The sequence below is a fragment of the Notothenia rossii genome, assembly GCF_949606895.1.
Source record: "Notothenia rossii genome assembly, chromosome: 1".
NCBI classification, from domain to species: Eukaryota; Metazoa; Chordata; class Actinopteri; order Perciformes; family Nototheniidae; genus Notothenia; species Notothenia rossii.
The window spans coordinates 63,975,119-64,086,071 of record NC_136912.1 but is presented as its reverse complement, the minus strand read 5'-3'; the positions used below and the strand labels follow the sequence as shown (position 1 = coordinate 64,086,071).

General features: G+C 42.2%; 7 protein-coding genes across 10 annotated transcripts; all 7 read right to left on the bottom strand.

Moving 5' to 3' along the window:
* Positions 1 to 13,632: 13,632 nt before the first annotated feature.
* Positions 13,633 to 17,504, bottom strand: ndufa11 (NADH:ubiquinone oxidoreductase subunit A11). Its single transcript, XM_079669682.1, has 4 exons — positions 17,346 to 17,504; positions 16,145 to 16,237; positions 15,257 to 15,379; positions 13,633 to 13,810 (listed from the first exon to the last, which is right to left on the bottom strand). Exons 1-4 carry the CDS (start codon positions 17,422 to 17,424, stop codon positions 13,698 to 13,700), a joined length of 408 nt encoding a protein of 135 aa, XP_079525808.1. The 5' UTR covers positions 17,425 to 17,504; the 3' UTR covers positions 13,633 to 13,697.
* Positions 17,505 to 18,126: 622 nt separating this feature from the next.
* mrpl55 (mitochondrial ribosomal protein L55) lies at positions 18,127 to 22,189 on the bottom strand. Its single transcript, XM_079682073.1, has 3 exons — positions 22,029 to 22,189; positions 20,985 to 21,180; positions 18,127 to 18,516 (listed from the first exon to the last, which is right to left on the bottom strand). Exons 1-3 carry the CDS (start codon positions 22,082 to 22,084, stop codon positions 18,364 to 18,366), a joined length of 405 nt encoding a protein of 134 aa, XP_079538199.1. The 5' UTR covers positions 22,085 to 22,189; the 3' UTR covers positions 18,127 to 18,363.
* A 988-nt stretch (positions 22,190 to 23,177) lies between these two features.
* ctns (cystinosin, lysosomal cystine transporter) lies at positions 23,178 to 45,759 on the bottom strand. The gene is made up of 11 exons (XM_079682064.1): positions 45,635 to 45,759; positions 43,639 to 43,729; positions 42,922 to 43,000; positions 42,026 to 42,116; positions 41,789 to 41,892; positions 41,541 to 41,675; positions 32,035 to 32,134; positions 28,003 to 28,122; positions 27,729 to 27,899; positions 24,436 to 24,553; positions 23,178 to 23,608 (listed from the first exon to the last, which is right to left on the bottom strand). The coding sequence occupies exons 2-11, from the start codon at positions 43,715 to 43,717 to the stop codon at positions 23,463 to 23,465; spliced, it is 1,143 nt and encodes a 380-aa protein (XP_079538190.1). The 5' UTR covers positions 43,718 to 43,729; positions 45,635 to 45,759; the 3' UTR covers positions 23,178 to 23,462.
* LOC307039716 (uncharacterized protein) lies at positions 36,444 to 41,530 on the bottom strand. Its single transcript, XM_079682054.1, has 3 exons — positions 40,828 to 41,530; positions 40,668 to 40,723; positions 36,444 to 38,355 (listed from the first exon to the last, which is right to left on the bottom strand). Exon 3 carries the CDS (start codon positions 38,170 to 38,172, stop codon positions 36,799 to 36,801), a length of 1,374 nt encoding a protein of 457 aa, XP_079538180.1. The 5' UTR covers positions 38,173 to 38,355; positions 40,668 to 40,723; positions 40,828 to 41,530; the 3' UTR covers positions 36,444 to 36,798.
* A 963-nt stretch (positions 45,760 to 46,722) lies between the features above and the next one.
* Positions 46,723 to 75,938, bottom strand: trappc8 (trafficking protein particle complex subunit 8). 4 transcript variants are annotated; one of them, XM_079642222.1, is made up of 30 exons: positions 75,596 to 75,938; positions 73,550 to 73,756; positions 71,027 to 71,110; positions 69,025 to 69,114; positions 67,996 to 68,170; positions 67,498 to 67,651; positions 67,338 to 67,425; positions 65,487 to 65,737; positions 65,032 to 65,147; positions 64,803 to 64,953; positions 64,591 to 64,691; positions 61,492 to 61,597; positions 61,090 to 61,221; positions 60,039 to 60,263; positions 59,358 to 59,463; positions 58,869 to 59,063; positions 58,044 to 58,201; positions 57,891 to 57,968; positions 57,570 to 57,675; positions 57,167 to 57,324; positions 56,092 to 56,525; positions 55,024 to 55,180; positions 54,838 to 54,934; positions 54,299 to 54,364; positions 54,140 to 54,198; positions 50,514 to 50,708; positions 48,501 to 48,602; positions 48,261 to 48,403; positions 47,995 to 48,084; positions 46,723 to 47,738 (listed from the first exon to the last, which is right to left on the bottom strand). In XM_079642222.1, the coding sequence occupies exons 1-30, from the start codon at positions 75,750 to 75,752 to the stop codon at positions 47,504 to 47,506; spliced, it is 4,416 nt and encodes a 1,471-aa protein (XP_079498348.1). In that variant the 5' UTR covers positions 75,753 to 75,938; the 3' UTR covers positions 46,723 to 47,503. The 4 variants fall into 4 exon arrangements, with proteins under 4 accessions (XP_079498348.1, XP_079498349.1, XP_079498350.1 ...); XM_079642223.1 differs by having other exon boundaries at positions 57,891 to 57,965; XM_079642224.1 differs by having other exon boundaries at positions 48,261 to 48,400; positions 57,891 to 57,965.
* Positions 75,939 to 76,368: 430 nt separating this feature from the next.
* On the bottom strand, positions 76,369 to 87,264 carry commd2 (COMM domain containing 2). The gene is made up of 6 exons (XM_079648013.1): positions 87,058 to 87,264; positions 78,597 to 78,674; positions 78,305 to 78,387; positions 78,068 to 78,142; positions 77,885 to 77,983; positions 76,369 to 77,186 (listed from the first exon to the last, which is right to left on the bottom strand). The coding sequence occupies exons 1-6, from the start codon at positions 87,122 to 87,124 to the stop codon at positions 76,977 to 76,979; spliced, it is 612 nt and encodes a 203-aa protein (XP_079504139.1). The 5' UTR covers positions 87,125 to 87,264; the 3' UTR covers positions 76,369 to 76,976.
* Positions 87,265 to 88,571: 1,307 nt separating this feature from the next.
* lmnb2 (lamin B2) lies at positions 88,572 to 103,403 on the bottom strand. Its single transcript, XM_079685932.1, has 13 exons — positions 102,969 to 103,403; positions 98,869 to 99,005; positions 98,613 to 98,769; positions 97,976 to 98,101; positions 97,526 to 97,624; positions 96,877 to 96,948; positions 96,663 to 96,788; positions 96,358 to 96,578; positions 96,037 to 96,268; positions 95,815 to 95,922; positions 90,664 to 90,783; positions 90,481 to 90,570; positions 88,572 to 90,371 (listed from the first exon to the last, which is right to left on the bottom strand). The coding sequence occupies exons 1-13, from the start codon at positions 103,179 to 103,181 to the stop codon at positions 90,336 to 90,338; spliced, it is 1,737 nt and encodes a 578-aa protein (XP_079542058.1). The 5' UTR covers positions 103,182 to 103,403; the 3' UTR covers positions 88,572 to 90,335.
* Between the last annotated feature and the right edge of the window lie 7,550 nt (positions 103,404 to 110,953).

Below are 110,953 nucleotides of genomic sequence, written 5' to 3'. Positions count from 1 at the left end.
AAGTCGCAACACTACTCATGGTAGTCAAAATCAGCCCACAGAAAGTAAATATACGGCCACTTTCTGGTTGAAGCAGAAATGTTGTTAAATGCCAGAAATCGGTTCAGCATCCTCAATAAACCCCAGAAACATTCCAGAATTCTCCCTATCAGACAAGTCTTTTTTTTTTGTATTGTGTTTACATTGGCTATAATGGCATCCATTTTAATGAACGCAACGTATGCTTATTGTGCGAATTGCGCATCCTGTAGTTGTGCTGGGGACCCATGCGCAGCGCATACTATACACTTATAACATAAAACGTTGGGGTACTCAACCTTTCCGGGTTCTGGCTACTAGACTATTCAGTAAAGCTTCTGAGGATGATTCTTCCAATGCTGAATAAAGTATACCTTGATATTTATTTCATTGTTCATGGTTAAATTACTTCAACAATTACTTTATTTAAACTATGCAAGCTTTTCTGGTACCAGTTTACAATAAGACTACCCTTATAAAGGATTCATAAAGGGTTTATAATTAGGTTATTAATTAGGTTGTAAACACTTTATTAATCATTAAGAACCATTTATAAACCAGTTCAAACATAGTTTGCATACATCAACATAGAATCACTATTTGGCAAGATGACTAAGCCTTATATTATTTGGCACTAGCTTACTTCTTGTCTTCTTCATCAGCCAGCATCCATCTGTTGTTCACTGAGTTGATTCTCCCCCCCCCCCCCCCCTCCATCTTGATGTTTCTTGGCATCCCTTTATGACCATTAATTTATGAGTTACTGACATTTATAACTGCCAAAAGGGAGCCTTATGAATTGTTAAACAAATCACCATTTATTAATGAGTTAATTTATAATTTGTTTAAGTTATATTAAGCCTTAAAGTTATGCATACATTAGGGCGTGGTCACATTGAGTTACAGGTCTGTCCAGTGGCTGCTGCTGTTAGCTTTCTGCTCTGCTAGCAGCTCGGTGATGCTACACGGACTCTTCCTGCTCAGCTCATCCAGGGAACATAACTTGAAATCGGCCATGTTTGTTGTGCTGGTGCCTTGTGGACTATTCTTCATGCTTATATCGGAATATTGTGACTCGCTCTGCAGTTAAAACAGACGGTGCATGAATGTGGTTTTGCGGTAAGTGAAATGCGATTACTTTATTTATGTGTTGCTTATGTTTTTAGTCAGCTAACGTTAATTAATGTTAAGGCTTGGGATAGCAAGTAAGCAAGTGGTAGCTACATTTGTGCTAACGATGCTAATCGTAGCCTCAACTAGAGAAGTGTTAAGCATTAAGTGGGATAATATTGTAGAATAAACGGCTTCCGTTTGAGGTTGGTAAAATAAGGCAATCCTTGTAAGTTAGAGAGATATTTTATTAGGTAGGTAACTGTATGCATCAATAAGGTTAATTTAAATTCGCTATGATCAATTCATACCTGCCAACCCTACCGATTTGGGCGGTAGTCTAAAGGCCCAGATACACCGGCCCGAAATCGGCAGTAAATGGGAGTCGGACCGAACATGAGCGTGGGCACGCCCTATTCGGAGTGGTGTGCGCCGCACCGTCTGGTCTTTTCTGCCGACCTGACGCCTTTTCTTGCCGATTCAACACGTTGAATCGGCGTCGGGAACACCACCGGAAGTCGGACAAAGGGATAACACTGATTGGCTTTTCAGCTAGCGAATCAGTGCATGAGAAGCGTTAACAGAAGTGAGGGAGGTAAACAAATGATTTAAAATGGAAGATGGAACACACACGGACGGCTCTTTCACCTCATCGGTTTATAGAGCTCCTGTTCGTTCATGTTTTCAATGGACGAGAGTGAAAATGGAAAGAAAGATGCTATTTGTTGTTTGTTTATATAACGGAGTCTGTTCTTCTTCTCTGTCTTCCGGTTGTTCCGGTTGTTGCCTCTTTTGAATGATGAATACACACTACAGCCGCCTGCTGGTAAGGAGAGTTATTGCCACTCATGCATGCGCAGTTCATACGTGCTCGGCTCGGATTTCGGTGTGTTCCAGTGCGCGAAGTCGGCAAATACGCAGGAGAGTTCGGCGACGCAACAGTCGGTGTCGGCGTTGGCGACTTCTCAGGTGACTGGCCGGTGTATCTGGGCCTTAACACTTTTGACATGTTTCTACCGCCTACCGACTTAGCTTGCTTTCCCTACCAATTTTCAATCTTCCCAAACTATAACAAATAAAAATGACACTCCATAGACACTGGACTCGACTTTTGGCGGACACCCGTTGCAGCGTGTCTGTGATCGCATCGTACAAACAGTCCTCTGTGTTTTCTGAAAGAGAAACAACGTGCAGAGGAAGGGCAGCGTTACCCCCGACGAGGCATTTGAGTCCTGCAGGATTTCCCCGTTAATATCAGTGTCACGAAAACACATGTTGGTGACTGAAAGACATCCAGTGTTTGGTCTTTTCCGGAAGCATCCTATAGTGTCTCAACTGAAAGAGGACCACAAACACACACAAAATATAATAAAATGTTGAGATTTGGGGATATTTATCTCCCATTCTTTCACTTTTTCTGACATTTTCAACACCAAACATGTCGGTAATGTCTCTGTTTAGTGAACTACAGCAAACTGAAAGCCTGTACATTATTTATATCACACTTTATCAGTAGAAAAATGCAGGAAATGACTTTTTTTATGCAGTATTTTCTGATTTATGGCGCAACACAAAGATATTTCGCTCTGTGCAAACCTTTGACTCTAATATGTCAACAACATGAAACAAGAATATGAACCTGGCTTTATCCAATGTTCACATAAGAGTGCTACATCCTGACACATCCTTCATCTACACTGTCTCAACTGAAAGAGGACCAGAAACAAATTCAAAATATAATAAAATGTGGAGACTTTGGGATATTTATCTCCCATTCTTTTACTTTTCGGGCATTTTACAGACCAGACATGTCAATGATGTCACTGTTTACCAAACTACCACTTTTTCTGAAAAATGCATAAAATGATGCAATATATGTTAAATACATGGTTTATACATGTAATTACTGGGGTTCCATTTCTTCTGATTACCTCATTTGGGCGTGCACATTTGCCGTGCGCAAATCTACCTCTTTTGGATTTGGAAAGGTTGGCATGTATGTCAATTATGTAGACAAGCTAACGTCAAAGTAGTGTTGAAGAGCGGCATAGTGTATGTGAAATTAACCTCACAATAAGATGTGTGTATATTACAAATAATAATGTCATATTTCAAGATGATTACTTAGATATTACAATATGGTTGGTTGAGCTGGAGTTCATAATTGAGCTTACACGTTAACGTCACAGTCATATCTGAAGAACGAACCCAAACCGTGTTCTTTTTATTAATTGTGTTACCAATTTGGTGTCAAATAAATAGTAAGCATTGGTAATACCAATGCTGATAAAGTAAACTATTTTATTTCAGTATTTGTGTCTGGGAGAACGTACTGTACCCATTCCTATGTTCGGCAGTTATAGACTGGGCTTTTTTGTACAAGAGAATACAAAATATTAATATGGACCATTACTGTATAATTATCACCTGTCAAACCGACCCTGGTTTTTTTTCACGACACTGTGTCTCAGGGCATCTTAATATTTAAAAACCTATTAATGTGTTATACCAGATTAACGAGAAGAATCTCAGCTAACTGACGATACAAACCATTTTTACCAAAACAAAACACAAGTCTCATAAGAATTATCTAAATGACCCCTTAGCAAAAAATGCAAACAGACTTTGGCACAGAACTAAGAAGATACAAGTACCCTTATTACTTATCGTAGCTGCACATACAAGATATCCGATTAAAGCTGAGGTTCCACAGATTATTTAGGTATATAGTATCATCACTGAGTCATCCGAACTCGCGACAGGGGAACCAAACACAGACATCACAACACGTACCTTTACGGAGCTTCTAGGGAAATCGTCTCACCGTAGCTGTCAATCTGATCAAAAGACGTGTTCAATGGCATTAAAACGAGAAAAAATGCGGATGAATCGGTTAATCCATAGGTAGATAATGTATCTGTGTAATAATTTGTTTAATTTCTAATCCATAATTCAATTTTTATGTAAAAATCCGAGAGGAAAAGTTAGCTGCTATTGGTAGCCACCAGAGTGGCTGCTCCTTCCGGTCTTGGCTATGCGGTAGTCTAACACACACACGACCAAATAAGGACTATGTGGGAGTTCCCCTCGATTCCATTGGCTCTGACGGTTAGAAAGAGATGTCAAATCCAGCAAGGGGGGCCAGAGATATGGAAAATCCATCCAAATGGCCCCAGAAGAGGTTTTTTTTTGCTAAATCTGTCTAAAAAGGTCAAATATCACTTGTTTTGCATCAATCTTGATACAGGGTACTTATTATATGTTGTACTTTGGATTCCTAAAGCTTTTAGTCTAGTAACCCATCATCCAAGGTTAGTTTTCACTATAAATACAACATATATTTTGGACGGACACTATAATTTACAGTTTTTTACCATGTTCAATCTGAATTTTCTTTTAAATAAAAAACATCTATATTGATTCTGACTTTTCTACATCCAACTCACTTTGAGAAAGAAGATTATTAATTTAACCCTTTTAGAAGGGAAGATATGGTCATTTGTTCTGGGAATGTCATTTTCGAGCCTGAAACCTGAAAAACAGGCTCGGGTTTAACAGGTTAAATTATGTTATACAATGCACCTAATAAACAAGTATGGCATTTTGAAACATGGTGTGCAATAATTCTTACTGTAATTTGTGTGCATTTTGTTGTTAACTAAGATGATGTTATGATTTATTTGTTTTTAGTATGCACCTGGACGCTTTGGACATACCTGGAGAAGGAAGAAATTGGTCTTCGGAATGATGGGAGTTACAGACAAAAGGCGGAGACTAATGTTGAAACTAATGGAGAAACGATCCAGTCGGACGACGAAGCGTGCCCTGTCGCCCAAACTCAAATTTGGTGTATCCCGCATATGGCTGTCGGCCGTGATGCGCCTTATTTGGCCTTTCATGGCCGACGCACGGCCGATTCAACATGTTGAGTCGGCCGACACAGGCAGTCGGACAAATAAATCACTCTGATTGGCTGTTCAGCTAGCGAATCAGTGCATGAGAAGCGAAACGGTTGCTTGAGAATGTCTTCCACAAGCAACACTCCAATCGCTGAGAGCTCCAGTACTGCACGAAACATGTTTTCGATGGACGAGAGTGAAAAAGGAACGCACACGCTATTTGTTGTTTGTTTAGATCACGCAGTCTGTTCTTCTTCTCTGTCTTCCGGTTGTTGCCTCTTTTGAATGACGAATACACACTACCGCCACCTGCTGCTAAGGAGAGTTATTGCCACTCACACATGCGCCGTTCGTACGTGCTCAGCTGAAGACGCAGGAGAACAGCGACGCAACAGTCGGAGAGTTCTCTGGTGACTGCTTGGTGAGTCCGGGCCTTTAAGCCCCGGACACACCAAGCCGATTTTGGCCGTCGATGGATGTCAGGCCGACGATGAGCATCCTGTCGCCCTACTCAGATTGGTGTGTCCCGCACCCTTGTGTCTTTTCGGCCGTGACATGTCGAATTAGTAGGCAATCGGCCAAAGGCTGTCGGTCAAATAAATCACTCTGATTAGCTGTTCAGCTAGCGAATCAGTGCATGAGAAGCGAAACGGAAGTGAGGGACCCAAACAAATTATTAAGAAGGCAAATCTGAGATTTAATTTAACTCCAGCTCTTGACACAGGTTCGGGAAAGCCCCATGAGCTTCTTGCTGTAGAGTGAAAATGGAACGCACACGGTCTTTGTTGTTTGTTTATATCACGCAGTCTGTCTTCCGGTTGCCTCTTTTGAATGATGAATACACACTACCGCCGCTTGCTGGTAAGGAGGGTTATTGCCACTCACGCATGCGCAGTGCGTACATGCTACTTGGCCGTCGGCTGAAGTCTTTGCGGTGTGTTCCAGTGTGACTCTTTGGCCAAGACGCAAGAGACGTGAGGCGACACAACAATCGGGTCCGTCGGGACGTGTTCTTTGGTGTCAGTTTGGTGTGTCAGGGCCTTTAGGCCAAGAAGTCTACAGCTTATCATACCAGCTAAGCACAACAGCAGCTACATTAAACATTATTCCTGTATTTTCTGGTTCAGTTCATGGTAATGAAGATGAGATGATGGAGCGTTTTATCAGAATAAAAAACTGCAATAACTGAATTCATAAATAGCCCCTGCATGCATTAATGTCAAGGTAAAGTCACCAATGGATACTGAAGAACAGTTGCATTTGGCTGAGAACAGTTGAAATGCAGGCCATCAAAAAGAGCTTTGCAGTGCCCAGATGGATTTTAGAATACAAGATGGTGATAGTGATGGCCAGGCCGATGCACCACAGATGTGATACACTGAATAGGTAACAAAAAACAAGTCATACTGAAATTATTTTACACAGGATTACACAGTGATATCTTGTCAAATGCTTTCCTCTAGATGAAACAAGGCATCCAGCTGATTCAGCTTTTATAAGCCTACATCACCCCTATTCTGAAAAAACCCGGACTAAACCCTGACAACCCTAATAACTTCAGACCAATCTCGAACCTACCCTTTCTTTCAAAAGTTCTGGAACGCGCTGTAGCCTTCACAACTTAAGCATCATCTCTCTGCTAATAACCTCTTTGAAACTTTTAAATCCGGATTCCGCTGAAACCACAGTACCGAAACCGCACTCCTCAAAATTACAAATGACCTTCTCCTCTCCTCCGATTCAGGTAACCTCAACATCCTTATCCTACTTGACCTCAGCGCTGCCTTCGACACCATCAATCACTCCATCCTCCTCACCCGTCTTGAAACCACCTTCAACATCACCGGCACTGTCCTCTCTTGGTTCACTTCATACCTCTCTGACAGAAACCAGTTCATCTACATCAATAACTGCAAATCCCCCACCGCTCCTCTCCCCCAAGGTGTCCCTCAAGGCTCAGTTCTCGGCCCCCTCCTCTTCATCCTCTACCTGCTTCCCCTTGGTCACATAATCCGCCGTCATGGACTTCAATTCCACTGCTTTGCCGACGACATCCAGCTTCTCATCTCCACCAAGTCCATCTCCACTGCTACCCACTCCATCCTGACAAACTGCATCACTGAAATAAAATCCTGGCTCCAACTTCACTTCCTGAAACTCAACTGCAATAAATCTGAAATAATAATCATTGGACAAAAAAAGCTCACCACACCTATCCATAACTTCACCCTCAACATAGACGGCTTCCCAGTTAAAACCTCCCCTCACATCTGGAACCTAGGCACCATATTTGACCAAACCCTCTCCTACAACAGATACATCAAACAGATCACAAAGACAGCCTTCTTCCACCTCAAAAACATCGCCCGTCTACGTCCATCCCTCTCTCCCACTGCTGCCGAAACCCTCATCCACGCCTTCATCACCTCCCGTCTGGACTATTGCAACAGCCTCCTCTATGGTTCACCTGCAAAAATCCTCAACAAACTTCAATATATCCAGAACTCCGCTGCCCGTCTACTCACCCACACCCGAATCCGTGAACACATTACACCCGTCCTCATCAAGCTCCACTGGCTCCCCATCCCCCAGAGAATTCAGTACAAGATCCTCCTGATGACATATAAAGCCCTCCATAACCTGGCCCCATCCTACCTGACTGACCTCCTCCACAGACACACTCCCACTCGCTCCCTCCGCTCTGCCACTGCCAACCTCCTGTCCCTCCCCACCCGGACCAACCTCAAGTCTTGGGGCGACAGAGCCTTCTCCGTTGCTGCACCCACCCTCTGGAACTCACTACCCCAATCCATCAGAGATTCTTCCTCCCTCACAGCATTCAAAACATCACTCAAAACCCACCTGTTCAACACTGCATTCAACCACTGACCACCCCACTCCCCCCTATTTTCTGATTTGTTTATCTCTTTGTCTTTTTTTTGGTGTCTTTTCTTAATTCTCTGTCAAAGCGTCTTTGAGTTTCATGAAAAGCGCTATAAAAGTCCCATGTTTTATTATTATTATTATTACATCTTATCCAGAGCATCTCTGAATCATGGTTAATTCTTAAGATGATGTTATAAAATTCAGTTTCATTGTAGCCTAATATTAAAACATAACAATGTACATAAGCTGGCTCAGGCAGAGGATTCCTGGAAACAACGTTTTTAAGTGTGTGTGTACTGTATTGTCTGTTGTAAAGCAGAGTTGTGGAATAAGGGCTGATGGGCTTAATAGTTCATCTGAATGTCAGGCGAGAAAGTGGATATTCGCCTACATGGCCCATGTTTCTAACAACTGGGGGAGTATCAATACCACATTGTTGTTGCCATGATGATAAGCTTTCCTGTTCGGTTTAGCAGACTTCTGGGCCTTAGTTCAGGGCTGCATATAATCGTTAGCCTTTAGCACAGTATCCATGTGCATGCCATACATTTTTATGTAGATTAGTTCTTGCAAAGACTGGTAAAGGCTTTCAATAGTGCATGAATAGTTATTGGGCCTAGATATATTCACAGGAACACCAATGCTATGCTTACCATACAGTATAGTTCATGCTCATGTGTGTGCATTGTAATCTGACAAACAGAGGCTTGTTCTGTAGTCATTCTTTGCAGTCTGCCTTGTCATTTTCAGTTGCTTGCTGAGACTACGGGGCAACATTTGACCATTTGACATGCAGACACCGACCAACAAGGTTAAGCTAGCCTTTGATTTGACCCTTTTTAGTTATCTTGGCTCTGAATACGATTGCATATTACAAAGTAGGCTAATGAGCAAACCTGCTTGCTAATCGTTAGCTTTGTCACTTACTTTGCAGATTAGGTAAGCATATAGTGTAATCGACTCCTGCGTCATACAGCCTCACAGAGCTGTTTATTTTCTGGATCCAATGGAAAACTCACATTGCTTTTTGTCAAAGGAGCCCTTGCGATGCTTACTTTTGAGTTGGCCTACAAAATGCACCAGCACTGCACCACTTTATGTAGATGCATTAACTTAATACTAACTAACTAACTAACTAAGCTTGACCAACATGTTGGCATATTTCAGTGATGACAGTGACTGAGCCAAACAAGGACAGCCCCAGCACTTTGTGCATACTCTTTGATCTCACTCAGTTTTTTTCCTGTTCAGTCTGTTGACTTGTGCTATTATTTATTAATAACTCATAGATCTCTTTCTTTAGGGGGATGAAGTGCATTGAGTGGTTTGTGGTGACAGCTGTAGCTTCATACATGAAAAAACGTTTCAGTGCAATGGGAGGAGATGTTGCCGTTTGATGCTTTGTATGAGTACAGTACTTCATGATGAAGCACCTCCTACAGTGTGCTTACAGAAAGGTACCACACTGTGTTTCTTTGAGACCCTGTTGAAGCAGTGCTCCCATGACTCAGCATCTCTCAAAACACTGCAGCATTCAGCACCCAGCCTAAAGCGGCTAGATCAATATTTCAAGGAGGATCAGAAGCTGCTTGTTATACACAACAATAAGACGTTAATGCTTAACCACGAATCACTTTGAATCCGCTGATGTCATTTGGACAGAAAAACAACAGAAACTCAACTCACTCTTTGTGGGACATTTTTCTGGAAAGAAATGTGGCTCTTGATTGAACATATAATAACATTTTTGCTGATTCTCACTTGTTCAACTGCCCCGAATGTTCAAAAACAAAAACACAACAAAACATGAAACAAATGGACCACAAAATCGTTATTTTAAAATTTCACGGGGACAGCTCTAGATCATTATTAGATTCCATCTAAATGGGATTTTGAACATGTAGCCAGTGGGTTCCAAATATTTCTGTCACCCCCATAATAACAGGCATAACAAACTGTGTAATGATATGGAACAATTAATTATAACAATTATAAACTAACACTTACATTCACTGAAAGAACAATAATGCATAAGCTGTGGGAATAGTTGACTGTCCCTATATAGATATTATGGGATGGGTAAAGGGGCTGGGCCAGTAGACAGGAACAGCTGGGCTCATGTAGAAACACTGATTCACTCTCAGATCAGGTTACTGACCGACTGCCGCAGCATTCAGCCAGGCTCACATTCTGCTGCAGACCTCCACACCTTGAGGCCATAGACACGGTGTCAAAGTGTGTCAGGACAAACAGCATTTTTTGACTGCGGGTCACACACTTGTGTTGTAAAAGATGTTGGAAAACACAAGGGCTCAGCTGAGAAAGAAGCAGAACATAAATACTTTAAACAGAGATGAAGCCTTGTAAAACATTTTGGAGAGTATTTAGAAATACATGAAATACTCCAATTCCATTCTAACCTATAGCATACAAAGCAAAAGAATTGTGCAACATTAATTTAAGACAGTCATTTTACCTTTGACGTGTTCCCATACAAAAAATGCCTTTTGATCCTTGATTCCTTTGTTATACTGCATGGACTGCATTTATATACTGCTGCTCCTTTCCAGGATATGCCATCTCTCAAAGTGCTTTGACAGATACAAGTCAGCATTCACCCATTCACACATAATACTCTTAATGCAAAGTATCTACATTAATATTATGTTGGATTTCTGGGTGAAATGATCATCCTTAAACAATCAGATTCAGGCATGGCCACCCATCTACCAGCCTCCCTCTTACCTCACTGCTGGTGAACTGCAGGTCTACGCCTTTGGACGGAATATATGAATAAGAAATGAGAGCCTCCCATTGAGAACCGTACATTTAAATTAACATAACAAAACTGTACTGAATCTACTGTATTACATGGGTGGAGCATGAATATGCTATATTTCACAAGATACATATATATGTGGAGTTTTAGCAAAACACTGTACATTTGCTTTCTTTTAACACACAGGAAGAAATGCAGCCCAACATTGATTCTCCCCATCTTTCACCATGCGTCATGTGTCTTTAAGAGGGCTGTGTGTGGTTGGCTGCTCTCCAGAGAGTTCAGCAGGAAGTCCTTTTGATGCTGATGCAGCCAGACAGTCCCCAGCAGGCTATGTGCAGCCACAGCCCAACAGTGTACTGAGCATGTAAGAATGGGGAGGGGGAGTCCACGATGAAGACCCACCCTGCTTACACAGAATATCATGTTACAAAAATACAACAGTAGCTTAATATTAAGGCGTTACTGAAGGCTGCATCAGGGGGAGTACCACTATACTGTTCCATCCAGAGTATATATGGGACTTGATTTTGTATGTGTTGAAGGTATTAACCCAATCTGTTGTGACAAACTTACATGCGTCTCACAATATAATTATCATACAATATTTATAAGCAAAATGTTATCAGCAAAAACTGTCTGCCTCTAATGGCCTTTAGACTGCACTGCAGAGTTCCCAAGGGCGGTGGCCAACACACAAATCACTTCCATCCGATAAGATTCCAGCAGAAGGGGAGGGATCAGGAAATGCAGTTTTTCCTGAGCCTGGGTGTCTCATGAGGTTTTCTTTTGTATACAGTTCAGTAGGTGGACACCTGGTTTGGTAATGAGCATATAGTGTAAAAGGGTCAGTATTTATTTCTTATCTGTAAACTGTACTGCTCTGTAGGCTAATACTTAAAGTGAGAATCTATACACCCTGAATCTGCTTTATGGTTTCCATTTCTTATTTTTTTAATTCAGTAGGTGAATCTATATGTTAATAAAATAGTGTGCGTGAGCTGCGTGAGTATGTTATCCAATCCAATCCATTTTATTTCTATAGCACGTTTAAAAACAACAAAGTTGAACAAAGTGCTGTACATCAACAACTGTATAAAAACATGTTCAACTAAAACAGAGCATTTTCTGTCAGATCAGATTTCATTTCTGCTTTTTTAAACTGTAGCATGGTCTTAGTGTTTTATGTTGGGGTGTAGGCTACTGCCTAAATATGCTAAATGAAAGGCAGGTTTTCCTATCAATAAAATCTCTGAGCAGAGGACACATTTTCGATCTTGAATATCTTGGTTTATTCCTTTCACTCAAAACAATTAATCATGAGCAGAGCCACCCTAATAGCTGAATTATATCTTCACTTATCCTAACCTTTAGTTAGTCGTACATGTTTTATTTGTGCAGTTGATATTGTAACAGACAGACTAATATCAATACATTCACTGTCAAATCCAAAAGCTCCTTAATTGCAAACAATTGTGTGTAATTGCACCTGGTTTAAATAATTATAAGCTAACATTAGTAAGTAAGCCATTTTTTGCATTTTTGCAAAGGTCAGAGGTGGTCAACACACTCTCACTCCATAATCGTCCAGGAGCGACGTTTGGTCAGGGTCCCGTGGCGTGCAGTTGTGATGCTCCTTGGCTCCTTCAGCTTCATAAAGGGACGCAAATAGCTTTCAACTGATTGCGATGTATTCCCATCTGCGGCGGGATTTGACGCTCATGGAAGCACGGCATTCGTTTGTGTCGGCTGCCCTTAAAGGCAATGTGACCGTCCATTCCCATTGGATAACGGAGAATTGTACACTCGGAAGTAAGTATTCCCCTTACTGTCGATTGATTTTACAGTGATATCTGCACTACTCATCGACTAAAAAACACCAGATTATCCTTGTTAATTACATTGATTGGTTTAAATTGTGTGCAATGCTTTCGTATTTTTCCTCTTCGATTCGGAGAAACAAATTTCACCCTGGAGTGAGATGAGTCTTTGATACTGGACAGTTTTCTCATCTAAAAAAAAGGGATGATAGCTCATACAATAGAGATTTCAAAGGTATTTTATTTTGAAACTCTACATCAGAATGTCCTGATTTTTTCTGAGTGACTAGATGGGATGTCCTGGTATCACCCTGAAGTGAAATGAGTCTTTGATGCTGGACAGTTTTTGTTTTATTCTCATCTAAACACAGAGGGATGATTTTTTTTTACTCTACTGTAATGCATAGGATATTCGCGCACCGCAATATCACGTGCAGGCTGGCTTGACTAGGTTTTCCCGAGTGGAGGCTGGCTTGACCGCAGTTGCCTGAGGAAGGCTATGTGTATTGTTTTTGTCATTAACCTTTTTCGGACCACTTATTTATTTATTTTGGTGACAATCCGACCTCCCTGCTGCTACTCTGGTTCAAACTGCATCCACCAAACAATATGATTTATCTCGACCTCCCCAAAATAACCAAAATCTGACAGGATGTGAGATGTTTTTTTAGCTGTTCTGTCGTCGTTTCCTGCGATCTTCTCCCTGCAGTCAGTCAAAATGAATGAATGAATGAAAGGGCGTTTCTTTGACTATTTATAGGCAAACATGGGCGTTACGTGAAGCCCGCAAAAGCTGCACCGCATTTCGAGTCGGTTGTGATTTATAAAAGGGAAACAGGCTTAGGAAGTGCCATACGCACTTTCCTCGCCGGTACGCAATATTTGGTGAATCGGAAAGTGGCGGAACATTTATGGACCTATTTTTCGGATTTTTACTACGTAAGCAACCTTCCCACGTCAATCCTACGCACGGAGTTATACATGAGGCCCCAGGGCTCCATACCCCACACACTATGTGAAACTCCTACATGTGACTGCATGTCACTCTACATATACCTCTATGTTTTAATCTACGTGTAATGGAGAATATTACTATAATACGACTAACATCAATAACTGGTAAATTCACAAGTACTTTATTACATAAACTCTTTTTACAACAGGGTTAAACGTAGCATCTTCCGCTCATCGTACGGGAGCTCCTGCCAGCTTCCATCCCTCCATCTTGCCCACTTTAGTGTAGAAGGCCAACACACCGAGACCCAGACAGGCTGACGTCCCGGTCACAGCACTGTGGGCTGGAAACACACAGAGGGGGGGTTAAGGTCCACACACAGTAGAAGAGCAGAGGAGATTGGTTTGTTTTATACACTTCAATTCAGTAATGACAGTTTTAAAACTGGTTGAATTACCAGGGGGAAGAAGTACTCAGATCTTACACTTAAGTCAAATAGAAGAACCAGAGTGTAGGAATACTCTGTTACATTAAAAGTCCTGCATTCAAAATGTTACTCAAGTAAAAGTACAAAAGTAATAGCATTAACATATACTTAAAGTACCAAAAGTAAAAGTGGTCCTCGTGCAGATTGGACCATTTCAGAATAATAGATATGATATGTTTTATAATGATTGATCATGAAAGTGTTCTCAAAGCTGGTAAAGGAGCAGCTAGTTTGAATGACTTTGTATACTGCAGGGCAGCTTGTGAATTGACTCCAGGTGGAACTAAAGTCTGATTTAAGTCACATTTAAGTACAGTACTTGAGTAAATGTAAATGTTACCTGACACCACTGCAAATAGGTCATTATTTTGAGATACCTTACATCATGCCAGGTACGTGCTGGATGTACGGCGATAAACAAATGAATTAAATAAATAGAGTGCAGCCAAAACCAACATATAACTCCAATAACTGGGTTGCAGTCTAATTGTCTATTTTGCTTGTATGATTGAAATGACCCAAAAGAACCTGAATGGCTGTTATGATAAGAGCCAACAGACTTATACGTTACGGTGCTTATGAAACCCATTTCCATCTTATGCCATAACCTGCCAAAGAGCTTATATGTTTTGAACTTTCAATAGTTTATTAAACCAGAAGGCGAAATAGGAACATAACGCCAAATACAATAAAATGATCAAATAAAGTCAACCTTTCAAGGTGTTTCCTGAGTTGAGTGGTGTTTCTTAAGCTTTTTTCCTCAATCGAACATGTTTAAATGGTGATATGTTTTATACAATAACACTGATTGGTATTCATTTCAATACAAGCTGACAAAGAGGGTGAGCGCAACAACCATTGAGTTTCACTTACATTTGTATTCAAACCTTGGTAATGGAGTAATATATTCTCAGTTATCCACCTTAATAAAGCCTGCATGAAACAAGATCATAACCACGCACGGCTTAAAGTATATATATTATGTGCTTTTTGTAGCCCATCCATGGGAAATTGTAGTTTTCCATAATTATGTCACCCAGTGCATTTGTCTTAAGTCCTAATAACTATTCCTTAATGTATTGGCTATTTCAGATTTTGTTTTGGTAATGCATATTCCAAAGACAAAATGAAACGCTGCATTTAAATTCGGATTTGGACGTTGATCAGCATGGAAACAATGAAGGAATCGAAGTATTCGGGTCAGCCTGATTTTCAGGGCCATGTTAATAGTCAACTATGCTAATGCTAGGCGAGCTGCTGGATCGGCAGAACTTTTTGAATGAGCGTCAGGATTTGACTTACTTCTGGCTCCAATGAAGATTCCAGAGGCACAACCCCCGACGAAGTAGTTGAAAGGGTCATCTGGAGCGTCACGAGCCTGAGCACTGAGGCAAGTCGCCATGCCGAAGACCGCCCCCATGGTGGCTGGTCGGTCAGACACACACACACACACACACACACACACACACACACACACACACACACACACACACACACACACACACACACACACACACACACACACACACACACACACACACACACACACACACACACACACACACACACACACACACACACACACACACACACACACACACACACACACACACACACACACACACACACACACACACACACACACACACACACACACACACACTTTTTAAATGGCATTTTTTGAAAACTCGCAATGTCAGGTGCACCAAGTGTGAAAAAACAGCCAGAGCACGACTCTTAGGAACAGAAGTGATGGTGAAATGTAATCTCATGTTGGGCTGAATGCCACGCTACAATGTGATATCCTTATTGCCAAATACTGTTGTTGTCATTATGTGACTTTTTCTGATTTTTAGAATATTTTAGTAACCAAAAACAAAGTGGTATATCTTCTTCGTCTGCCGTTTAATAAAAGAAAAACATCTCGGTGCCCACCAGCTCGAGGATATTGTTAGTAACCAAACCTCTGGATTTAGGTACCTGGTCAAGAACTGACCTATAGACATCTCGAGCATCTTTCTGAGAGGTTTACTGAAGATGTGAGCAGCAGCAGAACAGGGGACAACTGCAGTTTGAACGGCTATGGGTTCATCAGTGATAATGGGTGGTCTTTTTTTAAGGTCACAAAGAAGTCTTATTCTTGTGTTTTAAATCAGACGGATTCTAAAATATGAAATCGTGAATATTTACCCATGGTCACAGTTATGTTGGTGGCCCTCTGTAGCCCTGCCATTGCAGATTCAGGCTGGACTGCCACAAGGTGGTAGGCTGAACCAACCATGCCTGAAAACACACACAAAGTAACACACACTTTAACAAATAGGTTCAAGGTTCAAGGGCTTTATTGTCAAATGGACCTTAAGTCCGAAGAATAAGTCAAATTCTAATCGAGCTTAGTGTACTCTGTCAGCTCTTCAGTCAGCGTCAGTATGACACCATGTAAACAACTGGACATTGGTTTCTCATTTTAACACCAACTCCATCTTGATTGCATTATCTAAAAAGCATGCAAATAAAATACATGCATCTTGAAAACAGGAATAATAATCCAGCATCAGTCATGAATGCATCACAATAAATGAATATTACAGTGTATATTGGGAGAAGAGGCTTCTAAAACAAAAAGGGGAAAATATCTACACAGTCCACTTATTTAATAATTCTTCTTTTTTTTGTATGTGTTTATACATATGAGGAAAACAATGTTTATGTGCTATCACTGTAATTCATTGAGGTGATTATTATAGCAAAAGGAAAACCTTTGAAGTCATATTTTGCTTCTCATCTCTATTCCAATGTCTTTAATAGTGACTTTGAACGTAGCATGGTTCTCAGTACAAGACGGACTGATCTACTGGATTTTCACGCGAAACTATCTCAGATACTTAGGCATAGGCATAGATAAAGTGCAGGTGTAAGCCCAGCTGACAGAAAGGGAGATTTATACGTGATAAGAAGCCTTTAAAAACTCAGCGTTATATTGTCGTCTTTACAAAGGAAACGTTTGATATTTGGCAAAAGTATGACCAAAAACTTGTTTCAAAGTTTTCCTTTGAAATCATTTATCAATAACCCGATATCAGTTTAGTCACATAAATTCCACTTTAGATGTCAAATGAACATGCGACTCCACATAACTCCAATGTAAATGTGTGTTGTTAGCTCACTGCCTCTACTATACATTGAATTATGGGAAACCAAAGTAGTTTATCAGAGTTTGGATGGAAGTTGACCTGAAAACATCTTGAATAGCAGATACAAGACCTGGGCTAACTTGCTAACGTTAGCGGTAGCATTAGCTCAAACATGAACGCCACTGTTCGTTATCTTTCGCGCCCCAGCGTACACAGCCACATTGACTCGCAGTTTATTTATCAATGCTGATATTTACCCAAAGCTGTGCCTAGCTTTGTACTGATCCATGTTTTCTGGACGCAGGCAGTGCCCTCTGGTATGTCCCAGTACCCCATTTCGGCTTTAGCAAGGACGCAATCTGGAGTTCTCGCGAGAAACGTCTTCTTTTTCTTCTTCTTTAATTTTAATGGCGGACTACAACCAACGTTAGATGTGTATGCTGCCACCTTCTGTACCGGAGTTTGTCACATCATTAAGACCAATGTCTTATATAAATACAAATAAAATAAACAAGTTAACTATATTCTGTATATCCCATCCTTTTTATAAGTTAAACATTTAAACAAGGCCCTTTGAACCTGAAACTGCTTCCGACAGCCCTTTTGGGCTCCATTCTCTTGCAATCTCTACAACCCTTTCCTTCAGTTTTTCGGTTTTTCCCCATCTACTCTGAACCTTCTACATCCGAATAACCCATGTTTACCATTTCCTTATAGACTCACATCCATGAAATGCAAGAAACGTAATTTTGATGGCAAGTTTTTCTTGCATCAATGCCACCTGCTGGACTGTGAAGAGATAACATGAATCTGTGCCTAACCTTTGTGCTAGAAAGGTTTATTCAATAATTTATATGTAAAGGTCTGAAATAAGTACACTTTAGTGTCAAATTAACTGATTCTTCCTCCATATAAGTAACAAAAAAATACTTTTTGTATTTAAAATAAATCAATCAATCAGGGCATGTAGAAAACATCAAGCCCATCAAAATTTTTCTAAATATTCCGTGAGTTTTAATAAATTCAACACCCGAGATACACAGCTTCAAACCAATTTATTGACTTAACATTGTTATGGATTCCAGCTTTGCCAGGTTGTTGAGGCTGTAAGGATTCAGAGTTCCTGCTACATATCTCTTTGCCATACGAAAGATTCACTGTTCCGCCATTTCTGATTTTATACCAAGTCCTTTTTGGCAATAATACAATACAATCACAACATGCTATATTGACACATTAAACCTTCTATTCTGATCTGCAATGTCTTGTTTCTTTTCATAATTTCTTCTTCCAGAATTTGCTGTATTTGTCTGCTGTGAAGTCGTCCTCATAGTCGACTGCTGTTAGTTCTTTCGTCTTCTTCACGGCTCTCTTTTTCTGTCGCGCTCGACGCTCCTCTTCAGACAGAGTGGATAGGTTGACTGGCATCTTTCAAAACACACAGAGAAAATCCAATTAACTGACAGAATCATGACATTCTGAATCAACATACTTATAGACAGGCATGCCATAGTAACAATTCATCCTATTATCTTGAGCCAGGCGCGCCGGATTCATTTTAGAAGTGTGGGGGCCAAAAAAAGTGCGTGTGTATGGCCCAATCCCAAACCACGCCCTACCAGCAGCGCCGGATTCATTTCAGAAGTGGGGGGGGGGCAAAAAGTGCATGTGTATGTGACAAACTTGCCAACCCTCCCGATTTTCGCGGGAGACTCCCGATTTCCTCCCGGGGTCATATTTATTTCTCCCAATTTCTGACTAAATCTGATTTGTTTCATTATAAAATAACGCACCAAATGTTACGGTTTCCACTCGGACTTCAATACAGCTACACCATTGTTTGCTTTCCATGGTAACGTGTCTCTTTAGTGGCGCGAGCAAGTGAAAGCCTGAGAGGGTGTTCTGGAGGAAGATAGTCAGAGAAAACAGAACAAGAATGGACAACTCGACCCTCTGCTCACTCCTTTCCTGTAAATTAAACTGGTTCAGCCCACACATATGACAGCGCAGAACTCATTCCATCTCTTCTTTTTTCCTGCTACGCTCTTGTTTGACAAGCTGAATGTTGACTGGTGTTTGACTGAAGAAAGCTCTGTGAAAAGTTCCAGTTATTAACTCGGTATTTACAAAGCTGTCATCTCCACATTTGGAGAAAGTTACAAGTCGTTTGAAAGCAGCAAATCGGCATATTTAACAGAAGGCTCGTTTAGTGGTTTTGCAAATAATTAACCACTCTCTGTTTTTTTACCATTCTGCATTGAATTACCTTTCTCTTTGCCCAAATAAGCTTTTATTTGCCCGTCTCAATGTCCCGACAACAAACCTCCATCCAGTCGGAACCAGCCTGTTTCGGTTCAACGATGCAGGCGGTGGTGGTTTTGACAGTGTCTGCGGCCGCAGAGCTACTGCTTTTGGGTTCATCTGGCTGCGCAGGTCCTATGGTTGAAGGGCCAGGCTCCGGAGTTGCGAATGTCAGGGATGTGACATTCAAGTTGTTGAATTTAAGTTTATTTTGCCAGTATTTTGTTTTCTTATGCGCCGGTTCTTCTGACATGTTTGCAAGTTTATCTATCTAGGTTAATGGCTGACACACACAGAACAAAGTAACAAATAACGTAAACAACGTGAATAAACACATCTAAGCTTTTTTATTGGTTGTAATGAATATACAAATATTACCATGAATGTGGATAAATACTGTATTTAACAATACGGTATTCTGTTTTTCACATTTGTTATTTTTTAATCTGTTCGAAATAAAGACTGAAAATGAAAAATAATGTACATGGATACATTTGAATAGTGGGACAATGTCCTATTTGATTGGATTACAATGTACATATTCTTCCTGTTATGTCTGCCTGCTTTATTTTACCTAATAAAAAGTGACCTGCTGCTCCATCGAAATCAGTCGCATTGACCCGAAGACACATTATGAGTTGTATACACTGCTGGAAAGAGGAGATTCCTAGCTTTCTAATGATATCAGGATTCTTTTTGTACTCCAAATATTAAGCAAAATATGTCCCATTATATAATGACTGTTACAGAGTCATAATTTTGAGAAAGAGGCCTTCAAAGTTTCCTCTTCTATGGAATCCATCAATTTATTGATTATTAGCGGAGCAACGATCAAAGTAGTAACGGAGGGAAGATATTTTTGTTTGGATTACTGGTCTGGGGGAAGCTTGTGTGTGTGTGCGTGCGTGTGCGTGTGTGTGTGTGTGTGTGTGTGTATTTTTGCGTTTGTGTGTATTGTGTTTGTTTCCCGGGGAAAACCGTCACGAGAAACACCGGCTGTTGTTATGCCTGCTGTGACGTCAAGTTATTCCGTTCTCTGCTTGTAATTATGCCGTTACAAGCTTCAAAGTTGTATTTATCATCTGAATTTGCAGAAACAAGTTTAATATTCTGAAAGCCAAGACTTTGTTTATTTGAAATCAGATAAAAACAAACTGTAACGGACCCTGCCGTGTTATCTATGATTACTATGCCTTACATTCATAATTTCAGTGGAGGGAGGGGGAGCGGCGCTGTGGAAGAGCGGAGTGGCGAGTGAGAGCTGTCATCTTCCCTTTAAAAGCTTAAAAAATGCCCGTAGCTAGTGAGATTGAATATAGGCTAACAATCAAAAATAACAAAATATACACAGCTAGATCAGATCGCGTTTTAGATGCGACTTTAGAGTAGAGGGGAAATATTGAAACGGGATTTGTACAGTGTTCCGCGGCATCTGCTGCTGCGAAAATGTGGGGCAGGGCTGTAAAGCGCCCTTGACGACATGACTCGTATCTCACCGCTAGATACAAATGTCCAATTATGAAACTGTGTGGTCAATCGGATTGCCATGAGCAGAAATAATGAACGTGTATAGCGCCAGAGCAGAGAGTTCTCACCATCAGGATGCGTCTGGGTTCTTTGTATCTAATGTTGATTGTTGCTCCATCAGGTCGCACTAAAATCACAGGAAACGCCCTCTCATACTTCTGCCGGCCGCAGCGCACCACCGACGTCCGGTTGGAGTTCAGCTGAGGAGGCTGAGTGTGGAGCAGAGAGGCCTGGCCGAGGCGCGGGAACACAGGGCACACACACCTGCACACACACACCAAATGAGACCTTAGTGTCATGATGCAGAATGTAATCTTATCTGCATGCTGGTCAAATAGCTCATAAATGTTAAAATATGACCAGCCCTTTGATAGATTTCCATTGTTTTTATTAGCCACTTGCATATCTTACCACCATTTAGCAGGTCAAGATAAATGGTGCCAATGTTTTTCCTCTGTTTCAATTCATCATTCATAAACAAACGGTTGAAATATATAGTACAATCATAAGACATATTGAAGATATGGGAGACCTTGAATACATATCCAAAGCTTTAGAAAAGGGGATCAGACACTAAACAGAAAGTATTTAGAATATTCATTACTAAGACTTCAGAATTGGACAGAGTTCATGTTTTATACAAAGACATTACAAGCTATAAAAACCAATAGCCTAATAAAGAATCTAATGGAAAATGGAATCTAATGGAAAACTCTAATCTTGTCACTTAATGGTCCTTCATTGATTCAGTTTAACAATGGTCAATGGTCTAAAATAGGCAACCTATAATAAACACCAACACGTGACAAGGGAAGACAATAGTACAAAGTAATTGCATTTCTGAGTAGAGACCTTAGCTAGATGTCCCCAGCCATTTTGGTGTATTATAGCTTTGACATAATTTACTTATCGACTGTTGCTTTAAGCGCTTTTTAACGAGAGACACATATAAAGGCATTTCAATAGTCACTGTTACAAGTCTGCTGTACCTAACACAGGCTGAAGGGACACGTCTGTTAGCTTCGATATTAGCATTGTTAGCGGCAGAACATCTTTACCGACATGGAGCAAAAATATAGTTTATGACCTCCATGTTCAAAACGTATTCTTACCGTGCTAGAAGCCTGGGCAGTGTACAAAACTTAATTAAAGACATGTTCGCAACCATGGATTTCAGACAGGAAGCACTTCCGGTAGAAGGTCAAACACTGAGTTACCGAAGAAATGTCCGAGTTCATCCTAAAGCGAAGGTTGGTTCCGACACATTTCACACGGCTCTGCTGGCTGTAGCCGGGGGGCAGAAGCAGAAGTATCACTTAAAATATTTAATATGATATGATGATTATATGATGTTTTTTTCACAATTTGTGCTGTGTGCATCATTTGTAGTGATGGAGAAAGCGAAGCTTACTGAGGCACCATTTGATAAGTCAACATACAGATCTGATGCACAGATCCTTGGTATTGATGTATGGATATATAAATGTTTATCAATTCGTTCAACTTGAATTCAAACTTAAACATGTTCAGGTAGAGGCCTCATTTACAACACATCCAAGTAAAAATAATAAACAAATAATCCAAGGCACCAAGAAACACCCCTAAAGGAGCCCTATTATTAACATTTTCGGGATCATATTGTGTCCCTCCAGTCTACTGTGACATGTTTCCATGCTTTAATGTTCAAAAAGCTCTTTATATGTCTCATACTGCCTGTGCTGCAGCACCTACAAAACACACTACAGGAAATCAGAAACCCCAAAAAGCATAATAACGCCCCTTTCAAAAATATTAATTATAACTAAAGCAGATCAAGTTTAAGTTGAATGAAACAACAAAAACATGAAAGCTGAAAGTGAATTAGGATGAAATTAGAACAATTTCAATTGCACTAAGGATACATCTTTGGATTGTTCATGTTGTTTAATATTGCAGGTGCAAAATGATAAAAACTGGATGTTCAGAGCTCAGTGACTGTATATGGACTGAAGACGCTTGTGTTCAATGTAGTGACACTCCGACTACCTCTGGATCACACTCCTTCCACAACACCTATATGATACATTTTCCTGTACTGTAATGTGGTCAAGCACTTTCCAATGCAGTCTGATTACCTAAAGCACATTATAATGCCAGGTGTAAAGATGGCATCTATAACCTGAAACATATCTTTGTCATTTCTTGGTTCTGATCTGTGTCTGATAATACTAGCATGGCAATTCATCAATCAGAACCTAGTTATACAAAAAAAAGAAGAATGATTTTAGTGGTAATCTTCATTTAATAAAAAAAAAGAAGGTGCATACATCATCATCGTTACATAATTGGTTCTTATACATTCTATCAATAATTGTCAAACAGAGTAAAGAAAAAAAGCCCCCTAACCCTGAGATATACATTTTAAAAAGGCAAGCTGCTGAAGAGAACATATGATGGAAATAAAATACGACAGGCACCACAACTTCTCTTCAGCAGTTTGAAACAGTATGTGCTTATTGTGCGTGCTCCTTTGTAAGGTTATTTTGACACTCCGTCTACAGGCAGCATCAGTCTGGTAGCCCAATAAAAGCTTCATACTGTGGCCGCTGTCTATAGAGACAGTAGTGCTGAGTCATGAAGAGGATGTCGAACACCACGGAGAAAACACCCAGACCGAACTTGGTGGGATCGCCAAATATAAGCCTCCACTCGTCTGAGGAGAGAAACACAGCTGTCAGTCACATGATCACTATGCTGGACATTATTGCCAGCAGACCACTTCCATTTTTCACCTTATTCTCAAATTGTATAAAAGATATGAACTGATGTTTAAGGGAGTTTCTACATCATTTCACAGCTACCTTAGGGAGTGTCTCTGAGGCCACAATGATTGAAAACCAGGCTTTATACTGACAAACAACGTGTTTGCATATTTTTTCTTGAGATGACAGATTTCCTTTACACTTAAGGAAAGGTTACACTTTTGCCTATTTAAAAAACAATTGTTAGGAATAAGCTCAACAATTATGAACAAGACAAATATAATTAAAATCAGATCCAGCGTCAATATTTTAGTTTCCAGTCGATGCTCTGAAACAATCCAATCATCCCCCTTTTTTGACATAGGTAGGCCCTGAATACATCTACACGAACATTCAGTCTTTAGGCATATTATACTAACTTCATTTGGTCCAATGGAGCTCCGCTGTTTTTTTAGTTTAGGGGTTTAAACCACAGAAACTTAAATTAACATTGTGTCAAATACACAAGTTGACTATTTACTTTAGTCAGGGCATTAATATAGTGGAAAACAAATATTAGCTACATAGAGATAACGTGGAGTAACCTGTTCCTGAGGTCAGACCTAAGTCTCCTGTGTGTGTTGCTCTGTGCTTTGTGTTATGTAGCCATGCAGGCCTTAAGTGCATGTTAGTCCTGTGTTAGGCTAGCTAATGGCTGTGGCTTTATACTGCGTTCAAACATCATGGACATATATAGCTGCCAGTAAATGTTGTTAGCAATGTTAGCTGCCATAGTTACCGTTGTTGTAAGACTGAAGGATCATCTGCAGAATACTGAGGACTCCCCCTGTGAAGTCCAGCAGCACGTTGCCAATGCTCCATCCGTCGGTGCTCTGCTTTTTGTAGTTCATGTACGCCTAGAGGAACAACAGCAACACTGTAACCACTCATCAAACAAGGCTCGACCAAAATAAAGTACATCTACTTATAATGCTAAACTGAATTTTGTGGGCTAGCATTGTAATCAATACCATCATAAAGTAATATATGTTGGTTTTGGCCAATTTGACCAACTCGTTAAGCCCCAAAGTTTTTTTCACGACACTGTGTCTCAGGGCATCTTAATATTTAAGAACCTATTAATGTGTTATACCAGATTAACGGGAAGAATCTCAGCTAACTGACGATACAAACCATTTTTACCAAAACAAAAAAACCAAGTCTCATAAGAAGCATCTAAATTACCCCTGAGCGAAAAATGCTAATGCACTTTGGCACAGAACTCAAGATAAAAGATACCCTTATTACTTATCGTAGCTGCACATACAAGATATCCGATTAAAGCTGAGGTTCCACATATTATTTAGGTATAGTATCATCACTGAGCGATCCGAACTCGCAACAGCAAACATCACAACACGTACCTTTACGGAGCACCATAGCTGTCAATCTGATCAAAAGGCTTGTTCAATGGCATTAAAACGAGAAAAAACACGGCTGAATCGGTTAATCCATAGGTTGATAATGTGTCTGTCGATTCGAAAAAAATATTTATAATCCATAATTCCATTTTTTTGTAAAAATGGGAGTAAAAGTTAGCTGAGAGTTATCGCAGCTTCCGGTTTTGGCTATGCCACACACACACACACACACACACACACACACACACACACACACACACACACACACACACACACACACACACACACACACACACACACACACACACACACACACACACACACACACACACACACACACACACACACACACACACACACACACACACACACACACACACACACACACACACACACACACACACACACACACACACACACACACACACACACACACACACACACACACACACACAGAGGATGTGGGAGTTCCCCTCGGTTCCATTGGCTCTGACTGTTAGAAAGAGATTTCAATCAGCAAAATCGAGCAAGGGGGGCCAGAGATATGGAAAACCCACCCAAATGACCCCAAGGCTGAAGTCGAATAGTCCATTTAGCTTAGGAACCTTCCTAACGGAGTGAAATGACCCGGAAGTACCCCCTTTCGAACAGCACTTATCATGGCAGCCATGCCATGATAAAGTTACGGTGCTTATTAAGCTTTTTAAAACGTAGGTGGCAACTTGCCAAAGTGCTTTGTTTTGAACGTTCGTCAGTATTATAATCAAAAAGAGAAATATGAACGTTAGTTTTTACTGAAATGATCAAATAAAGTCAACATTTCACAGTCTTTACTGAGCTGTGTGGGGGTTGTTCATCTTTTAAAAAGATGTTTCAATGGTGATATACACAGTGATAGATGTTAAGGACTTACGTTTATAATAAATACATTTGTATTGATTTTAAGATCTTTTCATAGTTCATACAATCTTTGGGATCATTTGTATTAATGTGGACCGGAGGGAGAGGGTGACGAGCATAAGTTTCACTTTCCTTTTTTATTTCAATTACAACTTTGGTCATGAAGAATATGTTTCTCTGTTGTCCACGTTCATAAAGCATAAAGCAACAGCATCAGAGCACGGTGCAGAGTCTCTAGATGAGTTTACAGTAGTTCCTCGTTCTTATTGTACATCCATGTTGTAGTCCGCTGTATTGAAAACTGTAGTTTCCATAATTTCCCCACAGCAGCAGATGCACATTTATGACGTCCGCTGGCGCATCATAAAACACGTTGGATAGTGAAAGTGTTGTCGGATTCTCTAAAGCAGTGGTTCCCAACCTGGGGGGCGACAAAGATCGCAGAAGGGGGGGCCAGGCACAACAGCGGTAATTAAAGTTTCAAAGTCTCAAAATGCTAAAACTACTGTCAAGCATTTTGTTGGGGGACGCAACTTCCAACAGGAGTCATTTGGGGGGGCTCTTAGGAAAAAAGTTGGGAACCACTGCTCTAAAGTACCGCAGTCTGTTCTCCTAAGTCCTTTTGAATTCTCCTATCCACTATCCCTTAACCCCATGACGTTTCACTCAGAGGTCAAGGAATAGACGATAGGGATCGACGTTAGGAGCTGATTTTTGGATTATTCGACCGAAACCCAGAAGTGTTGTTTTTTTGCTAAATCTCTCTAAAAAGGTCAAATTTCACTTGTTTTGCATCAATCTTGATACAGGGTGCTTATTATATGTTGCAGTTTGGATTCCTAAAGCTTTTAGTCTACCATCCCATCATTCAAGGGTGGTTTTTACTAGAAGTACAACATTTCTTTTGGACGGGCACAATAATTTAAATTTCTTTACTGTGTTCAATCTGAATTTACTTTAAAATAAAAACATCTATATTGATTCTGACGCCTCTACATCCAACTCACAGATGTAACCTTGCTTTGAGAAAAAAGATGATTAATTTAACCCTTTTAGAAGGGAAGATATGGTCATTTGTTCTGGGAATGTCATTTTCGGGCCTGAGACCTGAAAAACAGGCTCGGGGCTTAACAGGTTTAGTGCATTGCATCCTTTTTAATCAGCAGGTTCTCTATACACAGGAACATGCCCCAGCACCAAGGCCAACACATGTTGACAGTACATTGTTAAGTACATCATCAATTCATTCAGAAATCCTTTAAAGAATAACAGACATTGTAAAGGTAATTATTTGTATTTATACATATTACTTACTATGCATTTTATGAGACTACATTACTGGTTTCACCATGTTACTGTTGGAACCCAAGTTGTGTAAATGAAATGATCATAGTTAATATAATAATTGATATTCAAGTGGCAGCAACTAATTCATTTACAATTATTATTATCCATTTGATAGCCATTTTTATATATTTATATAATAATGCAACGTGTTCATGTAGTGCAGATTATCATTAATCCCATGTTATGATTTTATTAATATAAATAATTGTAATAATAATGGATCCTCTATTGATATATATATATATGTTCTAGTTTTGATGTTACTGATTATGTTATTGTTTTTACTTTGTATAATTATATTTTTTAACTAATGCATGTTAACATGCTGCTGTGACAATTTGTTCTTCAATTTGTGATGAATAAAGTGTATCTAATCTAATCTTAATTCATATTTCTTAATGACTAGACTTTGTGTATCTCTCACCTGAGGCACATATTTGACCAGAGTGACTGCCAGTTTGATGTAGGAGAAATAGTAGAGGTAATCCAGCCAGGTGATCTGTTTCGCTACGGCAACAAACAGGCTGACCAAGGCAAACGTCCAGCCAACCACCAGCAGGAAGCAGGCTGTGCGCGAGACCTTCTGCCCCCCCCCCTGTGAGGAAACACACAGAGTTACACACCGAGAGCCACTCCATGATCCACACATCAACACAAATCTCACTATAAACGAACGCTTCACTACAATGTCAACACACCTCATACACAGCGGCCTGAAGGATGTAGACCACACAGAACACGACAGCATGCAGACTGAAGAAGACATCGTTGGCGCTCACAGGGTTAATTCCATTGGGGTTGCTCTTCAGGAACTCATCCTGCAGGGGGGACACAGCAGAGGCCGTCAGTCAGACACTTCATGTCAAAATGAATACATAAAAAGGATACGCCAAGTACTGTAATTTCTTCCTAAAGCCACTGAGATGCCTTTTAAACTGACATCTCTAATGTATTACTTGCTAGTTCACTTCTCTGGCTTCTGATGATGGCTTGATGAAATGCGGCACATGGTTAACCAAAATAAATACAAAATATACATTTCCACCCACATTCAACAGGGAAATGGGCCTTGTTACAGTCAGTATTTTTGTTTTATATAATTTTTTTTTAAAAAGGCCATCTAATTGTGATCTTTAGTCAAGACGGCACAAAGGACTACAATTCCCACGCCGCTAGCCTAAAGAGCCAGAGTTGGGCAACCTGCGTGCATACCATAGCAGACTGTATATGGTGCAGACGCCATCGAGGGACCGTTTTTAACCATTTAAGTTGTACAAGCCTTTACGAATAAAGGAATAGAGAAAGTCCACGTAAGTTGTTTATTATTTGATTTGAGTTTTGCCTCTTGTTTGATTTGACTGTAAAGGCCGGTTTTCTTTGTTGAATGTGTGAAAAGTTGATCCTTTTATTTGGAGTAAACACATAGCACAATATCAACACCACCAGAGGCCAAGCAAGTCATCCAAATGTGAGTAAAACAAATGTGATGAAGGAAAACGCGTTAGAACTGTCTGTCTAAGGAGTTTAAAGAGCCTGTGACACGATTTCCCCCCATCATCCAAACCCATCAATTTGAGTAAATATTGTCCCCTTGAAAACCGTTACTGAACTGATTTTGGATATTTGTACTTTGATAACCATTAATCTGCCCTTCAATGTTGACCATTTCCTGGATCTTCTCGGGGATTCTTCAATTCCCGCCAAATTATGCGTGACGTCAATGCGGGCACAGCGCTCCAGCTGCACCGTTCAGGATCCCAGCATCTGCATGTAAACGCACGATGGCGCACACAGCAGCAAGCTCAGACAGCGATGACAGTTTAATTTTGAACGTGTCTGAGAGCTCATATGAGGCTGAAGGATCGGTTTATTTTGTATCTGTTAGAAGTTTAGGAATTAGGTGCGTCAATATGGGCGATCATACGGTCATGTAGCCACTGGTGGACTGGGACTAAAAATCAGCCCGGGACTCTCGACCGGCCCACTTCCGCACAACTAATAAATTGTCAACGGGGGAAGTGGGGGATGTGCTAGTGACTTATCCGACCGGCCCACTTCGGTACCGGCCCATCGGGATTCGTCCCGATGGCCAGTCCGCCACTGCACCCAGCCCAGCCCACGTAAACTGTCAACGGGGGGAGCCTCGCTGCGGGGAAACGGTGGACCTAGTGTTCCGATCGGAGTGGGAATAATAATAATAATAATAATAATAATAATAATAATATTAATAATAATAATAATAATAATCCGTGCATTTTATCCATTAATTTCCCCAACATTGTGGGGGGGGGGGGGGGGGGCTTGGGGACCTCTGTGTCGCCTGTCAGCGCAATTTACATGATGCCGTTTAGACAATATAATAATAAAGGGCGGTGCCGGCTGTCAGCGAACCGATCCGGCCTTTCTGCGCGACTATCTCTCAAATGCGGGTCATAGTCTCAATGTGTGGGACGCGGGACAAATAATAAAAATGCTGTTCTGCACAGTTCTGCCCCTCACACACACACGCTTCAAATCAAGTTGCATAAATGCTTGAGCTACGCTTTTATTATAATTACTGTGAAATCTGCCTATTATGTTTTCGTCATTATTACAACAAACACACAGTTGCAACTGATAACACTGGCAATGATTTTAGATGTATTAGACTATTAAAAAAAGAAATCATGCTTCAAATAAGTGGGAGTACGGCGTACCCCCGCGTCCAACGCCCACTACACCACTGACTGCAACTACAAAAAGCTAAGGTTTGTTTTCTCATCAGGAAATACAGACCGGCTCAAACAAAAGATTTTTAAATCATCATCCTCACGATCATTTAATGTATCATATGTTCGCCGAATTGACATGAAAGCACTAATAAATGTAGTTTCATCCACTTGAGTTTACAAAAATAATCGATTTGTTTTTATATCACATCCGACGGGAGGAAATTCAGCAGCTCTCACTACCGATTTTTAATCCTAATTTAATCATCATCTTCACCATGATCATTTATGTTTATGTTCGCCGAATTGACATGAAAGCACTGACAAATATGAATATACTGTATTCAACTTCATTAAAACGTTATTAACGTGCCTAAACTCAGTAATTCACAATTTCTACGCATGACAACACACTTTGTCCGTGTTTGGCTCTCTCGCCGCACAGTGAAGCGTTCCCGCATTGACGTCACTTCCGGCTTCCCCCAAAACCTCAAAATGAGTCGAAGGAATTTTCCCGCGATGTTCGAAATTATTGATATTTATTGGAACGGTATCGCTTTTTCTTTTTTAAACTGACGGTTCGAGATTACTAGTAGCCCACTATTTCATTGCACAACAGTTGTTGGGTTCGTGTCACAGGCTCTTTAAGTGGCTTGATAGAACACAAAGGAAGGAAGCCGCAACAGGCCTTTACAATAGCCATCAAATAAAAAAAAAGAAGCAATCCCAAATGATAAACAAACTTAGGTGGCCTTTCCATCTGTTATTTTATACGTAAAACAATTTGACGGTTAAAAAGTGTCACTCTACGGCATCTTCCACACAGGTTACGCATATCTTATGGCGCATTCACACTACAGCGCGGAGCTCGCTTTACGCGTGCCGAGCCGGGCGGGGCCTGTTTTTGGTTGCGCTTACACTTGGCCTAGTACCGGCCCGGGGCTACTTTTTCACCTTTTTTCTGGCCCGACTAAATCATGGTTCTATCGAGGCCAACAAACAGGGCTGAGTCGGGCTGAGTTTGCTAAACTAGAGAGAGAATCGCTGTCAAGGGGGCTACAACTACAGCAAGATGAACATATTTTACCGTGATTTAATTGTAATACACGTTTCAAAATTATGCCGAAGCAACAACATACTGATACCGGTTAGTAAAAACCATGAATTAATGCTTTGACAAGTCTGCAAACAGACGGCAGGCGAAAAACCTTTTAAAATGCGTGTTTTCTAAATGGAGCTTGGCTAAGCTAACGTTATATATGCTCCGACCGTCCACACTCACAACAACGGCCTACAGACATAAATAAACCAGCGACTGTATTCGCCATGACACAGGCAGTCTGTGGTTTGTACTTGTTTAACTTTTGTCTAGTTTCTGAACAGATATGAAGAGCTGTGAGCTCTGAGTGCTAAGAGCTAACGGCTGTGTTGTTTTTCTGGGGCGCTCATTGAAGATGACGTCACGGCTCCGCCTACACTGCGTTACGATAGATACTACCCCAGTTCCTAAACTGTAATGTGAGCGCAGCATTAAAGTGAGCCGGGCCTAATAAGGCCTAACCAAACCGAGCGAGGCCGAGCGAGGCCTGCAGTGTAAATGCGCCATTAATCTCTTAGAAGGCTGGGAAGTGTAGCCTTTTAGAATCCCTGCACTACAGAGGCTGCCACTTGGGGACCATGTTATTTGACCTTTCACAAGACAAATACAATAATAAAATTGCTTGAACAAGTCAAAACGCTGCACAGTAAACATTTTAAATGAAAATAAATAAGAAAGTTGATGTTGTTATCTCCGGTAATGATTAGACAGCATTGAAAAGGTCAAAAAGGACAGTACAGTATATATAGCTATATATATATATATATATATAGTTCACGTCAATCCCTGCAACAAATCAAACTTCATATCCTCATGTCAGTCTCGAGTGAAATCTGTGGGCACTGTTAACTGTCCCCATGTCTGTTGAACAGGGACAGCTCCGTTCTTAACATGCTTCAATGCATAAACAGTGATGGAGTTACCTTTATATAAGGCACCCAGAACAGTCCTATGTTGAAGACACAGTAGGCGATGAAGCCGGTCAGGTTGAGAGCCAGGAAGTCAAAGTTGAGACCTTCAACACTGAAGACACATATGGGGATCAGTTCAACATTGTTATGTAAACATTTACATGGGTAATAACTTACATTTTCAGTAAACAAACATTTGATATGGTGTCTTGCTCTGTGCACATTTGACTGTGTAACATGGATACCCTTTTCACATGTTCTATGTTCTTTGGTTACCTGCTGTTTTTTTTTATATCAACTTTCTTTATTGGAAGCAATTAGAACAACAAAACAACAGAGCAGTGTCACAGAGAACTTCCATTCTTCCATTTTTCCCCGTCATTTTATCCCTCCCACAATCCCACCCAAAGGAGAACACTTCTTAGTACACAAAATGTAAACAGTACAAAATACATACAACAAATACATAACTATGGAAGAAAAAAAAGGGGGGGGGGGTCGGGCTCAGTCGTCACAGTCAGGCAGGGATGTCAGAGATTCAATATGATTTAAGAAAGGTCTCCACGTTTTTTCAAAAGAGCTTAAGGAGCAGTTGAGGGAAAACCTAAGCTTTTCGAGTCTAATGGACAGTAACCTTTCTTTCACCCACCTACTAGGAGATGGAAGTTGAGCGTGTTTCTAATTGAGGAGTATAAGTCGCCTGGCTAACAATAACTAAATAACTTTAGAGGCGACAGGCTGCAGGGGGGCACCAAACAAGACCAAGAGAGGATCTGAAAGGATAGTAGTATTATATGCTGTGCTAAGAGTTTTTAAGACATCGGACCAGAATGTGGTGAGCCTAGGGCAGAGACAGAACATATTGGAATGGTTGGCTGGGGATGGATTGCACCTATTACAAGAGTCAGTTACATTGGGTTAAATCCGAGATAGCCTCAAGTTAGTGTAGTGAACTTTGTGCACAACTTTACACTGTAGGAGGCCGTGCCTTGCACAGATTGAAGAGGAATGAACCAACCGTAAAACTTGTTGCCAATAATCATCGGGCAGTGTGATTCCAAGCTCCTGCTCCCAAGAATCCTTGGGGCCGGTTACTGGGCTGTCAATAGCAGAACTGATAAGGCTGTAAACGCTAGAAATGAGGCGCTTTTGTTCGGGATCAAGCGCCACTAACAAGTCAACCAGGGTTTCTGGGGGACGACTCGGGAATTTAGGGTTCTGATTCTGGACAAAATGCCTTGTCTGAAAAAAACGAAATAGGTGGGTTCTAGGCAGGTTGAATTTCTTTGAGGGCTCAGGGAAGGACATAAAACTCCCCTGGTTGTAGAGGTCCCTACATTTGGTTAACCCTTTGTCAAACCAAGTCCGAAAGGCCATATCAGTGCAAGAGGGCAGGAATAGGTGGTTATTTACAATGGGGGAAAGATCTGAGGCCCTATGGAGGCCTAGGCTCTTCCTAAATTGAATCCAAATTCTAATGTTGTTAGTTACCACTGGGTTTGAGGTGAAGTTGGAGGTAGACAGAGGGAGTTGGGAACAAACCAGGGAGTGAAGAGAGAGTTTAGACGATGCAAGTTTCATATCCACCCACGTGGGGCGTAAGCCGCCTGCAGCATTGTTAAACCAGTATAAGAGTTTATGAATATTACAGGACCAGTAATAGTGTAGGATATTGGGCAATGCCAAGCCTCCAAGAGCCTTTGGGAGCTGTAGCACTGATCTTCTGATGCGTGGATTTTTTTGCCCCAGAGGAAAGAGCTTATTAGTTGATCGAGCAATTTGAAAAAATACTTCTTAATAAGGATGGGGATATGTGAGAAAAGATATAGAAACTTGGGTAAAACAACCATTTTAACCAAATTAACACGACCCACTCGGGATAATGGGAGTGCAGACCATCTGACAAAGTCCAGTTTACACCTCTCAATGAGAGGAGAGAAATGTTTTGAGAAAAGGCGATCAATTGAGTCTGTAATATGCACCCCCAAATATTTAAACCCGTCTGTAGAATATTTGAAAGGGAAAAAAGCTGGGGGTATACTTTTAGCTGCAGAATTGATGGGAAAAACTTCGCTCTTGTGGAGGTTAAGTTTATAGCCTGAATAGGACCCAAATTTGTCGAGGATATCTAGAACCACGGGAAGAGAGGCAGCTGGATTAGACATGTATAAAAGGAGGTCGTCGGCGTATAACGATAATTTATGAACTTTGCCAGCTCTGGTGATGCCCTCAAACCCACCCTCCTGACGCAGCCATATTGCTAAAGGCTCAATAGCTATGGCTAATAAGAGGGGGGAGAGAGGGCAGCCCTGTCTGTTACCTCGATAAAGGGGAAATGGGGCAGACTGGAGACCGTTTGTGTGGACTGAGGCGACTGAGCAGGCATAAAGCAATTTGACCCAAGATATCAATTCTGAATTGAAACCAAATTTCTGCAACACAAAAAAAAGGAAGCTCCATTCCACCCTGTCGAAGGCCTTCTCCGCATCTAGTGAAATAATCAAGGCAGGCGGCCCTCAGCAAAAGACTCATTATACATTCTCTGGAGGGCTGGTGCAATTGTGCCAGGGAGTAACTTAAAAAATTCAACAGAAAACCCGTCAGGGCATGGAGTTTTACCGTTCTGAAGTGACATAATTGCCTCCTGTACTTCCTTGATAGAGATCGGACTTCCCAGCTCCTTACACAAATCCTCATTTATTTTGGGGAAAACTGTCCTAGCTAGAGGATTATCTCCATCCCAAACATCCAGAGGACATTGGGAGAAATAGAGGTTAGTGTAGAAAGAACAAAATATCTTATTGATCTCTGTCGGGTCCGAGGTAACTTCACCTAAAGTAGATTTGATCTTGGGGATCAATCTGGATAGTGTAGCTGCACGCGCCTGATGTGCTAATAATCTTCACGCTTTGTCCCGTCTCAAAGAAACGTTGTCTAGCGAGGAATAACGGCTTCTGAGTCTTACATGTGGACATTAAATCAAATTTGGACTGAAGTTGAAGGCGTTCCTTATAAAGAGCAGGGGTAGGAGCTGAACTGATCAATTCTAAATACCTCCTTAGTGAGCGCCTCCGACTCTCGCCTTTCTGCCTTCCTTAGGTTTGAGACATAGGAGATGATTTGGCCACGCATAAACGCCTTGCATGCTTCCCATAGCGTGCGTCTAGAGATCTCTGGAGAATCATTAGTATCAAAGAACAAGGAGATCTGCGTATAGAGGAATTCTTTAAAGGAAGTGTGGGCTAGGAGGGAGGAGTTAAGTCTCCATTGTCTGGATGAGGGGACACGACTAGGAAAGCTAATATCAATAGATACGGGGGCATGGTCTGAGATAACAATGTTATGGTATTCAAATGAGTGGACCTCTGATCGAAAGAAATTATCCAAGAGAAAGAAATCTATCCGAGAGTACGAATGATGGACGTGTGAAAAAAATGAAAAGGCTTCGACTGAATGGGATTTGGCTCTCCATTGGTCGAATAAACCTAAACTAGATTTATATGTGTCAAGGACTTTAGCTGACTTGGATAATGCCAGAGGCTTAGAGGAAGACCTGTCTAGGGAGGGGTTTTGAGTTACAAGAATTTGGGAAGGTTGAAGACCAGACGAGCCGCTGCATTCTGGATGAGCTGCAGAGGTCGGATGGCACATGCAGGTAGACCAGCCAGGAGGGAGTTGCAGTAGTCTAGGCGTGAGATGACGAGAGCCTGGACCAGAACCTGCGCTGATTTCTGGGTCAGCTGGGGATGTATCCTCCTGATGTTGTAAAGCGTGTATCTGCAGCAGCGGGTAGTAGCAGCAATGTTTGCAGTGAAGGACAGTTTATATTTTCTAGGATTACACCCAGATTCCTTGCAGTCTGAGTCGGGGAAACAACAGAGGTGCCGATGTTGATTGTTAGGTCAAGAGTGGGACAATCTTTTCCCGGAAGGAAAAGCAGTTCAGTCTTGTCAAGGTTGAGCTTGAGGTGATGAGCAGACATCCACCGAGAGATGTCTGCTAGGCAAGCAGAGATGCGTGCGACGACCTGGGTCTCTGAGCGGGGAAAGGACAGAATTAGTTGGGTGTCATCAGCGTAGCAGTGGTATGAAAAACCATGCGGGCTAATGACAGACCCGAGCGAGTTTGTGTACAAGGAGAAGAGGAGGGGACCAAGAACAGAGCCCTGAGGGACCCCTGTAGTTAATTGACAAGGGTCGGACTCGGAGACTCTCCAAGTAACCCTGTAGGAGCGGTCTTTGAGGTATGAGGTGAGGAGGGAAAGTGCAGTGCCTTAAAACTCCAAGTTCTTGGAGAGTGCGAAGGAGGATCTGATGGTTCACCGTGTCGAATGCAGCAGACAGGTCCAGAAGGATGATGACAGAGGAGAGGGAGGCTGCTTTAGCAGTGTGCAGTTCCTCAGAGACAGCAAGGAGAGCAGTTTCTGTTGAGTGACCTGCCTTGAAACCAGACTGGTGCGGATCCAGAAGGTGGTTCTGATGGAGATAACAGTAGAGTTGTTTAAAGACAGCGCGTTCAAGTGTTTTAGACAGGAACGGGAGGAGAGAGACAGGCCTGTAGTTTATAACATCAGACGGGTTGAGAGTGGGTTTCTTTAGGAGAGGGTTTACTCTTGCCTCCTTGAGACTGTTTGGAAAGTGACCAGAAGTTAGAGAAGTGTTGATGAAATGGGTGAGAAACTGTAGAATATCAGGAGCGATAGTCTGAAGGAGGTTTGAGGGGATAGGGTCCAGAGGACAGGTGGTAGGACGGGCAGAGGTAATGAGGGTAAGAACCTCACTTGAAGAGAGGGGAGAAGGAGGTCAGTGTGTGGGTGAAAGGTGGGTCTGGTGACCCAGCGGTGAGTAAAGGTGAGTCAGAAAAAGAAGAGCGAATATCATCAACCTTTTTTTCAAAGTGGTTAACAAAGTCGCTTGACAGAAGGGAGGAGGGGGGAGGGGCTTTGGGGGGGTCCAAGAGGGTGGAGAAGATAGAAAATAGTTTTTTGGGATTGGAATAGGAAGATTGCATCTTATCTTGAAAGAAAGTGCTTTTTGCCTGAGAGATGGAAGCAGAGAAAGAGGAGAGGAGAGCCTGATAGGTTAGGAGGTTGTCATGGTGTTTGGATTTCCACCATTTCCGCTCTGCTGCCCGAAGGATGGTTCTATTAGCACGCAGTGCGTCATTTAGCCAGGGGGCAGGAGGGGACTGACGAGCCGGCCGAGATGTGAGAGGACAGAGAGAGTCCAGAGAGGATGAGAGAGTAGAGAGGAGAGTTTCTGCAGCAGAGTTTTTAGGCAGGAGTTGGAACGAATCAGAGGAAGGGAGGGCTGAGAGCACCGATGAGGTAGAGGGGGAGAGGGAACGAAGGTTGCGGCGGACAGGTGCAGAATTAGAAGAGATTAGGTTGTTATGTTTGGAAAGGGGTAGAGAGAATGAAATGAAGAAGTGATCGGATGTGTGAAGCGGGTTTACAGAGAGGTTAGAAGTAGTGCAGTTCCTTGAGAATATGAGATCAAGGACATTGCCAGCGTTATGAGTCGGTGGGGATGGAGACAGTGAGAAAGCAAAGGTGGTTAACAGAGATGTTAGTTCGTCTATCTTCCCTGTCTGGAGGTTGAAGTCTCCGAGAAGTACAGCGGGAGGGCCAGTTTCAGGGATGTGTGAGAGGAGATTATCTAAGTCCTCCAAGAAGTCCCCCAAGGCGCCTGGTGGACGGTAGAGAACAACAATGGTTAATTGTATAGGATGGGTTACTGTGACGGCATGGAATTCAAAGGTGGAAGGAGTGAAGTTAGGTAGCTTGAAGAGGGAAAAGCTCCAGTTGGGAGAGAGCAGGAGACCAGTGCCACCTCCTCTGCCAGAGGGTCTGGGTGTATGGGAGAAGGAATATGCTGTGGAGAGAGCTGCTGGGGTGGATGTGTTGGATGGAGCAATCCAGATCTCCGTGAGAGCAAGGAAATCCAGAGACTGCAGGGAAGCGTAGCCAGAGATGAAGTCAGCCTTAGGAACAGCTGACTGGCAGTTCCACAAGCCCCCTGAAACGAGATGTTGGATCTCAGTGGAGCATGTGGGATAGACAAGAGAAGGCCGGTTAAATCGATTAGGAGATACACAGGGCCAGTGATAATTGCGAGAGGACACATGAACAGGAATGGAGAAAATACACATGATTATAGCATGAGGGGCTAGAGAACCAAAGAGAATTGAATAAAACAAAAGAAAACACCAGCGATACTTAGCTCAATCAAAGTAGGATTTGCCTCCTCTTTGCCTCCCTCGTTACTCCAACAGGCCTCCAATGTCTTTTTCAGTCTTCGTCTGGCTGAAGCTGAAGCTCCAGGAAAGAGCCACCTAAGATGGACACCTGATTGCTGAGTTCTCATAGCTGTGGGGGAACGCCCCTCTAATTAGTTAACTCTCTTCAGCTGGTGGGCGACAGCAGAGTGTTCCTGCCTATTGCAATGCAGGGTTGAGGCGCGTGACCCACTGAGACCTGTCTTACAGGTTGAGTTGAGCAGATCTGAGATTTAAAATCTCTCAGAAATCGCCGTTTTAGCTACAATAACGAAAGAACAATTATACAGAGTAGAATAAATGAAACAGAGAAGTCTATTTAAACAAGCATATAACTTACAGTGATTGCTGAGTCAGTATAGATAGTCCTAGATAGATAGATAGTCCTCACCGGGTCTGGATGCACACTAAATTTTTTAATTGAAATCGCCGCCAATAATTAAGTAGTGGTCATCAACTTTAGGGAGTGAGGAGAAAAAATGTTTAATAAATGTATCGTCATCCCATGTTGGTGCATAAGCACAGGCCATAACCACCGGCATACTACACAGTCTCCCAGAAATAATTACAAATCGACCATTTGGGTCCTCAATGGAGTTTGATAACTCAAATGGAACATTCTTGTGTATAAGGATAGCCGCACCCCTTGCCCTAACTGGGAATTTAGAGTGAAATACATCCCTTATCCAAGGTCGCTTGAGAAGGCCAACCTCTGAGGAACGAAGGTGGGTTGCGGGAGCACAACTCACGTGCCGACCCGTTTCCATGGTCACTACGACGCTCGTTCAAGGTGACCGCATAGCAGTGAGTCCACGGGGCAGCATGCAGTAGCAGGAGCAGACGGCTTCCTCCAAACAGACGGAGGAATACAGTCTTTTGGAGAAACCCTCAGTAGTGGTTGGCCGCCAGGAACACCATACTGCCCCCTACTCTTTGCCCATCAACCGCTCGTTGTAGAATGCGTGTGCGTCCTACGGAGTCTCAAAAGTGAACGTTCCATCCTCAAACGAGACTTGCAAGCGAGGGGGGAAGAGAAGCCTGAATTTCACTCCTTTCTGGTAGAGGGCTTGCTTGATTTTGTTTTAAGCAGCTCGTTTCTTTGCAGTGATAGCGTTGACGTCTGGGTACACTCGCAGCGATGTGTCGCGGTACTTAAGCTCGTGTTGTCTGGTCCAACGAAGCACCTTCTCCCTCTCTTGAAAACGATGAAAGCATATCACAAAAGGCCTGGGTCTACCTCCCGGTCCAGGTCTGGGAGCTAGTGAGCGATGTGCTCTCTCGAGCTCCGGGGGTTTGGAAAGGACATCGGGGCCGAGGCTTCCCATCAACAGGTCGGATATGAACTCGGTCGGGTCCCGGCCTTTTTCACTGCCCTCGGGAATATTTATTATCCGGAGGTTGACTCTACGGGACCGGTTCTCCATGTCGTCGAGGCGATCTAGAAGAGACTTATTCTGGGTCAGTAGTGTTTCCACTGTTTTTTCCGTGCTTGTTATGCGCTCAAAGTTATCCCCCGCCAGGGTCTCTGCAGCAACGAGGCAGTTATTAAATTGATTCACCGTCTCGCGGAGCGCGTCCACCGAGCTCTGCAAAGGTTTGACAGACTCCTGGATTAACTCCGACATGTCTTTCCGGAGCGAGGCCCGTTGCTTCTCCAGTTCAGAAACCAGCTGGTTCATTGAAAAGGTGTCCGGTGTGTCGCTAGCGCCGGAGCTTGCAGCCGCCATTTTAGCAACTTTGCTAGCTACAGGGGTCGCACCGCCACGAGTAACTGGGCAGTTCGGCGTATTGCTCGCTTTAGATTTAGAACCACTCATTTCACGACTGAATTGAAGTTATAACTGTAATCCGTCAGTTTCCCGAATGAATTGTGGTGTTTACAGAGATATATTAAAAGTTAAAATTAAAGTTCAACCGGGAGACCGCTTCCGTGCGACTTTCTCCTACATCTTCACTACCGGAAGTCACCTGCTGGTTTTTAAGTTACACTATCTTGGCATTTGAAGGGAAATCATTTCATTTAAGGGTACTAACTGACTCCCGTCTCTGGTTATTTTTTAATTGGTGTCAAATTGGGAATTGACGGTCCACTAATTCAGTTTTTGAATCCCACGGATCATGCAGGGCTCAAAATGTAAAAGAAATTGCCCGGGTAGGTGGGTCAGAAATCGCCCGGGTAGGTGGGTCAGAAATCGAATCTTCCGAAGTCCAACGAACTATACTTATTCTACCTGATATCCCACCTTATTAATCTAACCTTTGTCTTTACCTACTACCCTCTTCTTGCCAGTGCTCAAACTGTCCAGAAAGTTGAGATAAAGCAAGACGGCTCACTATGTAGCTATGGCCATCATCAACTCATCACTTACCAAAGCAAAGGGAGGGTATATACTTCAATGGACACCATAGAATATGAAGCACAACTCTGAAAAGTTAAAAGGAGAGGTGTCATGGCCATTTCCACTGATCATAATTCCATTGTTGAGGTATACTAAAATAGAAAAATACTGTGCAATTTTCCAAACTCACATTGGTTTCGCATACAGCATCTCTGTAAAGTATGTGTATTCAGCAGTATTCACTTTCTCCACTAAACGGCTCGCTGCAGCTCCCCCCCTCCGTGATTTCCTTGTTTAGCGATACACAGCCAAAAACAGCCAAACTCAACCTGAACACACACAAAGTCGCAGCCGAAATAAAAACAATAAGTGTGGCTTAATATTGAGTAAGAAAAAGGTTTATAGGTTGATAAACGCTGTGAGAATGGGTCTGCAGAGAGAATTTCGCGCGATCCCAACTGTCTGTTATCAGCCTGCAGAAGGGAGCAGAAATCAGCAGGGCTGCCTGCACTGAGTTTGTGTGTGGATTGTTCAATTTGGACCAATCAGCGGGGGCTTAACGTAACGGCTCCGCGGACGTAACGTAACGGCTCCACGGATTGGCCCATTTAGTTCCGGGTACGTGCTTACGAAAGCACGTATCCGGAACTAAATGGACCCGTACCCGGAAGAATCAAACGACGATGACGTCATGATGACGTTTCACCAACGAGGCGTTTTGGGGAGGTATTTTCTGTTTTAGAGTTTTACTCGCTACAGGGTGTACTTTGAGGGTTTGACTCTGCACACCGTTTACATGCAGAAAAACCTTCATAACACACAAGGGGACGGGTAATAACTGGAAAAGCATGACATGTGGCCTTTAAATATATTCTCAGAGAAAGAGGCCAGACAGAACTCTACCTTTTTCTCTGGAAGTTTTCCCAGGCTTGTGGATAGAAGGACACAGACCAGGCCACAAAGTAAATCCAGCCAATCACCCGACTGATTATTGACAGGATGTTGCTATGGACAACCAGGAAATGGATCCTGACAGAACTAGAGGAGAGATAATAAGGCTTACAGTCAGTGATGGTGCAGCATGTTATTCTTTGTGTAAGGGACAGATTGTGAAGTATTCTGATTGATTCTGATGTTATGCAGACACCCACCTCTTGAGCTCTGTGTTGTTGGTAAGCAGGTATGAGGTCACCTGACCAACATCGTGGGCCGTCACATTGAAAATCACTGAGGTGTCTTTCTCTGGCAGCAACACCTAAACAGAGACAACAGCACGTCTTCTCTGTGAGTCGAGTCAAGCAAACGTCTCTTTTATTATCTTGGGTCAAATTTTAACAGTTTGGAGGATGAGGACTGTGTTTCTCCCTGTATTTGGTGTCATGTGTTACCTGCTCAGGCAGTGTGATCACTGATGTGTAGTCGGGCTTGGAGCTGAAGGAGATGTTGAAGTGAATCACAGCAGTCTGGTTCACTGGGGAACTAGAGAAAGACAAGAATGCAGTTAGGCAAAAAGCTGCTTTAAAAGTTAAAGAAGCACTAAGATATGACCTATAGTTACAGGATCTGGATTTACATTTAAATAGCAGAGCACAGTTTCTTTTTTAACTGTTTCAAGTCCACACCTTTGCCAGGAGACAAAAGCTGAACATGAGCAGCTGTGGTCTAAGAAACTTAAAGAAAAAAGCTGACTGTGTCTCAGTCACAGAGAGAGAGGTCAGAGGGCTTACTCATTCAAGAACACACAACTAGTCCACAGTCTAAAACAGATCAGAGAAGAGCAACATCAAAAATATACTAACTAAAGCAGGAAACTGTGTAGAATGGATCCCGCTATGGTGTAACTAGCTATGGGTGCAGCACACTATAAATGCAGCTAGCTAGGGTGTAGCCCGCTGTGGTTGTAGCCCGCTATAGGTGTAGACCACTATGAATGTAGTTAGCTATGGTTGTAGACAAACATGTACGTAGCACACTATTGGTGTTGCCCCCTATGGGTTCATCCCACTATGGGTCTAGCATCCAAAGAATGTAACCTGCTATGAGTGTAGCCTGCAATGTAGCCTGCTATAAATGTAGCACGTCACAGTCAATCTGTTGCAGAATATGAGGGAAGTCAAAGGTTGTTTGTATCTGAAACTCAGGCAGCCGGTGCCACTGAAAATGCTCATGCATTTACAGTTCATGCCCTTAGCAGACTGTTAAGGGAGCAAAGGAGTCCAGACTCCAGTCCCTCTGTCCTTCACTACAGTGCCTGGAGTGGAGGCTGCAGGCTGACTATCCTCACCTGGAAGTAAGGCTGATGTTGGCTCCAGAGTTCTTCTGAAGTGTGAAGACATCTGGACCCAACAGATACACGCTGGACTCTGGAGAACACACAGAATGTTTTTTAGGATAAAGCTTTGGAAAACCAATCAAAGTTTTTAACAGAAACAAACATATTGGTATGCTTCATTGGAAAGCAGAATGTGTGAAGTGTATAACATCTGAAGGCCGACCCACTGTAATGTGGTAGTGAGAATACAGTATGACAGCTGTTCAATCTTGAGTAGTTTGAAAAAGGAAAATAAAATGTGTGATATACTGAATAGATTTAAAAAAAATGATGATTAGCAAATATAAAGTGAGGTATGAACATAAAGTCTAATAAGCTTTAAATATTTGATATACCGTACATATATTTTACTGTTTTTATTTTTCATTTTATGAATTGTGACAATTGTAAATAAAAAGGTTAATAAACGAAATGTTTCCACTATGATACCTTAACTTTGGTTTGATAATAATTCAAAAGTAATGGCTTATTGTTTCTTTATTATCTCTGTGTGTATTCGACTTGAAACCGAACTAACTATAATATAATTCAAAATGTTATCATTATCATAATCTTCACGAGGTAACTACATGCTTCAACGATGGTGGAACATCCAAACGGTGTGTGTATAAACATTTAACAGCCAGTGAGTGTGTGTGAGCGCAGTGAACAGAAACAGCTGTTAGTCACCAGAGAAGTGTGTGAGCGTCCACAGCAGCAGCAGCAACTGAGCGGGGAGCCGTCTCTGTGCTGAGCTCACAGAGAACATCCTGCTGCCAGCCTGCAGGACGTGAGACACACAGGCAAAATAACAGAAAACAGTGAATTAAGACACTTTATGATGGTAACAAGGCCATTTTCTATTTACTTGGGTTCAATGTACAGCAGGTGTCATTCAGAGAATAGCTTCTGCTGCTGTCAGCCCTTTCAAATCACATAGGCTACATATTTACTATGGCTGCATGATTTAGAAAAAATTACACATCGCGATTAAATTGACTTATTTTGCAATTGCGATATGATTCGCAATATAAGAGGGAATGGCCATTTTTTAAACATTACCATTGAAAATATATTAATATAATCATGGTGGGATTTTTAAGAGGATCTGTGGCGGACATTTTGTCTTGAAGTATGTAGAAAAAAAAAAAGTACACATAAATCAAGTATAGCCTGCCTACATTTTTTGTATGCTAACGTGTATAATATATAGTTCACAGGTATGTTTTGATATCGATAGGTGAAAAGGTCGAGCCGCATAATAGATTTATAACATTTAACATTAAAAAAATTGTATAAAATCAAAGGGTGTTTTTTTTTGACAAAAGAAGCTTTGTGTTAAGTGTAGGCAGTGGCGGCTGGTGGAAAATATTTTTGGTGGGGCTATGGAGTATGGAAATGGTGACAAAACCATGTGTGTGTGTGTGTGTGTGTCAGTCATACTTGCCAACCCTCCCGATTTTCGCGGGAAACTCCCGCATTTCTCCCGATTTCTGACAAAATCAGATTTACTCACGACTGTTTCCACTCGGACTTTAATACAGCTACACCATTGTTTAGTTTCCATGGTAGCGCGTCTCTTTAGCAGCGCGCGCAACTCAAAGTCTGAGAGGGAGAAAACTGAACAAGAATCGACAACTCGACCCTCTGATCACTCCTTTCCTGTAAAATACAGGTCCAGCCCACACATATGCTCCATGGTGCCACAGGCATTGCCCTTACAACTACAATAAGCATGCAAATGTTAATCTATAGCTCCGGCGATCCACTAGCATCGGAGTCTACACCTGCAGACGCAGCCATCCCCTACTGTAGCGTCACCTTGGATACGAGTCTAAACAACTCACAGACACACAGGCCAGGGCGCTGAAAGGGCGCCCTTTGAGCATCAGATCTGACGACGCTGATTGGCTAAAATTATGTTTCGGCGGCATATTTTACAGATAGCAACAGTCAGCTTGTTGGCTGCAGCTGCTCTGGCTGAGGGCTCCTTTCTACCGCCCGGACGAGAGAGGGTAATGATACACGCTGCGGCCAGGCAGGAAACATGTGACTTATCAGTAACTTTAGACATCGTAAAACAATTTTAAACGAGATTTTATTGTAGATTATACATTTTACTGATACCAACTATATAATATTTACCTTGTTCTTTAAAAATAAAAATAAATAAAAAATATTTTTGGGAAATATTTTTTTTTATTTTTTTTTTATTTTTAATGACAATCAAACATGTGGGAAGAGGGGGGGCGGCGCCCCTAGCTCCCCTAAGGGCCGGCCGCCACTGAGTGTAGGGCAGTTAGCTGGGTTCATCAGATGTGTTTTGACATGGGTAGGTGAAAAGGTCAAGCCGCATAATAGATTTATAGCATTTTTTAACATTAAAAATAGTATAAAATCAAAAGGTGGGTTTTTGACAAAAGAAGCTTTGTGTTATATAGGCAGGCCTTGTATTAACACATCGAAGTTGGTTTGACAAAAATTCGTCCATCGAAGCCAGTGTTAAATAGATTTTTCGAATGTGTCGAATATCCAACGTCCAATATAAAACCAAATGTACCACTCCTGTGACAGACAAACTGAAACGCCTTTGTGTCTTGTGGGAACTTCAAAGTAGACATTACAGGAAAAGGAGCATACTTTTTACTTTATCTAACATAAGTTAACGTAAAAAAAAGAAACTTACCCCAGCTGAGTTGACTGCTTCCTCAAAAGCTGGTCACAAGACCCATCTGTTTGTTTTCTCATCCCTCTTCTTTTTCTTCTTTGGTTTAATGGCCGACTGCAAAGTTGAAGGTGCATTTCGCCACCTATAGTACAGGAGTTTAACTGCAGCACTCTGTGCAAAATATAAATATACAAAACATCTAAATCATGAACTCATAAAGATCTTTTCTGGAAAATATTCGGATTCATTTATTTTTGATGCTCTCCTCTCCTCCCTCCCTCCTACAGTTGTCCCTCTTTAGCAGTGGGGGGATGTAACTCAGTACATTTACTCACCGACATTATTGTTCTTTAGTTGAGTATTATAGAGCTGAGAATATTTTTGATCCTTTACGTAGGCTACATTAAGCTGCTGCAATTCATATATTATTCTGAAATTGACCATTGTGCAGAATGAGTACTTTACTTTGATGGTAATACTTTCATACTTTTACAAATTTGAATGATGGACCTTTACCTACAATAGAGTATTTTAGGACCATATGTTTCTACTTTTACTTAAGAAAAGGATCTGAGTACTTCTTCCACCTCTGCTCTTTATAGACTATCATCAGTGTCCTTTATATTTCAAGTCTCACATTTACCTGACATTGTGTTCGTTAGGGTGTTAAATATACTCAATCTAGAAAAATGTAAAAACTTATTTTCAACATTAACCTTTATAATTTCTCACTGTTATACCCCATTACCATAATGTTACATTCACTACAATGTTCAATCCATCTATCAAAAGACTAAAACAGGATAGTAGCTCTACTTACAATTCCACTCTCTCCTTTTTTCTTATATTTCAGAATCTACCTTGTGTTGTGGAAATATATGCAGCTATTACTGACTGCAAGAGTTATACAAATGTTTTGTATTTGTCCCAACGTCAACCTTTACCAGATAATGGTAGATCGGTTGATTTTATTAGCCTCCTTCAGATAACTACAGAAGGCTTTGCATTTATATATTATTATTACTTACCTTAATGATACGGCAACTAACATTTTATTTCCAAACGTAAATCTAAATGTCTGGCACAAATTCTACCGGAGAAGTACGGAAGTTCTCAGTTATTTATTTTGTTGGCCTAAAAGTATTAACAGTACATTTATATGTGCCAAAAATATTCCCATGAGCTCAGTGTGTGAGTGTTTCATTGTGTAAGGTTTCTTCTCATAGCAGACGACCATGGCGGAGCTGAGGCCCTGTTTGTGACCGAGCACAATAATTATATTTGTACATAATATCACCACAATGTACCCTGACTCTATACAGTCTGTCACAGATCATACAATATCATTAGTTACATTTTTATTTTCTATTTACAACCAATTTGTTATATAAATATAATACATCATTTTCAAAAAAAGCTGTCAAGTCAATGCATATAAGAGCTCGATCACAATATGTAGAGGTGGAACACACTGTAGAAAATCCACTGCGTGCTCATGGTAGTACAGAATGGGTGGGGGGGGTCAATAGTCAGGATGTCACACTCCTGTCACACTCCTGTCACACTATGTAACCGCCTTTACTCTACTGCTCAGTTCCTCCTGCACACTTACACATGGCTTCTCCAGAGTGCAGTAGGTTTGTTGCATTAGTCCACAGAGTGTGGAGCCAGTAGAGCACGGAGGGTGGAGCTGTGTGTGTGTGGATGAGACCCGCACACACACAGTTACATGCAAGTGAAAGAGTCCAGAGAGCTCTATAACCTGTTTGGTATGAATACACATTTTCTTGTTTTAGTAATTGGTACAAACATTAATGCTTCCTGCTGCCCAGAATCAAAGAAGAAGAGTGGTTGGTGTGTTGGAGTAGTCCGGTGGGCTTGCTGCTCTCAGGCGCTGTTGATGATGATGAGGGCAGGACTGGCTGTCTGCTGACTCGTCTCACACATGGCGCCCTGGTCCGTCAGCTTGGCGAAGACTCGCGGCGTGTTGAGGTTGTAGACCCCGGGCTGCAGGAAGCAGGCCCGCAGGGTGAGGCACAGAACCTCCTGGGGCCTCAGCTGCAGGTGGTGCTGGGTCTGACCCACCCAGGTGAACGAGCTGTGCACCTCCACTGACTCGGGGCTGGAGAATAATGGAAATAATGACAACTTAGAAAACATGTTCAATTTGAACTACACTTTGTGAGGGATAATGAAACAGTGAGCCGCCATTATTGAAAAATGACAGACCCGACATCAATTGGGTCTGCTTTACATTATTCCAGCGTCTTAGTAAAGAAATCAATAGTTTAACCAAAAAATATATATATTTAATAATATATTTAACTGTGGGACTAATAAAGAATTTCTGATTCTGATAAACACGGCCCACTCCTTACCTGGCGCTTTTGTGCCGTAGGTCGATGATGACCTCCACCCGGGCCTGGGAGCAGTTGGACAGGGTGAGAGTGACGGGGACCACACAGAGGCTGCACACAGAGAGAAGACGCTTCACTCACAACATTCTAACAGACCTTCGATACGTTAGAGACAGCTTAGGCTTTATTCCAAGTAAGTGAGTATGATTTTTTCCAGAGCTGTATATTAATTAATCTAGGATTTGATTCAGCTTCCAGGCATGCGTGTGTTTGCATGTGTGTCTCACCTGTCCTGGACAAAGGGGTGTGTGTATGTCTCGGGGTAGTGCAGGTTGGTTTTGATGAGTTGGGAAAGCTCTGCAGCGGGCAGGATGACTGGAGGAGGAGCTTCTGATTTAAACTTGAGCAGCACCATCTCCTGAGTTTCCTGCTAAAGGAACACAACATTTTGGTTTTTATGGTCGCAGCCAATCAGCTTTCAAAGAACCTTGGCAAGTGAGATATGTGTCAACGGTTTCAATTCTGACCTCTTTGGGAGTGAGAGAAGTGGCCTCTTTGCCGATGGTCTGCAGCGCCACGTGGAGCTGGCCCTCTAGGATCAGCTGTTTGTTGTCCTCGACCACATAGGCCTACACACACACACACACACACACACACACACACACACACACACACACACACACACACACACACACACACACACACACACACACACACACACACACACACACACACACACACACACACACACACACACACACACACACACACACACACACACACACACACACACACACACACACACACACACACACACACACACACACACACACACACACACACACACACACACACACACACACACACACACACACACACACACACACACACACACACACACACAATGCTGTCAAATAAATATTAAAAAGGTCCAGAAAACAAACAAGTCCACTATTTTTCACCAGTATATTATAGGTCTCAGATATATACAAAACATGTCTCTGAAGTGTTTGGATGAAATACCAAACAGATCATTGTAGCACCCCTCGGTTTCAGCCCCATTTAAAAAGGGCTGATTCTGTGTCTGTAGCTTTAAATGCTAATGAGCTGCTGCTGGCCACGCCCCTCTGAGCAGCTAGCACTGCGGCTTGTTGAAAAATCTGCTTGGTTGTTTTGCAAATAATTAGGGCCGGGACTTTAACGCGTTAATTAAGATTAATTAATTACACAAAAATGTACGCGTTAAAAAAATTAACGCATTTTAATCGCACTTATTTTTGCACCGCGGAACGTTTCTCACTGGATGAGTTTCAGGGGTACCGATTATACTGGAGCACCAACTAACGTTCATTACTTCAGACAACAACAAACCACAGTGAACAATAGTCAAACGTGAACGAAGAAGCTGATGAGACCGCTTTGGTTGGCCCCGTGAATGGGACATTTTGTTTTAAAAAACGGACGGATGGAAGCATCGATAAGAGCACGGTTGTTTGCAAATTATGCAAAAAGAAATTTGCATATCACCGCAGCACATCAAGCCTCAAGTATCACCTCAATGCAAAACATATAGCAGCTAGCGTGGAAGCTAGCGTGGACGTTAGCCCGACTCGGAGTACAAGGACCCACACCCAATTCGCGTTGATCAAACAGTGGCCTATGCAACAGAGAGATTTTATTTTTCATCAGGATATTGGAAGAATAGGAGGGATTGAGGTCAATCACTGGCACTTTTTTTATTTTATTTTAAATGGTACACTTTATGTTGAACTATTTATTATGTTGTTGGTGCAACTGGCACTTTATGTTGAACTGTTTATTGTTTTGGCCAAGGTTATTGAGAGAGTTGGACTGAAATTGATTAGATTTTTTAAACCAACTGTTGGTAAATCAACAAAGTCTGTTATGGCCTCTGAAGCAACAGAGAGATGTTTTCTAATAGTCAGGGTTTCCAATGTTCTGAATGTACTTGAAAGTATTGAGTTTTACTTAAAAAACAAAGTGTTATAGTTTACAGAAGGTCTACCTACCTATAGGCTACCTGAATCTCTGAAATGTACTATATTCCTAAATATGCTATTGCTACACTTTATGGCAAAAATTGCACTTTTCTGTTGGTCTTGGTTAGGTACCACATTGAAAAAAATAAACAATGTTTTGTTGCTTAAGCTTATGTATTCAGTCATTATTCAATGGTATACTAAAATCCATGTGAAAAAAATTGCTTCTCACTGTTCTCAGGTCAAATATTTATATGTGATTAAAAATGCGATTAATTGCGATTAATTAATTACAAAGCCTCTAATGAATTAGATTAATTTTTTTAATCGAGTCCCGGCCCTACAAATAATATCTATTTATTTAATTAGCATGATATTTTGGGCTTTTTGTATTCATCACATAGTAGAATGAAAGATAGACAGGAAAGTTATATATATATATATATATATATGTATATTCAGTTTGAAAGGTTTTTCAGCTCTACATCAGGACGGCTCCCTGTAGCTTCACTTAGCCTGACTGTGTGACACTGCATGTACCTTCCAGATGACGATGATGTTGAGATCCAGCTCATTACACTTCTTGACTATGTTGCCGATGTCCTCAGTGGGGACGCAGACCTGACTTCTGCTGCTGGCTGTTGTCCTGGATGTTGGCGCCTCCACTGGCTGAACCTCTGCACTCCGACAGCCGCGGAAGAAGAAGTCTCCGCAGGGCGTGGAGGAGCTGATGATCTGCAGGAGAGAGAGGACAGAGGTGAGGGGAAGGCACACAGCACAGAGCATGTGATCTAAAAAAAGATCGGCAGTGGCTCAGTCTGTAGGGACTTGGCCGGGGAACTCTTCTTCTTCTTCTTCTTACTGACAAATAGGCTGGTATTTATATTTTATTGATGTGAATTTGATCCTTTTGTATAATTGTTAGTGAGATGTGTGTGTTTGTTGATCAAGATGTGTTCCTGCCAGGGATTGCAGATAGAAATTAGGTCAAAGCTACATTTGGCCTAAATAATCTTTTCTCTTTTAGAGAATTATGTAACTGTATGCATGGTCCTTGTTTAATAAAGACATAATAACGACTTCTATAGCAGCTATGCTATTCTTATCATCATATTTCCCAAGTGTTTTCCCTGCAGACGGACTTCAGTGTTGCACTGACACACAACCACTACTGGTTATGACATTAAGTTGCACAACACTTCCCATAAGACAGTGCCCCAGTGGATTGCACCGTGCAGTACCCTATCCCATGATGAAGCTCTCGTCAGCTTAATAGAAGTTAATATTGGAAATTCCCGAGTTAGACAGAGTGCAAAATATTGTCAGCCTCCATTTGTCTGTAGATATACCGTGGGGCAAAAAAGTATTTAGTCAGCCACCAATTATGCAAGTTCTCCCACTTAAAAAGATGAGAGGCCTGTAATTTTCATCCTAGGTATACCTCAACTATGAGAGACAAAATGAGAAAAAGAAATCCAGAAAATCACATTGTCTGATTTTTAAAGTATTTATTTGCAAATTATGGTGGAAAATAAGTATTTGGTCACCTACAAACAAACAAGATTTCTGGCTCTCACAGACCTGTAACTTCTTCTTTAAGAGCCTCCTCTGTCCTCCACTTGTTAACTGTATTAATGGCACCTGTTTGAACTCGTTATCAGTATAAAAGACACCTGTCCACAACCTCAAACAGTCACACTCCAAACTCCACTATGGCCAAGACCAAAGAGCTGTCAAAGGACACCAGAAACAAAATTGTAGACCTGCGCCAGGCTGGGAAGACTGAATCTGCAATAGGTAAGCAGCTTGGTGTGAAGAAATCAACTGTGGGAGCAATTATTAGAAAATGGAAGACATACAAGACCACTGATAATCTCCATCGATCTGGGGCTCTACGCAAGATCTCACCCCGTGGGGTCAAAATGATCACAAGAACGGTGAGCAAAAATCCCAGAACCACACGGGGGGACCTAGTCAATGACCTGCAGAGAGCTGGGACCAAAGTAACAAAGGCTACCATCAGTAACAAACTACGCCGCCAGGGACTCAAATCCTGCAGTGCCAGACGTATTCCCCTGCTTAAGCCAGTACATGTCCAAGCCCGTCTGAAGTTTGCTAGAGAGCATTTAGATGATCCAGAAGAGGATTGGGAGAATGTCAGATGGTCAGATGAAACCAAAATAGAACTTTTTGGTAAAAACTCAACTAGACGTGTTTGGAGGAGAAAGAATGCTGAGTTGCATCCAAAGAACACCATACCTACTGTGAAACATGGGGCTGGAAACATCATGCTTTGGGGCTGTTTTTCTGCAAAGGGACCAGGACGACTGATCCGTGTAAAGGAAAGAATGAATGGGGCCATGTATCGTGAGATTTTGAGTGACAACTAGGGGTGGGCGATATTGAAAAATATAATATCACCATATTTTTCAAGCAGTATCACGATAGACGATATTTATCACGATATTTTTTCATGTCGGTTATTATGGTTATTTTTCAAGTTACTTAACATTACAACCACCTACAAGGTAACAAAAACTAAAATAAAAAGGAGTAACAGATCAAAATACCATTTCAAGCTGGTTTTAATTCTGCAATGAATCCCTGAATGAACAATTCAACAGGAATTTTGATATGGCTTCCTCAGTGTTCAAGTAGGTAGGCCTACACCCTACACAACAAACGTTAACACTGGTTTCTTCACCAAGTAAAGTGCACTCTCTTGCTAAATAAAATAAAAATATTCAAAGCACAATTTCTCAGTATAAAAATTCACTTTCTGTTTTAGGTAGCACTAGCAGTGATGTAACATTAATACACATGAAAAGGAGAGTAAAACTTCAATGAGGAAAAGTCAGTGCCAAACAATTAAAATGTAAACTTTCGACTTGAAGTGCAATCAAAGACTTTAACATAACTGAACCTCTGTTTCAAAAGGGAAAAACAATATAAATACCTTATTGATCAAATAAAATATAAGCCGACAGAATCAACCAAGACAATAAATGAAGTTGAATCCTGACTAGACAGCTTGGTTTTTACTAACCGTTATCAGTATTTAGTTACCATGGCATCATTTTGAACCGTGTATTACAATTAAATCACGGTAAAATAGGTTAATTTTGTCGTAGTTGGTTTCCACCACAGTATTTACATGGATATAAGCCCTGCCCCCTCTCCAGCGCGTCCTGTTTGAATGACAGGAGTAAACACAACTGACAGCCACGGTGAAACTCCAGCGGTTAGGGTGGGAATATTCGCATTGCGTCCGTTGTGAACGCAGCATAACGCAGTTCAGAAACCACTGTTCTGACGCTTTTAAAGTAACTTCGAGATTTTAAGAGTATCAGGGGCACGCAGGCCATGGTGACCGTAGGACGTACAATTATTTTCGGGGCTTCACGGCCAGACCGGCCGTCACGGCCGCCGTGAAAATCCTACCCTGGTGCACTATCACGATAGATATATCATCTCTGAAAAGGCATATCGTGGAGACCTAATATCGTCTCGACGATATATATCGTCATATCGCCCACCCCTAGTGACAACCTCCTTCAATCAGCAAGGGCATTGAAGATGAAACGTGGCTGGGTCTTTCAGCATGACAATGATCCCAAACACACCGCCCGGGCAACGAAGGAGTGGCTTCGTAAGAAGCATTTCAAGGTCCTGGACCGGCCTAGCCAGTCTCCAGATCTCAACCCCATAGAAAATCTTTGGAGGGAGTTGAAAGTCCGTGTTGCCCAGCGACAGCCCCAAAACATCACTGCTCTAGAGGAGATCCACATGGAGGAATGGGCCAAAATACCAGCAACAGTGTGTGAAAACCATGTGAAGACTTACAGAAAACGTTTGACCTCTGTCATTGCCAACAAATAACTAATTATTGAGATGAACTTTTTTTATTGACCAAATACTTATTTTCCACCATAATTTGCTAATAAATTCTTTAAAAATCAGACAATGTGATTTTCTGGATTTTTTTTTTCTCATTCTGTCTCTCATAGTTGAGGTATACCTAGGATGAAAATTATAAGCCTCTCATCTTTTTAAGTGGGAGAACTTGCACAATTGGTGGCTGACTAAATACTTTTTTGCCCCAATGTACATGTGGTGTAATGTGAAATGCATACGAGCCATTTATTAGGAGTCATGTTTATATTTACCCGTTCATTTCCCAGATTCAGGTCTGCAAACGTGTATTTCTGTACGGCGTTCGAGGTAGCTAGAAACAGACAAAACGCAGAGAAATCAGTGCCTGTTCAACAAGTGGAGTCCATGAGAGCAGAGCATATTGACGGTGTTTCTTCTCCTGGCTGTAGTACCTTGAGGCTTGCATGGCGTGGCTCTGAAACACAGCTTGGCTCTTTCTCTGCTGGTGAGTTTACAGTCTGGGGGGCAGAGAGGAGACAGGACATTGCTTTCTATGTGTTTACACATACAGTACAGACACACTTCCCTTTAAGACTGCCACTCAAAGTATTTACAGGGGGTGTAAGAAATAATTCACTCTTTCACACTGTTCTTTTATTTATCCTTTATTTATGTGGGGCACAGCTATAATTAACGATCACCTTTTTTTAGAATAATACAATAACATAATTGTTTTAGAAATAAATAATATTTGAAGAATTCCAGGACGTTTTAATGCCATTTCAAGAATATCTTGATGGATATCAGGATCATTTTTGATGCTGTGTTCTTTAAGTTGTGAGGGAAAGACCAAACCCTCAGACAAAGAGCAGAGTGACAGGGTGAGTCCTGTTATATTAACCCAAAGATATTGTGTGATCATTGAGAGTGCGGCTGTGTTTACCATCTATTCCCAACTAAATAAACAGAGAAGCACAGAGCGCTCGCTCACCTTTATCCTTTGCTGGGTTGATACACTTGTGGAGGCGCCAGTGTTGACTGCTGCTGGAAACCTGGATGATGTGGAACTCACGAACCCCCGCTTCACTCTGCAAGCCCACAGGAAGTCCATTTAAATGATGAGCAAGCAGTGACATGTGGTTCTTACTGGCAGTGTGTGACATGCTGGGTATCTCACAGTATTGATGTTCTCCACATCTATGAAGACCAGCGTCCCCCCGCTGCCCTGGTCCTCCAGGCTGTGGTGAGGAGGACCGCTGCTGCGGCAGGCCGACGCCTTCACACTCAGAGAGCGGCTGGCACAGATGAAGACGGAGTGACGCAGCACCCGGTGGCTGCACAGGGAGAGAGAGGAACACATGTCTCTGCTATCACTAACTGGTATCTCTTGGCAAACTGAAATATATGTCCAGCTTTCAATGATAGTGTGATTTTATTCTTTACATTATGTTGCCACTGTCATGGAAACCACAACATTGAAGTCCTTGTAATGCAATGTTAATGATCGCGCCCTCGACCTGGAAGATGCTACAGCAGCATCTGAAGCTGGCCAGTAAGATTCCACTCACAGATTAAAAAGTACTTTAATTAAATCTGGAGAGCATCTGTGGGCATTACATGTGTGTTGTTTTGAGGTATTGTTGTGACTTGTTTTCTCTTGAAAACACCACTTCTCTCAATCAGATTACCTGTAGACAGATTAACTCTTTATGATGATGTTCTGATCATCTATGTTCTCTGGTTTACTTTTTTATTTGTGTTCTGTAACTATGCTGCTGCCTATCTCGGCCAGGACTCTCTTTTTTATCTCAATGAGGCTTTCCTGGTTAAATAAAGATGAAATAGAATGAAAATAAAGGTTAAAAAGAAAACAATGTGACATAATTCAACACAGAGCATTCTGCTTAGTGTTTGTTTTGTACACTCACCAGTTCCCCTCTCTATTGTTTGCATCCTTTTTGTCTTCATCCAGTATAATGGAAGCAGACTACAGAAGTTTTATTTGAATTTAGAAGAAATGTCTGAGCCTCTGATTGATACTTGTAATATGTGAGAAACCTCCTGCAATGTAAAGGGCTGAATGAAGGATTGAAGGGAATCCAGGATATGATTGACATATTCTTAAAAATGGGCTTCACTTTGATGAAGTTGTTCCTTTGAGAAAAAGGCTTCTCATGTTCATGGTTAGTACCTAGAAATTATCTTAATAGCAATTCCCCTCCTTTCCATTTATTTCAAGTCTTACCTGATTTTGTTTCCCTTCTCTGTGCTCTCGTAGTAGAAGAGGAAGTTGATTTCGTGCACCCCCTCCTGGTCTGGTCCTCGGAGCCACAGAGGCAGCTGGGTGGACTCCCCCGGCTGCAGCGTGTTGCCCTCTATCGGGATGTCCATCACACCGGACGGCTGGCTGAAATCCCCCGCTGAGACCAGCACCTCAGTCGCCACGGAGCCAGGCTGCCGGGGCGTGGCCAGCGTTTTATAGGCGGAGCAGTTTTCAGCTGAGGTGGGGCTGACAGGCGTGAGGGGAGTCGTGGTCTGGCTGCCAAAGGTGAAGAAATCAGGGTGTGTGGACGCCACTCTAAGGCCGGATAGAGCGACACCGCTGACGTTACAGAACTCAACGTAGGCCTTCCTGATCTCACCGCACAGCAGAGCAGTGGGAAACTGCAGGAAGAAGACCTGACACACACACACACACACACACACACACACACACACACACACACACACACACACACACACACACACACACACACACACACACACACACACACACACACACACACACACACACACACACACACACACACACACACACACACACACACACACACACACACACACACACACACACACACACACACACACACACACACACACACACACACACACACACACACACACACACACACACACACACACACACACACACACACACACACACACACACATCACCTTTGACTTGTTTGTTTTTTGGAACTTTAAATAACTAAATCTTGCTTTTTAGATCAAGTGTCCTGATTTGACTAATTCTGCATTGTCCGTCATGGGAAAGACTGTTATAATCAACTTTAAAACTGACTGCAGAGACGTGATCGCTTTATATTGTTCTATAATGCAGAAGTCATCAACAGGAAAAATGTCGGGGAGTGGTATGAACATTAGTAGTCATTTAACTTGATTTTAATGAGCACATACTAAAAGAAAGTCTGTCTTCAGGGAAGTTCAAACTGGGCCAGACTGGGTTCGGACTGGGTTTTAGGATGGACTCAGAGTCTTTAGATTTACAAGACTTTGTTGCAGGTGTTAGTCAATGTTACCTCCATTAGCGGCATGGGTGGTGTTATGATGGGATCCAGACGCCGATCCAGACCGTGTCGAATCACCATCTTGTCCTCTTTGGTCTGATTCAATCGTGGGCCCTGGATCTTCAGATCCTGTCTGCCACGGACCACCATCAAGTCTAAAGTCTGCTGGCCTGTGGACAGGAAGACATCCACACTATGTGTCAGGGTGCTTTTATTTTTTTAATTTTCTAGAGAAAACATTTTTGATCCAAACCAAATGAAAGCTTGTTGAAAATACAACCTTTACTGTAAACAATGTGGAGAAGTTTGAACTTGATCCATTAGAAAGCAAAGCCACACCCAGACATATTAGCATAGAGCACAAAGGTTCAATCAAATGAATATCACCCGAAGAGTGTGTGTGGGTGTGTCCTACCTTCAGTGCTGGGAGCCGTCTCTCCAGAAGAGGCTGCAGCCAGGTTATACACCACACCCACAATGTTCAGCTGCCCAATACTGTGTGGCAGCAGCCGGAGTCGAGCCTGAGGTCAAAGGTCACAGTAACTATGAGAAGAACAACACAACTACATGTCTGGTAAGCCTTAAGCATCACAATTAGCTAGAACATTAAAAAAACGTTTTAAGTAATTTCAATTATCTTTAAGCTAGTTCGTGGCGAGTGTGGCACACACAAGCAAGTATATTGAGCCATAATATCTCCTCAGTGTGCCGCTAGTTTTCTATATACAGTACTTACCAATTTGGTCTCCTCCGGACCCAAATGAAACTCCAGGATAATCTCAGTGGTGACGATGTCATCTTTCTGTTTCATCTGCTGGTGGAAACATATTGAAATGTTAGTAGAGTATATTAAAGCATTCATCTAACAAAGAGAGGACAGCTTGCCCACCCCTTGAGTTAAGGTCTCCTCATTTGTGATGGCCTCTTCTGCATTCTCCTGGGATGGAGATGTGCCTTCAGCTGTGAAACTCCATAGTAGGGAGAGGTTGGACAGAGCCAGAGGAACCTTCAGAGGGTTCCTGAACGACACCTCCACTACGATTGGCTCTACACAGACACAAAGAGAGCAATATGAGCAGGTAGCATATATTGCTGGGATGGCTACATGCTTTTGCTAAATTAAATAGTTTTCTGAAGGGTATGCAAACGTCCGTATGTGAGAACACCTCGTACTTCAGTTGAGATCAATCTAGATACAATTGTATATAGTGTAGAGCACTGATTTGTGTAGGCCAAACCAGAAGTAAGCTTTGCAAATGTTTATGACACTCACACATTGTGTTCAGCAGGATAACCTCCACATGTTTACAAAACGTTTGTAATTGTTGAAGCATAAAGAAAATCGGCAAAAGAACAAAGATAATTTTATGCTATGAAGGAACTACATCATGGTCGCAACACCACCGCTAAGCGAAAGGCTGCTAATGATGACGTTTAGCAGTCTCATTTAGTCGCTCGTTAGCAACTGCTACGTTTTTATGAAACTTTGGTCATTCCGTGGCGTATCTTCAGACATATTTTGTGTTTTCAAATGTGCAAATCTCTTAAGCTTGTATTAACTACAGAACTTATTTCAGGCAGCTAACCACAAACACGTTGAAAAACAGTTATCTTCAACAAATTGGAGCTGGAAGTGGTAAAGTTCTGATAACTAGCTCTGACTCATTTTGTTTTGTAGGACTCCTTCCTGCACCACACTATAGTTTTGTCTTACCCTCGGCCACAGCTAGAGGGCAGCGCAGGTTGTCCGTCTGGCTGTTCAGGCAGCACTGGCTTGGCTGGAAGTTTCCTGGGACGACCCCCCTGTTGGCCGAAGCCACCAGCTGCTCCTCAAGGTGGCCCCACATGGATGCTTGATCCTGGTCATACTCCTGATCCAGGGACACATGAGTGGCTGCCTGCTTTTCCCCTGCACACATCAGGTTATACACAATATGGGTTTTAACATTACACTGGGCAAAAGTGGGGACATAAAGCTAACAATTTGTATTATGTCACATTTTCCTAGCGTATGATATTAATAATAACTTTTACGCTCACTAGAAGTGGCTGTTAACTGACATGATTGATCAGGTTCACACAATGCAGAAACAATAGTAAGGTATGGACAGTAAAAAGTCATGAGAACCAATCCCTCGTTTTTTCTTAAGATTTGATTTCAGCTGGGAGGAGATCACAAACAAGTGACCACTGGGTGTGTTACCTTCTGCGAGGCGGCGTTCATGTCCAAAGTAGACTCTGGTGGCTGAGCTGTGGATGCAGGGCAGAGGCAGCTGTGGGAGGCTGTCTTCTTTTTCTCCTATCACACTCTGAAAACACACAACAAGGTCAAACATGATATTGTTATCCTCACCTTTTATATATTACATCTACATTTTAAAGACAATTTATATTATAACCAAGATCACTTCATTATGCAACTGAATGCCTTTTTCTACTTTTGACTACACATGGACTGATGAAAATAAACTAAAATGCAACTTATTTGATACAATTTGTAACATAGTCTCCATCATGTTTTGACCCACAGAGCTTTATGGAGGTAACAACAGTTTCATATAGGGGTGTTAGAAAGCTTCCAGCTATACTAAAGATGTCATTGTAGACTGACTATCCCACTTTTAAATACAACTTGCTCTCTTATTAACGTTGGTTACATTTGTATGACCATATTACTAAAATACTTCCAAAAAAGATCCATTTTGGAGAACATACAAATGGTTTACAGATTCTGAAAGAGGTAGACCCCATGAAGACCCCATTTAAAAAAAACAGAATAACATGCTTATCATATTTAAATAGATCGTCTTCAATAACAACCTCTGGTAACACACAAAAGGGCTTCAGCTTCAGAGATTCAAGGGCTTTCCATCAGAACCGGTACCTTATAAACATAGAGATATTCCCGGAGGAAGGCGCCCTGCTGTGTGGCTGTCTGCCTGCTGTCATTGGTCAGGATCTGTCTGAAGGCCGTCACAGCGTTCTCTGGTTGGCTGAGTGTGAAGGACTGACGGCCGATAGTGAAGTTGATGTGGTCCTCCGCCAAAGACCAGCCCCTCTCCTTGTACACCTGCATGGCTTGGCAGTAACAGCGCAGTGCGTGCCTCCTCTGTGTGCAGAGACAGTAGAGTAGAACATTAACAAAGAGTGTAAAGTTTATCATGTTGCATGAGACGTTTCATAATAGATCAGACACCTCATTCCCTGTAATGTCATCTTTACATTTCTTGTAGTACTTATAATCCCAGGATTCCCCTCACATATTTTCCAACAACAGCAAGTCAATACAAAGTACTACAAGTGTATTTAAAAGTGCAACCTGAACATTCTCAGTTTCGCCCAGAATCTAATTGATATGTAATTACAACAGAAAAAACAGAAAGTCTATGTCCCATGGATCTATAAGAGGCAGGGCTCCGTTATTCCTATGCAAGTTGCTCAGAAAGCCAAAATGGCCTGACTCTTGAGAGCTCAAATATGTGGATCTTTCAGGACTCTCTTGCGTTTTTCTTAAGCCTCGCCTCCAAGTCAGAAGTCACATCTCTGCTCAGTCAAATGAGGGAAAATAACTCTGAATACGGCTATCAGCGCAAGTTAGAACTTATAGGACTGAATGAATTTACTAAGGGCTAAGAAAACTCTGATTTATAGATCTCTTGTTCCCAATGTATTTTTTCTTCACACAATGGCATATCGTGTCAGACACTGACGTTATAGTACCACATCCTGGCCACTACGAAAATGTGCTACGACGGCCACAGTCTTTCCTGTGGGCTTCACTAGTATGCTTGACTAAAGCATACATGCATGTTGATGACAAAAAACTGTTGTAATAAAATGGAAAACACAAACTACCTGGGATTGTACGTGTTAGCAATAGCACACAAAACAAGATGGGACATTGGACCAGATTGAGTAAGTCCTAAAAGGCTCACCTGTCCTGCTTTGCTGAAACGATGACCAGCAAGGATCATATGGAAGGCAAACTTGCGGACCATAGGGTTACGCATGTTGATGAAGCAGTGGGCAGCCTGTTCCAACAGCAGAGCACTGCGCAGGTCAGAGTCCTGCACAAACAAACAAAACAAAAAAAGTAGTTTTAATCCTCTGCCATTCATAGGACAATTCTCATTTGCATAACAACACAAAATGCTGCAACATGACTTACATATTGAGAAGTTAATTAGTGGTAAGAAATTGCATTCAACAGTCCATTTATCAGTTTTCCAGCCTGTGTATATGAGAACACTATACGATGGACTTTTCATTAAAGTGGAGTGACGTGTGCAGTGCACCCGAGACGTACATCAGGACTAATTATGAAGCGGCTTCCTCACCTCGCTGGTCATCTTAATGAGGAGAGTTGCAGCCTCAGAGTATTTGACCTGACTCTTGAGTATCTCGGCGCTGAGTAACGCACAGCGCTCAGCCAGCACCATGTTCCTGAAGAGAAGACATGTTACAATGCTTGATTATGGCAAGACAGAAGGATAGGAGATAAAAAGGATAAGCTACAAGGGAATACTCTCATGGTCAGTGTATGTTTTGGTCATTGGATTTTCTTTTCACAAATGGATATTCAAAAACAAAAAAACGACAGGATATTTGATTTTCGTTTTAAAATTGAAAAACCAAAATTGAAATACAAGGCGTTTTAATTTATCATGGTCAAAAAGGGATTTACTAAATTTTAAAAAACGGGATGACTTCTCAAAACAAAAAATAAAACCACTAGAAAACAGAAACAAAAAAAACTACAGTTTTTTCATATTCTGCTACCGGAAGTTACCTTACAAAATAAGAGCGCAGATGAGGACAGCGATTATGCACTGCGGTAAACTCAGCCGTCTCTAGGACGACCAGATGTCCCGCTTTGTGTGGTAGGTACTGCACAGCATTTCCACGACTTTTGGTGCGTCCCGCAAATTGAGACGATGTCCCGCATATTTCATTTTGATTGGCTAAAACGCTTTTCTAAAATCAGATTTATGACATAAATCAGATGCGGAGAAAGGCCGGCTCGGTTTGCTGACGGCCGGCATCGCCCTTTATTATTATGTTGTAAACGGCATCATGTAGGCTAAGTTGTGCTGACAGTACCCCCCCCCCGCTGACAGTTCACGAGCGTCCATAGTGTCTCTCGACCCCTCCGTTGACAATTCTTAATAAAACTGACACTGTTGGACTCGGTATTAGTTTGACTGCTACCAGAAAATGAAATGAAGTACTTTTAGTGTGTACTTTGTGAGTAATCCTCTGTCAAAGTCCCCTCCATAGTAGCCTACATAATGCATGTTTTCTGCTATCTTTGATGAGTGATAAAAAGATAATTTTACCATTAGTTCTTAATGAAATTGATACTGTTTGACTTTGTATTAGTTAGCCTACTACTTACAATACATTGAAGTACTTTTACTGTGTATTCTTTGAGGAATCCTCTGTCAAAGTCCCCTGCTGAGAACAAGATCAAGCCACTTCTGCTATGTTTGATGTGGGAATTATTTTGTGTTGCCATTAGTTATTCGTGGGATTGATCCTGTTGGAGTCAGTACTACTGAAACTACCCCCACAAGTATATGAAGTATTTACCGTGTACTTTTCCAGTAATCCTCTGTCAATGTCCCCTCCTGAGTACAAGAATGCATGTTTTTCTTTGAATAAGCATTAAAAAACATTTCTTCCTGAGACTGATATTGTTGGACAGAGTATTTTAAGAGGATGGTGGACATGATATCAGCAAAACTTCCAGTCAGTAGTCCGGCAGCAGCATTTTTACACCTTGGAAAGTCTTTAAAGTCTGGCAGGGATAGCTGGTCACAAATATCCTTCAGCAAAGTGACACACTCTGTCACATGGTTGCCCTCTTATGATGCTGCTGTCTTTTAATATATAACTATTTCTCCGCCGCCAATTCGTTCCTCGCAGATTCTTCAGTCTCATCAGCCTCATCCTTCCATCAGTCCCAGTCAACGCCTCCAGCACACTTCCAGCGTCTGACTCCATATGATATTGTCCTGAGGCTGTAACGGTGATGCCCCATGATCACAAAATGACCCCTAGAGTCTGAGTGCCAAGGACCTCATATTATGTCTGTCATTAATGTTACATCACCCATTATAACAGTTTGCTTTCCTTTTTTCTCTTCTCTTAACTGAATAGTCCTGTCTTTAAGTATAATACAATGTAAAGTTCTTTCCTGCACCATTTAAAGGCTTCAAAACAGGCAACATTCATGTGTTTGGAGAAATAACACAATCAATGGCCCAGAATTGTACTTGATAAACTATGAATCGTGTGGTGCTTGAAGAAATACAGACTGGTTAAGCCGGCCAGGTTATTTTTATATATATGCCTTTTTTGGAATTTTTATTAAAATGTCACTAGTTATTTAAACAAACCACTATCTGAGCAAACAGCAAACATAAAACGCCCTTTATCTAGAGAGCCATTGAAGCCCATGAAGAATTTATCCTTCCACAAATCTTTTCATCTGCTGTATTAATAAAGCTGCCATGTGTTTTCAAATTCAAGTTCTGCCATCTGTGCAGAACATTAAACATATTCTTAATTTGCAGTATTTTATTTTAAAAGTGTTCAGAAAGACTGCATCAAATATGCTATATCTATATAATATCAATATTGTTATTAACTTCAATCAAAGTCAATTTAAATAGCGGGCAAGACTTTCCAAGGGGTAAAAATGCTGCTGCCGGACTACTGACTGGAAGTATTGCTGATGTCTACCATCCTCTTAAAATACTCTGTCCAACAATATCAGTCTCATGAAGAAAGGTGTTTTAACGCTGATTCAAAATAGCAGAGAAACATGCATTCTTGTTCTCAGGAGGGGACAATGACAGAGGATTACTCAAAAAGTACACAGTAAGTACTTCATAGTACTTGTGGGAGTAGTTTCACTAGTAGCCTACTGAGTCCAACAGGATCAATCTCACGAAGAACTAATGGCAGAAAAAATAATAACAAACTCGAGAGACGGCTGAGTGACCGCAGTGCAGAATCGCTGTATAGTTGAAATCTCCGAACAATGTTGTCCATTTTAGACATAGGCTTATTATATTTACAGCCCTTAATAACATTCGTTTTCTGGGCTCAATATGTGTCTTAGCTGTTTTCGTTGTGAAAACAAGTGGACCGTAGATACAAGGATTGACCGTCCTCATCTGCGCTCTTATTTTGAAAGACAACTTCCGGTAGCAGAATATGAAAAAACAGGTTTTTTTTTTGTTTCTGTTTTCTAGTGATTTTATTTTTTGTTTTTCAATTTGAAAACGAAAATCAAATATCCAGTCGTTTTTTGTTTTTGATTTTCCATTTGTGAAGAGAAAATCCAATGACCAAAACATACACTGACCTCTCATGTATGAATTACAGTCAAACAGTGAGAGGGCAGACAAACATTGAGTAACAGGTCTTACTTGCAGACATCTCTGTACGTCTGTATGGCCGTGTCCATGTAGTGTGCTGGATACGGTCTGGGAGCTCCTGCCTGCAGAAAGGCTGACACTGCAGCCATTTCCTACACAAGAGGTACAGAGGAATGAGGATAAACCATGATTACGTTTTTGTAATCAATGCTGGAAACTCATGGTCATTGTGCAGAGAGTTAGACGGGTGAATGTCTTCTAACCAGAGCCCCGGCAGCATACAGCATAGCCTGATCCGATAGGAAGTCTTTCTTGGCAGTGTGGTAACAGCTGTAGGCCAGCTCATAGTGCTGGACCAGGAAACACAGGTCGGCCATCTTCCTGATCTGCAGCTCTGGGGCTTCTGGGGGATATCTGAAAAGTCAAGGCAGCGATGAATACAATGTGACTGAGTAAGGGAGCCTCAAGAGTCAGATGGAGTGTGATGCTTACAGCAGGCCACATGTGCTCTTTGGTTCACTGATGCTCTTCTCTGGAGCTTTCCCTCCTCCAAACCACTTCTTTGTGGCAGTGAACAGAGAGCGGCTCAGACCTTTCCTGGAGACCAGCTGTGGACACAAAGAGGCAGGTGAAAGAGGCACCACAACTAACGTATCAACAAAAGAAACTGAAAGATATAAAAAGGCAAAACCAGTTTCAAATGCAATGTGTAATATTTACTTAAACTATTCACACAAATGGGAACATGTAGCTTAAAATGCAGCAAATTCTCCTTCGGTATAGATATTTCGGAGGCTGAAGTCTGTGCTGCTGTTGAGTTTAATTTTTTTTACTGAAACCTGTTTTTTTTTTAGTATTTATAAACCATGGAGTTTCTCTATCTGCATGTCAGAGCAGCGTGTGATTCAGAGTGAACGGTTTAAACATGTGGAGCCTCGGAGTTGTACCTGGTCGTTGAGCTGTCTGATGTTCTTCTCGATGTGAGGCAGCAGGCCCCTGAAGGTAAACTCTTGGATGAACTGTCTGATGTGGCCGTGGTCATTAAGGGTCAGACACGTCCCGTGACTCCCTGCAGCCCCCCCCTCAGGAGCGGCTTTCTTCAGCTCAGTGTTAGCAGCACTGAGGGGGGGCAGGCTCCCCGGGCTGCTCGCTGTGTCCAGCTGCAGAGGGTGGCTCTCCAGGCCGCTGGGTGCTCCGTCTGTATTAAAAGAAGAAGACATAGTTCAATTTGAATACAGTTACAGTTGAAATACACAGATTCACAAACCCATGCATTAATGGGAAGGTATCAGAGCAAAGGTTTGGCATCATGGATCAGTTTTATGGTCTTGCTCAAGGGCACTATGGTAGTGAACTGGCACCTCTATAGTCCACTTACTTATATTTATTATTTATAAATGTTTTGGTCAATGTTGGAAATTGAACATGTGACCATCCGGTTCTCCCAAAGCAAGCCCCTACCGAATGAGCTACTGCTTGCACCAGTGTGGCAAACAGTGTGAAAACCAACCTCATTCATCCCATACAAACCGTTGGTGTTCTCACAATTATAGAATAGAATGGGAGGGAAGAAACCCTCTTTAATGGTCACACATGCAGAGCACACAGCACATGCAGAGCACACAGCACACACAGTGACATTTGGCCTCTGCATTTAACCCATCCTAGAACCAGGGGTCTAGTACTAGGAGCAGTGGGCAGCTATTGTACAGCGCCCGGGGAGCAATGGGAGTGGGGGGTAAGGGGGGTGTCCGGTGCCTTGCTCAAGGGCACCACGGCAGGGCCCAGGAGGTGAACTGGGACCTCTCCAAGTAGCAGTCCACGATCCATATTTAGGTCTGTTCGGGAACTTGACCCGGCGACCCTACGGCTCACAGTCCAAGCCACTACTGACTGAGCCACTGCCGAACATTTAAAGCTTTTAATATTCACAGCAACCAATTTACCAGATGAACTAGAAGATTTCACAATGAAACCTAACGGCCCATCTACACTACAGGCATGAAAAAATCTTGAAGCTGGGCGTGTCTGAAGCTTGGCGATTTTTTGCGAGCAACCAATCACATGAATCTCCCGCCCCCGACATACAGAGCAATAGCAATGTTAAAACGAAGTAAACTGGATATAAACTCTCCAAACAGGCGAAAAAACTATCAGTTTCACCCACTGTCTCTGCCACCTCCCTCCATGCCTGGTTCCTCCGGTTTGTATCCCGGTAAATAGTTCCGGTCGTAAAGAACCGGGTGATTTGCTACCGTAATATCTCGTTTGGAATATGAGGAAATGAACTGCGGTCTGGCTCTCCCAGCTTGCACGCGGTTGGATTGGCTGAGCTTGCACTGGCGGGATTTGCATAAACGGAATTTGATTGGCTGATGCCAAGCATCGAGCCTCAAAAGTTGAACATTGTTCAACTTTTGATGCCGATAGATGCTCGTGATGCTTGCAAAGCCATGCCATGCTCCCCACAATGCAGTTCGGCGAAGATTCAAAATCTTCTACGTCACCCCATTCAAGTGAATGGGCGAAGCGTTGAAAGCATTTTTTGATGCCTGTAGTGTAGACGTACCGTAACTCTGTTACTCAATATTGCAAAGATTTTCAATCTTTGTCTAAATCCAAGCCAGACCTAACTCCAACCCTAACCCTAGGCATTACATCAATTCTGAATATAGCATAAAAGCCTAGTTAAATCACCACTTCCTCTAAAGCATCAGCTAGTTAAGAAGATATCTATTGGTTATCTTAAGAAGAGGAAGCCAAAGGGAGTGTATGAAGAAGCTGTGCAACTGACTGACCTTTCTCTGGTGAGTCCACTTCAGCTGCATTCATGTTGTTCTCAACAGCAGCACTGTTCACAGCTGCTGCTCCATCCTCAAGAACATCCTGCAATCATGTCACAATGTTAACACAAGGCACACAACAGAGCTTCTGGACTGTGCTTGGAGAAGGGTTTACCTGGTTCTGCAGATTGTTCCTATGCAGGTATTGACTCCAGGGGTCTGGAATCTGTTCATCTTCTTCGGCTGAGATGGTACGAGAGTTCATTTTTAACAGATAGCAGCCCTGATGACCATACCTCTGTTTCATATCCTCGTACACTGAATCCGCCCTGGAGAGGAAGCAGGAACAACAATTAAACTCGGCAGCTTAGTCTTAATAAAAGCCATTCAAGAACATTGCCCTTTTTTTTAATCTTCAGTAGTTCTTTTTTTAAACTTTGGCTCTGCGGTGGTTATAGTTGTTGATCATCAACATCACTTGCTTTTCATTAATCAAGTTTTGACTGCTTTTAAATCAAGAATGAGCCCAAACTCCATGATTAGTCATTAAAACATTTCCATCAAAGAAATAACACACTATGGAATATTGAACTGTTAATTCCAAAAGTGATGCTTTGTTACGCACGACAACAGATATAAATACACATGTACATAGTGAAGCTCCTTTCAGTACCTCTGTTCGTCCCCCTCGCTCATGTCATGTAGTAGGACGTAGTACTTGAGTGTGTTGGGGATAAACCACTTGGGGTTGGTGTAGTCTCCACTGTGCTGAACCCTGTGCTGCTCCTGGGAAAGCTTGAGGAACTGCTCCACAGGGACGGCCTCAGTGGAGGACACCACCAGTAGGCCTGTAAGGATCCTCCGTCAAGGACATACAACCATGTGGAGCAATCGGAGAAGAAAAGGAGAGCCTATGGGATCCAAGGACTTCAGCTGAACTAATTGAAGTTAATACGTAAACCAAGTCTTTTGAAAAATAATTTGATTGAAATCAACCCAATAAGATAAATTATGTATTTGTGGCCAATATATACTTGAAAAGGACGCAGTTATTTTAGAAAAACAACTGTGTCGTTCAGAAGTAGTTTTATATTTAACAGCTACAGTGACTGTGTCAGGATGCTAATGAAATCTCTGATATTCAGCTGACAGATGCTGGACCAACCTTAGCTTTACAGGCCAATCTCATTTTAGCATCCCACACAAACTGCTTCACAGCACAGAATCCACCCACGTGTTCAATATGCTTAAAAGGCTCTGAAAATAGGCAGTTAGGTGGTGGATAAATGAACAGACTAATACAAATATATAAGTTTAAACATCTTTTGTTATTTTTCTGTATTTTTGTTTTTGTCTGAGCTTTCCAGTGTTTTAAAGTGAACTGGAAAAGGTGATGTCATGTATAACTTTGCGGCAATCAGGATTAGGCAACAGTTTTAATCCAATCTGGGACATTCAAGTTTGTAAGGGTACCATTATTTATTTTCCCAGAAACAAATCTAAAAATTACGTCTTCAGGGCCTTTAACATTCACCAGGAACATTCCGACTACTTTAACAACACACATGCAGCACAACTTTTCATCCTTATTTTCCTTCACCTTCCCTCTACAGTAGGTTTTTCAAACAGAGGAAAGAAAAGTACACTTTCTAAATAGCAGACAATGATATTGCATTTGTTTTGTGTGCTTGCAGAAGGATACAGGCGAGGAAATGATTGAGAAACTCATGTTCCGACGCAGGCATCGACTGCAGGAAGTTCTCCCTGTAGGCTTCAAACCATGGCGTTGTCGCTAGAAACACAAAGAAAATATAAGATAGAGGATTTCTTTCAGCAAAACATTATCAGATGTTGTCTTCTTCTGTATGTTACCCAGATCATTGTCATAATTTGATTACTAAAAAGAACAAGTGCATCTTCTTACAACATCTTTACTGACATATATATATACATATATATCAATGGCAATGTCTGTCTTTTAACCATTTATTTTAAACTGACTTAAAAGTAATACACTCTAATAATTGTAGGGATAGCATTCCAGGAGTTTTTGTTGAACAATGTTTAATGAAACCTCCCTCGATGATCTTGTTTGTCTTGTTTGACCAGGAGCTGTTTAAACAACTGTGTGAAGAAGTTGGAGCTTGCAGTATTTTGCAAACAAACAACATTCGAAAAAAAAATTGTGAAGAATCTTGCTGTTTTGATTTAGAATGAGCATATTACCATGTTATCTGCATATATTTGTATTTGGACATCAGAACAGATGACAAATTATTGATTTTAATGTTGAACAAAAGAGTTCCTAATATATACCCTTGAGGTACCCCAACAGTGGATTTTCCAACTTTTACTAAAGCCCCTTATGGCTAAGAAATGAAATAACTATTAACAGGAAAATGTTGTTTGAAAACCCAGTGTGTTTTTTTTTTCAATACTGTTTTATATACAACATTTAAAAAAGTGTGGAGGAATTGGTCTGTTTGAACCAACCATATTCCTTTCAGTCCTGTGAATAATATTCACCTGCCAGATAACCAAGTTCTCTCTGTGGTGGGTTATACTCAGAGTTAGTGTAGAACGGCACTTAAAGTTCCAGTTCTCAAGTTGTCACAGGCTGGGGCCAGGATATTAGCTTTTATAAGATTCTAATCTCTTTGCCTCGAGTCGACCATGCTAATCATCAGTGGCGCAGGATAAAGTAAGACATAGGGGATTACCGCATGTTGCTTTCATCTGTTCAATGAAGCTTGTATTCTAAAGGAGGTGTCACCAGAGCACCCGGGTGAATCTTGTTGGCTATTTAAACAGATGGATGGACAGCTGGCCAGGATTGACAGGATGCTTTAAGTTATGTCGGACACCTCAGCGCCAGAAAAAAAGGGTGCATCTCTGCCCATTTTCTCCTGGCATTCCTGATAATAGAATTACGGACCACTAGAGAAGAAGGAGCTGGAGGTCTCTCCAGTAAAGTAAGCTCTAAGACCTTTAAGTATTGAAGCTAGAGTTGTGCAAATATTTTATATAAACATATATAAAAGTATTTTTAATGTTACTGGTATGATGTCAACATACTGTCAAAATGTCTACTTTATTAGAATTGCATGTGACAAGCAGAAAAAACAAGAGTACCTTGAGTCTCTAGGAGAAACAAAGCTGGTACACCATGTGAGCAGTGCCTGATCGGCATTACTCACATGGGCTGTGTGACAAACCCTTAAACATATGCTTCAAAGAAACTAGCAGCAAGATATAAACAAACTTTTAAGTCACATATAAACAAGTAAAACCCCCCAAAAAGTGACCACAGAATTCCTACTGACTATAGTGAATGCACACACCTTATAAATTCACCTGTAGTTTGCTTTACAAAAATGTGCCCGTTCGTCTGAAGTCTGGGTGAGGTGACACATTTCTCTTTTATAAATAACACTTGTGAGGGGAAAGGTGTGTGCATGCATATTGTGCGTACATATTGATTATTTATCTGATCCTAAGTCATAAATAACAAAGTTGTCATTTTATACTAGCAATCACAAAAGCAAAGGAAAAACCCACCACAAGGTAAACAGCAGAGAGACAGTGAACTAGAAACTAGAGGAAGAGAAAACTCAGAGGACTATCTCTACACACACACCAGCCAGGAAACAGTGATACCTGAGAGGGCTATAGCTACACACACATCAGCCAGGAGATAGTGATACCTGTGTAGTGCTGGGAGGTGCTGACTTCCGACAGTGTTTCTCTCCAGGCACTGTACCAGGGGAGGCTAGCTTTAAGAGAGTGATCTGATAGGTGGAAGCAGACAGCCAGCGCTAATGTTAGCAACATCCCATTTCATTTATGGTCTCTTCATTTACAGAATTTACAGATAATCACGAGAGAAAACAGGGAGTTTCATTTAATGTCATTATAGTATTGTAGTATGATTGCATACATTTTTGAATTTTTGTAGTTCAGTTTATTGATCAATACAGGAAGAGTACAATTTGTGTGTAAGGTCGAGCTGGTCTTTATTTTGAGGTCAAACTGTAAGTGTGTGCTCATTTGATGTAGACAAATGAGGACGACTTAAATTAATTGTATTCAGTTATTTTCATTGTAATGCATCTATATGCATAGGCAAATATCAACTCAAGTGTTAACAATAAATTGGAGAAATATTATGGACAATATAAATCCCTGTGCCAACACACTGCAGAGCACCTGTTGTCCTAATTTTCCCAAATCAATTATTTTGATACTTTACACGTTCTGAAATACAATCTCTGATCTTTGATCATCTATTAATGTCATACATCTTACTGGCAACACCAAAGCATTTAGCTCAACTTAAGTGCTTTACTAAAATGCAATGAAATTGATGTGCTGTTGCTGTTGTGTACACAGAGCGGTGATGATGAAAACTAGAAGTTAGTGAAATGCCCGGGGGTTTGGAACTGCTCTCTGTAGTTGAGTGCTGTATAACCTGTTGACAAAAGTATTTAAAGTTAATTCATTAGTGAAACCATCGGTTCAATGGCATGTTACTTGACGTGTTTGATGGCATGTTCCATGGCTTGGAGAATGGCGTGTACCATTGTGCTAACCATGGCCTGTACCATGATGTGCTCCATGGCGTGTTATAAGGCGAGTTCCATGCCTTGTTCCATGGCTTGTTTCCTTGTGTACCATGGCATGTTCTGTGATAAGTTCCATTGCTTGTTACATGTGTTGCATGGCAGGTTCCATGGTGTGTCCCATGGTGTGTTTAAGCCATGTTCCATGCCTTGTTACATGACAAGAACGATTGTGTAGTGTACCACTGTTCACCATGGTGTATTGCATGCCTTGTTCCATGCATTGTTCCATGACGTGTACCATGACGTGTTCAACAACCTGTTCCATTGCAAGTCCTATGCCTTGGTCCATGAAATGTTCCATGTTACAAGGCAATGTTTCAGACGTCATCGTTTGTTTACGTTATTGTTCCAGAAAGTTCCCAACACCTCCTCCACAACGCACAACGTGAAAGACGGTATGCAATGATTGAGAAAAGAACTATGATCGCTACTGCCAAAATAATTCACAAGCTGCAACGATGCCAAAACAGGGTTAAATCCATCAATTACCTCAAGGGACAGCAGGTGGTACGCCTAAAGTTTTCATACTATTTATGCACAGGTTACTTTATCTAGAGGCTGAACATTTCTGCAGAGACAGAGATGATATAGCTTTTTAACCAGAGGAGCTGAAAAATGTTCTTATTTGTAGCTTTGTTTAACAAAAAAAAGCAACATCATTGAATGACTTGGCAGATAACAGGTTAGGAGGGACTAATATTGAGGGGCTTGTCAGTCTGTAGAACACTGTAACTTAGTACATTACTGATTTCAAAGAATAAGGATTGCCTGGCACTTTATAGATGCAAAGCCTCTCTCCAGATGTATCATAAGGCGCTTTCACACCGGAGTACTTTTCCTTCACACTAGCTGCTGGGAGTCCCAGCAGCTCCCAGCAGCTTCTACTGAAGCCAGTCCCCAACTCCGGGGACTTCCGGCCGGGGACTGCGGGTGGCCGTATGCGCCGTGAAGTTGTTTGCAGCCTGCCAGTAAACCCAAAGCAGAAGAAGTGACGTCAGAGTTCCGATGAACTAAGCACTTGGAACTAAGTACGGCAAAGTACTTGGTGTGAAAGCGCCTATAATGAGCCTGGTTTCTGACTTTTTACAATCTCTTTTTTGAGATATTAGCTCTGCAGCATTCTTCCATGGGGCGTTTTTCTTACCAGTGACAACTGTGATCTTAATGGGGGCAATGTAAAAAAAATCCATTACATTTGGATCAAAAGTTTTGTTTTTATTGATTAAGCGCTGTCGGATTATTGCCGTTTTAAAATGCTGTAATAATCTGAAGGGGCAACAACAGTCACCACAACCTTAAAAATATGTTGATCTTTGGAAATAGATAGAACTTGATTTTTACAATGTGTTGGATATGTAACATCCAGCCCAAACGTGGTTAGGATGAAAGTTATTTAGCACTACCATCTTTAGGTTTTTCAATATTACCATTGCAATCTCCCACTATTACAACACAGGAATAATCAATTAACAATCAATCAAAAATCAATTAAAAGAGTGTGCACTTCTCTTCGGAAGCCTGTAAGTGATTCTCATATTGAAAGAAAGATCTCAACTAAATCGCAAAATATTGAAAGTGTCTACTATAATACCAGCTTTGTCTTACCACTGAAGTTGAGGTCGTAGTCTCCCGCAGTGATCACGTTAGTGGCAGCGCCCTCTTGTGGCTGGCAGGATAATACCACTTCATTGAGCATACGGCGCTGGGCGGGGCTGAAGGTAGATGGGGAGTTTAGGTTTGTCACCACGTTGTTCACACAGATTCGCAGATTTTTCACAACCTGGACCTGGTTATTGGGGTCCCGGATATGACCTAGAAAAGAGGAAGACAAGACATGTATTTGTTGTTGTTGTTGGGGTTAAAAAGGCTAAAATCCCTGTGTTCCCTCCAGAGGGAGTTTGTCTCCCACACACACACCACCCCCCCTGCCAGAAACGCCTCCATTGTAGGCCTTTGTTTACTTCCGTGACATGGTGGCATCACGCTATGTAACACTCATGCTTCCATTGGATAACGCTCAAACACATTGTACGTGATTGGCTAAGGGGCGGGACATCTGTAAAAGGTTGACAAATCACAAAGGAACTGGGTTAGTTAACCATAACCAATCAGAGCAGACTGGGCTAGACTGATTAAAATAAAGCACTTTTTGAAAATTAAAGCATGAAAACATGTCACATTAGAGGCACAAAATACACAAATGAACAGGAACATGAGCATAATACGGCCCCTCTGGTTATGCAGGCTATTTACATTTTTAAAACTCTAGGCAGCATGTCTTCCTTTAATTCCATGGACCATAATTAATGTATCCTAATTATACTAAAAGTCAGTATAATTAAATATTGAATACTACATTATATACTGTAATATCCATGTTTTACTGCGTAGTCGTAAAAAGTTGGTCTTTTACTCTGAGATGACAAATAAATTAACATATTACATGAGCAGTAAAACCGGTTCTCCGAAGCAATTCTTTTCTTTATGGCAATTCTACTTTAGACATCCTGAGTAATATTACCAAAAAAAAGCCATGTTCTTATGTTGATTTATGGGGGGGTTTGCAGCCTGCAAGTAAACCAGGAGGCTGTGGCGCAGTGGATTAGAGCGTTGGTGTATGGATCAGGGGGGCACAGGTTCAAACCCCACTGCAGTCAGCATGTCGCTGTGTCCCTGGGCAAGACACTTCACCCCAAATTGCTCCTGTGGGGATTGCCCATAGTATTGAGTATGTAAGCCGCTTTTGATAAAAGCGTCTTACATGTAATGTAATTGTGTATGTAATTTAAACCTGCGCTTAATCCATCAGCAGGTTCAGTTTCTGTCTAAGTTGATCCTGACTTGCTCAGATGTCATGCAAAGGAAAGCTTCAGGATGATTCAGAGAGGGTGAATATGTATATAGTTGTAATTACTATTATATAACCAGTTTATATTACAAATGGTGCGTAAGGACTGCATACGAACATCTTAATGTATTATAAAGCAACACAAATATTTCAAAATTACACCAGAGGTAAAACCCAGACAGATTCAAGATTTTCATTATCCTCCTTCTACATTTTGATTATTGATTCATGTTTTAGAGTGTCTTTAATGTGAAGGGCCAGTCCCAGCTCATTTACATACTGACTGACATGAATGCAACCTTACTTGATAACTGTAGCCCCTCTAATTGTTAAAGTGAGATAATTAAGGTTAAAGGTTGCATAGCATTGTAATAACGTGATAAAACACGTGTTGTGTAGTAAGTATTTGTTCTGATAACATGTGAATAATGTGAGTTCATGGGAGTGTATGTTCCTGTGTCCTGTTCTGTCTTCCTGTTGACAGTGGTTTGTGTCACCACGGTTGACTTGGCTCTGTGGAAGTAGCCTGCAACTCAAGCCTATAAGCCAATAATGTGCCTGAATAGTCAAGTTATTTCTTGATAATGGAAGAAGAAGAACAGCAGACATGTTAGCTGTGTGTCTTCCAGAAGCTCCGAGCTCAGGTGTCCGTCAGTCGGCCCTCTCAGGTGTCAGTCTGGACTTCATCCCCTCCACTTGGTCAACACCGCTGCTAGCCGCCTGCTAGCGCTGAGCTAATGTCAACAGGCTAAAGACGCTAGCTTCGTGTGAGACGGACACTCTTGGTAAACATTCTCCCTTACCTTCGGACGTTAGTCTGCAGAAAGGCCGCAGCAGCTCAGCGAAACTCAGGTTGTTCTTGCGAGTCACTCTCTCCGCCTCTTCACTACACAAGACGGCCACCATGGGAACAAACGAGTCCTGGACGAACTCCTGCACAGACTGAACACATTGGGCCATGTCGGAGCAGCGTCGATAGCAGCTAACACACGGAACCGAGTCAGAAACCGGACTGTTTCATAGCCTGGACTACTCCTCCTCTATTCGCAGACAGCAGCCATGTTGAATTAGCCAACCGACTTCCTGTAGGGCTGAGGCGGTCAGCTGATGCCTGACACCGGGCTGCTTCCTCTTCCTCTGCACACCACACCATCTGTGCTATGTTTTATTGATCAGTGCGTTAATGGGCACTTCTTTTCTCTGGATGTCTCGATAGCCAAATCTGAAAGTATTCAGGGTTAGGATTTTTAATTTATTTTAAATCTGTTTGTATCCTTTTATGATCATTTAATAAACTGTGTGCACTTGCATTACTATTTTAATGTATATTATCCGATAACTACCTAACATACCGTTTGTAGGTTTTAAACGTGTTTTATATAATTTATTTATAATTATTGAATTATTATTATTATTATTATTGAACTGGGTTATTATTTGGTAATTGTTTTGGCTTTGAGCAGGAAAAAGCATGTGCCATCTAGTTCCATCATATTGGAGAGAAGACAGACAATCACTAATATTTCCAACATCAGGCAACTCACCAAAAAAATCTAGATTAATCAAACGCTACAGGTAAAAGCAAAAACATTTATTTTAGATTTTAGTGTGACCTGTTCCGAGAATGATAATACTATTGGCAGATGGGTCCCTATGAGGAATATCAACATAGGCATGGGTTACTCACACTCATACGCAACAAGATATCGATCAATATCATTGTATGCGTGGAAACAGTACAAATAGCTAATGACACCAGCGATTTATTTTTTCCTCAACCCTTTTTTAACATGTTATAAATGGTTCGTAGACATTGTTATTGAAAATACAAACATTTATTGAATACAGATCAATCAACGGCTCCGCTGTGCTGAAACATACAGTACTTCCAGTCATGTTAATACAGATGGAAGTCAAGGCCTTTCTGCCTCTTCACTGTTGGCTTTGGCCAACCAAAAGTCTTTTCATGTCATCTCAAACTGATAAAACAATATCAGCAGCACTGTAGAATCCTTGTATACAATACAGTCTATAGCATCAGGCTCATGTGACCCCAGAGCAATAAAGCCAGCAGTCTGATGGAAGTAGGCCTCTTTTACCATCCAGGAGCTGCCCGGCAAGACTCCCAGGTGGAGAGGCAGTAATGTGATGTGCACAGGCTACACACAAAACGAACCAGGGGGGTTATTTAATGTTGCGAAATATGCGCCGAGCGTGGCTGGATTTCATGGCAGCCAGAGCGGCCTCCAGTGTGGAGATGAGGTGCAGGAGGGTGCTGGGGTCCGTCTGGAGAACCTTCCCTCTGCGGGCACAGACTCCGTCACCAACCCCACTCAGGAGCAGACGCAGCGTCAGCATGGGAACCACCTGCTGACGGACTGCACGACTCGCCAACTGCCGGAAGAAGTTAGGGAAACCAGAGAAAAATATGGAAGAAGAAGAAGTTCAATCAAAACCAGTGCCCAAAATACCACTTCATATAGACATTAGCTGCTAGCCGTCTTTTAGCGCTGAGCTAATTTCATCAGGCTAAGGATACTTGCGCTATTTCTAAAGCTCGGACATTCATATATATTTAAAAACCAAACAGGTTTTAAATAAATTGGTTGTGTTATTAAGGCCGAAGTGTTTCTGATCCGCCTTTTCACTATTTCATAGTGGCAGTCACACAAGTTCTGATGGTGCTGAGGTCTCAGTAAATGATTGAAGTTAGAGTAAGTTAGATTTTGAAAGTATCCCACCGAAGAAATGCACAAGAAATGTCAAACATAACATTATATTGAATAATGTGCTGACAAAAAGTGCAGATTCTGTATCTGTAGCTCTAAATACAAATTAACTGCCACGCCCCCCTGCGAAGGGATTGGTTTAAAAAAACACAATGCTGCTCTAGGAGGAGATGCAGATGATAAGGTGGGTGTTTCCTTGGTTGGTTATTGGCTAATGGTTGCACAATCCAAAAGAACATTCTGACAACACAAAGTCGCCAAAATCTGATCAGCTCATTTTCGGACAGGTTTTCATATAAATGAATCAGGACAAAGAGAGAGATAATCTGATGATTGGGCTAATGCAAAGAAACAAATACATACCTGTACATCCAGTCTCCACTCCAGGTTGTGGTAGGCTGGCTGGTTGGAGGGCAGCTGACTCAGGATGCTGCGGATGTGAGCGTGGTGCTGAAGGTAGAGCTGCAACATACAGAAGAGCATTTTCATTCAAAGTTTAAAACTCTGCTGCTCATCACACACCTATCACACACACAGTAAAGTCACCTGTAAGAGGATCTGGTTTAGCTCCTCACTGAAACCCAAGACCAGCACAGAGTCCAGGAAATCCACTTCAGAAATCTACACACCCAAAAATAGACACACAGCAAAAAGATACCTCTATCAACTCAGAAATAATGGCCCACATAATGTTACATGTTGTAGCTTGAAAAAGCCTTGCCAACTGACATCAAGCGCATTGACATGTATTAGACAATGAGAAACAGAGTGTGTGTGAGTCACCATGTGTTTGGAGCTCTCTGTCATCAGGAACATCAGGCCTTCCACTCCATGCTGCACCATTTCCACAGAAACACCCAGCTTCCCTGCAAGCAGTGGGTCAATAAGTATTTTTACCCAGAAGCAATGAGCATTTGGGTAAAGCTCCATGTTAATGAAACTATAAAACATCATTAATAAATCCTGTTTATACAGTTTGTCTAAATGACAATGTGCACTGCTGCCTACAGAGTAGTGTCTCTGTGGACCAATGAGCTGTTTACTAAGGAAGATGTGATGAAAGCTGTGTTCTTACTTGCTGCCACCTCATAGATCTTAGGACTGGTTCCTCTCCTCAAGAACTCCAGCGTTATGCGACCAAACTCCCCAACCACTGAGGAAAGAAACACAAGGATGCATTTTGTCACTGCACTAAAGTGTCAATTCAGAATCAGAAATCACAAATACAATTTGTAATAAATAATAAAATATATAATAAATTAAAATGAAATGAGAACACATTCAAGGTAGGTACATAGAAGCATTATTAAGTAAATAAACATGAAGTTTGATTAAAAAAAATGAATGAGTAACAGCCAGTAATAACAGTTGTTGATAGTAGAAAGTACATATTTCACGTTGTTATTTTACAACAGTGTTGTTCAATTATGAAGCAGTGAAAAAAATAAGCAGCCAGTGCTCCCCTGGTGTTAGCCACATGCTTAGAGTATAACGGTACGTCTACACTACAGTCATCAAAAAATGCTTTCAACGCTTCGCCCATTCACTTGAATGGGGTGACGTAGAAGATTTTGAATCTTCGCCGAACTGCATTGTGGGGAGCATGGCATGGCTTTGCAAGCATCACGAGCATCTATCGGCATCAAAAGTTGAACAATGTTCAACTTTTGAGGCTCGATGCTTGGCATCAGCCAATGAAATCCCGTTTATGCAAATCCCGTTTATGCAAATCCCGCCAGTGCAAGCGCAGCCAATCAAACCGCGTGCAAGCTGGGGAAGCCAGACCGCAGTTCATTTCCTCATATTCCAAACGAGATATGACGGTAGCAAATCACCCGGTTCTTTACGACCGGAACTATTTACCGGGATACAAACCGGAGGAACCAGGCATGGAGGGAGGTGGCAGAAACAGTGGGTGAAACTGGTCGTTTTTTCGCCTGTTTGGAGAGTTTATATCCAGTTTACTTCGTTTTAACATTGCTATTGCTTTGTATGTCGGGGGCGGGAGATTCATGTGATTGGTTGCTCGCAAAAAATCGCCAAGCTTCAGACACGCCCAGCTTCAAGATTTTTTCATGCCTGTAGTGTAGACGGGCCGTAATACAAGTAAAAGTCCTGCATTCAAAATGTTACGGTACGTCTACACTACAGGCATCAAAAAATGCTTTCAACGCTTCGCCCATTCACTTGAATGGGGTGACGTAGAAGATTTTTAATCTTCGCCGAACTGCATTGTGGGGAGCATGGCATGGCTTTGCAAGCATCACGAGCATCTATCGGCATCAAAAGTTGAACAATGTTCAACTTTTGAGGCTCGATGCTTGGCATCAGCCAATGAAATCCCGTTTATGCAAATCCCGCCAGTGCAAGCGCAGCCAATCAAACCGCGTGCAAGCTGGGAGAGCCAGACCGCAGTTCATTTCCTCATATTCCAAACGAGATATTAGGGTAGCAAATCACCCGGTTCTTTACGACCGGAACTATTTACCGGGATACAAACCGGAGGAACCAGGCATGGAGGGAGGTGGCAGAGACAGTGGGTGAAACTGATCGTTTTTTCGCCTGTTTGGAGAGTTTATATCCAGTTTACTTCGTTTTAATATTGCTATTGCTTTGTATGTCGGGGGCGGGAGATTCATGTGATTGGTTGCTCGCAAAAAATCGCCAAGCTTCAGACACGCCCAGCTCCAAGATTTTTTCATGCCTGTAGTGTAGACGGGCCGTGGCTATCGCTATTTGGTAATCCCTCCTGCACGTGTGCAGCACTGACAGACTTAATCCACGCCCACCTACAGTATGACATGGGCCCCACCTCCGGGCTCATTTCCGTATAAATAGGAAGTAGGCCCTACCATCTACTCCCACTTTTCTTCAGCACTCTGTTGCGGAAGCATTGTCAGGCACAAAGCTCTTTTCAGAGCTGTTTACTAAAAAGCAAACATTCCTGGTTCCCCTGGGCCCATCCTCCCTCTCCTCCGGACGGGGGAAACAGGCGTGGGCCCGGCGTCAACCCGACATATGAGTTACGACCGGAGCTCACCGTGTGAGTCCTGCCGGGGATTAGAGCACGCAAACGCGGCTTTCACTCCCTAGGTGTCGTGCACTCATTATGTCCGTCTCCCTCTGGCCCACAGACAGTGGAGAACGGACGCTCTCGCTGCTGCGGCCGAGGATGCTTGTGGTCCAGGAGTCTTACTCTGTGGATCAAGCCCTTTATTTATTGGATCCGAGTGGCGGGCAGCAGTCAGGCGACTCCTTCCCCTCCATTCACGGTTCACCATGTGGTTCCCCCGCCCTGTCTCCCTCTCCTCTGGCGGGGGAGACGGGGCGGGGGTCTGGTGTCAGCCCGGTACCCGAGCCTAGGTTCGGCTGCCGGGCTGACGCCGGCTCACGGCTCAAACCGGCTGTCTTTAAAACCTGTCGGTTAATTAGACAGGCCGGGTTTGTTTCCTTTGTCACATATGTGCCTCCTACACACACCTCGGCTCATTTCTCAAGCAGGTTTGAGCGTGAACCTCAATGTCCGGTTTACGAGTCTTCTCCTAAACGGCGACATGATGAGAGCCGCTGTAAAATACAGCGTGTGGAGGTGCATAAGCCAGCTGTTTGCTACCTGTCGGTTAGCAGACAGCGGGGCTCACCGTTTGAGCCGGCTGTAACGTTTGGTTAGCGCGGCAGCAGAGCTCGCGGCACAAGCCAGCTGTAATTAACCAGTCGGTTATTAGACAGGGCTTGACGTTTAAACCTGATGCTCCTAACCTGTCGGTTATAGCAGCACGGTTTTTCCTCTGTCCCAGATGTGCCTATACTACACACGGTCGTAATGAGCCTAGGGCTGTTAATACGCACTGTGTGAATAGCACTGCACACACCTCCGCTCATTCCTCAGTAGGTTTGAGCGTGAACGTGCCTCAATGTCCAGTTTACGAGCCTTCTCCTAAACAGAGACAGGATGAAAACCGGTGTGAGAGGCATTGTGTGGAGGCCCCCTTCGCAGCCTTTTCGGTCCGGGCCCCTCTTGGGCTGCTTCACGGGCAACGGCGGCAAGGGCGCTGGCGTGGCTCGTCACCATGACAACCACAGCACATCCAAAACATTTCGTGCGCTCTCAGAGTATTACTCAGAGTGGCGACGCGTGTGTTCGATGGACAGATGGATAATAATAAGCAGCAAGGCCCACCGGGTAAGCCGGCTGCCCCTAACCTGTCGGTTATAGGCAGCATGGCTCGCTGCATAACCGTCTGTCTTTAAAACTTATTGATTTTTAGGCAGCTCTGATTTTTTCCTCTGTCCCAAACCTACCTCCTACACACGGTCGTAATGAGCCACGAGTGCCATTATCACAGTGTGGACGGCACTGCACACACCTCCGTTCATCCCTCAGGGGCGTTGAGCGTAAACGCACCTTAAATGTCCGGTTTACGAGCCTTCTCCTAAACGCGACATAAGGAGAGCCTGTGTGAAATGCAACGTCTGGAGGGCTCTGGCGTGGCTCGTCACCATGACAACCACAGCCCATCCAGAGCAGGTTCGCGCCTTGAGTGACGGCGCGTGTGTTAGATGGACAGAGGGAAGTTCATATGCAGCAAGGCTCCCCGGTTAAGCCGGCTGCCAATAGCCTATTGGTTACTTGGCAGCATGGCTCGCTGCCTAAGCCGGCTGGGTTTTTTAATTTATCGGTTAATAAAACAGCAGGGCTTGCTATTCAAATCCGTCTACCTTAAACTTTTTGGGTTTAGGCAGCATGGATTTTTCCTCTGTCTCACACACCTCCTACCCACGGTCGTAATAAGCCCACGGAGGGCCATTGTTACGCATCGTGTGGACAGCACTGCACACACCTCCGCTCATCCCTTAGTGGTGTTGAGCGTGAATGCGCGGTTTACGAGTATTCTCCAAAACGACGACATAACGAGAGCCTGTGTGAAATGCAGCGTGTGGAGGGCTCTGGCGTGGTTTGTCACCAACCACAGCACATCCAGAGAAAGTACACCCGGCGCTATCAGAGTACTGTATGGTACTCAGGGTGGTGGTGCGTGTGTCTGATGGACAGATGGATGAGCAGGCGGATGGGCAGAGGGTAGTCTCTGCAGTTCGCCTCTCCCCCCCCCCGCAGTTCTACGGGATATCCTGTCATCACAGGAATAGTGTCTCGCGCTCCGTGCAGAGCGGCAGGAACTCGGGTTAAAGAAAGCCTTTCTCCAGGGTTCCTCAAGGGGAAGAAAATCGTTTTTTTTTAACTCCCTCTATTTTCTGGTCCCGAAGGAGACGGGGCGGGGGGAATGAGACCCATCCTCGATCTGTCAGTGTCCAACAAGGGAATGGCCTTTTCCCATGCTGACGATCAAACAGGGGCTGGAGTGTGTTCACCAGGGAGGTTCACATCCATAGTCCTGAAGGATGCTTACCTCCACGTAACCATCATCCCGAAACACAGCAAATTCCTGCGTTTGTCATTCCTGGCTCCACGCACTTTTTTCAAAGTGGGTGGAGACGGTTGGAGCAGCTACTCAGAATGGGGATGCGAGTGTTATTTTACCTGGACGACCGGCTGTGGCTGGCTCGCTCCAGGGAGGAAGCGGTTTTTCAGACGATACAGCTCGTATCTCAACTGTCAAACCTGGGTTTTTCATTATCAACTGGAAGAAGAGCTGTCCACTTCCCTCCCAGACATTAACTGGGAGTGGAATTGAACTCAGCCCGCATGAGAGCGCGACTCTCACAGCAGAGAATGGAGAAAGTGACAGCTCTCCTCCGGTGCAGCTGTTAACCTGTCGGTTAGCAGGCAGCACGGTTTTTCCTCTGTACCAGATGTGCCTATACTACACACGGTCGTAATGAGCCTAGGGCTGTTATTACGCACTGTGTAAATAGCACTGCACACACCTCCGCTCATTCCTCAGCAGGTTTGAGCGTGAAACGCGCCTCAATGTCCAGTTTACGAGCCTTCTCCTAAACAGAGACAGGATGAGAGCCAGTGTGAGATGCAGTGTGTGGAGGCCCCCTCGCAGCCTTTTCGGACCGGGCCCCTCTTGGGTTGCTTCACGGGCAACGGCGGCGAGGGCTCTGACGTGGCTCGTCACCATGACAACCACAGCACATCCAGAGCATGTCGCGCACTCTCAGAGTATTACTCAGAGTGACGACGCGTGTGTTCGATGGACAGATGGATAATAATAAGCATCAAGGCTCACCGGTTAAGCCGGCTGCCCCTACACCTGTGGGTTATAGGCAGCATGGTTCGCTGCATAAACAGGCTGTCTTTAAAACCGGCTCGTCACACCCCGCGGGGCGGTGACAGCCCTCTCCGTGATGCAGCTGTTAGGCATGATATCAGCTGGTCACGTGGTGATCCCCCTGGTTCTCCTTCACAGTGAGGAGACTTCCAGAGGTGGTTTATTCGCCTGCGTATCGACCCCGTGCGTCAGAGGAGACGCATGGTGTACATTCCTCCTTCCATGGGTTTGGATTTAACCCACTGGAAAAATCTCCACGTCAGTGGGGCTGCCCCTGAGCAGAGTGACGTCACACAGTTCGCAGACATCTCTCGCAGGCTGAGGAACGTGCATGTCGCAGGCAGTGGGGGGACAGTGGCCGGGTCACATGTCTCTCCATATAAACGTGCGGGAATTACTCTCCGTATGGAAAGTAAGCCAGCACTTCGCCCCGTTGCTGTACAATCAACATGTGTTGATTCGAACAGACAACAAAGTAGCGATCAGCGCAGCTGCTGAACACACATCCTCCACAGCCAAATGGACAATGTTCCGTTTGGTGTGTAGGGAAAAGCCTGGACCCCGTTACGGGCCCCCTGCCTCGTGCTGTCGTTCCTCCAGCTGGACAGGAATTGGCTCATAGCACGGTCAAAACACATGCTGCTGCCATTTCATCTTGCCACGTAGGTTTTGGGATCAGCGAGTGATAACTTTGGATGGCTTCTTTCCTCCTCCTCACACATCAGAGGAAGAAGCCACATCTCATTTCCTCTGTCCCGTGCGCACGCTGTCATGCTATATTGCACGCACGGCTGCTTTACGCAGCTCGTCTGTTTGTGCATTACAGAGAGCGCTCAATAGGGCAGCCTCTGTCTGCACAACGCCTGTCACACTGGCTGTGTGAGGCTGTGTCACAGGCGTAAGTCCCCTCTGGGGTGGATCCCCCGGAGAACATCAAAGCGCACAGCACCAGAGGATTTTCCTCCTCTACGGCGTTGCACGGAGGAATGACAGTGAAGGACATTTGCACTGCTGCATCTTGGTCTTCCCCCTGTTATTTTATTCGTTTGTATTTGAGGGATGTTTCCCATTCCTCTCTGATACACTCAGTACTGAGTATCCTGTCAGAGTGAGTAATGTCAGGGACTCAACTGCGTGCCCTCTCTCCTGCCTGTCGGCACTTAGAGAGCTGCCCTTTTCCCCCTCTTTGATCGTTTTAACAAGTGGGACTTTGGTTTCTACTTTTTATAATGACAGGTAGCCTATTTAGCCTACCTTCTTTCCCGTATGGAGAATATTCATTTTGTAATGCTATATTCCCTGGGAATGTGATGCTCCATTACGCATGGCAAAATGGACATGGGTTATTAACTGAGTAGGTGTGTTTTGTGCTTCTGGTAACGGACGGAACCAGTGGGGCGTAGACTACATCCTGCTTCGCCCTTAACCCAATAGCGATAGCCTTAGAGGGCGAAGCCTTATACGATATAGAACTGGGGTTACGTACTGTAACCCAGCTTCTATGAGTATAGGCGCAGCCATCTAAGGGTCGGGCCCCACTGGCTCCGCGAATAGCTGAAGAAAAGCTGTTGTGTGGGAGTAGATGGTAGGGCCTACTTCCTATTGATACAGAAGTGAGCCCGGAGGTGGGGCCCACGTCATAGGTGGGCGTGGATTAAGTCTGTCAGTGCTGCACACGTGCAGGAGGGATTACCCAATAGCGATAGCCTTAGAGCGCTGCGCCTATACTCATAGAAACCTGGTTACAGTACGTAACCCCAGATTTAAGTGTTGATTCAACAAAGTAACTAAAGGTATTAAATAAATGTAGTGGAGTAAACACTATTTATCTCTGAATTTTAGTGGAGTAGAATCACAAAGAAGCATAACATGGAAATACTCAAGTAAAGTACTACATCTCTAAATTGTACTTAAGTACAGTACTTGAGAACATGTACTTCTCACCACTGCCAACAGATTACAACTCCTGTTGTCACTGCCCTTCATGCATTTATCTACTCTTCTCATCGGAATCAAAATAACACTTCCATGGATCCCACATTAAACATACACGTATTCGATAGCAGTGGCACAGAGTGGCCCAGTTGATCACAGACAGGTGAATCGCACACAGTATGGAGCTAGACGGATGTGTGGGGCTTTTATTTTTGAGTATTGTGGTGACTCTAATTAACCATAATTCACTTTTGGGTCACAGTTCCTACACGGACCTTGTTTAGTGTAACACCGGAGATATAGGTTGCCACGCTAGAGCTAGCAACGCACTCTAACTTGACTCTCATCACTGAGTACATGTCTGATATCACTATTGCTTGATGGAAAATAAAGAGTGGAAATCCATCTTAAATACTCCGCCTCCGACTCCTTCTTCCCGGCACTACACTGGTGACCCTGACGTGATACTCAGGAGTAGAGGGGGTCGGCGTGTTGTTCCTCCACGCCGCACGGACTTTGTTTATCTGTGAATTCTGTTGGGGCTTGTGTGGTGACTCTAATTAACCATAATTCACTTTTGGGTCACAGTTCGTACACGGACCTTGTTTAGTGTAACACCGGAGATATAGGTTGCCAAGCTAGAGCTAGCAACGCACTCTAACTTGACTCTCATCACTGAGTGAGTACATGTCTGATATCCATATTGCTTGATGGAAAATAAAGAGTGGAAATCCATCTTAAATACTCCGCCTCCGACTCCTTCTTCCCGACACTACAGTATGCTTCTTTATAAAACTATCCTTCTATACTACTTTTTCAGATAAATTGGTCTACCTTTCAAAGACTTTTGACTGGACTACAGATTTTCAGGAAGAGCTTTAATATGAGGCAGATACACATTTAAGGAGCTCACTCATATCTCCGTGTGTAGCCTACACATCTTCTGCATACAAATAGTTTTCCTTTGAATCATTAATGACATTTAGTCACAAGGTAGGACCTGAAAGACATTTGAGTGGGAAAATGCTTCTCTTTTAAATAAACAGGTAAAAAGCGCTGGGACGGTATAATCTAGGTCAGCTAATCAATCGTTTGCAAATTAGATAATATTTTGGCTTTATATAATCCATTAACCATGTTAACCATATTTGTTCAAATAAACACATTAGACACACTCAAGACGTTTACACACTGGAAGCAAGCATAACGTAAACGACGCTTTAAACTGTGTAGACTTCTTTGAGATCCTTAGGTTATAGAAAGGTCTGTAGTGTTTATTTCTTAATGACAGTTGGAGGCAGCGGATGAAGGTCTGCAGTCAGCTGACAGTCATCTCCCAGGGCTGACCCAGGACCAGCTACTGACCTGCGGAGTCGACCTGCGGCAGGAAGGAGAGGTGCTCCTTGTGTTCCTCAGACAGAACCAACAGCATCCTGGAGCAGCAGCCAGAGTTTAACAGTCAGTAAAACAAACGGGAAACCCAAAAGCACTCCGACTTAGCTTAGCCATGTAGCTCTCCTTCTTCTTCTGTGGTGTCTGACTGCAGCTGTATCACTGCCGCCTGCTGGTCTTAATCCTCCTTCCTGTTTCTGCTGAGTCCGTCCCTGGGACTGTGTTCAGATATCAAGTGTTCAATATTATAATAAGACATTATTACACATGTAAAAAATATTTTTAAAATATACTACTTTGAAATAACTGTATTCATAAATGTTATATTGTGTATTTCTTTTACGTTTTTTTCAAATTGTCCTTTTTTCCACAGTGGGTTTTTATTGCATACTGTGTTGTGATAACAGGTGACTATCTGAACTGAATCCTGAATACCACACACAAAGTTACCTGGATATAACTCCTGTTCTACAGCTAAAGATCTGAACAAGACAGTAGGATACTTTAACAATTAATTTTTTTACAAAATATTTAAACAAGACGAATGGATGGGCTAAAATGGGGTCGCGTGAGCTCCAAATAAAAGAGAGTATAGGCCTTATTTATATATAGTCTATCTATGGTATACTATAGGCCTTTACTTTTATATGTTCACGCTTCCAACTTTTCATTACAGCTCTGCCACATTTTACTCTAATGTTTTACATGAGTTAAGGTGTGCACAATCAATCGTTATACTGCACATGGAGTGAATATATGGCGTTGGTATCATGTAGGATATCTCCAGATTAACAACACTGCTTTTATTCACCTTCCTTTTCCTGCACTCAACTAAAAAAACGATACATTTTCAACCTAGGCGCCCTAACATGCTCATTATTCAAGTTTCCTAAATGTATTTTGTTCTTCTTATGGGACATGTTTCCATGCTTTATTGTTCAAAAAGCTCTTTATGTATCTCTGCCTGTGCTGCAGCACCTCTTTTCACCCTCTGTCTGAAACCAGAGCCCAGTCTGCTCTGATTGGTTAGCTGGCCGGCTCTCTTCTGACCCCTTAGCCTATCATATTGTTCAATGTGTTGGGGGGCTAGCTAAAAGAACCTTGTGTTACATAGTGATGTCATTATGTTACAGAAGTAATCAAAAGAGTCATTTCAGGCAGTGTGGGAGAGAAACTCCCTTTGGAGGAGACTATGGGATTCTAGCCTTTGCAGACCATTTACATGCACAAAAACGCACTACGGAGTACTATAAACAAATATAAGCGCTTTTATTTTCTTATCTTCAAATCACTCAGCTTTCCTTTTAGATATGTTGTCTAAGCGAGAACTTTTTGCTGTTAGCATATTATGAGCAATATTTAGCAGCTCAGTCACTTGTTTATTAATAACCACTCGTAATATCAAGTCTGTATATGTAAAACATTTATTGTGTACAAAAAGTAGTTCAACAAGTTCATCTTAAATGAAAACTCACATTTGGCATGCCCCCGCCCCCTCCCTCCCCACATTAACAATACAAGGTTAAATGATGTCCTCATTTGAAATATCACATCACTCACATATTGACCAGTCATGTGACAGTCCCTCCAGGAACAGGTTTTCTATAAAAAGCTCCTGAAGGCATCACTTGTGCCTATTTTTAAACAATGTTATTTTCCTGAATTTGGATTAGTTAAGTTCTAACTACGAACTGTGATCATGCCTACTAATATGCAACAATAATGATCAAAATACATCTTATCTTGAGATTGAAGCTTCATTATGCAACTTATCAAAATTGCTATGATTGGTCAAAATAGCACTTTCTTAGGAAAAGCTTGGTAATTAAATGAAGTTATGGTTTGAATAAGCTTAAATTAAAGGTTTTCCTGGAGGGACGTCATATTTCAGAGAACAATCAATTCGGTCAGTTAGTCTAACACGGCCAAGCACAACACTGCAGAGTAGTGTTCATAATAGTTTCAGCGCAATCCTGAAAAATGTTTAAAGGTAATAAACCCAAGCCTAACCTTAATCATCCCTAAAAAGTACATGAAATATCTTGTGTAAACAAATTGGTTACATAGAAAAGCCCTCTATAGAAAAAAATAATAACTAGCAATGAAAAGCACACACAAAAAGAGTTTCCCAAGATGGCACGGGAGGGGTGAGAGCAAGTCTTTTACACAAACAAGAGAATAGAGGCAAACTGGCCTCATACACTGGAAGAATTACTCTCATCCTTCACCCTGTGTACAATGATTTCTTGAAGCACATTCATTCAATAAGACCTGCAGTCATGGTGCTGTCTGAGCCAACATGATCGCAACAGTGTATTACTAAATATGAACACATGACCGGGAGCTATGTCATTGAGAAGCTGCATAGAGCCTTCTCTACTGATAACACAAGAGCTGCTTCGGCCTGTTTAACTCGAAAGCTAAAGGAGCAGATCCGAGTGGGCACCAAGGTTTTTATACAATAAATGTTTGTAAAGATCATGCTATTAACTGGCAGGGCACATTTAGACTGGGCTACCCACTGAGCCAACATGACCCAGCACATTGAACTGGGGCTGTGGGTCAGGAGGAAGCTGCTGTAGGAGAGCGTTACACTTTTCCTTCGGACATGAGACCGTAGCTCATGTCAAACACTTGGGACACATTTTGGTTTAGGGATTTCATTTAAATTGATCCATAATTTCAACTGTCATTCTATGTAGACAATGTGTTCCCCATGAAAGGGAACTTCTTCAATCTCTGAGTCGTGTTTTATATGCTATTCAAATAATTAATCTTTTGATATTGACCGAATATGGAAGACTTAAATAAAAATGTCAGGAAATCTATCTGTAACAGTACAAATAACTCAAAACTGTTCAGCATGATCCCATTAAAAGTTGCTCGTCTATTCAAAGTTATAAATGCATCAATCTGTAGGGCATTACGGCCCAGGTCCTTTCTCTTGAGTTGATTTCACTAACATATTTTTGAATGAAGGACATGTAGAGACATGTAGAGAATGATGGGACTAATCAGTCTGACTCAACATTGGGATCGTCAGATGTTGGCATTGATAGCAGTATTTAAGAAAATGTCTCATTAAAACAGGTCCAGAGAAACAGATGGCAGTAAAAAGAGCCAATTAGTCCAAGAATTCTTATATTTTTCTTGAAGAATAAAAAAACACATATTGATGAGGCGTAATTGATAGGATGGTTTGGAGTGGCTAGAGGGAATAAAGGAAGTGAAAGCCAACAGGGAGGAAGGCCTCACATGATAGCACACTCTCTTTGCGACGCCTTGCCCTGCGGGGAGAAAAAAAAGGTTCAGATCATATTTCAAATTTGATGAGTTAAAAAAAAACGTGTACTTTAAAAACAAACAGGGTTCATAAACAGTGTTGAGTGGCCTCACCCCCTGTTCCTCCTCCTCCTCCTCCTCCTCCTCTTCCTCTCCGTTCTCTACCTCCATCTCAGCCTTGGTAACGCTACGTGTGGCCACCTCCTGCAGGACAGACAGTCAGCAGACAAACATGAGACTCAGCGATGGATAACACATGTGGAGCGCATGCACACACAGAGGTATGGATATGTTTACCTCGCCATCGCCGTTAACCAGAGTGGTGGTGATGTCATTTCCTGTGCCCCAGGAAGTCTGACTCTTCCACAGCAGGTCAGTTGGTGGACTGTGGGCCACGCCGGCATCAGCAGACCACACCTGGGAAATATTACAGAAGAACACATCATGATCACCACACTTTCACTTTGAATCATATCATCCATACTTTAAGCATCTTTTACCAGGGACATAAACCTAGACAGGTGTTCTATGTCTCTTGTCTAAAGGCCCAGACACACCAAACTGACACCAAAGAACACTTTCCGACGGACCCGATTGTTGTGTCGCCTCACGTCTCCTGCGGATTGGCCAAAGAGTGGCACTGGAACACACCGCCAAGACTTCAGCCGACGGCCATGTAGCACGTACGCACTGCGCATGCGTGAGTGGCAATAACTCTCCTTACTAGCAAGCGGCGGTAGTGTGTATTCTTAATTCAAAAGAGGCAACAACCGGAAGACAGACTGCGTGATATATACAAACAACAAATAGCGTGCGTTCCATGTTCACTCTTGTCCATCACAGACTGTTTCACATAACGACTTATAATCGAAAACATGTTTAGTGCGGTACTGGAAAATGAAAAATAATAGCCGTCTGTGTGTGCCTTCTTCACTTCCGTTTTGCTTCTCATGCACTGATTCGCTAAGCTGAACAGCCAATCAGAGTGATTTCTTTTGCTGACAGCGGAAGGTATCGGCATGGCCGAAAAGATGCGACGGTGCGGGACACACCAATCTGAGTAGGGCGACAGGACGCTCATCCGGGCCTTAACTCTATTAATCTACAGCTTGATTGTCCTATGCTGTACAAATTGTAAAGACTGCTGAAGCAAATGTTTCAATACCATAATATTAGGTCATACAATAAAAATGAGATTAATATATTGTACATAAAACGTTACCATGTAGCAGTGTCATTCTAAGGAGAGCTGGAATGTGAGCATGAGCAAACAAGTTGTTTCTAATTTTGTTTCTTATACACAACTAATGGTAAAGCTTGCGTATATTGCACTTCACTTAAAATGTTGATTGTTAGATATTATTGCAGATTGTTTATGCATTATAAGCCAAGCAGTGAGTGCTTTCAATGGCGTTATCGTTGTTACAGACTTGTTTGCAGCCACAGATTTGTTACTTCTTTCTGCAACACTGACTACGCAGTTCATTTGTGTTGAAGGGAGTCGTCTAAATATGTTGTTTTAGTGCGAGTTATGTTGAATGACTGCATGATTAATTTGTTTATGACACAGTCAGCTGTAGCTGAACACTCTACACATGACAGAAACAAAGAATGAACTCAGTTTTAACCTACACACAGCACTCACTAGACCAGGGGTCTCCAACCTTTTTTAGGATGAGAGCTACTTTCAAAAAATAAAACAAGTCGTGAGCTACTTTTACTCCTCTTTTTTTGTTTTTTGCAGTGTATATATTTAGCACATTTTAACATTATTATATGCTTACCTTTAACCTTTGTGTGCTGTTTGGGTCTGTGGGACCCGTTTTCAGTGTTTACTAAAAGAAAATGTATGCAATTTAATTATTTTAACCTGCTTTATTTGGGGGCATGCACCCCTGGGAAGATTTTTGTTTTTTAAAGTTGAAGTTAAATGCATCAATCTTTGAGCACAACATGAATTTATGGATACAGCTCTCAACACTCATATGAAAGGGAGCTGTATACTTTTCAATAATCCAAACATCTTTAGAACACACAGGGAGGCGTGTGGCGCAGTGGAGTAGTGCGTTGGTGTTCGGATCAGGGGAGCACAGGTTCAAACCCCGCTGCAGTCAGCATGTGGTTGTGTCCCCGGGCCAGACACTTCACCCCAAATTGCTCCTGTGGGGATTGTCCACAGTATTGAGTATAAGTCGCTTTGGATAAAAACATCTAACAAGTAACATGTAAAGAATATGATCACAACCAATAACAAATCATTTAAACTTGTTTATTTTTATCTTATTTAAGTTAGCATTCTTTATTTCTTTATGCATATTTTACTAATCACATAATTTTAAACTTTTTTTTTTTTACTGTCTTATAGTACACATTGGAATGATTTCTTACTTTATTTTGTACATCTATATTAAATAGATAAATGTGTGCTATCTCTAGCTCTCTCTCTCCCTCTGTCTCAAAAAAAGAATAAACATATTTGTAAAGTGGGGGGACACAAACGGGATTTTGAAGAGTGGGGGGGACATGTCCCCCCTGTCCCCAGTGGAAATTACGCCATGCGTGTGTGTGCGTCAAGTGCAATAAATATATATGCAAGTTGAAACACACACAGAGTAAAACTCTGCCCCTCATGTGCTGTATAGGCTGGCATGACTAGGCTGTGTTCAATGGGGCTGATGTGTTGTGTAGATTCTGCCAGAAGGAAAATCACGGTTAAACTCCTTATGAAGCGGTGAGCTGCCGCTGGTCCCGCAAATCAAGCAAGAACGTGATTGGTCGATATTCATTGTGGGGGTGGGGGTGGGGGGAGGAGGGGTGTTAGATAGATATAAAGTTGTGGTAAGTAGATAGAACTCGCTATGATTGAGGTTTCGTTTATGCATAGGGTAGATTCTTTTAATTACATTTCTTTTTTTTCTTGTATTTTTTATATGTTGGATTTGCTTGGCGAGCTACTTATTGAGAGCTTGCGAGCTACCGGTAGCTCGCGATCGACGTGTTGGAGACCCCTTCACTAGACCCTCCAGAAAAACGCGGGCAAAAATCCTTGATTATGCGGGCTATATTCCTTGATTATGCGATTAAACATGCAGGGTTTTTATGTGATTTTATGCGGTGAAATTGCGGGAAGTTGCGAAATATGCTAAATATGCGGGGTAAAAAAAATAACAATTTTTTTAAATATTGGGCTGTCTTATTTATTCTCTCTCACACACAACCTGTCACTAACGTTAAACCCCTTTACTATTCAATTAAACACATTCAATGTTTATTTATTGTAAAAGCAATTGGGCTATTTTAATCTCACACACCCCCCCCCCCCCCCCCCCACACACACACACACTTCTCCGCCTCATTCTGTTTTCATTTACTCGTTCGTTATCTGACCAGCTTCAATCTTGTAGGCTACTCACTTCGTTTCTTGTAGCCCTCGAAAGGGTTTTGGAGGTTGATCCCTCGGTGAACGTGAGTTGTTTGGCTTTCTTGTCCGCAGCAGCAGAAAGCATTTTCGAATGTTTGAATGAATCAAAGTGGGTCGTCACTAGGGCTGGGCGATATATCGAGTTTACACGATACATCGTGGATTGCACTCCATGCGATGTCATAAATGACCACATCGTGAACATCGAGTATTATGTTGTCAAATCAATTTCCCGCCGCAGCCAAAATGAGCTTTCCTTTCTCCCTCATAGACACAGTCACACACGCAGGCACACACGCAGGCCCCGTCTAACTTGCACACAAACATTACACACATGCACAGTGACAGAGAGCAGGGCTCGACATTTTAAATGGCCCGCTGGCTCGGAAGCACTATTTAGACACCCCGGGCCAGCATAACGTACTTTCCACTTGCCCGCTGGGGCCACTAAAAATATTGCTTAAAAAAAAAAAAATTGTCCAGTGGTATAGGTACTTTGACAAGCAATTTTGTTAAATTATTTCGTTTATTAACGCTACAACATAGCGTTTCGTGAGGCGGTTGTCGTTGTTGGGTGAAAGGCAAACGGGAGCCTGCTCGCGCTGGCTTCGCAGCAGCTGTTTGCTGCAGAGCCAGCGCGAGCAGGCTCCCGTTTGCCCGTGAGCGCCGGGCAAAAAACAATCTTCAAATAAAATAAAGTTACCGGAGGAGTTAAAGGAGAGTGACAGGGAGCATGAGAAGAAGAGGGAGAGAAAGTTTCAGCCAGCTTGATCGATGGAGTTGGCTTCTAGTGGTGCAGCGACGCGTCCTAAAACCCTTTTATAATCTATCGATTAGATTTATGATTCGAAAATTATAAAAGTAGGGTAGACATGTGGAGATTATCCGGCTGAAAAAAACGTGCATTTATCAAACAGGTTTGTTTTCCACAGACCTTATTTCCAGCTATTTTCCAAAACCCTGTGGAGAAATCCCATTGCTTTTTTGTCGAGGGAACCAGCAGCTTCCTTCCTGGTTTAGGACGCGTCACTGCACCTCTCAATATGATGCCCATATAAACAAGGTCTTCTGTCGGCTCTGTACATTAATGCCGACCTATGCTGACAAGTAAGTGAAGAGTAGAAAATATAAAAGGTATTGGCTATAGGGAAATGTCCCAGCAGTTTAGGAGAATGAAGGTTATAATCTAATCTAATACATAGCCATTACATGTCTAATTCCTGATAATGACAGGAAGACAGAAAGCGCATTATACTAATAATAATAATAATAATAATAATAATAATAATAATAATACTACTCATAATAATAGCAGACATTTTTGAACAATGACCACAATATCATTATTTTCATAAACCAAATATGAACAATTGAGGAAAATGAGGAAGAACTGATGATTCAAATGTTGTAGTACAAGTAGTAATGTAGTTAGTGCATAAATTACTATTGCAACAAATGTGTTAATTTTCTTCATTATTAGTCAATTTTTTAATGCAGACATATGTTGCAGGGACTACTAGAATCATCATACTGGCGTGACTGTAAACATCAGGGGGTTAAATAAATACATTTAAAAAAATTGTTTAGAGGACATTTCAGAATGTCGCGATATATATCGTAAATCGCGATATAGTCAGTAAATATCGCGATATCATTTAGAGACCATATCGCCCAGCCCTAGTCGTCACCTTCAATTTTCTCTTATGCTCCAACACACAGTTGCACGGGGTGCAGAATAGTTTCCCCCCACTTTTTGCCCGGTCTTTAGTAGAAATGTTCGTTGGTAAATGAGCTCTATACAGTGTTGTTTACATTCTGTGATGCGCGAGCTGATGACGTCACGTCAAGACGAGTTAACTTTTTTTTATTCTCAACTTTGTGTGGAAAAATGCGGGGATTATGCGGCCTTTTCATAAATCTGCGGCCTTTTAAAAATCTGCGCCATTTTGCTGATTATGCGGTAAATTCTGCAATCGCAGAATCACGTTTTTCTGGAGGGTCTAGATCACTCATTCTTCTCTACTCACCGTGACTGACTGTCCAGCCTTGAGGACAAACTTTGGGGAGAACTTGTAGATGACCTCGTCTCCTTCATCCACCTGTCTCTTCAACCTCCAGCTGCCCAATGGCTGGTCCTGCAATACAAAACACAGCACAAAGCTTAACAAACTAACCTTTAACAGCCAACCTTTTATCCTAACCTTCATATGAATTGACTGCGTCTTTTTGTTGCTGGTGTGTATGCCCACCTGTTCAGAATCATTGGTGAGAGTGACTGCGTTCCCATCCATGTCAGTGGGGGAAATGGTGACTGCTCCACTGGCTGTGGCTTCTTCTGACACCAGCAGCTGGCCCTCTATTCCCGCCTCAGACACATCGGCAGCCTCGATCTCCAGCCTCTTCCTTTTGGTGCGGGAGGAGGAAGATCCTGTGACCCTGGAAACGGTGACTCGGGACGATGGGCTGGGGGACAGCTTCAGTCTGAAAGCAGCAGAGCAGTCAGTCAGCAGTGCTTATGCCTTTGAATCTGGTATCATGTCTTAATAACAAAGTATGTTATGTGTGTGTACCTGTGCTCCTCTCCCTCCAGCAGTTTCCTGTATGCATTGATCTCCATATCCAGGGCGAGCTTGACGTCCAGCAGCTCCTGGTACTCGTTGAGCTGAGTGTTCATCCTCTCCCTCAGCTCGCTCATCTCCTGCTCCTTCCCTTCAATTGTGCGCCGATGCTTGTCTCGCTCTGAGGACAGAATCTCCTCCAGCTCTCTGATGCGGTCCTCTGAGGCGGCTGCCTACAATTTCAAAAAGCAGAACCATCAATTTGTGAAGTCACTCAGCAATAACATGTATGATGTGTGATGATCATAAAGCAATACCTGTTTCTGCAGGGCACTGAGCTGATATCCCAGACTCTCTATTCTCATCCGGGACTCCTGCACCTCCTCTCTGGCTGTTCCCATCGCCTTGTCATTGATCTCAGAGGACATCTTGGCATTATCCAGCTAAAGGCACAACAAAAAAGGCAGTGTGAGGCGCCAGTCAAAACTCAGACACACAAAGATCAAAAGGGAGAATGATTTGTCCTCTCACCTTGGCCTGGAAGGTGTGCTCCAGTTCGCCTTTATAAAGGGAGACCTGCTCATCGTGCTGCCTCCTCAGGTCCTGATGGATCATAGACACATTATGACTGGTTCATAGTACACAGCATGGATTCAACAACAGAAGCGTGTTGTCTATTTCGCACTCTAGAGAAGACTATGTTGTGTGTCGGAAGCTTGTGATGCCTCTATTTTAACAATTCTGGGAACAACAAAGGAACATCTGACCAAAGGCCTAAATCAAAATTGAGATCTGTTGATTGACTAGAATTTGAAAAATTTTCATAAAAAATTTAGGACATCAGACAGAATGTTGTCTTCAAGACTCAAGCTCAGACTGTTAGGTAACATGCAAGAGCAAAAAGATCCACCTAGTTGCAGTGCTGATCCTTCAGCACACGGAATGTTCCATAACGTGTGAAAGCATTCCCGTGACAGATTTGACATTCCACCATTTATTTTTGCATTGCACGGAGGGAAATTCATTGCCTTCACTGCTTTGCGATTGGCGCTTTTTGGTGTTTGCCGATCAATAGTAAAGTGGGTTTTTATATATTCAAGTCAACCCCATAGTTGTATTCTTTTTTGAATGATGCTTCTATATATGTTTCCTAGACATGACAGCGGTTACTCTGACTTACCTGTAGAGCTTGTGCAAGTTTGAACTCATAGTCCTGTTTGACTCCAGAGTCCACCTCCACGGTCCTGTGCTCCTTCCGGCGCCGCGACCCACGCACCTCCTGAACACAGGCAGCGACATTTCGTCATTAAATATGTGCACATGTGACTCTATTAGGAATTCCATCCTCTTCTAAACACAATGATCAACCTTCAGTGTATATATAAACAAAATGGTATTTTGGTTTTCAATAGATATAGTTAGTTTTAATAGACACAGGAATTTAGCTTTTGTTGCTATTTGACCAGTGTTTTTCTAGTTTGCATGGACTCTTACTGTCGTGAGATGAACTGAAAAGAGAATGAATCATTCATTTCCATTGGAGTAATGGGTAAAACACATATATACATACACACGCTATATAAGGTATCATAACATGATTTGTGGATATTTCTCCCCAAACAGCCCTTACCTCTTCGAACATGCTCTTCCTGAACTCCAGATCTTCACTCAGCGACTGACAGCGGTTCTCCAAGTCCACGCGCATCAGAGTCTCGGCCTCCAGCTGGCGCTTAGCAACAGCATGGCTGTCCTCTGCCTATAAGACATATTAGCATATAGAAATTCAACAAAGGGTTTAAGAAAGTTAGTCATCATGATCAGGCTGTTGGAGGAAACCTGGAAACATTGGAAGATGTCTGCTCCTCTCAGTAGGTAAGACTTGTGGTGTAAGTTACTGATACGGAATCTGCTTTGTTGTTTGACTTATTCACCTAAAAACAACCTTTTTCTGGAGATATTTCACTTGATTTCAGCTAGAGTAAATGATGTCATCACGTGGTGACTCACTCTGCTCTCAGTCTTCATAAACAGTTTACATTAACATGTGTAGGTGCCTTCACTGATTAGGAAGCAAGCAATCAGCACTTTCTCAACCTTTCTACACAATGTCTGTCCTTTCACACTATTGACTCCACTTACTTCCAGTTGGGTTGGATCAAATGTTTAACATTTTAGGAGAGTACTGAAGCACCATCTTTCATACAAAACACACTCGGCTTATCTTCAGACTATTTAACCCTTTCTTGTTTGCCCTTCGCTATACACACCTTAGCCAGCAGGCTCTTAACATCAGCCAGCTCAGAGGTCAGAGCGTTGTTCTGGCTCATAGCGGTAGCGAGAGATGCTTCACTCTTATTCAGCTGGCCTTCCAGACCATTGGCTCTGGACACGGCTGCAGCAAGATCGCCTTCCTTCTTCTTGTTGCTGAAACACACGGACAGAGAAAGGAAGGTTAGTTATATCTTCCAACAACCCACAGACCTCGAGTACCAATTCATCTTATCTAAAAATGCATCCTCTCACCTGCGTGTGGCTTCTTCCAGGTCAGCTTGAGCCTTGCCCAGGTCTATCTGCAGCCGGGCTCTTTCTCTAGCGGTTTCATCCAGAACCCGCCGAGCATCGGCTAATTCTGCCTCGTACAGACCCTTGAGGCCGCTCACCTAAACAGAGGAACACAAACTTGTTAAAAATGGCAGGGCTGGGATACTCTAATCTGTAGTATTATTGCTTTCCAGTGAGTCCTGGGTACAAACATTAGAACAAGACAAACATAAAGCAAACATATAGCTAGGGCTGCAACGATTAGTCGACATAATCGACGACGTCGATCATAAAAATTTGTCGACGCTGAATTTTAGTGTCGACGCGTCGTATAAAAACAATCAGAGAGCCGGTAACGTTAATTCAAAACTGCGCAAATGTTCATTTGTAACTGCAATGCACTACAGGAAGTGCTGGGGGCAGTATACTCTCCATTGTCTGCCATGACTGCATTCTGTACTAACAACAAAGAAGAAAGAATACGAACGATGGCGGAAAGGAGAGAGAATGAGGGTGATGAAGAGCTCAAAAAAGCGAGACCGAGAGTTTCGAAAGTGTGGGAGTATTTCACAGACGACAAGCCAAAGAAGTCAGTGAAATGCAGAATTTTGTAAAGGAACCGTGAGGACTGCTACTTTGGATCATGGGTAAGTTTGAGCAAGTTAGCCATAGTCATGTTTACGTTAGCTTACATGTTGGAAAACAGAACGTCTCATGGTTAATGCTTGCTAAGCAAACGCTATTTCAGTTATGTTGAGGCTGCGTGTCCACCAACGAGCTGCTAAACAGCGCCAAGCTTACAGCGTAGTAGAGCACAATAGAGCTTTATCGACGCTGTAATTAATTCCAAACTTAAAATAATAATTAACAAGGGTCTGCGAAATGACAAGAATAAAATGCGATTGAATTTGTATTATTTATTTTGTTTTCATTATGATTTTTTTGTATTTATGTTATTCAAATACATTTGATTAAACAAGTTCAAAGTTCAAATTAAAATGTTTCATGAGTCATTATTTTAATTTTCTATGGGATCATGTTATGTTAAGGCAGAGGGACTGGACAACAGGGTGACATTCACAGGTGTGCAGACTTGAGGTAAAACATGCACTGGAGCCCGGAAAAGGAGCCGTGCCCACAGGAAGCAGAGATGGAGGGTGTGACAGAAATAATCGTTAGATTAGTCGACTAATCGAAAAAATAATCGACCGATTAGTCGACTACCAAAATAATCGTTAGTTGCAGCCCTACATATAGCACATTCTGATAAACAGATCTTCTGATGTCTGGTTTTAGTTTGCCTAGAATAGCCGTTTCAGGCTAATTTTATAAAGTGGCGTAATAACACTGCAGGCCTTTACAGCTGCAGGGTGTTTCTGCCACTGACCTTATGTGATCTTAAGTGTTTCATGGGGAAGCCAACTTCAAGTAGTTTTCGGATCAGTGGGTGGGGCAATGTGAAGGACACATTTAAATACCACTGTCATCAGAGGAACTCTCATTCCATCCACTAATCTGTCATTACCAGCCACAGGTTTGTCAGTCCAGTGTTTCCCACACTTACACTTTACTTCTGCCTAAGAACATTTGGCAAACCATTTTAGGTTAAAAAAAAAAAAACTGTTCTAGAGAGCATTTTGATGATGTATTAACTAGGGGACAAACTCCCGTTGCTCTCCTCATCCTTAACCTGTTGATCAACTGACAGTCGCACACACTTGAGGGAAACAGAGAGAGTCACTCTGCTGTTACGTTAAAACCACAGAGCATCGTTTTTTGTGGCAATCCTAACATTATCAACATTGTCCGACAAAAAAATTAAAAATACTATTTCAAATAGATTTAACACTGGAAAAAAGTATACATGTGTCCACTGGGAGACATTAGGTAATATTGCCACTTTGGTAGCTGTTCTTGCAAATCTAGCTCACCCCTAATGTTCATTTATTTGATTTGGTTGATTGAGGAGGAGAGTGAAGTTGTAACTGCAGAATTTGGCTGCGATCACATGATCACCAGACATTTGCTTACGGTAGTTAATTTATTTTGAAAATGTTAGGTCTGTTTGAAATAAAAGACAAGCAAGTTAAGTATTTTTGGTATACTGTTAAATTAAAATATAAGTTTACCAAAAACCAAACACAAAAGCCACCATTACAAAGAAGACAGTTGAAAGAGGTTAACATTTTTAAATTTTAAATGCAACTGATAAAATGTCCTTATTGCAAGACTATTGCAGACTTTCAAGTTGAAATTCTGATGACAATTCAAAAAAAATTGCACAGCCCCTAGGCGCGTATTATGAAATGTAAACACGCCTACAAATTATGAGATTTATAGAACCTTGCGCAATTTCTTTTTGTAAAGTGAAATCAATGTGTGCTTGTTGGAACATCAGTTCTAAAATTATTTTCTGCAATTTAGGAATTTTACCACCATTGATAAATATAAAACATTACCAATCTCCCCCCCCTCCCCCCTGCATTATAGTTTAAAGGCCACCCAAACTATGCTTTTCTTTTATTTCAAATTAATCAACAGAAGGAATTTTTGGCAAATTATCAAATTTCTACAACAGAAAACCTACAAGAAAAGCACACTTTTCAAAATGTATAACTAAACTGAATAACTCAAATCCTCTTTTAAACTTTTGACAGTTTGATAAACCCTGTTTTTATGCAATCTAGCAGTATGTTAACTACCCCACTTCAGTAATAGTACCATTAGATCAGATGTATGCCATTGTCAGCCTATGAAGCTTAATAATGCCATAGGTAAAGTTATATCGCAAATAATTCATCTCCATTCCCACATCCGCTTTCATAACAGTTTTGATGAAGATTTAATAAACCTTATAAACTATTCATTAATGAAACCTCTTCTGCAGAGAAACCAATTTGATGCCTGACTTCCTAATAACTACCAAACGGTATTCAATCTGCTATTTTAGCAACATTTCAAAGAAGATTGTCTGAATGTAGGCAAAGGATTTATGACCTACAACAGTATCTATGAATCATAGCACCGAGACAGCAATGTTGTTAAGGAAATCCATTAGCATGCTTTAGGAACTGAAACTAAACATTACAATTTTCAGTTTTGAAACCACATTTGAGTAAAAAATAAGATGATAATTAAAAAATGATTTTTACAAGCTTCAGCTGTTTGCTGGTACACATTCTTGTTATGTTGTTGGGGCAGATTAAGTTAAAGGTGGAAAGACTGGATTCCTCAGCTGTTCTGACTTATTATATGTAACTACAACTTCTATCCAACTTTATTTATTTTTCATCACCACAAAACAACAACCAGAAAAGCAAGCAGAACTAACAACAACAAGAATAATAATAAACAACCAACAAAAACAAGTATCTATTTACCTTAGAAAAACAAAGTAAATAGTTTGGCTTTACTGTACATACTCCCTCGGTAGCAAGGGAGTAGTTGTCGTTGATCCATACTGCAACACTTTAAGAAGTAAATATGACATCTGTTGACTGAGGATTGCTAGGCCTCTTCAAGGGTGGATCCCTACCCTCTTTACACATCTCTGATCTTCACCAGTACTGATGATATTACAGAGGAAACTGGGGACAAATTGCAATCACGGTCTGGCTGAACTGGTTGCTGATCATTTGAATGCTGTATATTATTCATGTATAGTAAGTACGTTTGCCACCAATGAACGGTAATGTAAAAACAAGGTATGGCTGATGTCATATTTATAGAATGGCGCGAAGAACCACCCACCCGCTCAATCTTCCCGGTCCCGTTACGTTTCATGCAGATTAGGAATACGGCAACACGTGTGTTATTAACACTAACAAAGTTAGTGTTGCGGCCTTCCCATAGGGATTTAGTGTATTTTCCTGGGAACATGATATTGGAGTCACTTGACGTTTTTTTTTTTATGGACAGTTTGCAGCTTTAACTATAAATAACGTTACTTTATATCAATTTTGGTGGCCATGTTAGACTCCCTGGAGTGAAGCAGTCTGCTGCTGAGAGGCTGCCTGTGGGGGATGATGGAGTGAAGAGTAGCCTGGTGTTTGTGAATGGGAGAACAGTTTAGTTGGACTCACCTCGCGAGTAGTCACCTCCTCTTTCTCAGACACTTTGAACATCAGCCGGTCGTTCTCCAGCTCCAGAGAGCGCACCCGGTCGATATACACGGCCAGCCGGTCGTTGAGGTGCTGCAAGTCTTGTTTTTCCTGTAAGCGGGAGATCCTTGTCGGGGAGAGAGGAGTGGAGGCCGCCGGGCGGCCGGCTTCACGGCTCGGGGTAGCGGTCGCCATGACGGTTCTTTTAAAAGCCTGAGTTTTCTTTTCCACTCCAGGAACAATACAAAACAAAAGTATCTGCTCTCGTCGTTAAACAGGGACGCAAAAGTAGTTTGTCTTCTTATTCAAAAGGGGAGGTCAACCAATGAGTGGTGCGCTCATGCACTTCTCAGTGTAACCTAACCTGCTGGCTGGAACACTGGTATGAGTCCAAGATGGCCGACACCGCTCAAGACCGCGCCAAAAGCAAGGGATGCTTCCTGCCTCGCAATGGCTGATGGGAGAAGGCATGCGCGCTCACACGCACACATTCTCGCTTCAGTTTGGATTCCCCGCGAGGGCAAATGTTGTTATTAAAAAATGTACGGTACATTTTGAACATTGTGCACTATAATGTCATATGGAGATATGCAGCTCAGTGTGGAGATAATAACCACACAACCTGAAATTGACAGAAAAATGGCCTGTATCAGGAGAATAACAACATTTGACCATTTAATTTATTTGAATGAAGAGCCATTTCTAAATTCTATAGATATTTATTTAAACATGCATATATTTTTATATGTGTATTATATATACACTCAGGCAAAACCAGTCGTGTACAGTTAATAAATAGATTTACTATATTACTGTACTTGAGTACAATTTTGAGGTTCTTCTACTTTACTTTAGCATTTAAATATTTTGCTACTTCTTACTTCTACTCCACTACAATTTAAAGTTAAATGGTGTAGGCTACTTTTACTCCACCACATTTATTTAATACCTTCAGTTACTTAACAGATCTGGATTAATGATGTGAAATATAATTATTATAATTAATAAAAGTCTTACATCATGACTTTAGTTCCACCTGGAGTAAATTCAAAAGCTACCCTGCAGTATACAAAGTCATTCAAACTCGCTGCACCTTTACCAGCTTTGAGAACACTTTACTGTATCAATTATAATCAAAACATATAATTTACATTATACTAGAATATACATAACTACTTTTTCTTTTGGTGGTTCAAGTATATTTTGATGCTAATACTTTTGTACTTTTACTTACTTTACTTTTACTTAGTAACATATTGTTTGCAGGACTTTTACTTGTAACAGATTATTACTACACTCTGGTACTTCTACTTTTACTGAAGTACAAGATCCGAGTACTTCTTCCACCTCTTGGCAAAACTCACCAAGAAAAGATCATATCTGTTATGCATGTTGAGCTTAGGAAAGACAGCACACTTCAAGTAGTATTAAGATTGTAGAACTTCATATGTGATACAGGCATAATATCAGTCGGTTTCAGTAAAACCATTGAAAGCATTGGAGATGATCACACTTTATTGAGTAAGTACAAATATTTTCATTACTAATGAAGTACAATTTGGAAAGGAAAGGGACAACCGATTCTTATGTCTATTTTTTATTAATATTTTTGAGGTTGAGCAAAACATGGTATAACAACGTTTCACTGATGACAACCTCTTTCGGGCAGGGGTTGTAATTTAGAGAATGTAAAAAGCCAAATGCAAGCTGCAGAAAAAAGAAAAAGAAGGAAGACTGGGTAAACGATTAAAAAGTGTAAATTGAAAAAATGTTTCAAGTAATATGCTAAACAGCAATAAGTAGTAACCCTTAAATTATAAGGACAAGTTCTCAAACATGTTAAGGTGGTTAGACTTTTTGGAGTTCTATTTTAACAAAGGTAACATGGTGTTGTATTAGCAAAGTTAGAAACTAGTGCAAAAACATTAATAATTGACTTTAATGTCTGTCAAATGGAGAAAAACCGAGCAAGCAGGACATCTATGTTAAATTCACTTGTGACGTCCGTCCTTATGGATGCATTGCTTCCATGTCAGAGAAAAACCCACCATAAAAAACTCAATGTGATTCAGGCTCAGGCCATCAATATTTGTAGTGGAGCATTTAAAACATCATTGTCTCCAATGTCTGTTAAATTGGGGGACATGTTCCTCATACCATCTGGTTTGTGAGGAAGTCTCTGCACAGGTGTGAAGTATTTTTCCATGTTGACCCTGGGAGAATTGCCCTGACTTGCCCCATGTTGACTTGGACTGCTGGAAGAGATAAAAATAACATGTAAAACAACTGTTAAGCAGTATCACGGAGAAGTCATAAGTGCAGTGAGGAATTATAAAGAACCTGGTGACACATTGGCAGTTTGCAGAACATGCAAAAATGTTGGTCAGAATGTAAGATGGTGACTTCTTCATGGTCATGCTGCACAAAACTGCACATCCTTGTTGTTTCTAAGCTGCTACTTTAGGGTATCGTTAACTACTGTGGCAGGTCCTACAGCTCGGTTGGTACCCAAGGCAGGAGAAAGCAAAGAAGGGGGAGAAGGGAAGACAAATAAGCCAAGATCTTAAAGGTCCCATGTCATGGCCATTTCTACTGATCATAATTCCATTGTTGAGGTCTACTAGAATAGATTTATACTGTGCAATTTTCCAAACTCACATTGGTTTCTCATACAGCATCTCTGTATAGTAGTATGTGTATTCACTCTCTGTCCTAAACGACTTGTTGGAGCTCCTGCCCCCCCCTCCCTATGAACCCACTGTGCTCTGATTGGCCAGCTCGCTGCACTCTGTTCTTACGAGATCACCACCGTTACAGCAGAGCATCATTGACAGGGCCGGCCCTAGACTTATGGGGGCCCTAAGCGAGCTTTGGATTGGGGGCCCCTCCCGCGCGTTCTCACGACACACAACACGGAACCAACTTTTGTCTTATGATGTTAGCATAAGCACACATATTGTATAAATAACCATGTAAACACCGTGGGCCTAACCTCCTCTAGGGGGGTCCGGGGGCATGCTCCCCCGGGAAGATATATATATATATATATATTTTAAATATATATAAAAACAACATTGAAGTTAAACGCATCAATCTGGTGCGCTTTGAGAGCAAAATGAAGAGATCTATGGATTGGATACATCTCTCAACACCCATATGAAACAGAACTGTAAACAGATGTTTCCTTATTGATATTTTACAAATCACTTAAACTGTATTCTTGTTTTGTCATATAGTATTTCATAACTGTTTTTCATTTATTCTCTCTGGCTGTCCATCTCATAATGTTCACATAGAAACTAGCTGTCAATAGGAATACCATTCAGAAGAATTATAATTTCTTGCAAAAATCAGTGTTGTTATGGCAACGTCAGTGGCCAAATAGCAACATTTACTGCCACCATTTCAGCTGACTTTTTCTCAGAAATACTGTCACATAACATCCATATATTTCAGTGCTAGGTTGATGCTTAGCTAAGCTAACTATGAAACACTTTAACGGACAGGATCAACTGTGTACTGTAAGGTAGCTTATGGCTTCATGTCGAACACTAAGTCAACATTTTCCAGAGAGCTTTCTTTGAAATCACCAGGTAACGCTAAAAAGCATTACATTTATATTGTATGACAAAGTGTTTATTTAATATATCTGGCTAGCTATAGCTACTTTGCTAACGGTTTAGCTTACCCCCGCGATTCAAAGTAACGTCAACGTAGCTGTAATTTATGCTTTGTTTACATGTTCACATAACTTGGAAGTTTACTGACATTTATGCCCCTTTCACACCAATGCGTTTTCAGCTCCGGTTCGGAGCTGGAGCCAGAAAAGTACAATTTTTTCCTGTTCACACTGCAGCGGTGCCGCCTCTTAGCTCCGGAATCCGATTCACTTCCAGCTCCAAAAAATTGTCGGTCTAGAATCTAGAGGTCTAGAGGCAAGAGCTTCGGAGCTAGTACCTCATTCACACCAACGGAGTTTCAGGGCCGGTTCGGAGCTGGAGCCTGAAAAGCACCGGGTTTTCCTCTTCACACCGCAGCGGAGCAGCCTTTTAGCCCCGGAATGCGGTTCGTTCCAAGCACCAAAAAATTGTCCGGCCAGAGCAAAAGCACCACATACGTCACGCTTACGTCGAGGCGGGGGCAGGGGCAGGGGCGGGATCAACTCCTGAACAACAACAAAAAGCCGGCGTTTTATCCAGTTTGTACACAACGATGGAGAAACTTAACAAGCAGCAGTGGTCCACTGAAGAGACCAGCTACCTACTGGGAATCTGGTCTTCTGAAGAGGTACAGAGGAAACTGGAGCACAATCGGCCATTGTTGTTGTTGTCGGTGTCTGCTGTGAGGGGTTTCCGCGCGGTTTGGCTTTATGAAGCAGACACGCAAACGGTTACGTCAAGACGCAAACGATGACGCAATGACGCTGCACCAGTCGGACTCTGGGCTGTGTGAAAAGAGCCGGAGCTAAACCAAAGAACCGGTTCTGAACCTGAAAAGCTCTAGCAAGGAGCTTGAACCGGAGTTGCGTTGGTGTGAATGAGGTATAAGAGGCGGCGTCGCTTACGTTGAGGCGTGCAGGAAACTAAACCCACCTCCCCTGAACATGGGTCGACTGAAGAGTCTCATCATGCCTGCCAAGCAGTAGTGCTGAGCAAAGTGACTAGAAGGCAACCACACATTTATAAAAAAAGACGCACTTTATAAAGTCAGGCAACACTAACCAGGCTTCGTGTGATTCTGTATATTTGTACCTTACTTTGACCATCCGTTTGCTGTTATTGATCATTGTGGAGAGCAGGCAGACGTTTTGTTTTGTATTATAGCAGCTATCAGATGGAATCAATACATGGGCTCCGCTGCACAGGTTGTCATGTCCGACTATCACAAGTAGAATCATAATGAAAAATACGCCGGTAAAATGTGCCTGTAGAAAACGGCTTATGCCACAATAGGATAGCAATAGCAAGTAGTCAGTTTAGCTTCGGTTGCTATGCTAACATCACCCATTTTATACCAGAGACACTTTAATAACAGCGTTGTGATGCCAAACAGCGTCAATTCAGACTGACACACATTCACTTAAGGGGAATTGGGGATATGTATCAGCTGCTTGTGTGACAGTCAGACAGTGAATACTTTAGAGAGGCCGCTCTAAAGTATTAGCTAACCCGGAGCTAACCAGACAATAAACTCCAGTGGACGAGCAGCACTGCAGCGGTCGGTAAATGCCGCTGAAACACATTAATAAACAATTAACCACGGCACTCTAGAGAAAAGTATAAGCTTGGAGAAGTCGTTATTTTATTTATTCTGACTTCGTATGATTAAAAGCAACACGATCATCGACCCGACGCAGTCCCCCGTTGCATACCTGCCAACCCTACCGATTTGGGCGGTAGTCTACCGCTTTTTACATGTTTCTACCGCCTACCGACTTAGCTGGCTTTCCCTACCGATTTTCAATCTTCCCAAACTATAACAAATAAAAATAACACTCCATAGACACTGGACTCGACTTTTGGTGGACACCGTTTGCAGCGTGATCGCATCATACAAACAGTAGTCCTCTGTGTTTCTGAAAGAGAAACAACGTGCAGACCGGGGGTAACGCTGCGGGAAAGGCATTTGAGTCCTGCAGGATTTCCCCGTTAATATCAGTGTCTCGAAAACACATGTTGGCGACTGAAAGACATCCAGTGTTTGGTCTTTTCTGGAAGCATCCTACAGTGTCTCAACTGAAAGAGGACCACAAACATACACAAAATATAATGCAATTTTGAGATTTGGGGATATTTATCTCCCATTCTTTCACTTTTTCTGACATTTTCAACACCAAACATGTCGTTAATGTGTTTAGTGAACTACAGCAATCTGAAAGCCTGTACATTATTCATATCACACTTTATCAGTATAAAAATGCAGGAAGTTACTTTTTGAATGCAGTGTTTTCTGATTTATGGCGCAACACAAAGATATTTCGCTCTCTGCAAACCTTTGACTCTAATATGTCATTAACATGAAACAAGAATATGAACCTGGCTTTATCCAATGTTCACACAAGAGTTCTACATCCTGACACATCCTTCATCTACACTGTCTCAACTGAAAGAGGAAACACATTAAAAATACAATAAAATGTGGAGACTTTGGGATATTTATCTCCCATTCTTTTACTTTTCGGGCATTTTACAGACCAGACATGTCGTTGATGTCACTGTTTACCAAACTACCACTTTTTCTGAAAAATGCATAAAATTATGCAATATATGTTAAATACATGGTTTATACATGTAATTACTCGGGTTCCATTTCTTCTGATTACCTAATTTGGGCGTGCACATTTGCCACGCGCAAACCTACCTCTTTTGGATTTGGAAAGGTTGGCATGTATGCCGTTGTTGTTGTTGTTGTTGTTGTAGTTGTGAGCGCCGTTGGGGAGCAAATCAGCGATGTAAACCGTCACGTCATGACGCAGCAACGGCTGCACCAGTCGGGCTCTGGGCGGTGTGAACAGAGCGGGAGCAGAAAAGGGAAACCGGAGCTGAACCAGAAAAGCTCTAGCACGGATTACATACCTTGTTTACCTGGCTCAAGTGGTGGTTATGGGGTTGTTGTGTGAGCCACCACTTGAGAATTGTCGTCTTTTTTAAGAAAAACTGTTCTTATGTCCATCTTCAAAAACTCTGAGTCTGACAGTGATTGACAGTTTATTTTAAACATTGTCACAGCTCACAGGATAGGTACCTGTCAGCCAATAAGACATATGTTTATTTCCATTCAACTCTCTGGTTGGTCTGGTGTCTTGCCTCTGTTGCATTCACTGAACACGGGAAATTACAATCCTGCCGTCCTCTCTAGTGTCATGATGAGGTTAAGGCCCAGATACACCGGCCAGTCACCTGAGAAGTCGCCGACGCCGACACCGACTGTTGCGTCGCCGGACTCTCCTTCGTATTTGCCGACTTCGCGCACTGGAACACACCGCAAATCCGAGCCGAGCACGTATGAACTGCGCATGCGTGAGTGGCAATAACTATCCTTACCAGCAGGCGGCGGTAGTGTGTATTCATCATTCAAAAGAGGCAACAACCGGAAGACAGAGAAGAAGAACAGACTCCGTTATATAAACAAACAACAAATAGCGTTTTTCTTTCCATTTTCACTCTCGTCCATTGAAAACATGAACGAACAGGAGCTCTATAAACCGATGAGGTGAAATAGCCGTCCATGTGTGTTCCATCTTCCATTTTAAATCATTTGTTTACCTCCCTCACTTCCGTTAACGCTTCTCATGCACTGATTCGCTAGCTGAACAGCCAATCAGTGTTATCCCTTTGTCCGACTTCCGGTGGTGTTCCCTACACTACGGTGGCCCTGAGAGGCCAGGGTGCTGCAAATAAAAGAACGCTGCAAATAAAAAAAACGCTGCAAATAAAAAGAAACAGAAATGCCGCGCAAATAAAAACGCCTATTTGCAGCGTTCTTTTATTTGCAGCACCCTGGCCTCTCAGGGCCACCGTACTACCCCGATTCAACATGTTGAATCGGCAAGAAAAGGCGTCAGGTCGGCAAAAAAGACCCGACGGTGCGGCGCACACCACTCCGAATAGGGCGTGCCCACGCTCATGTTCGGCCCGACTCCCATTTACTGCCGTTTTCGGGCCGGTGTATCTGGGCCCTTAGGCCCAGTTCCAAAGCTCCGGCGATCCACTAGCTCCCCCCCCAATTTTGCATTTTGAAATGCTCCCGATTTCTGAGGTCTAAAGGTTGGCAAGTATGGGTTAGGGTAAAGCACGGTTAATGTATTATTATTGACTCAATAATATAATATATGACTTTGAGAGTAGGCAATCTATTTATATTAACACAATTAATTAAACATACTTATCACGGCGACGGTGTACTGAGATTTTTTTTTGTTTAAAACAAAATGGGAAGCAATTTAGTGATGGAAAAAGCTATAACCC

What these genes read in the sequence shown, in the direction of transcription:
- LOC307039716 (XM_079682054.1), bottom strand. Translation starts at nt 38,172, where the DNA reads ATGTGTATTTTCTCCATTCCTGTTCATGTGTCCTCTCGCAATTATCAC.
- ctns (XM_079682064.1), bottom strand. Translation starts at nt 43,717, where the DNA reads ATGTTCTCTGTGAGCTCAGCACAGAGACGGCTCCCCGCTCAGTTGCTG. An exon ending in TTCAGGCCGCTGTGTATGAG is followed by an intron (nt 27,900 to 28,002) that starts GTGTGTTGACAT and finishes GTTTCCTCACAG; the next exon opens with GGGGGGGGGCAGAAGGTCTC. An exon ending in CCTTCAGTCTTACAACAACG is followed by an intron (nt 23,609 to 24,435) that starts GTAACTATGGCA and finishes TTCTCTCCTCAG; the next exon opens with ACGAGTGGAGGCTTATATTT.
- mrpl55 (XM_079682073.1), bottom strand. Translation starts at nt 22,084, where the DNA reads ATGGTTGCGAACATGTCTTTAATTAAGTTTTGTACACTGCCCAGGCTT. An exon ending in CTGCCCAGGCTTCTAGCACG is followed by an intron (nt 21,181 to 22,028) that starts GTAAGAATACGT and finishes GTGTGTGTGCAG; the next exon opens with GTGTGTGTGCCCTGTGTTCC. An exon ending in AACCCAGACGCATCCTGATG is followed by an intron (nt 18,517 to 20,984) that starts GTGAGAACTCTC and finishes GTGTTTTGAAAG; the next exon opens with ATGCCAGTCAACCTATCCAC.
- trappc8 (XM_079642222.1), bottom strand. Translation starts at nt 75,752, where the DNA reads ATGGCCCAATGTGTTCAGTCTGTGCAGGAGTTCGTCCAGGACTCGTTT. An exon ending in GTTTCAGCAAAGCAGGACAG is followed by an intron (nt 60,264 to 61,089) that starts GTGAGCCTTTTA and finishes CTCTGCACACAG; the next exon opens with AGGAGGCACGCACTGCGCTG. An exon ending in AATATCTCTATGTTTATAAG is followed by an intron (nt 59,464 to 60,038) that starts GTACCGGTTCTG and finishes GTGTGTTTTCAG; the next exon opens with AGTGTGATAGGAGAAAAAGA.
- lmnb2 (XM_079685932.1), bottom strand. Translation starts at nt 103,181, where the DNA reads ATGGCGACCGCTACCCCGAGCCGTGAAGCCGGCCGCCCGGCGGCCTCC. An exon ending in CTGGAAGAAGCCACACGCAG is followed by an intron (nt 98,770 to 98,868) that starts GTGAGAGGATGC and finishes CGTGTGTTTCAG; the next exon opens with CAACAAGAAGAAGGAAGGCG. An exon ending in TCACCAATGATTCTGAACAG is followed by an intron (nt 95,923 to 96,036) that starts GTGGGCATACAC and finishes TTTGTATTGCAG; the next exon opens with GACCAGCCATTGGGCAGCTG.
- ndufa11 (XM_079669682.1), bottom strand. Translation starts at nt 17,424, where the DNA reads ATGGGGTACTGGGACATACCAGAGGGCACTGCCTGCGTCCAGAAAACA. An exon ending in AAAGCTAGGCACAGCTTTGG is followed by an intron (nt 16,238 to 17,345) that starts GTAAATATCAGC and finishes GTGTGTTTTCAG; the next exon opens with GCATGGTTGGTTCAGCCTAC. An exon ending in CAACATAACTGTGACCATGG is followed by an intron (nt 15,380 to 16,144) that starts GTAAATATTCAC and finishes CTGACCGACCAG; the next exon opens with CCACCATGGGGGCGGTCTTC.
- commd2 (XM_079648013.1), bottom strand. Translation starts at nt 87,124, where the DNA reads ATGCTGTTGGTTCTGTCTGAGGAACACAAGGAGCACCTCTCCTTCCTG. An exon ending in GATCTATGAGGTGGCAGCAA is followed by an intron (nt 78,388 to 78,596) that starts GTAAGAACACAG and finishes CACTGCTTGCAG; the next exon opens with GGAAGCTGGGTGTTTCTGTG. An exon ending in AGTGGAGACTGGATGTACAG is followed by an intron (nt 77,187 to 77,884) that starts GTATGTATTTGT and finishes TTCTTCCGGCAG; the next exon opens with TTGGCGAGTCGTGCAGTCCG.